Here is a 121896-nt window from a genome sequence, read left to right as displayed (position 1 = left end):
ATATCAGATATTTACATTACAATTCATAACAGTAGCAAAATTACAGTTATGAAGTAGCAACGAAAATAATTTTATGGTTGGGGGTCACCACAACACGAGGAACTGTATTTTCACTGTTACAAATTGAATGCAATTAAAGCATAGTGATTAATCACAAAAACAATATGTAATTATATGTTTTCCGATAGTCTTAGGCGACCCCTGTGAAAGGGTCGTTCGACCCCCAAAGGAGTCCCGACCCGCAGGCTGAGAACCGCTGCCCTAGTGGAACTAGACACTACATTCTACTTTCGGGATTGCTTTCCAAAGCGCAAGTAGAGAAATCACTCCCCCAGAGGAGCAAATTCCTCAACCCAACATCCTGGGTTTCCATCCCAACCTGTTCTGGGAAACAGCAGTGAGAGACGGTGACAGAAAGAAAGCTTCTTTGGACATCAGCGATCCCAGAACCTGGCTTCTATAAAGTCTCCACCAGGCCTAATCACATTATAGAACTTAAACCTCCACAGTCCCCAGAGTACCATACCAAAACCCATTTAACCATAGGGATTACCATACCAAAACCCATTTAACCATAGGGATTGCCATACCAAAACCCATTTAACCATAGGGATTGCCATACCAAAACCCATTTAACCATAGGGATTGCCATACCAAAACCCATTTAACCATAGGGATTGCCATACCAAAACCCATTTAACCATAGGGATTGCCATACCAAAACCCATTTTACCATAGGGATTGCCATACCAAAACCCATTTAACCATAGGGATTGCCATACCAAAACCCATTTAACCATAGGGATTGCCATACCAAAACCCATTTTACCATAGGGATTGCCATACCAAAACCCATTTAACCATAGGGATTGCCATACCAAAACCCATTTTACCATAGGGATTGCCATACCAAAACCCATTTTACCATAGGGATTGCCATACCAAAACCCATTTTACCATAGGGATTGCCATACCAAAACCTAGCTAACCAACTGTGCTCATTGGGGCGACAGGCCACGCCCAGACCAAGCCTAGCCAATCCAAACTTTCAGAATCGGTAGCGCGGTGTCTTCTGGGACCTGTAGGCTTCCACAGTTAGGCTTTCCTAGCTCATGACTACAATGCCCGGCGGCCCCTGGGCTCCAAGGCCGGCCCTCTTCCTGGGGGCGGAGCCCAGAGCGAACAGGGGGCGGGCCCGCGCTTCTCCCCTCCCCTCTCCCCTTCTCTCCCCTCCCCTCCCCAAGTGGGCTGGGAGTGGTGCGGTGGCGCGGCCGGCGGTTCCCACGTGCTGCGGTGACTTGGGTAGCGGGCTCTGGTCCTCGCCGACTTCCTGGGCCTGTGCGCCCGCTGCCTGCAGAAATGCCCAAGATCAAGTCTGGGGCGAGCGGCCGGCGCCGCGAGCGGCAGCAGGGCCGGGAGCTGAAGAGCGCGGGAGGTGGGTCAGCCCCGCGGGAGCTGAGGTCGGGTCGGGTCTGCCGGCGGGAGCTGAGCCTGGGGCCTGGACCGAGCTCTGGGCCGGGGCAGTGAGGTCTCAGGTCCTGGGACTCCGGGGTGCGGGCCGCAGGCCCTGCGCGCTGTCTCCGGCTTCCTTTCCCGCAAAAGTTATGGGCTGAGCGTCAGGCGGGCTCCGGGGGTGACGTTTGCTGCGTCTCGTTGGCGCAGAAATCTTCCGCCCTCTTCTCGGGTGCCTTCTTCTCTGCGACCGTCTTCTAATACCTAATAGTAGTTGGAAAATAAAGGCTGTTTCGTGTTTTCTTTCAGGACTCATGTTCAACACGGGGATTGGGCAGCACATTTTGAAAAATCCTCTTATTGTTAACAGCATTATCGATAAGGTGGGTGTGGAAAAGGAAAGGGAGTTATTAAGTAATTACTATTAGGAATATTTGAGCGCACAGAGGATGTCTGGCACAAAGTAGATGCTCTTTAAAGACTTGTTGAATGAACTGAAGAATTTTCTAGTTTTCACAAGCTGTCTTTGCCATGATTTGCTTTAATTCTGTGGATCTGGAATTCTACTGGTTCCGAATTCTTTTTCTTTGAATAGATTGTTTACTTCATAGCTGGACATTTGTTCAATTCCAGATTATTATTATTCCCCAATCACTTTTTCTAGGCACCACCCATGACTGTTAGTTTTTATTTACTTCAGAGGCTAAAGATATGTCTAAACAGAGATCTTAGAAAGTTTGTCCCCCCAGAAAAACTTAATGATACAATGCAGTTCCACATATAAACTCTTTGGAGTATTCCCCTGGCATGTGTTATTGATGTTCTCTATTGTTTCAGATGATTGGGGATGATGCTAGGACATGAAATATAGGAGGTGCAAATGACTTTCATGGCCACAAAGGGAGCATCCTGGAGCAGTAGGAAGCATTACATAATTAAAGGATCTCATCTTGACTACTTGTTATTTGCAAAATGAGGGTTGGCCTAGCTTTTTAACATTTTTGGCTCATGGATTCCTTTGAGCATCTGATAATAGCTATGGATCCAGAATACTGCAGCTGTGTGCACACAAACATCCACTATTTGTACAATTTCTGGGTACTCCCGCATCCCTGAAAACAAACATATGTTGAGAATTGAGAAATCCTGGTACAGCACACTATGATTCTCTGGCAAGATCATTACTGTATATATAGTCCTTTCCAGTTTGAATTTATTGATAGCAGAGTTGGTAGCAAGATGCTATTGAAATCATTTCCAAGGTAGAAAGCAAAATGCCAACCCCAGAAAGAACTGCTATTCTGGGTTTCTGACTCCTAACTATTGTCCCAAGTTAGGAAAAGTGTCAGATTTCCACTTGCACCAAATGTTTTTAGATAATTTTGTTAAGCATATAGACCATGAAGAAACTCCTAAAAATTGAGTTAGAATAAAATGTCTTAACAGAGTGCTTTCTAGCAAAGATATTCACGTGTAAATTATGTGGTCAGGGAAGCTAACGTGGTTGTGTTTGCTTGCAGGCAGCCTTAAGACCAACTGATGTGGTGCTGGAAGTTGGACCTGGAACTGGCAATATGACTGTTAAGTTGCTAGAAAAGGCAAAAAAGGTAAAAGGATTTCATGTTTGGTGTCAGAAATGACTATATGAGTAAGCTCAAGTGGTTTATAAATATAAGTATTTTAATTAATTGCTATTATTTTAACAGTAACTCTTAATCCTTTGTTAGAAATTTTATCTTAGAAAACATGGGTGAATGGGTACAGGTGGTCAAAAGGTACAAGCTTCCAGTTATAAAATAAGTCCTGTGAATGTAACGGACAGCATGGTGATTATAGTTGACAATACTGTCCTGTGTATTTGAAAGTTGCTAAGAGAGTAGATCTTAAAAAAGTTTTAATCATAAAACAAAAAAAAAATTGTGACTGTGTGGTAATGGATGTTAACTAGACTTATTTTGTAATGTATACATATTATGTTGTATACCTGAAACTGATACAATGTTATATGTCAACTATATCTTAATTCTTTTAAAGGGATTAAAAGAAAATGTGGGCTGTATCAGTCAGGAGAACAGAAACCACATTAGATATTTCAATACAGGGAAATTAGTACAGGGAATTGGTTACATGGTTGTTACAGGACTAAAAGAATAAAATGAGAACATTGAAGTAACCCAAGAATAATAATTGCAAAAAGCAGTTATCACCTCTAGGCTCAGGGAAACCGAGGAAGGAAGTTGGAGTTATTGGAACCGAGAACTTTGGAACCTAAAGAGCTAGAACACAGGCCCCTGACTTTGGGGTACCACCTGGCCACTGCTGGTGTCTTCTTTGTCTCTTGGCTGACCCAGTTTCCAATTGAATGGAACGATTGTTCTGTCCTCGGGTAGAAGTAGGTAGCACATTTTAAGGCACTTATTTGAAGAGACTTTAGTGAAGAGACTACTTACAAATGTGTGGAAATGGGGTTAAAGGGAAGCAGTAAGCATCAGTGTAAGACCCAGGGACTAGCAACAGCAGGTAACAGTTTAGAGGACTTAGGGACAAGAGGAGGGAACTGCGTTACTGGGTCATTGAACACAGCCACTGCCAGAACACCTGAAAGGCATAGGCGGGCATTAGGAAATACTCATCCTCTGTCCTTGTGCCCTACAATGCTGGTTCCTTTCATTGGCTAATCCCAGCTAGAAATCTAAGGCAAGGGAGGGGACTGCATCACTCTATAGGGCACAGGGAAAGCTGGAGAAAGGAACGGAAAGTCAAATAGACTAAGCAGGACATGTATCTAGTCTGCAGACTTGGTCTTCCTGGAAGTCATTAAACCTCAGCTGATAGTGAGTTAAAATGATAATTTCAGCCTTACCTGGTATCCCTTTACATTCAGAAATTATCTATGTTGTGTACTCTGAACTTAATAGATGAAAGAAATGATATACTCATTCTAGGAGCAGTTGTCTTTGTGTGCGTCTGTCTAGAACAGTGGTTGGCAAACCGTGGCTTGCGAGCCACATGCGGCTCTTTGGCCCCTTGAGTGTGGCTCTTCCACAAAATACCACGTGCGGGTGCACACATACAGTGCGATTGAAACTTCATGGCCCATGCGCAGAAGTCGGTATTTTGTGGAAGAGCTGCACTCAAGGGGCCAAAAAGCTGCATGTTGCTCCCGAGCCGTGGTTTGCCGAGCCGCAGTTTGCCGACCACTGGTCTAGAACATTTACTACACAGACTTTTGTGTATTTTTTTCATCCTCTGTTCAGTTACAAACATGGAGCCAAATGAACATAATTCTGTCCATTATTTGTGTAGTACTCTCTAGCTGACCACCTTTCTGGGTGGTGTTTTCCATTGTTTGAAATGGTAGGGAACAATTGAAAGAACATTAGTAGTAGAATTGGAAAAAAGAAATTTACTTCATGTAAATCATGTAAGAGTTACTATTAAGATAAGAAGAGTTTTATATTCCATAATTATTATTTTTTAATTTAGGTAATTGCCTGTGAACTTGACCCAAGGCTAGTAGCTGAACTGCACAAAAGAGTTCAGGGCACGTGAGTATTCATAATGGAATTAAAGTGCATTTCAATTGCATAAGACAATATTCTTTTTAAGTTTTTTGTTTTTTTTATTATCAGACCTCTGGCCAGCAAACTTCAAGTATTGGTGGGTGATGTGTTGAAAACAGATTTGCCATTCTTTGATGCTTGTGTAGCAAATTTGCCTTATCAGGTATGTTTTCAGATTGTTGGGAGCATTATATTAAATGTTCTCTGGAGTGTCTTTCCCAGAAATAACTAATTAATTCTTTTACAGATCTCTTCTCCTTTTGTCTTCAAATTGTTGCTGCATCGACCCTTTTTCAGGTTTGTGACAAACACCAAAGTGACTGCCAAACAAGTAGAAAAATTGACAGTTTTCAACAAGAAAAATTGACAGATTAGGTCATGAACACAGCTAAAGATGAAAGTTAATTAAATTGCCTGGCCGGTGTGGCTTAGTGGATTAAGCAACATCCCATGTACCAAGAGGTCCCTGGTTCAATTCCCGGTCAGGGCACATGCCTGGGTTTTAGGCTTGTAGGGGGCTTGTAGGAGGCAGCGGTTGATGTTTCTCTGTGATCAATGTTTCTATCTTTGTCTTTCTCTAAAAAAAAATCAATTAAAACTTTTTTTTGTAAAGAGAGTTAATTCAGTTGAAAAACGACTGGATAGTTTGGTAGAAAATATCAATTTCTGTGGAGGTCTTCCTCTCTTTTTGTATTTGAGTTATTAGGGGAGGTGTGGTGTAAACCCTGCTTCTGAGATCAGCAACTTTTCCCTAGTTTCTCATCCTCAGGTTAGACTTTGTGTTACCTTACTAGAGGCCCCATGCACCAGTGGCCTGCACCCTCAGCCTGGCCTGCACCCTCTTGCAATCCGGGACACCTCAGGGGATGTCGGAATGCTGGTTCCCCCGAGGCATGTAGTAGTGTGTGAAGCAGCAAGTGGCTGGAGAGGAGCCTAGGCTGGGCACCATGCTACTCCGGCTCATCCTGGCCCTGCTGCGCCTGCCGCTGCTCAGTAGGGTGCTGCTGTGGTGGCGCCCCTCAGTCAGCTGAGCAGTGCTCCAGCTATGGGACTGCACTGACCACCAGAGGGCAGCTCCTGCATTGAGCATCTGCCTCCTGGTGGTCAGTGCACATCATAGCGATCAGTCAAATGGTTGTTTGGTCGCTTAGGCTTTTATATATAGACTAGAGGCCTGGTGCACAAAAATTTGTGCACTCGGGGGGTGGGGAGGTCCCTCAGCCCGGACTGTGCCCTCTCACAGTCTGGGACCCCTCGGGGGATGACCATCTGCTGGCTGAGGCCTTCTCCCCAGGAGATTGGACCTAAGCTGGCAATCAGACATCCCTCTGGCAGCCCGGCAGCTATCGGAGAATGTCCACTTGCCAGCGGGGAGCAGACCTAAGCTGCAGTCAGACATCCTTAGCGCTGCTGAGGAGGTAGGAGAGGCTCCCACCACCACCGCTGTACTGGCAGCCGTCAGCCTGGCTTGTGGCTGAGCAGAGCTCCTCCATGTGGGAGCTCACTGACCACCAGAGGGCAGCTCCTTCATTGAGCGTCTCCCCCTGGTGGTCAGTGTGTGTCATAGTGACCAGTCATTCCCAGTCTTTCTGCTGTTAGTGTCAGTTTGCATATTACCCTTTTACTATATAGGATAGAGGCCTGGTGCACGGGTGGGGGCCAGCTGGTTTGCCCTGAATGGTGTCCTGGATCAGGGTGGGGGTCCTGCTTGGGTGCCTGGCCAGCCTGGGAGAGGGGCTGATGGCTGTTTTCAGGCTGCCCGCACCCCCTTCAGGGTGGGGGTCCCCACTGGGGTGCCTGGCCAGCCTGGATGAGGGGCTGATGGCTGTTTTCAGGCTGCCTGCACCCTCTTTAGGTTGGGGGTCCCCACTGGGATGCCTGGCCAGCCTGGATGAGGGGCTGAGGGCTGTTTACAGGCTGCCTGCACCCCCTTCAGTGTGGGGGTCCCCACTGGGGTGCCTGGCCAGTCTGGATGAGGGGCTGAGGGCCTTTTTCAGGCGGGTCAAGCCTGCAACTGAAGCTCCCAGTCTCTCCTTTTTTTCTTTCTTTTTTTTTTTTTTTACTCTGGGATTTATTTACCTTCTGTAATTGAAACTTAGTTGCGGCTCCAGCTCTGAGGCCGGATGGCTGAACACAGGTATCTAGGGTTTGTTTAGCTTCTATAATTGATACATTGTTGCTTAGAGTGCAGCTCAGAGCTGGGCTGGGGCAGGCGGGGAACCTTGGCTTCCTCCATCACTGGAGCAACCAAGCCTCATGTTCGCTTCAGCTGCCTGGCTGCCCGCCATCTTGGTTGGCAGTTAATTTGCATATCCCTAATTAGCCAATGGGTAGCATAGCGGAGGTATGGTTAATTACCATGTTTGTCTATTATTAGATAGGATATATACATATATATATATAGACTAGAGACCCAGTGCATGAATTTGTGCACCAGTGGGATCCCTTGGCCTGGCCTCCGGGATCGGGCCAAAACTGGCTCTCTGACATCCCCTGACGGGTCCCAGATTGCGAGAGGGCGCAGGCAAGGCCGAGGGACCCCATCGGGGCTGGGGAGGGATGTAGAAGTTGGCCAGTTAGGGAGGGACCCTGGGAGGCTCCAGGGCGTGTCTGGATCATCTTGCTCAGTCCCAATCGGCTGGACCGCAGCTGCAAGCTAACCTACCAGTCTGAGTGTCTGCCCCCTCGTGGTCAGTGCATGTCATAGCAAACGGTTGAGCGGCCTTAGCATATCATTAGCATATTACACTTTGATTGGTTGAACAGATGACCGGACACTTAGCATATTAGGCTTTTATTATACAGGATAGATGTCTACACAATTGCAGTGGCTTCCTAAAGTGTTTCTAGGATAATCTATACCAATCATTTTCAAACTGCAAGTCAAAAACCCCTTAGTGGTTATAAAATAAATTCAGTGGGTCATGATTGTCTTTTTTATTTTTTTAATGATATGGAATGGAATATATCAGAGGGTCTTAAGTGCATGTGGCCCAGGTGATTATAGTTTTACAAACCTTTTGTTTAAGTTACATAGGCACATACACATACAGATATTTGAGGCATGGGTGGCAATGTCAAATGTATTTCTTACGGTGACTAACATTCAAAAAAGTTTGACCTTTGAAGATGGTCATTTTCTGTTCAAGAACCTCCAAAAGCCTGCCATAGCTTGCTGAATTAGAAAAAAACAACAAACTATATTCCTTAATCTGCTAAATCAGGACACTGATTTCACAACCTGCCTCAGCTCTTCCATAAGGGTGTTTGCTACCCCATGAATATAATTTATCTACTGAGCCAATTTAATTTTTTGGGTTTTGTTTTCCTAGAAGGGGTGAGATAGATTGGTGCTGATCTGAAATACTTTTTCATTTGATCATTGAGGACTTACATTGGCAAGGGGTGAGAGGTATAGCCATTATAAAATGAAAAAAGCCAACTGGGTCATTTTGTGATAAAAAGCTAAGGCTGGTGTTCTCCTATCTTCTAACCAGCTAGACGAATTGTCATGAACTGCAGGTGTTGCTTTGCTCTGTTTCCTGCTCAAGAAAATCTGTTGAAGTTCAAATATATTAATAGTTGAAAGTTACCATTTTCCTTATTCCTTTTTGTTGTCTTTTCAGATGTGCTATACTTATGTTTCAAAGAGAATTTGCTCTCAGACTGGTTGCAAAACCTGGAGATAAGTTATACTGCAGACTCTCAATTAATACACAGCTGTTAGCCCGTGTGGACCATTTAATGAAAGTAAGTGACTATTATTGAACTAATGTGACTTAACTCATCCTCTGGTATCTAGCTGTGCTGTGAGGAGAGCATATTTGATTACTAATTTAGTTATTTTTGAGATGACTACTGAAACATTTTCTGATTAATAGGTTGGAAAGAATAACTTCAGACCACCACCCAAGGTGGAATCCAGTGTTGTAAGAATAGAACCTAAGAATCCGCCACCACCTATCAATTTTCAGGTGAGGTTAAAATGCTAGGTCATTCAGTGAAGGAAAAAAAATGTCCAAGCTGGGAGATGTGTGTCTGTAACAGCAGAAAAATACTGAGTCAACCTAAATGTCCTAACAGGAAAATGTTAATTATGATACATCCTGTGACAGAGTAGATGGAATAATTTGACTCAAGACAGTTGTGAAGACCACAAAAGCACATGGAAAATGTTCACAAAATGTAAAAAGATGAGAATCCCATTGCATTTTGTTGAGGATTATAGGTGTAGAAAACTTTCTATTTGAATAAGACTTGGAAAACAAGATGAGGTGAAAATAGTTGTTAGAATAATATTATGTATGGGAAACACCTTTTAATCAAAATTCTTATTTTTGTGATTTAAAAGGGAAGGAAACCAGATCCCTTGATATAAAACCTTACTGCAATCACTTTGGATAAAAACATGCTTGTGTGGTCAATAACTGGTGGTAAATGGAGTGGCTTATCAATTTCTTGGATGATTAGTGACTTTGAACATGTTTTCATATGTCTCTTGGCCTTCCTTATGTCCTCTTTAGAAAAGTATTTATTTAGGTCCGTTGCCCATTTTTTTGATTGGGTTATCTTCCTTTTGTTAAGTTGTATGAGTTCCCTGTAAATGTTGGAGACTAAACCTTTATTGGAGATAACATTGGCAAATATGTTCTTCCATGCAGTGGGCTTTCTTGTTGTTTTGTTGATGGTTTCTTTTGTTGTGCCAGAAGCTTTTTATTTTGATGTAGTCCCATTTGTTTATTTTATCTTTAGTTTCCATTACCCTAGGAGCTGTATCGGTGAAGATATTGCTTCAGCATGTCTGAGATTTTGCTGCCTGTGGATTCCTCTAAGATTTTTATGGTTTCCTGTCTTACGTTTCAGTCCTTTATTCATTTTGAGTTTATTTTTGTGTATGGTGTAAGTGGTCTAATTTGTGTAGGTGTAAGTGGTCTAGTTTTATTTTTTTGCATGTATCCGTGAATCATGTTTTTTTGAAAATGACAGATGGCATATGACACTTTAGGTGCCAAAATACTATATTGTTCTTTGTTCAGATGTGGAATAATGTATTTTTTGGAATTGAGGTTAAAATATTCAGTGAGGTGTACAAAAGTTAAAAAAAAGTATACATCTTACTTTTGCATGTGTCAGCCACATCAAGATATAGAACATTTTCATCACTCCAGAAGGTTCGTTCCAGGTTTATATGTTAGGAGACACAATAATACCTAGCAGGCCTAGAAAAGAAGTTTGACATTTTGTGAGAAAATATTCACCTTTTCTTTCAGGAATGGGATGGCCTAGTAAGGATCACCTTTGTTAGGAAAAACAAGACACTGTCTGCTGCATTTAAGTAAGTATTTTACTAATTTATAATGTATGAAGGACCAATGCTCCAGACACTGGGCTAACTGCTAGAATTTTGTCCTTTTCCTGAACATGTACATCCTAAGCATAATGACTGCCCATGTCCAGACACACTTTACCTTTTTAACTGACTTTGTACTTTGGGAGGCAGAAGAATTTAATGAAGAAAGTTCCTAGAGTTGGGAATTAGATCAGGTTTATTGGCAATACGGGGAAAAAACAAAACTGACTACATATCTCCCTACTTTTTCCTTAGAAAAATAGTGATGAGGGACCCCTTCCACATTTGTGTAAGATTCATTTAATTTTATTTACTTAATAGCATTTTGGGGTACAAGAGAGGTGAAAGGTTTAATTGTATATATATATATTTAAATATATTAATTTCAGAGAGGGAGAGAAACATCAGTGACGAGAGAGAATCGATTGGCTGCCTCCTGCACACCCCCCACTGGGGATCAAGCCCAAAGCCCCTGGCATGCACCCTGACTGGGAATCGAACCGTGACCTCCTGGTTCACAGCTTGATACTCAACTACTGAGCAACATCAGCCTGGCTAGATTTTCTTTTCTTTTTTTTTAGGTGATGTTTTGTGGAGAGTCTGGAATTCCCTTAACATGTTAAGCGCCATGTCAGTCACCAGTTATTGAAATGGAAAGGAAGACAAAACAGGCTTGGCGCTTAATGTGTTAAGAACTGGAGATGTTTATTAGGACTTTACTTTTTAAATATAACTATGTAGTTTGTGGTTGTTTCATAAGTTTTAAGTATTCAATACCTTTTTTAGTTTATTAATTTCACCATGTAAAACATTTTTTATCTGATAATAAAAGGAAATTATTGATAATCTCTAATTTTGGAATAATAATACTAATGTCATTTATGCTACAGGTCAAGTGCAGTACAGCAGTTATTGGAAAAAAACTACAGAATTCACTGTTCGGTCCATAATACTGTAAGCAGGAAATGTTTGTGATTTCAATTTGTTGTGTTTTAAAATATCCCTCTATTTCTTATTCCTTTCCATCAAGATTCTTTAATTTTGTACATTCCATAAGATCCTTAAAAGATCACAAGCAATGTATAACTACCACAACTTTAACAAGTCAGTGCTCATGTATATTTTGTGGAACAGATCTGAGAAATCTCAGTTACTTCACTATATCTTCTTTAATTACTGATAGCTGTTTCAGCCATAGATTCAACTGAGTCATAATTTCCTCAAAGGTGTAGGCATGTGCAGTTTGCTCAGCTTAAAATAATTGTGACCATCCCTTCTTGTCTGTTGCTCATATAGCAATTATAAATTTTAAATGTCAATACCTAGAAATTGATTAGGATAAAGTAGACTGAATAGCAGATTTCTGGTTGTGAGCCTCCTGCCTCTTAATCATTATCTGTGCAACATTTTCTTTAAGCAATTTTGTGTCTGTGAGCACACATAAACATCTATATATAAAAGCCAAGCAACTAGAATGACTGGTCACTATGACGTGCACTGCAGCTGTCCAACCAGCCTGATGGGGACGGGGCTGGCCAGCCAACTTCCTGCAGCCCCTCCCCCCTGCTGGCTAGCCTCGATTGGCCTGGTAGGGGCGAGCCGGCCAGACCCCACCCATGCACAAATTCGTGCACTGGGCCCCTAGTGTTCATATATAATGACTATTTATTTATTAGTTCTTTCTAATTAATTAAAGAGGACAGAAAAAAGCAAATTCCCGTTCTATTTTTGGACTCCTATGGCTTAAGGTATCACATTGCTACCTCTATTTTCTTTTATAGACAAAATCATTAAACATTGCTTAAGAAAATATTAAGCTGGATTAAGAAAAATCTTTGGATAAAATATATAAAGTCTGATATATTTAATATTTCTTAAGGGTTGGAGGCCATCTCTTAGAGAAAAATTAAGCTGGAAAAATGAGATTGGTGCCAAGAAAATGTGAGTTGTTTTAAAAAGAGTAACAATTGACTTAAAATTTAGTTTCAGCTCCTATTATTTTGTTATGAAAAGCTGAAACTGATAGAATTTTTTAAAAAGAGGACAATATTCTTGATTCATTCATTGGAGGACTTCCGAGTATTTGGTATGTGCTAAAGATTAATCACTTAGAGAGATGCAAGTAATGGACAGATGGTAACTATTTTATGACTTACTGAACTAAAAAGAAATAGAGTCAAGGTGACTTCATTAAAGATATGTTGTTCATTTATTCTGAATCTTGATAGATAATACCAGAAGATTTCAGCATAGCAGATAAAATACAGCAAATCCTAACCAGCACAGGTTTTAGTGACAAGCGGGCCCGTTCCATGGACATAGATGACTTCATCAGGTAATTACATTTTTCTTTTCCTAAGTGTTTACATTTCTTTACTGTGACACCTTAAGCTTAGAGATTTAAAGGCTTTTAAGCGGTGTAAAGTGCTACCTGGGAGTTATTGCATAGCACTTCCAAGGCATAGAATGGTATTTGGTGTGGAAGATGGAGGCTAGTTAGCTGCAGCAGAATGAACATTTTAAGAACAGGAGGAAATAACAGTCCTAGCCGGAGATGCCTGTGTCAGTGTGTTGTGGTGTATGCTCCTCCCCTTTAACTCCCTTCTCTAACTCCCTATTCATAACCTACTGTGGGCGGAAGAACCCTAAGACATGTAGTTGAATCTCACTTTTTTCTTTCCTTTTTTAAAAAAATATATTTCTTAATTGATTTCGGAGAGGAAGAGAGAGGGAGAGATAGAAACATCAATGATGAGTGAGAATTATTGATTGGCTGCCTTCTGCATGCCTCCTACTGGGGATCGAGCCCACAACCAGGCATGTGCCCTTGACTAGAATCGAACCTGGGAACCTTTAGTCCCCAGGCCAACGCTCTTTCCACTGAGCCAAACCGGCTAGGGCTCTCACTTTTTTCTTTATTGGGCATAGCTATTGTTAAATAGACCCTAAGCATGAAATAGTTTGTTATAATCATATCTGGTTATCATTTATAATTGCTTTAGTAATATAGTTACTTGTTTTGTAATTATCTGGGCAATGTACACCAAAATTTATTTTCCTTGAATTATACAAGTCTCGTGAAAATAGAATAAGGCTTCAGTTACCCAGGTAATTATTAACCTGTACTCACTGTTTTTAATCACTAACACTTTGGTTTCCTCATAAACCATCACTTAATATAGAAATTTTTGCCTCTTTAGCTAATTCATTTTTAAAGCTTCGATGGTCTAGGGCCATGGTCAGCAAACTGAGGCTCGTGAGCCACATGCGGCTCTTTGGCCTCTTGAGTGTGGCTCTTCCACAAAATACTACGCGCGGGCACGCACGTACAGTGCGATTGAAACTCCGTGGCCCATGGGCAGAAGTCAATATTTTGTGGAAGAGCTGGTATCTTGTGGAAAAGCCACACTCAAGGGGCCAAAGAGCCGCATGTGGCTCGCGAGCGGCGGTTTGCCGAGCACTGGTCTAGGGGCCGAATAAAAAAAAAAAACAAGGGTAGATAGTTACAAAAGTCATTTGTTTGACTTTTCTAAGCTGGAAACACAGTTCTATATAACTAAGACAAGTAGGGTTTACATTTTATATTGGCAGGTTAGTAATACTACTGAGTCTTTATTCAATGTTAATCCTAGAAATTAAATATTACTCATAAATACCTAGCTTCCTTTTTTAGACATTCTAACCCATCTTGACCTGTTCCTACGAGCCATCCTAAAACTAATCTCCAGTCTAAATAGAAATATTTCCTCTTATTTTCTTTCATTCTCACCAAATTTCTTCCAGTCTTCTTAATCACTTACCATGTTGAAACCATTGCTAATGAGCTCTTAGGTCTGGGATAGTAGAGGTCTAGGTCTATGATACTTTTAGTCAAATTCATAATTTAAGACAAAGGCTATGACAAAAAGAAGTATTAAAAAGATGGGTCTTATACATTTAGTTGGCGAATGTTTCTTTAATGACTAGTGTTCCAAGTGGGTGGGCTTCATAGGTTTGCTGATGTGTTCATGTTTTAGAATTCATGGTATAGGAACTATATGCACTGATTGTTATGTGCTACAGATTAGTTTTTTAATACCATCTCACTTTGGCTCTTTTCAGATTGTTACATGGATTCAATGCAGAAGGTATCCATTTTTCTTAGGTATCTGGAAAACAGAATTTTCAAACTCAAGAAAAGAAACTTGAATTATATATTTTTAATAATTTGAGAAGATATGTATGCTTTTCCTCCACTGGGACACTGTGCTTGACTATTTTTGATTTAATGTTACTATTACTAGTAATTAGTCCAAATTTCTAAGGTACTTAAGTCAATTTTAAGTTCCCAAGGTTTTTTTGGTTTGTTTTTAATATTTAACACAGGGCAGGGTCCAGTCTATACATGATAATTTTCAAGAGCCATAGACACAACTTGACACTTAAACTTCATTTCTAACAGGTTGTTGTATAAAGATGTTACTCTATTGTCTATGTTATATATTACTGTGAAGACCAATTTAGGCCTTCAACTCTTTAGTCCTTTATTCTTCAGGTATAAAGTTAAATATGCTTAACTGAGTCATATTCCCCATATCATTTATTATTATTCATATGTACAGTAAAACAATTTTCTTATATTTTAATTTTGTTTCTCCCTCTCTGTTTATCCTATATAACTTCTATCACTGCCTACCTACCCCTTTACTTATCCTGTAACATCACAGTTACATCAGGGTTCTGGGTAAGCTTGAGTCTGCTCCTGAGACCATGTGGTGCCAGACATTACTTCTGGGCATGATTCCTTACCTGTAAAATAAGGATGCTCAACTAGAATGTGAAATGAATTATAAGGTTGTATGTTTTTTCTTGGGGAGATAGTAATAGTTTTAACAAAATTTCCAGAGGTTTTAGAAATCAAAACTTCATTTAAAATATCTGCTCATCAAATTCAAAACAAAACTCAAACAGTAATTTTCCCACAAGAACAGGCTCCCAATATTCCTCCTGTAACTTCTGGATAATGAAAATTTCCAGCACTCTTTTCTATACTTGATGCTTACCTATAATCTGTTTAAAATGTAAGGATGATAATTTCAATAGATGTCACAACCATATCTTAATTAGTTACTATGTCTAAATCATTATCAATATTAATTGTTAATGTCCTTTAATAAAGAATTATATATAATAGCTGGTTATTTATATAAGGAAATAAAAATATCTTCATTTTTTATGCCTACCTTAACAGAAGTGTTTCAAATTATTTAAAGGAAGTTAATTTGTTTACCTAAAAAAATTATTTTTCAAATATGGCTTCAAAATGATATTAAGCATTCCTATATAATGAAAATAATGTATTTTTTGTTACTTATTAATAGGAATATCAGCTTTCAAGTCTGAGAAAGTAAAGTGTTTAATTCAGATCCAAATTTTTTTAAAATAGCTGTATCAAGCCACTTTTGTTATAAATATTATACTTGTGTAGCTTTTTTTAAATATCAAAAAACTTTACTTTGCAAAATTCACTTGTACTATTTCTATTCTTACAGGAAAATTCTAAGGTTTATTCATTCAGCTTTTCCTCTACACCCTAGTAACTGCTGAGTCCCTTTTCTGGTCCTTAGTTTCCCTATCTGTAAAACTGAAGTACTGGATTATACTACCAAGATCTTTTCTGGTGTACTGATTTTTTATATACCTTGATTACTGATCAGAATGAAGCCATTATAGAATAAAGCAGCACATTTAAATATAAGGGGACCTTCTAGAGATAGTATCCATCTTTTTAAAATAAGACTAATCTGTTGTGCTTTACAAGAAAACTCAAACCTTTTTATTGTCCTTTGAAGGTTGGTTAGGCTCAAAAACTACCTTTCTAAACAGCCTCTGCAAGGTCAATAGTTCTCCATTCTTCCTCTTCTCTTTGAAATAAACACAAATAGGACATATCTTACAGCTGCAAGAAAACCTGAGTCCCTTCCAAAACAAAGGTGATTACATTGAAGAAAATTATCTCTAAACTCATTCCATAGATTCCATTTATTAATAAGCACATTGTGAAAAATCTACATTTGTTCTAGATTTCAAGTTTACAGAGGAGCATTTCACCATGGTATTCGGATTTCCCACAACTACCCTCTGAGTTGTCTGAAGTGAAGTAGTGAATCTGGCTCATGTGACTCTACTAGTATTCATAGCTTCCCTGTGGCTCAAAGGAATGAGCTATTACTTTCCTAGAGTAAGTCAAAACAAGATATCCTTGGGAGATTTTTTGTTGTTAATACACTCCTGGATTCTCCTAGGAGCTGAGGGAAATGTCCTAGAGAGATATATAAATTGTTTAACAAAATATTTACATGAGAAGTAGCCAGTTTTCTTCCTTGGAGTAGCAATCTGTAAAAATAAATGCTACCATTTAAAAAGTAGCACAGGCCTAGACCAATTTATTGGTGAGAATTTGGTGGTTCTCACCAAATTATGGTGAAACATCATACATTAGGTAATGGACGGAGCTTGGGTTAGATCTGCCTTTTAAAGCAAAGTCAACTCTTGTTAGCTTAATTCACTTTCAAGGGATTTATGTACTGTCTATACTTGGCTTAAACTAACAGTTCTATTATGGACTACTTCCAATGTATTATGTAAATGTTCATGCATCAGAAGCCAATTTCCTTTAACAGTACATTTAAAAGGTACCTTTTGGGATGCTAATGGACACTTCAACTTAAGTAATGGTATTGGTAAGGAGCAAATTGCACTATTAGTCTTGTTAATAACACACTGGAACACACTGCATATATATGTATTATCCTAAGATAAAACTCTTCTCAGAATTCCATTACTTTTTATTATACATCAACTAGTTTATATTTTCTTTACAAAGAAAATGCTAAGAAAATTATATCCACATGTTAAAAGTTTTAAAACCATAATTCCAGATTTCTTTACATATAAGATGGAGTGGTCCAGCAGCTATGTCCACTGTCACAGACTTTAGTTCCATTCAATGATATGGCACATCCTGCAAAATTAACTAGCAACACACAAAAAATGTCTCAAATACAGTAAAAATGTACACACAATAAAGGTAATTTACAATGACAAATAAGGAATGTAATTTAACTTGGCTGTGCATCAGAAATTCAGGGTCAATAGCCTTAGTCAAGGCACAAAGCAGAAAGAGGTGAGCACAGCTGTCCCTAAGAGTGGCACGGTATGTACAATCACAGATGAGGTATGCATGCACACAAAGGATTTAAAACTGCTCAGTCTTGCTACGAAAATTGAACCAAGTTAAAAGGAAATGCTGTGGCTTCCCCCTACTACTCACCCCTGGATCAAGTCCACAATCTTACTTCATCATATAGAAAATAAAATTGGTAAGGATCTCCAAAAGTAAATCACTATTTGGGTAAATGAAACAAAATGCTTCACTATTACCAAATCTTGGTTGTGCCTTCTGGACTAGAAGCATTTTGTAGACAAAGTTGTGTTTCACAAAACTGAAATGTCATTCAGGTGAAGGGACAAGACATTTTCCACAGACACTTAAAATTTCAAACTTCCAAATGGCCCTTACAGCTGAACCTTGTATGTTAAAACAGTGAGGGTTCTGGGGATCCTTTAGCAGCAAATACCAACTTAAAGGGCACGGGGTCTCTTAGGGTTGATTTGCTTGCTGGCCTGTTCTTCTTCTTGTAGAGCTGCACGAAAAGATTTCACTTTATCTTGGAAAAAGAAAAGAACAGGGAGTAAGTATTACATCACAGGCAACACAGTATACAACCTCATGGGTATCAAGTTGGCTCACTTATTTCGTAATCTTAACTCAAGAGTTTTCCTTTGGTTTTTTTGTTGCCCAAAAACTAAATACAATGCTCAACTATAGCAGCAGTTTCATTATAGATTCCTAGAAATACCTGCTTTTGCTATTGTCAACAGGTTTCTGTTTGGCATTTTTTACAGTGTTCAATTTTAATTTGTATTCCTTTTGGAGTGTAGACAGGCTTTATATGTGTGTAAAATATGTACAGTTATGTCCAAAAGGAACACTATGAATCTTATTAAACTGTAAAGCAGACATTTCTTCTCTCAATGTTAGAAAATTTCTACTCCCAATGACTATTTTATCTTTTAAGAAAGAAATAGTGGCTAGGGAAGGGGATTAAGGGGTAATACATTTCTTGGTCTTAAAATTCTATTACCCGTCTACCATATACTGACTCAGAGTCATTTAAGAATAAAAAATAGGTAAGTAAATTGGCAGAGGCATCTTCCTATAACAATGGTTCTCAAGCAGGGTGATTTTATTTTTATATATTTTATTGATTTTTTACAGAGAGGAAGGGAGAGAGAGAGTTAGAAACATCGATGAGAGGGAAACATCGATCAGCTGCCTCCTGCACACCTTCTACTGGGGATGTGCCTGCAACCAAGGTACATGCCCCTTGACCGGAATCGAACCTGGGACCCTTCAGTCCCCAGGCCGACGCTCTATCCACTGAGCCAAACCAGTTAGGGCAACCAGGGTGACTTTAGCCCCACCCTCCTACTCTGGGGACATTTGGTAATTCCTACAGGAATTTTTGATTGCCACAACTGGAGAAGTGCTACTGTCATCTAGTCTGGAGACCAGGCTACTGGTAAGCACTGTGCAATGCACACGACAGCGCCCCTCAACAGAATTATCCAACTTAAAATAGTCCTCAGAAGAAAAGGAAGCTGCAAATTTCTTTCCTTCAGAAATACAATGATGTTTTTAAAAAGCTGACTTTTCTAAAATTTAGACAGAAAATTAAGGATTTCTGGATCTGTGGGCTGCTAATATAATGGCTCTTAAACTTCTTAATACCAAAATTATGCCTGGATGATAACACATTTCTAAGAAAAAACTGAATAATGCATAACTAGATAATTTCTTAAAAGTTATAGATATGCTTTATATACATGAATGAGAGATTAAGGGAAAGAAGTCAACTAAGTTAAAAGCTACATATAAACAGAAAAAAAAAAAAAACCTTGAATGCATTATGCTCTATTTTTTGAATAAAATGCATATAGAAAAGCTGCTTATGAATTATGGAAGATTAGAAAAATGATCAAAACACTTTACTTTAAATCAAGGCGTGAACATGAAAAGTATGAAAAACAAAAGTAAATTCTAGAAACCCTACATTTGCACAACTGAAGTTGGGGAGATGCTGACTCCATCTATATATATAAAAGCCTCAGCGACCATTAGGACTGAACTACCAGAATGACAGGCTGACCAGTCACTATGACGCGCACTGACCACCAGGGGCAGATGCTCAACACAGGAGCTGCCCCTTGGTGGTCAGTGCGCTCCCATAGCCAACCTCCCGTGGACAGCCAACTGCCTGTGGTCCCTTCCCCAGCCGCTGGCCCCCATCGGCCCCAGGTGCTAAACCATTCGTAGACGACCTGCTTTGGGGTCAGGGTTTCTTATGTAGCAGAGCAGCTCCCATGCTGCGACCTATTAAGAGTCAGCCCTCGACACAAGGGTTTGTCTCACTCTTGTCCTCTCCCTTCCCAGGGGGCCCACTCGCTGTGGTTGCGTGGCAGCAAGAGAGGGGTGGGGGGAGGTAGGGAACTGTGGGGTGGTGATGGGGCCTATGGGCCCCAGGCTGGGATGGGGAACCGGGGGTTGGTGGTGGTGGGCACGGTCCCTTTCTCAGGGGGGCCAAGGGCTGGCTCCAGCAGGCCAGGCCTAGGGAACCTACCCATGTTCGAATTTGTGAACCGGGCCTCTTGTAGGATATGATGTCAAATAACCAACTTCACAAAGGACCTATTTTTAAAAATTAAGCAGCTTATTTGGTACTAAAAACTAGCAATTTCAATCTGATTTTGTTGCACTGCATGTACACACTGATGCCCACTCAGATATAAATGGAGGCAGCTAATTTGCCAATGCCTAAAAACCTAGCACATACAGTAAATGCATATATGAAGCTGCAGATAAGCTAATTAAAAAGCCAAGCAGACATTACATGTGAATAAGCCACATACTTCTGGAAATCTTTCTCTTTTTCAAAACAAGAGTTCAAAGGAAAAACATGACATAAGATGCATAGAAGAAGATGTAGATAGGTGGCTATAGAAAGATGACCCTGAATAGATCTAATCCAAGGAAAACAATTCTGAAAAGCACTGGCCTACAAACTAAAATGACTAATGGGTCTATAAAATTTATAAATTTCTTAAAATACATTTTCCCTCTAATCTTATTTTCTCAAAAGACTGAAAGAAAAAAGATTAGAGAGCACTTGAAATGGTACTCCATGTTTCTTTTTCAAAAAACAGAATGGTTGGTGTGCCTATATACCTCTAAAAAGATGTTAAGTGTTGCCCATAATTTTCACTTCAGATGCTCTCTTGCAATTAAGCAGATTTCAAACATTAAAATGAAAAAAGAATTACCCCGCAGCTCAGTTAAAATGTCTATTTTTTGCTCAAGAATAGCTTCAAGTTGTGTAGCATATGAATCTACATCATAGTCTACTTCTTCAGTCATCTCCAGAAGGGCCTTTTCATCTTCTAACCATCGAATAGATTCCTAAAAGGACAAAAATTCCATTAATCCAGTAAGCCTCTTTGTAAGACAGAAACTAATTTACAAATTTTACATATGTTAAATATCATCAAACACACTCAAGATGGTATTCTCTAAAATAGTACCATAAAACATCTTTATATACAGAGTAACATTAAGAAATATTTCTAGTGGGGATAAGGACACATATGTAATAATCAATAAAAAAAATTAAAAAAAGAAAAAATATTTCTAGGTTCAAATACAAATATGATAGACAAAGTAAAATGGCTTCATTTTTCTACTTTTATTCTACCTTGTATGTGTATGTGTGTTTTTTCTCTTTTTTTGGGGTGGGGGTGGGGGCGGTGGTGGTGAGAGGATGGAATGGAATCAATCAAACACGTAAATATCAATGAGTAGAGTAAGTCTCAAAACCTCAATAGCTATCCCTACAACAGGGAAAAAATGGATGTAAGAAAGCTAATGAGCAATCTAATGACATCTATGGTAGCCTAGAACTTGTAAATCATCTGGAATTAACATATACATTGGGGCCTCACAGCTGGCCCAAAGAGGTAGGTCTAAATTCAAAACACTAGTTTTTCAAATTATTGTGACTCTAAGAACCAATGGATAGCCAATCTTAGAAGAGTCAAATGAACCACTAAATAGTAGTTATTCACCCTTCATAAATACTTCAAGGAAACCCCTCACTCTTAACTGATTATAGATATCTGGAATTTATGAGTTTATCTTCTAGCAATGTCGTGAATCATAAGAATTTATAACACTATCAGATCTTCCAAATTCGAATTTTTGGATATAAAAAAGGATACTTTCTAGATTGTTAGAGTACACATAATTTCAATTTTCCAAATATCAATGCAATTTAATGGCTAATTATAACTAGGCTATGTGTCACCAGGCAGAACTGGTTAACCTGGATATAGTTAACTATTAGAAAACTATATGTGTCAATTAAAACACACACCCAGTATTTGTTTTTCCTTCAGCTATATACTTAATTTTTAAAAAAGAAAACCTTATTTTGAGAAATGACAGATCACAGTATAAAGGGACAATAAATGGAATTATAAAAATATTGGCTTGAAAGTCAGAACACACAGTTCTGCCAATAAATCAAATAAACTTTTAGAATTCAACATAAAGTGGCACAATGGGAAATGGTTTTTATGGGACACCTTGCTCCAAAAGGGCACAATTTTCTTAGAATTACAAGGGTCCTTTCTTAATTAAATCTAAACACATAGACCTCTACAGATTCTTATGATAAAGGTTTGACTAAAACTGTAACAGTTTTAATAATGTATAACCTGTTCTAAAATTATCAAGTTTTTTTATATTTTTGAGCCCTTTATCCAGGCACTTGAATGGCCTAGAAAGGAACATTAATACTTGTTTAGAGAAGATTTCTTCAACATCAGAGAAGGAATACAGGTCGATAGGGAGACACTAAGCTATTGTTCACTTTTTTTCAGAAGGTATTTATAGTACTCCAGAAAGGCAGGGTGAGGGTGGTGGGGAAGGCAAGCTGACTATACAGTCTTCCATAACGATATGAAATGTTCTCTTCACTTTCCCATCACCTCCTCATAGGTATCATCTGCAAGGCTATTTTCTAGTTTAAAGGGGTGGGGGGAAGCAAAGGATGATCATACAGTAAAAGTGTTTGTAAAAGGTTGAACACACAGTGAAATGAATACTGTACCTAAGAACCTACTGCCACCCCTCACTCATCTGCCACTGACAGCTGTCAGAGCAGTTACTGTCCCTCCCTGAAGACTTCCCTTCTACGAAGACTGACACCTCCTCAACTGCTCTGATAATCTTTAGAAGAATTTTTTCCTTTCTGCTGTCCTGACATGAAGACACTCCAATATACTCACCTAACATGAAAAAAAGGGGTATTGGAGGGCAGAAGTTCAATCCTTTTCTAAAAATGGACAACTGACAAAAGCAAATAAAATGGGAGAATGGTAGTAAATAAACTAGCTCTTTAAAGAAAGGTTATTTGTAACCACCGTTCAAATTTTGTATTCAAAATTTGCCCTATCATATGTGCTACAAATATATATATATCTGCATACACACAAACAAGTATTTTTTTTTTTTAGGTTTCTGTAAGAGTTAGAAAATTGTTAAGAGTTTTTAGTTAATTTCTCTAAAGAAACATTTTGATGAAAGGTCCTATCTTACTTTACCTGGAACACTGCCCTGTGATCTTCTACAACTTGTTCTTCCATTTCTACCATTTGTGAGACAGCTTCGTGGAAAGTAAACAATTGTGGAGAAACCTCTTCTTCCTTAAAATAAAAAGTTTAAAAATTATAACAGAGTTTATATTTTTAAATGTAACTTAAAAAGCAGTTTTTCTATGTCATTTACAAAAATGTATTCAGAAACAGAGGAAAACTCCTAAAATATACCATAAAAAGCAAAGCCACAATTCCTTTTTTTAAAATGTTTAATATATTTTTATTGATTTCAGAGAGGAAGGAAGGAGAGAGAAACGTCAATGATGAGAGAGAATCATTGATCGGCTGCCTCCTGCACACCCCCTACTGTGGATCGAGCCTGAAACCCAGGAATGTGCCCTTAAGCAGAATAGAACCAGGGACCTTTTAGTCCGCAGACTACACTCAATCCACTGAGCCAAACTGGCTAGGGCCAAAATTTCTTTTTATGGGTAAAAATACTTAATGTAACACTCAAAAAGACATTCCAAACTTAAGTATATCAGTAAAGGATAATTTTCACTGAGTCCAGGCACTTTAATGCAAAATTACAGCCCCTCCCCACCCCAAAGCAATCACTTTTGGAATAGCACAACTTTTCAAAAATCTTTATTGCAGACTATAAATATACTGAAATATTTCCTCAGTATTGTTTAATTTTCACTAACAATTTAAGTCATATATATGTCTTTAAGTTTCTTTTCACCAAAAGAGAGATATATAATGTTTTTCATGACTGTGACTATCAAATTGGTATTCTGAAGGTCTCAATTCTTAAAAAAAAAAAAAAAAAATCAACCCTGTCAAAATGCTATCATTTGTTAAATCTGATTGCTTTCTGTATGTTTGAAATGTTTAGTAACATTTCATAATTTAAAAATTTGATTTCCCAGTTATTAAAAAAATATTATAAAAATATGTGCCCACTGCCCTAGCTGGTTTGGCTCACTGGATAGAACATTGGCCTGGGAACTGAAGGGTCCCAGGTTCGATTCCGGTCAAGGGCATGTACCTTGGTTGTGGACACATCCCCAGTAGGGGGTGTGCAGGAGGCAGCTGATAGATGTTTCTCTCTCATCGATGTTTCTAGCTCTCTCTCTCTCTCCCTCCCTCTCTGTAAAAAATCAAGAAAATATATTTTAAAAAAAAATATGCCCACTGTATAAAGACAAAAGTGTAAAGAAGTAAAAAGACACAAAAAATACACATTTTCACATAGTTACTTTAATATATTGAGGGATTCCTTATTGTTTGTGAGATATAAAAAGTTATTTATATAGTTGTTTAACTTCACTTTTTAAATGTATAATCCATATCTTTTTTTTAAACTATATTTTTAAAATATATTTTTATTGATTTCAGAAAGGAAAGACAGAAACATCAATGACGAGAATCATTGATTGCTGCCTCCTGCATGGTTCCAACAGAGACCAAGCCCGCAACCTGTGCATGTACTCAAACAGGAAATTGAACTGTATCCTGGTTCATAGATCTATGGTCAATCACTGACCCACACCGGCTGGGCACCAGGTTTGATTTTTGCTCATGTATCCTTTTAATACATACTCATTTAACCATAGTTAATTTTGTTTTTAAGCTTTATATATGTTTAATGTAAGTATAATTCTTAAAATTATTTTTCCCTATGTTACTTTAAAAATTCCCAAATTTATTTATTTTTTTTTCAATTTTTTTTTTATATACTTTTATTGATTTCAGAGAGGAAGTGGGGAGAGAGAGAGGGAGAGAGAGAGAGAGGAGAGAAACATCAATGATGAGAGAGAATCATTGATCGGCTGCCTCTTCAACCCCAGCATGTACCCTTGACTAGAATCGAACCCGGGTACCCTTCAGTCCGCAGGCCGACACTCTATCCACTGAGCCAAACCGGCCAGGGCCCAAATTTTAATAACAGTATAAAATCCAAGAAAAATAAAGTGTAGATCAGAGGTCAGCAAACTTTCTTAATGGGCCAGAGAGTACATATTTTGAACTTGTGAGCTATATACCATTTTTGTCACTTCTGTTGAGGTAAGAAAGTAGTCAGATAACCCATAAATGAATGAGCATAGCCATGTTTCAATAAAACTTTATTTATAAAAACAGATGGCTGGCTCATAGCCTGTACAGATACACTGTGAAGATATTGCAGGTTCAATTCCAGACCATTTCAATAAAGCGAATATCTCAATAAAGGAAGTCCTAATCTTTTTGCTGGTGAGGGTCTTGTCTTCAATTTATAAAAAATATACCATCTGAGAAGTGTAATAAAGTGAAGCACAATAAATTAAGTATGCCTATAGTTTGCTGATCCCTAATTTAGATTTCAATTATCAAGTTCTGCTACTGATGAAATGAACTATGATTAGATAATTACAACTATGTTAAGTCACTTACATTTTTTTTTTAATATAGTTTATTGATTTTTACAGAGAGGAAGGGAGAGGGATAGAGAGTTAGAAAGATCGATGAGAGAGAAACATCGACCAGCCGCCTCCTGCACACTCCCTACTGGGGATGTGCCCGAAACCAAGGTACATGCCCTTGACCGGAATCGAACCTGGGACCTTTCAGTCCGCAGGCATACGCTCCATCCACTGAGCCAAACCGGTTTGGCAAGTCACTCACATTTTGTTCACAAAGAAGTTTTAGATCATCTCTCTGAGGGGAACTCCCCACACCCCACTGTGCCTCTAAGTCATCAATCTGATTTGGTGGATGGTGCATTATTGGACGAACATCACCAGCAGCAGTTGGATCCACAGTCAGTTCTTTTACCCTGTAAACACATAAGAGGCATCTAAAATTAATAAAGACTTACATAGAAAAAAAACAAAATACCAATTTATTCAATATAAAGACAATTCAATTTAACATATTAAGATTGATGATGTCAGTTTTGCAGATCAAATTTACCTGAAGTCTGTGGAAACCCTAAAGGGATGTTTAACCTTACAAAATTTATTTAGGTAACGACACAATTACTTCTAATGTAATTATTGTACATAATAAGTGAGAATTAGTAAAGTATGTGAATCAGTATTTCAAAGTAAGAGACTGCTGTTCAAATTATATGAACAGAAAAATGCTAACAATGGCACTTAGATCAATAAATGAATCTTTGCCAAAATCAGAGAATTTAATATATGTTACAGATTTTTGGTAGTTCTAATGCCCAATTTAAATAGCTACAAGTGAAATAACCTTATTCTACTGTATACTATAAAATGTAAATTAGTTCCATCATTTAAAAAAAGTTTACCCATTATACTTAAATTTACAGGCTTGCGTATACTTTCTAAGTCAAGAGGGCCCTTATTTCCTTGCACGTAAGGAAATTTACAATAGCATACAGAATAAAGGTAAACTTTTCATTTTAAACAAGACAGTTAATTTTTAATGGTAGATGTGCAAAGATGACATCACCCTTAAAAATATGAGTCAAAATAAGAAGCCTGAATTCTAAATCAACATTTTAAAGCAAATAAATTAATAAAGTACATGTAAATAAAGATCATGCAGTTACAACCACCACCTGCCAAACAAAATGAAAAATAAAATGGCTCAGGACAAAAAAAATATAAATGAAATATTTATACACAGCACAATTCAAAAGAAACTATTAAAATAAATATCGTATGTATAGAATGAACTAGACCTGGTAATCGAAGGAGAAAAGTCGTCATACTCATAAGAAGGAGAGAGATCAGGGCGACTGCCACTACCCTGTGAGAAGGGAATGTCTGATGGACTAATTCCAAACTCCTTTACTCTGCAGCACCAAAAGAGCAACAGATTAAAATAAAATGCTCTTGTAAAGACAGCAATGCATATTTCAAGCTTTCATTTAGTATTCAGTTTAATTTGTTTAGCAAAAGATATCAACACTGTAATGACTTAATGCATTAGAATATTTAAAAAATAATCCATTTTAAGATTTAAAAATTCCTCTGTCCTACAGATTCTCTACTACATAGTCCTTCCTTTTCTGGTATATTTCCCCCTTTTCTCATGACCCTTTCTAGAAGTTTAACTAGACCCTCAATAAATCTGAAATGTCCCTTACATGGCTACTCAATTTAATTTCCTTGTGTAATCAATACCATGCATATTTTGTTTAATAGCATTAATGAGGCCTCAACATTCTTGCAGTCTTTTCAAACTAAACACAAGACAATTAAGTCCTAATGACATCCATTGTTTGTAACAAATTAACTAATTTCTCCTATGCCTATTGAATGGTATCAGCTATGAAGCATCCTTGGTATAAATTGAGAAAATAGTCACTCAAATAATTTTGTGTTTGGTGATTCAGATGAAGAACACTGGTTGAGAAAAGCCTTTAGTAATGGAATTTAAATTGCTTTTGCTAATGTCTCTAGGTTATATTTAACCAAATTTAGGCTTTTCTGACACAATTTTTGTGATTCCCTATGTTCTTTTTCAGTCAATCCCATTTCACAGTAGTAGGTAATATTTATTAAATACTTCCTATATATCAGGTATTATTAGTAATTTATAGGCATTATATTATTTAATACTTAAGATAATCTTGTGATATTATTGCATTTTACAGATGAGAAATGGCTCAGAGTAATAAAGTATCTTACCCAATGTCATTTAATGAGAATAATCATAATTGAGGTTCTAACTTAGCTTTTACTATAAATCTTATATTAAACACTTCATATACTAACCATATTTTGTTTCTCTCACTATCTTAGGCTGAACTAAATGAAATTACTGTTTTTATAGGTCAAAAGTAATTATTATCAAACTAATAATGTAATGTAATGTATATCAAACCAATACATTTCTACCTACAATCATTCTTTGCTATCGGTAATGTCTATACCAAAGATTCAATACTGGATTCATCTGCCTTTTATCCTTTATAGTCACTTTGGAAAGCTTATTTACTATGCCTGCTGACAAATCTAGATTTCTAATACTACTTGACTCTTTTTACTCCCAACCCCATTTCTTATTCTCTTAAGAATCTCCTAATTTAGATACCCTAAACACACTTTTCCTCTTGCTCAACCTAATCACTATTAAATGCAGCAATTATTTATCTCTCTCCAATGAGCACTATCAAGGGAGGTTGAAAAATCTTTATTCACAGTGATTTGGAAATAAGAGGCGGAATTCTTTGTCTCAGCTGGTTAGTCATGTTGCAAATGAATTACATTACATTATAATAAATTAAAACATTTTATTTGAACCCAAATAAACTAGAGCAATGGCCAGACAGGGCATTTTCACATTAGGGGGATTCTTTTACAGCCAGAAGTCTGAACACACAGAGGGTTTTTATTTATTTTAATTATACAACATGGCAATATTCTACTATACAAAGCCATTCCTCATCTCTCCCACAATTTTGAAATAAGAGGCATTTTAAATTAATGATTGAACCCCCACAACACCAAAAATATTTATTGTAAGGATCAAATAAAAATCTTATAAAGTTTGCAGCTATAAGTTCATAATTCAAAGTTTAAAAGGGAAATAAATTTAGAAATAAAGTTATATTTAAGAAGCTATTATAGCCGAAACCGGTTTGGCTCAGTGGATAGAGCGTCGGCCTGCAGACTGAAAGGTCCCAGGTTCGATTCCGGTCAAGGGCATGTACCTGGGTTGCGGGCATATCCCCAGTAGGAGATGTGCAGGAGGCAGCTGATCGATGATTCTCTCTCATCGATGTTTCTAACTCTCTATCTCTCTCCCTTCCTCTCTGTGAAAAATCAATAAAATATATTAAAAAAAAAAAGAAGCTATTATATCTTAATACATTGTGGATGGATCATGAGAATTCTCGCTTCATATTACACAGTGTTTTACAAAGTATCATAATTTAAAAAGATATTAGATTGTAAGAACATTTAAGAAATAACTTCAAAATGCAATGGGTATTTAATTTTAAAGAGTGCCTTTAACATTTATGTAAAACTTTTTTTGTACTCGTTCAATAGAAACTTATCTGGCCACTGGGTAAAGCTAGCAATAAAACTACTGATCACAGGATGCAATGTGTTAATATCTTTTTACAAAAGGTCAATAGGTTTATACTTTCCAAAGTTTTTACTATGATTTAAAAACATTTCTTCAGCTGAAGCAAAAGCAAGATATAAAAGAACAAAGTGTACGATATCATTTATGTAAAGTTCAAACACAGCTACCTATGTTGTTCATGGTTAAATTCATAGGAAGGAAAACAATTTTTAAAAGAGAGAAAAAAATAAACCAAGAAAAATGTTCCATAGAAGCCAGAGCAATCAATTGCTGCTTTGGGGTAGACATTAATGAATTTGGGCATGTTATTAGGATCTGTGATCAGTAAGGGACACATGGGGAACTTTCTGGGGGGCTGGGAATGTTTTCTTTCCCAGTCTAATGACAGGAATTTCATTTTATAAGTACTCATTAAATTATTCTCTTACGTTTTGGGCACTTTTCTGTATGCATATGTATTTCACATTTTAATAAAAGATTAAAAATAAAATTTGTGCCGAACCGGTTTGGCTCAGTGGATAGAGCGTCGGCCTGCGGACTCAAGGGTCCCGGGTTCGATTCTGGTCAAGGGCATGTACCTTGGTTGTGGGCACATCCCCAGTGGGGGGCGTGCAGGAGGCAGCTGATCGATCTCTCTCTTTGATGTTTCTAACTCTCTATCCCTCTCCCTTCTTCTCTGTAAAAAATCAATAAAATATATTTTAAAAAAAAATTTGTATTCAGCAAAACTAAAAGAATCTTAACACTAGAAATGGAATACAGAGGAATTTTATCTCTAGGTTAAAATCACAAATGCAGTATGTGATAAAAATTTGAAACTATACTCATTCAAAACAAGTGCAATGGGAATAATCTATGGAACAAAAATAAATATGCCCATCATAATCCAAAATTCCAAGGGCATTTCACGATTATAAGAAATAATATTTTAGTAGTCTATAATGCTTTTTTGTCATTTCATCTATAAATATTGTTACCTAAAGTTTGTAACACTACTGATATTAATAAAATGTAACCCGTATAAGACACCAGAAAGAACTGCGCTATCACTACTTACTTTAAACTCTATATTCCCCATGTACATATAACATTTAATATTATCAGAAATAATTTTCAGCATATAGCAAAACAATTTAAGAAATACATATTAGCCCCTGGTAGAGTTTTAACACACTAGAAATTATTTGCATGATTCAAATGTAGAAAAATATTATGAAATCTAACTTGGTTAAATGAAAAAACATGATTGTGTTCTAGCATAGTAAGACCAATTCTACTAAAAATATAAATCTCTCCCCAAATTATACAACATATTTCCAATTATTTTGATAACTTGACAAAATGATTCTAAGTATCATGCAAAATTTTTTTTGAAAATTGAAAAAAATGTAATAAGCTTTACACTATCAGATATTAAGTCAAATCATATGCTGCTCTATTTCCCTCATATTTCAAAATGGATAATCATTTCTCATACCTATTTGCATATCTTAATGTATTAAGAGTATTTTCACAGGATGCCATTCCTGGAGAGATTGTGGCAATCTATGGGGGAAAAATGCAAAGGTAAATAAGATGTTATAAATGATGAAGACAGTGATACTAATATACAGGGTGGGGCAAATGTAGGTTTAAAGTTGTGAGTATATGAAACAGTTTATTCTTGTACTATTATTTATTACTGGAGGCCCGGTGCACGAAATTCATGAACTCGAGGAGGGAAAAGGGCCCTCAGCCCAGCCTGTGCCCTCTCGCAGGAGGCCCATGGGGAGCTGGCCTAAGCTGGCAGTTGGGCATCCTTAGTGCTGCTGTGGAGGTAGGAGAGGCTCCCACCACTGCCACTGTGCTCACTAGCCATGAGCCTGACTTCTGGCTGAGCAGCGCTCCCCCTGTGGGAGTACACTGACCACCGGGAGGCAGCTCCTGCATTGAGCGTCTGCCCGCTGGTGGTCAGTGCACATCATAGTGACCGGTCATTCTGCTGTTCAGTCAATTTGCATATTAGCCTTTTATTATATAGGATTGTATTATTTTTTATACTAACTGTAAACTTACATTTGCCTCACCCTGTATGTATGTATTAATAATATGTGAACTCCAAGGTTACTTGCTATTTTATGCCCACAATCAGATAATAATTATAAACTCTTTTCAAAATATAAACAGGTCTCTGAATGCACCAGAAATTGATCAAAATCAGGTAGAAAATGGAGGTCAACACCTAGAAGAAGGGAATAACATTGAATGACTTCCCCACTAGCCCTCTTTCATAGCTTTATTGCCTAGGAACAAGCCCTGCTGTTGTCACACAGGACAACTAAAACTTCATTAGAAACTTAGAGTTAAGAAACTAAAAAACAAAAGTTAGGAGGTGGGGATCATAGCTGCTAGAAAGTGAAGCTTGTCCCAGAAGAGACAGCTGCAGAGGAAGAAACTCAAATTATGCATATAAACTGCCTAGTCACTTTGGAAAGCTTATTTATAACCAAAATTTGTTAAGATCTCTGGCTGACTCCTAACCTAGGTATGCACAATGCTGACTCCAACCACACAGTCGAGTCTAAAAGAGGTAAACAGAGATTTTAATTTTAGTTGCTGCCCACAGCAGGGGAGACAAGAGTTTAGAGTAAGTTCAGCTAAGTTAATTTCCTGCTATACAACAACAAAATAATAATTTTGAGAGGAGTATAACAGAATCCAGAGTGTCTATAAGATATTCATCCATAATAAAAATTACATAATCCAAAATTACTAGAATATGAATAAAAAATGTAACCCATACTCAAGGAAAATAGAACTCAATGGAGACCAACCTCAAGAAGACTCAGATATTAGAATTGTAGAATGCATTATAACTGCACTATAATCCTCAGCCTGTCAGGGACCACATCTTAAGTATCCTATCTCTCTCACAACAGAAGGGTTTAAATGATTGTCATTAGTGTATATTATAATTTTTCCACAGATATAGTTGTTCATTCGATATTAAAATAAAAGAAATAGCCCTGGCCAGTGTAGCTAGTTGGTTAGAGAATCGGCCTGTGGGTTTGATTTCTGGTCAAGGGCACAGGTACCTGAGATGCAGGTTCAATCCCCAACCCCGGTCAGGGCATGTGAGGCAAACAACCAATAGATATGTCTCTCTCACATCAATATTTCTCTCTCCCTCTCTCTCTTTTCCTCCTGCCTCCTATCTAGCACCTTCCTTCCATTTTCCTTGCTCTAAAAATCAATGGGAAAAATATCCTCAAGCGAGGATTAAAAAAAAATAAAACAGAACAAAAAACCCAAATGAACGAATAAAAAACTAATAAAAATAAACCCATAAACTTACCATACAGGTACGAGAGTTTTCACCTATGAATGAATCTCTTAACACCTGAGTGAGCTTACTTGCTCGGAAAGGAGTATGAGGTTTATTTCTACCTAAGGCTCTGATGCACTCCTGAAAATTAAGAAAGCAAGTTTCAGAGATTAGGTTTCTTATAAAGAGTATTTACCTTAATACGTTTAGAAGTTCTCTTACTATAATTCTAATATTTAAGGTCTGATCAGCTTTGAAAATGCTACTATCAGGTTTACAGCATGGTAAAGATGTTTCCATAAATCCTAATTCGAGAAAGTGAAATAAAAAAACAAAAAAACAACCAATGGACTGTTTCAAAAAGTTCTTCTGGAGACTATGACTAGTTTAGAAGTGACAAGAAGTAACATTATCTATAAAAATAAACTTTTAAAGTGACACTACAAGAGAAAAAACACAATGCTTTCTTGTAGTTTTGCTGATCTTTGCTTTCCTAGTCAAGAAAGAGCTATAATACTGGCCTAACTTTTGGAAAGCAATTCCACATTTTTCTGAGAAACTATTTCTTCATTCAGTTTTGTGGGTCCTTGCCCAATTCCACGAAAATATGACTGATTAGGGCCCTTTGGAATCTCTCCAAGAAGCTTTGGGATTGGCCGGCCAACAACAGATTTTTTATGCATCCTAATAATAAGTAATAATGGGTGTAAAGAAAATTTCTGGGTATGATATAAATCTGTATCTGCAAATATAAAACGAAATTTTAATAACCTCTCCTATTTATTATTAGACAAAACAAGTACTATTGTTTTGCAGCAGAGTAAATATAATTAAAATAAAAAGTAAAAGACTTTCACAATTAAATACATTTTATTTACCTTGAGTGCTAAAAGGCTTTTATTAATTTCAGCACCTTCAAGCCTAGTTTGCCTATCTGCACTGGAAGTATCAGCTCCTCTTTCATTTCCAGCCAAATCGATGAGAGAAAATTTGCCATGTAGCTTTCCTTTCCTTCTAAGTATAATCTGAAACACTGCATGGCTCCGAGATGAATGTGCATTTGCAGATGTTTGCCCGGATGTTCTACAATTTGATTGAGGACATTTGATACATAAATACTTTATGTTCAAACCACAGTATTTTCATTAAAAAAAAAAACACAAAAACAACTATCCAGTTTTCATCATTTATTACAAAGGAGACATTATGAATTAACAACATTTGAACAATTTAATCTGGCATACTTCTAGTATGTTATCTATAGAATAGACATCACTCAGTTACATGTAACAACAAAAGTTTTTGTGAATAATGATTTTTACTTCTAAGATGCACTGAATAACATCCTTGCTTTGTTTTTGTTATAACCAAATTATATAAAACTGATTATAAAATTAAGTTTCCCTTTCTTAATTAAAATAAGATTTACCTGCAACTGTTACCTATGTCAATGAGTTTCAGTACATCTTCAACACATTTGACCTCCCGTTCCTGTAATCCTACCACTTGAACCTGCTGTTTTCCATCTTCTAGCACTCTTAATTTTGTTTTCCTGTTTAGCAAGTCGAACACCTAAAAAAATTTTTTTTCAAGTTGAAACTAACTTTAAAGAATCAGCTCTATAAAAATTAGTCATTCAAAGTCTGAAAACCATTTCAGAAAATAAAATGCTTAATATTTGAGTTGAAAAGTTTCAAAGGGAATTAAAAGAAATCTCAACAAAATTCTAACATAATATTCCAATCCAAATACATATAAAAGTGATGTGGTGGCAATGGTTGCACATTGTAAAATGTACATGCCATTTTTGCACAATGTAGAATGTACATGCCACTGAATTTGTATACTTAAAAATGGTTAAAATAATAAATTTTATGTTATGCATAATTTAATCACAATTTAAAAAACAAATTTTTTTTTTTAAGTTTCCACTTACCTTTCCACTATAAATTTCAAAAAAGGTTGCATAAACTTGAAGTTCTAACTTCTTATAGTTTGGCTTCTTTAGCATTAAAAAGACATCTCGAGCTATTGAAAATTTCATATGGAGAAAATATGTTAAGATGCAACAAATATTATTTTTAAAAAGCATTTCAAAATTTCTATTTTTTAGAGTTAATCTTTACTTACAATAATAACATCAATAATAAAAATGAAGACTAGCCCTAGCTGGTTTGGCTCACTGGATAGAGCGTCGGCCTGGGGACTAAAGAGTCCCAGGTTCGATTCCGGTCAGGGGCATGTACCTTGGTTGCAGGCACATCCCCAGTAGGGGATGTGAAGGCAGCTGATCGATACTTCTCTCTCATCGATGTTTCTAACTCTCTATCCCTCTCCCTTCCTCTCTGTAAAAAATCAATAAAAATATATTTTAAAAAAAGTGAAGACTAAAGTAAACATCAATGTTACAAAAGACAATTGTAATTGTTTTATTTTTACACTTAAGGTTTAGATGTCACTCTCCATTATTTAATAAAAGGACACTATCTATCCTTATAAAGTTGTTCTCATAACCATTCCGAATGGAAGCTTTTCACAAATCATTATTCAACAACAAATAGTAAGCTCCAACAATGTGACAGATTATAATGATATAAAGTAGTCTGATAACCTAAAATTGACATAATACACAGTAAATATAGTATTATAGTTACCCTTTAATTCCTGGACAATATGTCCAAGTCTTATTTCAAAGCCACCTGAATATTCAAGAAGAATATTACAAATGATATGCAAAAACAAACAAACAAAACCCCCCCACAAAACATATTTACCTGCTAGTGCATAAATTCCTTTAGAACAATCTTGGTTTTTTCCTGAAAAGTCACCTCCCATAGTCTATATGTTAAAAAGAAAGTGAAGAATAACAGACATTATTCAGGAATGAATCTTAAGAATTTAGGTCTAAGTATTAAGCTACAAGAAAAATAAACTAGCTTCATACCAGGATGTAACTATAATAAATTACTTACATGAGTTTTTCCACTTCCAGTCTGGCCATAAGCAAAGCATGTAGCCATTCCCCTTTCGAATATAGTTTCCACTAGTGGTCTAGCTGTAAACCTTAAAAATAATATGCACCAGTCAGAATGTGCATTCAATATTTAAATTAAGCAAAGAAGAAATAAAATTAATATAGTCTTTTTTTTTTTTAAATATATTTTATTGATTTTTTACAGAGAGGAAGGGAGAGAGATAGAGAGTTAGAAACATCGATGAGAGAGAAACATCGATTAGCTGCCTCCTGCACATCTCCTACTGGGGATGTGTCCGCAACCCAGGTACATGCCCTTGACCGGAATCGAACCTGGGACCCCTCAGTCCGCAGGCCGACGCTCCATCCACTGAGCCAAACCGGTTTCGGCAAAAGTAATATAGTCTTAATGTATACCAAGATTTTCAACAAATAAACTAGGCCACAATTGAGTCTAATTGATTTGTTTAAAAATTTAAATAACTATACCCTAGTATTAAGGCTCTTTAAAGAATAATTTCAAGCAATAATCCTATATAATAAAAGTGCAATATGCAAATCGACCAAAAGGCAGAACGATCCGTCGGCGGGGGGCGGGGCAGGTGAGCAGGCAGTGCCAGGCCAGCCAAGGCGCATGCCCGCGAGCAGACGGAGGGGACAGCAATGGGGGGGGGGAGGGGGAGGACAGCAGCGACCAGCAGCAGCGGAGGGGAGATTGGGGGTGGGCAGGGCCGGCCTCTCACTGGCCGGTGCCATCTCCTATTGGCCCGCCTGGTTGCCTCCCGTAGAGGCAGTCAGACATCACCGGAGGGCTCCTGGACTGCAAGAGGGCACAGGCCGGGCTGCCCCCAAATGCATGAATTTTAGTGCACGGGGCCCCTAGTTCCATAATAAATAATGATCACAATAATGATGGACAATAAAAATCTAACGGTAACTGAGCTATATATATAGAAGACCATAGGAAAGTTTAAAAAAAATAACAAAGATGGTAACATTAGCCGGATAAGTAAAACATACAGGGTTGTTTTGTTTTTTGTTATATACCAAGTGGGGCAAAAGTAGGTTTACATACAAAAAAGTTGTGAGTACACAAAACACAGAGTAATTCTTATACTAGATGCCTGGTGCACAGATTCGTGCACTGGTGGGGACCCTCAGCCTGGCCTGCAGGGATTGGTTGAAACCGGCAGTCCTACATCCCCAAGGGATGTAGTAGTGCGCAAAGTGGCAGGTGGCCGGGGAGGAGCCTGAGCCCAGGCCAGGCGCTGCGCCGTTCCTGCTCATCTCAGCCCTGCTGCACCTGCCGCTGCCACCGCTTGGTAGGCTCTCTGCCACTCTGCTGTGGTCTCCATGCCCCTGTCCTAGGGCGATACCAGTGGACGTGGCTGTGGGCTCATGCCATCAGTCCCGATACCAATGTCGGTCCTGGTACGGATTGGGGGGTGGGGGAAGACGTGCGCAGGGGGAGTGTCCACAGGAGAAGCTTGCGCCACTGCAGCTGTGCTCGCCAGCCGTGAGCCCAGTGAGCCCAGCGTCTGGCGCCCGCCAGTCAGCTGAGCGGCACTCCCACTGTGGGAGTGCACTGACCACCAGGGAGCGTCTTCCCCCTGGTGGTCAATGCACGTCATAGTGACTGGTTGAACAGTCACTTAGGCTTTTATATATAGCGATTATTTTAGACTATCTAAACAAGCAGAAAAATAATATTTCATTGAATGTGGACAAGTAAAAATAAATTATGCTTATAAGACATTAAGTTCTGAGTTGATAGTCTTGATTCAAGAAAAGGATGCTAGTCTGGCCTGCATGGCTCAGTGTTGAGAGCATTGACCTATGAACCAGGAGGTCATGGTTCAAAATCCCCAAGTCAGGGCATATGCCCTGGTTGAGAGCTTGATCCCCATTGTGGGTTGTGCAGGAGGCAGCCAATCAATGATTCTCTCTCATTGATGTTTCCATCTCTCTCTCCCTATCCCTTCTCCCCTCTGAAATCAACAAAAATATATTAAAATTAAAAAAGGGATGCCAAAACATTATGATATGAATTTTTCAAACCTATGAGTATAATCACCACCAGAGTTAAAATTAAAAGATAGGAAGGTCAAGAAATATTTTATTGAGCAGAGCACTAAAAGGTCTAAGAGGACTAAGAGGTATAATAGAAAACAAATATACTTTTTATATAGACTTCAAAATAATATATATAAAATACTATATACAACTCTGATGTTTTCAATTAATTTTTTAAAACTATTTTTTATTGTTGACAGTATTACAGATGAACCCCTCCACTTCCTTCCCCCCTTAGTCCCACTGATATATTTTTCTTAAAGGCACAACTGGAGAACATACAAAAGGAAAAGTTCTAGAAATGAGCCTGATTAGACAAGAAAAGGTCTAACTTCTCAATCCATAAAGTTAAGGTTAAGAGAAAGGGAGTAGAATTAATATTGGTAGTTAAGAAGCATAAATACAGGTGAAAACAGAGAATATTTACTAAACCTGGCATATACAAAAACATCTTTATTTATAATGATTTCTTGAAAATGACTATAAAAGGCAAACAGACATATTTTATAGGCAGGAATGGAAGAAGGGGGAAGTAGACTCTATTCTCAGAAAAGGTAAAAAATATACAGTTTATAATTGTTAATTGTTGACAGTATTACAGATGTACCCCAGAATTAAAAAAAAAAAAATCTGTCTAGTATTCACATGTCCTTTAATTTTGTCCTCTTTCTTTACAACTAAACTTCCAGTTTGCCAGCTTAAGACCAATGGAGTTGGTTTCAACACTATATCATTTATAACATCTTCAATTCTTAAGACACTTAATAATTCTTTTTAAAAAATATATTAATTCACTGATTTTTAGAGAAAGAGAAAGAAAGGGGAGAAGGAGGAAGGGAAAGAGAGAGAGAACTATCAATTATTTTTCCACTTAATTTATGCAATCATTGGTTGCTTCTTGTATGTGCCTTGACAGGGGATCAAACCTGCAACCTTAATGTTTTGGGATGATGCTCTAGACAACTGAGCTAACTGGCCAGAACAACTCTTTAATTTTCTGTTTGTAATCATATTTATAAAGTAAAAGGTCACTGAAAATAGCATTAAAATAGTTTGAAATAACAAAGTTGCTAAACTAACCTGTTACAATAATTAGAGGTGAATGTTTACAACGCCTATATGAAAATCCAAATTTGGCATAAAAGTTTGAGATACCAATATATTATATATTAAATTTGAGCTGCTTATAAGTTGAATATGTTAACATACAAGAATTTCATGTATTAAAACTATCCCAAAGCTTAAAGATGATAGAAATTAGATAAATGCAAGTAGATTTACAGCACATTTTCCCCCTGAAGTGGTGGTACAAGCTAAATATTTAGACAAATTAGACTAGTTGTATAATAAACATTTCAAATTTCTTTATAGTATAGAAATTAAAAAAAAAGTCCTCCTCTAATTACTTCCCATTCTCAGAGGTACAAAAATGTCAACATTTTTTATAAATTTTCTATCCATATACATGTGTGATATGCATATGTTAATCAGTAATGGAAACTATGGTTTGGGGAAGCACTAAAGAGACCAAGTGTTAATCGTTATTACAATGTTTATTATATATTCTTCTTTATTTAAACTCAGAATACAAAAGCATGTAACAACTCTGGAGAGATATACCAAGATCAATATGTTTCAGGGTAATAATAAGCACATGATGTGAGAACAAAATTCTAATTTAAAACAAATCTACCTACCTGTAAACCATTTCATTAGGAGCTGAGTCATCAAAGGCATAATCAAAACGAAATGTTTGGTTTTCTAGGTACCGTGTTAAATCTACCTTTTGTTTTGGTTCATGTACCATCACAACATCTTTACTAGGGATTGTGATTACGTCAAGATCTTTCATTTGAGTTTCTAAAAGAACAAATGAAAATCAATGCCCAGAAACTTTACAGAATTTGCATTAATGTACAAAAAGGTAATGAGTTCTTCAAATATAAGTAGTGAGTTCTTATCCCACTCAGTAAGAATATTTCAATAACAAAGTAAAAAAAATCAAGATTTCTTAAAGCAAGAACCAGAAATGGCAACATTTCATACAGTAGTAACAAATCAATAGATTAACCATAGAAATCTGCAGAAAGATTATATACAAATAAAATAATTTACACTGAACTGTCCCCAACCAATTTGATTTTCTGCTATTACAAACAGGATAAAATCAACCTTTATTACAACTCAATAAATATCATACCTTTTTTATTGAGTGGTCGTTTCCTTACACAAACACATATTCTATGTTCATCAATCTAGAAAGAAAATATTATATTTCAGTGATTATCAGTGTTACGTAAAACAATGAAGTCAATTTTACAACATTTCCTTCCGAGATTTTAGAAATTTATGTATGGCATAGATAGGATAAGCTTAAAAAAACCCCACAAATTAACTTGCACACATTTCAATGGAGACTCCCTTATTTTTTCTGTTGTATGGTAAACCATTAATAACCTTGTAGAGCATTAAGTTCATGTTAAGAAGCTGCCTTATTAACTTTAAGATGTGCTATATAAAACAAAAGCAAGTGGTGTATTTTCAGGTAGATTATAGGGAAACTTGTTGGAAAAGATAACTATATAGACAAGAAACATGATTCCCAGGAGATTATTGAGCAAAATAATTGGAATATGCCAATTCTTACACGTAAATACTTTTCATAAAATTTATGTTCCCAATGCTTGCCTTTTAAAAACAATTATTATAATGCAGGGATTAGCAAAGTATGGCCTGCAGGATTAATCCAGCCTACTACCTCCTTTTGTAATGTTTTACTAGAACAGTCATACCCATTCATTTATGTTGTCTATGGCTGCTTTCATACTACAAAAGCAGAATTGAGTAGTTGTGACAAATACCATATCATATGGTTCATAAAGCCAAAAATATTTGCCATCAGGCCCTTTTCAGAAAAAGTTTGCTAATCCCTTTCCTAAAGTATGAGCTCAGAGACAGGAAGTTACACAAAGGTAAGGGTAGCAAGGAAGGGTACCCACAGGGAGAGGTACCCAAATATATGGGATGTAAATGTTATGAACAACTATTAAATCCTATATAATACACCTGCTCAACACAAATGTGTTTTGTGTACCCAATACTACATTCTGTATATGCTAGGTCAGATGGATTATTTTTCATAAGTACCGATTACAAAAACATTCCCTGTCCAATAAATTCTTATTCTTCAATAGGAAATGAATTGAGTAATAAGACAGAATACTTTCTGAGCACTAAATTTCTGGTCTATTGCAGTCCTCAACAACCATCACTTATAAAGCCAAAATAACATTAAAATAAGTTGGACAGTGGGATCTATAGCACAAACCAAAGAGGAAATAAAGGAAATTGGGTGTTCAGACTTAAGTCCTTTAATTATTGTTCTGTCCTACCAAAGACAGGGAAGGCTTTGCTTTGAAATGGACATCTCTGTGGGAAGCATGTCTGATACAATCAATTATGGAAGAGAGGCATAAATGTGGATGATTTCTTGACTTTTCTTAAAATGTAGGAAATGGGCACATAAGAAAGGAAAATTTATCTAGTAAATACAATGTTAATTTAGTTGGAATCAAACATGTTTTTATTTGAGTACAGAAGTCCAGAGCAATGATTTATAAAAAAAACTTACAGGATCTGCTGTTGTTAATGGTCTATAATCCAAACTTCCTCTAAAATCTCTGATCATACACATAATTTCATAATTTGGGTTTGTAGCATCAACATCCTACAAGAAGACAAAGAGAATCATCATTTATTATAATTACAGTAATACAGCATTTGTTGCACTGGTGCTATATATAGTTTGAAAATTAAAATTAAACTAACAGATTATGTCACTTGCCCTAGCTCAGCTCAGACTCAAACTGAAGACGTGATATACTTTAGTTTCAGTTTATGACTAGTCATATGCTTAGGAATCATTTTTAAATTAAAAATACAATGTTGTAGGTCTACACATATTGTTAATTCTAAACCAAACATTCCTTATTAAAGCCACCCTTGACATAATTCAAAAATTCATGTGCTATACATATACCTTAATTATTCTTAGAAAATGGAGCAAAAGAGAAATAGTACTCATCTCTAGAAAAGCTGAAATTCTAGAAATATTCATTTAATTAGATTCTTCTTCCCAATTCTTAATCCAGTGATTCAGCAAAATAGAAATATGGATTCATTTAAGTTAATTTTCTATTTTTGCTGGCTCTCTTTAAAAAAAACACACACACAACTAAGGCAAGGTAAAACACTTCCAAATCAATAGGATATAGAATTTAAAGAAATCAAAAGCCAAGATAATTTTTAAAATCTTTAATATTCAAATTATTGGATACTGATTGCTATGGAGGAGAGACTGTTCTATGACACAACCACTTCCTGACCTTGCTTGACTGCTGCTGTCCCTCCTGCTAGATCCAAATAGCTCCTGCTAGACATAGGCCAGAAGAATGATGCTTCCCTTAAATCCTCTCAGAAACTGACTTCTCCCCTATGCCTAGGCACGCTGCCCTGGGGAAGTATGTAAGGCATTTCCTCCTCAACTGGGGCAAGTTACACCCCAGGACCCTTATCCATCCAGCCCTGTCCTATATAACACCTTAGCGCCTGCCACATGACGGATATCCATGTCTTCTTGCCACCAACTAAGGCCACCTCACATACATGTAAATTCCCTTAATAAAGGCTTTTCCAAAAAAGTATATATTTTCACTAATTTCAGAGAGGATGGGAGAGGGTGAGGGAGAGAGAAGCATCAGTGAGGAGAGAGAATCATTGATTGGCTGCCTCCTACACACCTCACACTGGGGATTGAGCCTGCAACCCCCCGTGGCCTGTGCCCTAACTGGGGATCGAACCACGACCTCCTGGTTCATAGGTTGACACTCAACCACTGAGCCACATGACCAGGCAATAAACTCTTTATATAATGATGGAGTTGGCAGCCTCTCTTTCTTTGGTTACTCAGCCCTGGAGAAAAACTTAACAACTGCAATTTACATTTTTGCTTCAAAACTGAGGAAATTCAGATTAACATATAGTAAATAGTAATCTACATTAATAAAAGAGAAATATGTAAATTGGCCATCACTCTGCTACACCACCCACCAATCATGGTGAGTATGCAAATTAATCCAACAAAGATGGCGGCAGCCACAGAGCTGGAGTGAACAGGAGGCTTGGGTTGCTCCCGGCGATAGAGAAAGCCAAGCTTCCGCCTGCCCTGGCTGCCGCTGAAGGAGTGAGTGGCTGGGAGCCTGGGTCAGGGGCGACCCAGGCTTCCAGCCAGCCCTGGCCTCCACTCAAGAAGGGGCTGGAAAAAAAAAAGGAGGGGCTGGGAGCCTGGGTTGCCGGCAGGCATGGCCAGCCTGAAAATGGCCCTCAGCCCCTTACCCAGCTAGCCATACCCCCATGGGGTGAGGGTTCCCTCTGGGGGGCATGGCCAGCCTGCAAACAGCCATAAGTCCTTCACCCAGGCTGGCCAAGCACCCCAGCAGGAACCCCCGGCCTGAAGCAGGTGTGGCCAGCTTGAAAACAGCCCTCAGCCCCTCACCCAGGCTGGCAACGCCCCCCCCAGCGAGTACCCTCACCCCATGGGGGCATGGCTGGCCTGCAAACCACCACAGGCTCCTCGCCCAGGCCGCCCCACACACCAAGGCAACCCCCCACCCTGATCCAGGATGCCCTTCAGGGCAAACCAGCCAGCCCTCACCCATGCACCAGGCCTCTATACTAATAAAAGGGTATTATGATAATTAGACTGGGAGACCTTCCAGGAGACCTTCTGGACACTCTTCTGGACAAAGCCATGGTGGTGGGGCCAAGGTAGAGGCAGTTAGAGGCCAAGAGAGGACGGCAGTTGTGGGTGATCAGGCCGGTGGTGGGGGGGGGGGGGGGCGTTGGGGGTGATTAGGCCGGTGGGGGGTAGGGGGGAGGCAGTTGGGGGTGAGCAGACCAGCAGGGGAGCCAGTTGGGGGCGAGCAGGCTGTCAGTGGGGGTCAGTTGGGGTGAACAGGCTGGCAGGCAGAGTGGTTAGGGGCAATCAGGCAGGCAGGCAGCGGAGCGGTTAGGAGCCAGCAGTCCTGGACTGTGAGGGGGATGTCCGACTGCCAGTTTAGGCCCAATCCCTGTAAACCGGCAGTAGGACATCCTTCGAGGGGTCCCAGATTGAAGAGGGTGCAGGCTGGGCTGAGGAACGCCCACCCCCTGTGCACGAATTTCGTGCACTGGGCCACTAGTAGTTAATAATAGCCTCTCCCAGCCATGAGTAATAAATTATTGAACATTCTCAGAAATCACATTTTTTCATACAACATATGCAGATTTGCTTGGAATATAATTAAACTTAAAAACTGTTAATGAAACTTACTCCTAGGAAATAATATTAACCAGCTATGTCAATTGAGAAGTACTATGTAAAGTGCAAATTAAGATACCACAAAGCTATGTGAAAATATTATGAAGTACCCACAGGAGACACCAGGTGGCATCTGTGCTAAGTATCAGTAGATCTAGCGCCCCCCCCCCCCCCCAATCACCAAATAATTTTTTGGAATCAGAATAAAAGAATATTTGACAGTTGTTGAAATGTATGTTACTTCTGATACTGATCAGTTATACAACTTATCTAGGACACATGACCAGATAAATTTTACATTTCTTCAGGACTGGGGTTTTTCCAGGACTTCAAATTTGGAGTCTGGGAACATATTCATGTCTACCTTACCATACATTTGCTTAAGCTTAAAAAGCTCCCTCTCCATGTCTTGCTGATACTCTGGACCAGCATCAACAGCCCCTCCAGATGACTGTCGCTTAATTTTGTATTCTCTAATCTTGTCCACGAAGAGTTTCTGTACAGGATCAAGTTCCTTATTAAATGCCACTGCTGTAACACCAATATTCCTCCTCAAATGGACTGAGATTGCAGATCGAATGACAGAAGAGAACCTGAAGAGCCTCTGAAGAATCATTGTGACTGTTACTTGCACTCAGCCCCGAGCTGCCAGAGCCCAGATCTAGCTCTTTTGTGTATTATTTATTTCAAAACCCACTGGTCATTCTCAGATCACCTTCAGATAGAAGCTGATTTACTCAGGGTGAATATTATGCTGGTTCTACAATTCCCAAACATAACATCTTTATGAGTAATAATTGTTTTCGAATGCCCTTAAGGGCACTTGAAAATACTCCTAAAAAAAAAAAATCCTGATGTTTTATTACAGGAAACAAGTTCTGAGTATATCATATAAGCACAAGGGAGGAGTTTTATGTATAAAAACAGAATTTTTAATGTGAGAGACTTGTAAAGAGAAAAAAGATCAGTTCTCTATGCAATTTTTCCGATGCTAATAAAGTTTTGCTACCGGTAACACAAGAAGAGCACAACACAGTAACACTCTCAATATCTAGTAAAAATCAAAACACAAGAAATTTCCCCACTTTCAATGTGTTATGTTGACCTTATTATTGACTATGGAAAAATAATAATAAAATTTATAATGTAATCATGTGCTTTAACTGAATGTTCTTCCAAATGTAGTTTTAGGTGTTTTTAAAAAGTCAAAATCCTATTATTCTTGTATTAGAATTCTGTAACACAATAGCTTATTAAAAATGGAACAAACTTTAGGACTAACACATAATGACTAAAACGTGAGAAGTACATGTAGTAAAATCTGTTATAACTTATTTTCAGAAGAGTTTATATTATTCCTCAATATCAATTAAAGAACTATACTGAAATCTTTAAATGAACGCCTCAACTACTTTTTCCTAAGTCACTCACTTTCACGGACACAGTCTGACCTTCGGTTGGTACATATACAAAATATGTTTCAGGTTACAAACCTGGGCTCTTTTTTCTCTAAGTTCTTGTTGTTGTAGTCTCCTTTTCTCTCGTTTTTCTTGTAATTTTTCTACTTCTTTCACACAATTAGATTTTCTACGCGCTGAAAGAAAAAGATGAGCTGTAGAAGTATAGATTTCTTTTTAGAGTATTGTACTTATACACACAATTTTATGTGTGATTTCATCACATACTAAAATAAAAGTACACAGTGACAAAGCATGCCTATAACAACTACATGAACTTTAGTTAATGAGCTGCTTTAACAAAACTAGGAACAGGACAATATACAAATAAGAGTCAAGAAAAATGACTCTAACGTATTGATACATGTCATCTCTTGGTTTAGAATCACAGATCTTTGAAGCAAGAAGCATAAGAATTTCTTCTATAAAGATGTCAAATTATCATCTGCCCAGAATTTAAAATTCAAAGCAAATGAAATACTTAAATTTTTCCACAGTGGTAAAATGAAATATGCAATCAAGTTCGCAATTAGACTGTTTACCATTTGGGGATATATAAAGATGACCAAGAGAGAATACATGTATGCCTAAAATGACTGAATCCTTGATACATGATTTACATACAAGGAGGTCCAAATTCCTTTTTTGCAGCTTGAACTGGAGATATATCTGAAACACTACCATTCTGTTGTGCAGAAGATGACTGTTCAGGAAGCTGACTAGGCCGTGCACGTGCAGAACCAACCACTGTAAGTAAAACAAAAATTTTAAATTCAGAACAGAAAATTAATAAAGGTGAACCTTGGTTAAAGGAACAGAGGTAACTGAAAAGAACTGATAAGTTAAAAGTTGCATTAGCAAATTGTCAGTTTTTCTACTTATGTGCACATAAACAGAATATATAATAATTATATTCAATAAACTGATAAGCTAAGAGGTTTTTGTCATATGTGCAGACTTAGGTGCCATCAATGTAGTTTTAACTACAAAACTCAATCTGAATAATTTATATAAAAACCAAAGCCAAACTTAATTTTTACTAATCATTTAAAAATATAAGTGTACAAAATATAAATTTTAAATGCATTCTCATTTTGAAAACTTCAGAACTACGGAAAGTAAAAACTTAAGTCCTTTAACCCTCCCTATATTCCAAATCCAATTATTTGCTCCTCGAATACCCAAATCTTAAGCAGAGAGTTTCTTACTGTGAATGCTATAAATGTGGAAAAAAGCATTATAAATTAAATATAAGTATTACATTTTACAAAGATATATAAATTTTCACAAGACTCAAAGGATAGTGTGCATAGTACAGAACTTTCCCTCTACTTCCAATCTCTCCTCTAATACCTATGCCCATCCTTCCTCACTCATCCATACATATAGAGAAATATCACTATTAGAAAGTACCATTCTGAACTGCCGAATAGTAAATAAGAAATTACCTATGCTTTATACTTCCTGGCTGAAAATATATGAAAGACCTGCCATTAACTAAAATTTATACCTGTTCAAGTTTTTTTTTAAGCTGACTCCAAAGATACCCATGACCCTTTTTGGAAGCCTGTTCGCCAAAAAATTATATAAAATGTCAAAATTTTGTGAAATTAATCAACAGACTACTTCCTCATTCCCTTTTTTGTCACAACACTACTCAAATCTGAAAAATTATTGGGTAAATTAGATGAATCAAATATTGCATATATCATGGAGTTTTGTAAATTTATAAATTTTTTATATTATCAATATTATATTAGGAAATGAAGAAGATACCGCTCTTAAAATTAGCTATGTAAAGTTTAAATAAATAATAAAGTCAAGGGTAATATTTGCCTTTTTTAAAAGAACATTTCTATTATTTTATTAGAATTTATTTGAGCCAAACAAACATGCCTGGGAGCAGGATCTCAGCAGACTAAGAACAATGCTTCAAGGGTAATATTTAGTTTTGATTTACCTTGTCAGGGCCAATAGGCAAAATTAGTAATTTTTTACTTTACCTCTATTATCTCTTGGAGGAGGGTCATTCTTAATAGAAGCCACAGTTCGTCGATTCTATAAAAGAGAAATGTTCATTTAACTTTCCCTCTTTACTCCTAATCAATATATCATAATCAGTTTCCTTTAATTAAACAAACCTAGGCAGACATACAATAATTTAAAACTAAATGAAGAAAAACTGCAAATAATCTTCTAATGAATTACTACTATTAATATTCAAGTTTATGAGTATTCTCTACCCCCAAAATATTCAGAAATAATGAGCCAGGTACTGCTCTATGGATTTTACATGTATTAATTCACTTAATCTTCATAACAAAATTCACTTAATCTTCACAACAACCCTATGAGTTATGTAACACATTTCATCTTTGGATGTCAGGGGGAAATTAATGAAATACTAATTTTAGACAACTTACAGCCCATTGTTAAGCTGAAAGATCAAAACACTATGAGATGAACAGTTAGTTATACTAAAAGATTTCATAGACTTTCAAAGACTGCATAGATTAGGGAAGCAATTTTTTGGTCCTATTATTTATTTACCAAGACCTTCATTTTATTTACCTTAAAAAAAAAAAAAAGATGCGAAATAATGCAGTGGTTCTCAACGCTAACTGTACATTCAAATCACATGGGTATTTTTAAAAAGGTATTAATGCTAGAGTTCTTCCTTTAGATAAAACAATCTCTTAGAGAAGGTCTAGGAATCAGTAATTTAAAAAAATTTCCAGGGGATTCTAAGGCACTGCAAATGTTGCTTATGACAGATCCAGAAGTGTCAACTATGAAGATCCTCCAGGTTGTGAAGCCAAATAAGAAAAATAGTCTGTTTACAAATGGTAACTAATGACCTCTAAGCAGTGACTCTCAATATGCTGAAATCATATGAACTAAAAATCTGCCTCATGTTCATATGCATGATTTAAAAAGCAGGTTTTGATAATTGTTAAGCTTCTATGTATGTCTTCCCTGAAAGCGAGTTCCAATAGGGTTAAAGCCATGTCACATTCATCTTTGTAGGTGACAAAATCAACATTGTAGAAAAATCAACAAATGCCTGTTGAGTCGAACACAAAAAACTGTAGATTCAACAACTTTGAAGGACTACCTACTTTAAGAAGAGTTGTATTTTGACCCAAAATTTTAACAGTGAGAAATTTCAATAGCAATGTAAAGGAATTATCTTTTAAAATAATAAAAATAACATGACTTTTTTTTTATAAAGATAAAAACTGTTGGAGAGGATATAGCATATTTTAAAGCTATCTTCACTGATAAGATAACTGGAGTAAGAGTTTATTATGAATAAAAACAGTCCCTCTTTCTTTATCATATCAAAGTCATTTGTATTCATTCAACAGATACTGATAAGCAAATTGTTTTGACCTGTAACTCCTGAGAAGCTATATAAGTCTTAGGAAAGACCCTAACCAGGCAAGGAGTTTATAGGATTTTTTAAAAATATTTTTAAAAATTGATTTCAGAGTAGGAAGGAGAGAGAAAGATAGAAACATCAATGATGAGAGACAATCATGGATCAGCTGCCTCTGGCACACTCCACACAGGAATCAAGCCCGCAACCCAGACATGTGCACTGACTGTACTCGAACCGTGACCTCCTTCCTGGTTCAGGTTGAAGCTCAACCATTAAATCATGCCTGCTGGGGAAGGATTTTATTTTATCACTAGAGGCCTGATGCATGAAATTTGTGTAAGAGTAGGCCTTCTTTCCCCGGGCTGCTGCCACTGGCTTCCCTTGTAGTCCCGGCTTCCTCTGGAAGGTCTTCTGAAAGAATGTCCAGTCTAATTAGCATATTATACTTTTATTATTACAGATTGTTGTAATTGTGAATTAGACAACCTCAATCCTTGAAAATATGTGGAGTGTGTATGTGTATATACATATTCATACACACACACACACACACACACACACACGTATATATGCATTTGAATGGCAGAAAGCATTGTTTTTAAAAAAAACAAATACTTAAAAAATACTCCCACAGCATGCCAATTTCAAACCCCCCCCCCCCCCCCACACACACACACAGAGAGCTCTGAATTTTCATCACTAACCTTTACAATTTTATTTACTTTGGCTGAGGATGTGGGAGGTGGAGGTGTTTCTGGACTGGGTTCAATTTCTTCATCAGGTACAAGGTCAGGGTTAAGTGAAAAGATGCTCTCCAAGTCAATCTGTTTTAAAAGCCACATGTATTTTCAGTGTATTTTGATAATTAAGACCTTATTTTTCAAAGAAACTTACAGAGAAGTTAAATAATTTTAGCCTAATGAATGGTACTACTTCAAAAGCTAGATTATCTAAAATTATAACCCACATATATTTAAAGAATCTTTTTTTTGTTAATCCTCACCTGAAGCTATTTTTTACCATTGATTTTTAGAGTGGAAGGGAGGAAGGGAGACAGAAACACTGATGTGAGAGAGAGAGAGAGAGAGACAAACTGATGAGACAGAAACATCAATGTGAGAGCAACATGTTGCCTCCCACGTGTACCCCAATGAGGGCCAGGGATCGAACTTGCAACCCAGGTACATGCCTTTGACCAGGAATCAAATCCGAGACCTTTTGGTGTACAGGCTGACCACTGAGGCACACCAGCTAGGGCAGAAATCTCTCTTAAGATTGAATTTTGTGGTCTTAATTATATGTCCAATCACATAAGATATACAGGCGAAATCTACCTTTCTCTGAGTGAATTTTTTTAAACTAGTTGAATGTTTAAGGAATGACACACGTACTATATAAAAACTATGCACTTTTCTGTTTTGCTTTATATTAAAAAATGTAATAATTGGACTAAAAATAAGATTTAATTCAGTGATTGATCTTACCTCTTTGCCTTTTGTATCTCCATTTTCTATCCACTCAACAGTCACACTTTCATTATCTTCATTTAAAGATGTTACCATTGCTTGATGTATTCGGCCTAAGAAGGATAAAACACAATTTTTTAAAATGTCATAAATTATAGAATGCCTAACACTGTCAAACACAATTTTATACTTTACAAACTAGTAAGACTATCATATTGCTTTTCTTATAAGGCATTTCCCACACACTTTTGGGATTAGGGAATGAACATTGAGTGCCAAATCTATCTGCTACTTGTCAAAACCAGGAACTCAAGACACTGGATTACACTTATTTTCAGCATACATGACAAATGGTTACACCATGGCATAGAATACCTGAAATTTTATACTGTTAAATAATTATCATTTAAAAAAATATATATTTTATTGATTTTTTAGAGAGAGGAAGGGAGAGTGATAGAGAGTTAGAAACATCGATGAGAGAGAAACATCAGCTGCCTCCTGCACACTCCCCACTGGGGATGTGCCCTCAACCAAAGTACATGCTCTTGACCGGAATTGAACCTAGGACCCTTGCGCCCACAGGCCAACGCTCTATCCACTGAGCCAAACCAGCCAGGGCTAAATAGTTATAATTATTAAAAAGTTTCCTTACTATGTAAGTCAACAATGACTCTGTTGAACATAGAATAAAAATTCTTAAAGCAATTTTTAGTACTATACTAATGCAAAATACTTTTTACTTAAAATCATTATCATATTATACAAATTAATGATATTAATATAAATTGTTGAGGAGAAACCAAGATGGTGGCATAGGTAAACACTGGAGTTTGCTGCCTCGAACAACCACTTCAAAAATACAACTAAAAGATGGAACGGACATCATCCAGAACCACAGGAAGGCTGGCTGAGTGGAAGTTCTACAACTAGGAGGAAAGAGTAAAACATACCGAGACTCAGAGGAGGCGCAGTGCTGAAGTAAAATACTAAGGTGCGGAGTGCATGCGGAGTGGGCTGGTGGCTGAGGGCGTGGTTGTTGTTTTCAATCGGAAGGGAGTCTCAGACTCTGAGCTCCAGCTCCGGGCGAGTCTCTAGGGACCCAGACTCATACGGAAGAAGCGGGACTGTCTGGCATTGCTCAGAACCCTAGGGCAGCTTTCTCTCCGTGGGGCTTGCAGCAATTAGTGGGACACTGAGAAGCAGAGCCTCTTAGGGAAAGACTGAGAGCAGCCATAATTGCTAACCCCGCCCTGTTGATCCCGTGGGACCCACCCCGCCCAAGCCCTGCAGGGAGACTTTTGCTGGATAGCCTCAGGCAAAGGCTAGATTAGCACCTCCCTAGAGATCCAGGAGCCAGGAAGCCCAGAGGTCAGAGTGGGACCATCCAGTTTGCAGCTCTGTGGAACCATAAAAAGACACACTCAGGGGGAAGACTCAGTGACCACCAAAGCCCCATTGAAGCAAGTCTAGCCCCAGAGGGGTGTCTCCAGCACAGAAGTTCTCTCACTTCAGACACACCTGATTCTCACAGCCAATTGGCCTGGAGGTCAATTCCTCACAGTGATAACTACAACAATCAAGGCTTAATTACAACAAGACTGTGCACAAAGCCCATAAGGGGGTGCACCTAGAGTGTCTACCTCAGGTAATTGGGACACTTAGCACAGAAAGGAACTCTATCAACCCAGCGAAGCATAAAAAATGCCGAGACAAAGAAACAGGACACAAACGACAGAATTGGAGGAAAGCAAACTGCTGGATATAGAGTTCAAAACCACACTTTTAAGGTCTTTAAAGAACTGTCTAGAAGCCGCCGATAAACTTAATAAGGCCCTCGAAAAGACTGGTGAGACCGCCGATAAATGCAGTGAGATCCTCAAGAAGACTGGTGAGACCGCCGATAAATGTAGTGAGATCCTCAAGAAATCTAATGAGACCCTCGATGTTGTGATAAAGGACCAACTAGAAATTAAGCATACACTGACTGAAATAAAGAACATTATACAGACTCCCAACAACAGACCAGAGGATCGCAAGAATCAAGTCAAAGATTTGAAATACGAAGAAACAAAAAACACCCAACCGGAAAAGCAAAATGAAAAAAGAATCCAAAAATACGAAGATAGTGTAAGGAGCCTCTGGGACAGCTTCAAGCGTACCAACATCCGAATTATAGGGGTGCCAGAAGAAGAGAGAGAGCAAGATATTGAAAACCTATTTGAAGAAATAATGACAGAAAACTTCCCCTACCTGGTGAAAGAAATAGACTTACAAGTCCAGGAAGCGCAGAGAACCCCAAACAAAAGGAATCCAAAGAGGACCACACCAAGACACATCATAATTAAAATGCCAAGAGCAAAAGACAAAGAGAGAATCCTAAAAGCAGCAAGAGAAAGAAAATCAGTTACCTACAAGGGAGTACCCATACGACTGTCAGCTGATTTCTCAACAGAAACTTTGCAGGCCAGAAGGGAGTGGCAAGAAATATTCAAAGTGATGCATACCAAGAACCTACAACCAAGACTACTTTATCCAGCAAAACTATCATCCAGAAGTGAAAGCCAGATAAAGAGCTTCACAGATAAGAAAAAGCTAAAGGAGTTCATCACCACCAAACCAGTATTATATGAAATGCTGAAAGGTATCCTTTAAGAAGAGGAAGAAGAAGAAAAAGGTAGAGATACAAATTATGAACAACAAATACACATCTATTAACAAGTGAATCTAAAAATCAAGGGAATAAATGATCTGATGAACAGTATGAACTGGCGATTGTAATAGAATCAGGGACATAGAAAGGGAATGGACTATTCTTGGGGGGGGGGAAGGGTGTGGGGTGAGGGAAGGGATTGGACAATAATCGTGCACCTATGGATGAGGACAGTGGGTGGGGAATGAGGGCGGAGGGTGGGGTGGGAACTGGGTGGAGGGGAGTTATGGTGGGAAAAAAGAGTAACTAATGTAATAATCTGAATAAAGATTTAATTAAAAAAAATATATATAAATTATTGAGAAAAGAAATCAGAGTCCAAAAAGGTTGGGAAATACTAATCTAAAATGCTCTTTTTCTGCATATGGCCTACCAAAATCAATTCTACTCCTTATTTTCTCTGCTAACTCTAGTGTTTACCATGTGAAGAAAGAACATTATATTTTATGTATTAAACTGGTTTTCCCTCTCTTTTTTTTAAAAAAACATATTTTATTGATTTTTTAGAGAGGAAGGGAGAGGGATAGAGAGTTAGAAACATCGATGAGAGAGAAACATCGATCAGCTGCCTCTTGCACACCCCCTACTGGGGATGTGCCTGCAACCAAGGTACATGCCCTTGACCGGAATCGAACCTGGGACCCTTGAGTCCGCAGGCTGACGCTTTTTCCACTGAGCCAAACTGGCTAGGTCTATATCTCCATTTTTAAAATGAGAAAACTGAACCTCATAAGTAGCTGATCAGCATAGATTTGAACCCTGTTCAGATGCAAAAGCTGCTATTATCACTATGCTTCTCTACTTCCCTATATTAAGCTGATGAAGAAGCCTATGTGAAACACCCCTGAAAAAATTTATAAACTGTAGCATAGACTCTCAAACCTCATTGTCCATCAGAAACTCCTAGGGAGCTTTTTCAAAATAAAATGATGATGCCCAAGTCTTAGCCCCAGACAATCAATTCTTGCTGATTCCTCTGCAAGCAACTTGGTGCAAGCCACCCATGCCTTGAGCCTAGATTCTCTCCCAACTTGTCAGTTTCCTTGCTTCTACCCTATGTGCCCTTATGTCTATTCTCCATAGAAAGCCTATACATTTCTAGTAAAAACTAAGTCAGATTATATTATATCCCTTTGCTCAAAACTTTCTAGTGGCTCCTCATCTCACACAAGAGTAAAAACCAAAGTTCTTCCAATGATCTTTTTGTGACCTATAACAAACCCCTACATGATCTGACCATTCATTTCTCCTGTGATCTCATTCATCCTTGATTGGTAATTCTCCATTTTGCTGCCTGATCCCTATCTCAAACAATACTCTCCCACTCTGTCACCCCTCAAAAGTTCTAGATAGGTCAAGGACTTAAATGTGAAAGGCAAAATGTAAATGCAGAAGAGTAGAGAGTGGTGCCATTTACTGAGGTAAGCAGACTTTAGAGGAAAGGCAGATGTTTGGAGGGAGGAAAATGATGATCTGGAAGGTACTGGGATGACACAATAGGGGGGGGCTTTAAAAATTAAATAAATACTGCAATTTGATTTGGACAGAAATTAAGTAAATACCCAGTAGAAGTGCTATGTATTACGGATCAGTTGGGTCCTCTGGGAAGCAGATGTTGAGACAGGATAAGAGGTTTATTGTGAAAGTTAAAAGAAGGAAGAAATAGGACTGGGCATGGATGACTTTCAGATCATGATAGAGATCTGAAACCTGTGGAGGTTGTTGAAGAAAGGAGTACAGATGGTGTTTCCATGCAATTACCAACAGATAAAAATGCAGGTTTGCGCAGAGAGAGCCTCAGACCTAGATACAGATGTGACAAAGTCTTGGCCAATCCAGCAAGGAGCTCCAGAGCAAAGACTGCTGATTGGAGGAGTCCCACACTGAACCAAAGAGAAATATCCTAGTACCCACAGGGTGCTCAGTCACTGGCTAAGGACTCCCAGGAAAAGCAAGACCTCAACTCAAAAGCTAAGTAGTATGTAGTGAAGGCCTGGGGGAGTCAGGAGGGAAGACATCAATGGGGGAAAATGGGACATCTGTAATACTTTTAATAATAAATTATTTTTAAAAAAGCTAAGGAGCCTAAAGGTATTAACAGCTGAAGTCTGTCACCTAAATGCACTTCCTGGAGCTAAAGAAGTTCTCCTCTCTCTCTCTCTCTCTCTCTCTCTCTCTCTCTCTCTCTCCCTCCCTCCCTCCCTCCCTTCCTTAATATTGTTTATTGATTTCAGAGAGGAAGGGAGAGGGAGAGACAGAAACATCAACGATGAGAGAGAATCATTGATCGGCTGCCTCCTGCACGCCCCCTACTGGGAATCGAGGCCGCAACCCTGGCATGTGCCCTTGACTGGAATTGAACCTGGGACCCTTCAGTCTGCAGGCCAACACTCTATCCACTAAGCCAAACTGGCTAGGGCTAAAGAAGTTCTTTCTTAAAGGGAGATCCAAGCAGTGCATCTATAGAGTTGTCATTGGATATGAAAAAGAGAAAGACTGAGTTTAATTGGTAAAGTAGAGAATGGACAGCAGAGACATGAGCTGCCCTGCTGGCCACCATCACTATATAAGAGGAGCTACCACTGCTTGCATCAAGCCCCACCTTTACCACCACCTCACAGCATGAGTAGTGACGCTGAGACCCAGCAGCCACTCTCCCCCCACACACCCACCCCCACCCCTGGCAACCTCACAACAGTAATACCCACTAGTGGGGACAAGATTACAACAAAGGTTTGGGGAAAGGTGAAATGGTTTAATATGACACTGATATAATTCCATCATTAGGAAATGACCCCAAAGAAGACTACACCAGACTACCAAAGAGATTAACTTCCAGGAGAACATAAAGAGACTGTGGTTGAGGTTGTTGAAGAAAGGAATACAGGTAGGGGTTTTCATGCAATTACCAATAGAATTACCAAAATAACAAAAATGGGGGAGTGTATGCATATACCAAAAGGTAAGATCAACACCACCATTCCTACAGTTAAGCATCTACCATAATATCTCAATTACCTAAGGAGGGAGGGGTGACATAGTGTACTGATAACTAGGTGTGTGAGAAAAGGCAAACCAGAGGGACAAAATCTGTATTAGGACTATAGGTCACAATTTCACAGGGACCTTAAACTGCAAAAACAGCCTAGAGAAATTAGCAATGAAGAGGATAAAGAAAATCAAAGAGAGAACACATAGTATCAGCAATATTCTCAACACTGGTACCTCCACAACTTCAATTACCAATGAAGACACTCAGAAAACCTTAAGCTACAAGCAGCAGAGTTAAAAGCAGCTGGTCCACCAGTTAAGACTAAACTCTAGAAGTTTAGCAAGGCAGGACAGAGAAACTGTTGACTTATCGCCATCATGGTCCAGTTTATTCATTCAAGAAGAAATAAATATAAAATTCTGTCAATAAGAAATGAATAAAAGGTCTGGAGCTGAATGAAATCTTAGGTGATTGATTGCTTTTTGCCACTGGATCAGATTAGCAGAAATATCTGCAGTACTATGCAGCATGGAATTTTTATTATTTTTACCAAAAGATGTCTCAAAAAAATTTTTTTAAGCCTGACTTTCCCCAATATGTCTTTAAAGTTTTTAAAACCAACTGTTGTATATATGGTTCAATTAAGATATACTCAAATACCTCATTTTTAATTGTAATAAAAATTTACAATTTGATTTTTTCAAAAGTCAAAGAGTAAGCACCCATTAACAAAGGTGTTAAATAATAAAATAAAGAGGAACAGATCTACATGAGATTTTTCAAAGGAAAATATTAGTGTTAACACAGATATAATAGAAAAGGTTTGAGTTTGGACGACTGGGAAAATGATACTAATAGGAGAACATTGAGATACTTTATCCTAAGTCTCAGTTGTTAATAGGAATCATGCACAGGTGTTAGTAAGACAACTACAGATATAGAACTACATCTCAGAGACAAATCAGGATTGGACATATCTTTCCCTAGAATCTGAGACTATCTTCCCATATGGCCCTCCAAATACCACCCCATTTTTCTGGCTTGAGAAAATTCCTGTACTTCATCCTCACTAACAATGCCCTTTGACTCTGATTCCCTATATACTTTATTGTGAAATATATCATAAATACTTCTACAGTAAAAAAAAAAAAATAATAATAGAACACCTGTGTATCCACTACCACCAGGTTAAAAAACAATACCTCTGCACCCCATTATGTCCCCTCCTTAAATGAATCTCCTTCCCCCTCCACCAGAAGGGTCACTACCTGTTGAGACTAGTGGCCCTAACCACTCTGTCTGTGGCCTGATCACCCCTAACCACCCTCCCCTGCCTGCTTGATCGCCCCTAACCCCTCTCCCTGCTGGCCTGATTGCCCCTAACTGCCTCTGCCTCGGCCCCCACCACCATGGCTTTGTCAGGAAGGACAGGACAACCGGAAGATGTCCAGTCAACCTGGTCTAATTAGCATATTACCCTTTTATTAGTATAATTATTCAGTGGCTTTTCTTTGCAGTTTTACCACTTATAAACGTAACACACAAAAATGTAAAGAGTTTGCCTACTTTTAGCTGACAGTACTTTAAGACTTGCACAACACTATTTTTCTTTTTTTTTATTGTTTAAAGTATTACATATGTCTTTTCCCCCGACTGACCCCCCCTTCCATTTCCCCCCTATCCCCCACAGGACAAGCTCTTACTGCCCCAGTGTCTGTGTCCATTGGTTTTGCTAATATGCAAGCATACAAGTCTTTTGGTTGATCTATAACCGCCCCCCCGCACCCCTTACCTTCTCTCTGAGGTTGGTCTGTTCAGTGTTACCTTGTCTCTGGATTTATTTTTGTTCATCAGTTTATGTTGTTCATTATATCCCACTATGAGTGAGATCATGTGACATTTATCTTTCTCCAACTGGCTTATTTCGCTTAGCATAATGCTCTCCAGTTCCAACCATGCCGTTGCAAATCGTAAAAGTTCCTTCTTTTTTACCGCAGCATAGTGTTCCATTGTATAGACGTACCACAGTTTTCTAATCCACTCATCTGCTGATGGGCACTTAAGCTGTTTCCGAATCTTAGCTATTGTAAACTGTGCTGCTATGCACATAGGGGTGCATATATCCTTTCTGATTGGTGTTTCTGCTTTCTTGGGATATAGTCCTAGAAATGGGATCACTGGGTCAAATTGGAGTTCCAATTTTAACTTTTTGAGGACACTCCATACTGTTTTCCACAGAGGTTGCACCAGTCTGCATTCCCATCAGCAGTGCATGAGGGTTACTTTTTCTCCACATCCTCACCAGTACTTGTCGTTTGTTGATGAAAGCCATTCTGATAGGTGTGACATGGTACCTCATTGTCGTTTTGATTTGCATCTCTTGGATGATTAGTGACTTTGAGCATGTTTTCATATGTCTCTCAGCCTTCTGTATGTCCTCTTTCAAAAAGTGTCTATTTAGGTCCTTTGCCCATTTTTTGATTGGACTGTTTATCTTCCTTTTGTTAAGTTGTATGAGTTCCCTGTAAATTTTGGAGACTAAACCCTTATCTGAGATAGCATTGGCAAATATGTTTTCCCATGCAGTGGGCTTTCTTGTTGTTTTATTGATGCTTTCTTTTGCTAGGCAGAAGCTTTTTATTTTGATGTAGGTCCATTTGTTTATTGTCTTAGTTTCCATTGCCCTAAGACAGTGGTCGGCAAACTGCGGCTCGCGAGCCACATGCGGCTCTTTGCCCCCTTGAGTGTGGCTCTTCCACAAAATACTGACTTCTGCGCACGGGCCACGAAGTTTCAATCGCACTGTACGTGCGCACCTGCACGTGGTATTTTGTGGAAGAGCCACACTCAAGGGGCCAAAGAGCCGCATGTGGCTCGCGAGCCGCAGTTTGCCGACCACGGCTACAAGCTGTATCAGTAAAGATACTGCCATGACATATGTCTGATATTTTGCTGGCTATGGAGTCTTCTAAGGTTTTCATGGTTTCCCATCTTACATTTAAGTCCTTTAACCATTTTGAGTTTATTTTTGTGTATGGTGTAAGCTGACAACACTACTTTTCAAAGATGCATTTATGTTGTATATAACCATAGTTCACTCATTTTAAGTACAAATGAATATGCCAAAATTTATTCTTCTGCTGATGGACATTTGTCGTGTTTCTGCTATTTTGGAACAAAGGTGCTGTAGGTATTTTTATACATGTGAACTGATACAAATATGCAAAATTTCTCTGGAATATATAAGAGAAGAAATGTAGAGTACAAACATGTAACTTCTAATTGTGCCACAATGTTTCCTATACTAGCTGTGCCTATAATGATTTATAGTTCCACTAGCAATTACTTTGCATCCACAATATTAATATTTGTCAGTTAATAACTCATATTATGGTTCTAATCTCTCTAACTTAATGAGGTTTTGCCTATTTTCTTTTTGTTGGTCATTCAAGCCTTTTGTGTGTTTTTGTCTTTTCTACATAACTTCTCTGTGTAGTCTTGGTATTAACTTAATACCTAATTAGAAATGCAAATATTTTCTCCAAAGTTGTGGCTTATCTTTTCACTTCCTTTATGTCATCTTTTGATGACCTAAAGTTCTTAATTTTACTGAAGTCAAATATGTATTTCTCAATTCTGGCTTTTTATGTCACAAAATTCTTCTAAGACTCAGGTCATTAAGCTAGTTTCTTCTAAAGTTTTACAAAACTTTTTATATTCAAGACTGTAATCCACTGTCATTTTTATCTTTGAGAATGGTAACACAATTTCCATTTCCCCCCTCCATGGAAAACAAGTTGTTCCAGAGCCACATCCTGAAAAGCCCTTCCTTCATCTATTTGCAACAATACCTGTCAAATTTCAAACATGCAAGCATAAGTCTACTTCTCTATTCCTGAACCAATATTATATTGCCTTAATTATTATGGCTTTGTAATATGTCTTGCTATCTGGTAAAATAAGCCTTCCTGCCAATTTATTCATTGTAAGTTTGATATTCTTAATTTTTTGCATGTCTATATAAATTTTATAACCATCTTGTCAAGTTCCAAAAATCAAATAACCTAAAACACACACACACACACACACACACACACTCACTCACACTCAGGATTTTTACTGGAATTGCATTGAATTATTTTGTTTTGGATTTTTACATCATTAATCAAGAGTAATCTTGGCAAGCAGTTTTCCTTTCTCATACCAATCTTATTCTGGAATTGTTAGTGCAAAATTGGAACTAATTGAACCTTGGTTTGGTAGGAATTGGTTAAAACCATCTTGGCTTTGGGTTTTATTTGTGAAAAGATTCAATTTCCCTAATAACTATGGGATTATTGTAGTTTTCTATTCATAACTGTTTTAATAATTTCACTTTTTTTTTTTTAAGATTTACATTTGGGTCATAAAGTTCTCCATAATTATGCTGAATGCCTGGGGCATCTGTAATGACAGTCACTTTTTCATTCCTAATTTTTCAACTTTTTTTCTTGATAAATCTCACTTAAGATCTGTCAATTTTATCCCTTCCAAGATAAACACTTGGTTTCATTGAGACCTTTTATTGTGTTATTAAGTACTGAATTACTGCTCTTACTAGTATTTCTTTCAACTTAGAGATTTTGATATATTTTTAAATTCTTAAGATGGATCCCTCATCTTTATCCTTTTCTTCATAAGCATTTAAACTACTCATTTCTCTCCAAGAAATGCTTTAGCAGCATCTTACACATTGTGTATGTAGTATTGTTATTATTCAATTCAAACTATTTTCTAATTTCCTTTATCTCTAGGTATCCTGTTAATGATTTCTAAAATTGAGAAGCCATTTCAGGTTAAATAAAGCCACAAATAATTGTTATGACTTCTCCAGTACTCAGTGATTGTCACCCCTGTATTTCTACTTTAATTGCACTGGACTGCCTCCCTTGGAGGAAAATTTGTATAAATTTAGCTCCAGGGAGCAAAGCAGCAGCAATTTTTTTTATTGGCATCTTTGTCTTCAATGAACCTGATTTTCTGATTCTTTTTTATTTTTTCTGGTACCCCTCTCATCCTACAGAGTCAAACTTTTGCAGTCTTTGCCTGATCAGCTCTACCCAGCCCTTAGTATTTCCAATTGATTTCTGTTCCCTGGTGATATTTTGTTCTTGAGCTCAGCTATGCCTTTTTGCTTTCTTTTATGTATCTGAGGCAGATACATAAAACTTCACTGTATTATTTTAGCCAGAAGTCCAATGCATCTTTAAATCATATGTCATCTATCTATAAAAAAGCCTAATATGTAAAGTCCTCAGGAGTTTGACCAACTGGGAGTTTGTTCGATCACTAGCTATGACACATGCTGACCACCAAGGGGTGGCGCAGAACTAAGGGAGGTCCCAGCCGGCAGCCTCTAGGGACCCTACCCATGCACGAATTTTGTGCACTGGGCCTGTAGTATTAATAGAAAATTAGAGTCAGATTTGAAAACTATAAATTCACACTATTAAATAAAATCAACACTATTGTCCAGCTGGTGTGACTTAGTGGGTGAGCGTCGACCCGTGAACTAGGAGGTCATAATTCGATTCCTGGTCAGGGCACATGGTGGGCTTGATCCCCAGTAGGGGGTGTGCAGGAGGAAGCCAATCAATGGTTCTCATCATTTATGTTTCTATCTCTCTTCCGCCTCTCCTTTCCTCTCTGAAACCAATACAATATATTTAAAAAACACATTTAAAAATAAAAATAGGATAATCATAGGTTTCTGCTATTGAAAATAGACTTTTAAATATAATCAAACAATATGAGAACCATAGTAATTCTAAGAAAAGATTGACCATTTTAACCTAAAAATGGCAATTTCATTCGGTTCAAGTAAGAGAAATGTAAATTTCACCCCAAATTTAGATGTCAAGATAACTTAAATGTGATTTCAAGCCACCTCTGCCAGTGACCCAAAGTAACAAATATATGAATTCTATATTTATGGGCTTTCTAACCTTTAAAATGAAAATGGCTACTTAAGATTGCTATTGGTGCTATTTAACTTGCCATAAAATCTCATATATTTACTGAGCTGTCAAAAACAAGTTTTACATGCTGACAATTGTCTTTTGGTCTTTGAAAACAGGATCCTATTATATGTTTCCTAGTTCACAGCTGAATTCACAGCAGCTGTGAGGCTAAGAAATGCCAGCAACCAATTAGGCTGGCATAAACCTTGTCTAGCATATAAAGTATAACTTGGTTGCAAATGCAGAAGAGCCAAAATAAAACAGCCATGAACACTAATAACATAACATTTTGAGTATTAAAATGCTAACAAATATATATATTTTATTAAAAGGATATAGTGGTAGAATATTAGGAAAAATATGAAAAAGCAACAATCAATTATTTTCAGACCCTAAAAAAGGTTGCTGCTGTTTTTTACATACCTAGAATTAAAACTCCATGTTTTTTCCTATTTCTAAATACCATATAGTTGAAATATAGACGAGCATACATGGGTCAGGTCTTCCCTTAAAGTAAAGCTTTTCAGTTCTTCTTGAGGTATTTTAAATTTTCTTTTGAAACTTCTAAAATAGTTAACACCTTAATAAAATTTTCAAAACCAAATCATGTATGAATAAAACAACTATAACAATTAGTAAAAACAGAACTTGAATTCTAAGATTGCTTATAATGGTGATTTCCAAACTCCTTAAGGTTGAAAAAATCTGTTTTTGTTTAAAGTTTAATAAATTTTAAAAGATGACAAAAATTAATGCTTTATAAATGTTATTATCTAAATATCTATTTAAAATTTGTAAATCACTGAAGCAACGAGTAAGTCACTGATCATTTATGTGTATATAGCCATGTAATGAAAACTAATACAAAACACCAGTTTCTATGCTAACAAATTAAAATGTATCGTTCTCAAATATATCTAAAAGCTCTAGTCACCTCAATTTTCAATCAGAATATTGTTGCATAATTTGAATGCTCTTTTTTATTGACTTAAAAAAAAATAGTACTAAAATCTAGTTTTCTCTTTTTATGCCCTCACAAGCAAGGATTAAGGAAAAGAAACATCAATATCTATTCTCATCAGAAGACTAAAGATATAAATATTACTCTGAATTATAAACTAACATTCAGAACAAATACTTGGCAGAATAATGTTTATTTCCAAAGGGTAAGTAAAATATATATGGTATTCCAAGTAGCTGGCAAACAAATATCTAAAAGAAGCACTTTCTTCCAAGTAAGTTCCTACTAGAAGAGAATTTTGATGAATTATTTTTTTTATTTTAATTTCTTTCAATTACAGTTGACATTCAATATTACATTAGTTGCAGGTGAATAGCATAGTGGTTAGACATTTATATAACTTACAAAGTGCCCCCCCCCCCGCAAAAAAGTAAGTACTCACCAAACTAGTTTGATAAATTATCTGAAACATACTTCCAAACTTTTGAGACTTCATATCATGTGACTGATTAAAATAAACAGGTTTTTTTTCTTTAAAATTTGAATGAAATACTAATTCTAGTAAAATAAGTCAATTGTATATTTATTTTTAAAAATATATATTTTATTAATTTTTCACAGAGAGGAAGGGAGAGGGATAGAGAGTCAGAAACATCAATGAGAGAGAAACATCGATCAGCTGCCTCTTGCACACTTCCTAATGGGGATGTGCCTGCAACCAAGGTACATGCCCTTGGCCGGAATCGAACCCGGGACCTTTCAGTCCGCAGGCGGACGCTCTATCCACTGAGCCAAACCGGTTAGGGCTCAATTGTATATTTAGTTGTAAGAAACAAGTACCAGTGCAGAATGCAAATTCAAAAATTTGAGTGCATCTTTCCAAGTAGTCATGGCAAAACATGTTATGTTAATTAGCTTTGTTGTCTAAGGAGGTTTGTTTTAAACCTGTTTTAAACCAGATACAATTCTTTTCTTAACTTATTAAAAAGAATTCTAAAAGGACGTTCCTTTGGGAACACGAAAATATCCAATGGAAAAAAGTTAGGAAAATGGATATTGTCAAAATGCTGCTTTAAAATAGAAAGGCTAAATATGACAATCAAAAAACACTATTAAAAAAAGCACTATTTAGAAAATAAAAAACACTGCTAAATATACAGTAATATTCATACAATTTTTCTTTCTTGCCAACTACCTCCAAGTGGTTTATAATTTAATATTTATATTTTCTCAAATGGTAAATGTCAATCTGTTCCTAGATGCCACTAACCAGTAAATAAGGACAGAAAAGAATTTGGTGATTTGTTGGAGATTATTACAGGAGACCCAAGAATTATTACAGGAGATCCAACAGAAGTCAAACTCCCAAACTCTGATATCCAGGTTTTGTTAGGTAATCTAAGCAGCGATGAAAAGAATCCTTAATGAGGACTATGAAGGTGTCACACCTTCTTCAGTAACTCTGGTGGAACAAGAAGCTGTTAGAGGAGGACATTAAGTAATGCCTCAGCTGACACTGGTAACAGTGCTGTTGCTGTTTAGTAAATCCCTAGGGAATGTTACTTTGCCAAACATAGAGACTTTTTTGTTTTAGTTTATCACATTTAAGATGTTACTGTTTATAAGTAAATTTTAGGTTGTAACATTTCCTTTCTTAGATTGTAAGCACAGAGCTGGAATTGTGACACAAAAAGAAAAAAATGAGTATGAGACAGCTAAGAATTTTCATGAAGAAAATAGAACTTAAAAATGAGACAAACTTGCCCTAGCTAGTTTGTCTCAGTGGACACAACGGCAGTCTGTGGACTGAAGGGTCTTAAGTACGACTCCAGTCAAGGGCACATGCCCAGGTTGCGGGCTCAATCCCCAGTAAGGGGGCGTGCAGGAGGCAGCCAATCAATGATTCTTTTTTATCATTGATGTTTCTCTTTCTCTCCCTTCCTCTCTGAAATCAATAGAAGTATATATATTTTAAGAGACAAATTTCATTCATATTGTAAACTAGTTTTCAAATTCTTACCTCCTCTGTTCATTGTTTTGAAGTGGATCTGAAAAATGAATACTGCTCAGTTTCTTTGGGGTGACAGAAACTGGATCTTTTTAGGGTTTCAGTGATAATTGAATAACACTACACACTAACAATTTAGTAGAATTATCATTTAGAAGAACTGATTGTGTAGCTATTTACAAAATTTCCATTCTAAATGTACACAAAGGTAATAAGGAAAAATGTCATAAAAGGGCTATGATCCCATTATAAAGTATTACATCACTTGTTTCTTGATATTATTCTGTGTATTTGGGGGTGGGGAAAGAGAGGATTAAAAACTGTTCAAAACCACTAGTGAAAAAGAACATAAAAACTGAATTTCTAAAATCATGGTGAGTTATATGATTAGGATTCCAGTTGAAATACTGAAAAGGGAAAAAAAAGCATTAAGAATTTCATAGTTTTAATACCACGTGCGGGCGCGCATGTACAGTGCGATTGAAACTTCAAGTCGATTTTCGGCCTGGGCGAGTCTATTTTGAAGAAGTGGCTTTAGAAGAAGTGGGGGTGTTGGTGGGTCCGGTGATGGGAGGCAGCGCAGGCGGGCCGCGGGATACGCAGTGCAGGGAAGTCTAGTGCCATTCATGCATGAGTTGAGTGAGCCAGTCAGTCAGCAGTCTCATTGTGCGGTGGTTAGTGCTAGTCGTGTCCGCAAATCACGCACGGGTGACAAAAGTACCTACTCAAAGCATAAAGTTACCTGTATTTTTCCAACCAGCTGCAAATCCTATAGGTATTTTTCTCATCAATTTAAGAATTGTAATTCTTTTGTGCTGGTGGCTTTATTATTATAAAATGAAACTTTTTTTAGGTGCCCTGTTTGAGATGGCTACAAAGAAGAAGCAAAGGAAAACGGAAGACGAAAACCGTGAATTTAAAGTTGAAATGTACCTACCTACATAGTTCAAGTTTAAAAAATTTGGCTTTCAAAAGAAATTTCAATCGTTGTACTGTTTATATTTGGCTCTGTTGACTAATGAGTTTGCCGACCACTGCCCTAGGTAACAGGAGATCTGAAATGTATCTTTATTCACTGGTTGAGAAATAAGTTCCGAGAACTGCCTTTTACAGATGTTCTGCTGGATATATTAATGCGATGCTATCTAACTGCTCCCTGGCTTAAATTCTTATTTACTCAAAAGGGAATTCCAAAGCAATACAGTTGCACTGTGTGATCCTTTCATAGCTGTATGTAGGTATCTTCTCGTATGCTAAATACATCCTAAAAAAGAGATAAGGATCTTTAAGAATGTTTTTCAACAGCAGTATCCCACACAATGTAGTCTTGTATATGTATTTACAAAATTTAAACATAACTCAGAAAGCTGAAAAGAAAAACATTATAAAAATGTTTGGCCATTCTAGTTGGTTTTCAGCTATCCTTCTAATACCCTAGGGCAGTGGTCGGCAAACTGTAGCTCGCGAGCCACATGCGGCTCTTTGGCCCCTTGAGTGTGGCTCTTCCACAAAATACCACATGCGGGTGCGTATGTACAGTGTAATTGAAACTTCGTGGCCCATGCGCAGAAGTCGGTATTTTGTGGAAGAGCCACACTCAAGAGGCTAAAGAGCCGCATGTGGCTCGCGAGCCACAAGTTTGCCAACCACTGCCCTAGGGAATTTTAGGCCTGAATTTAGGTGACTGGATGCAATAAGTGTTTAGTAAAAGTTGCTGATGTAGTACTGATACCAAGCAGACTAATAACATAGAATCTTAAAAAGAAAAACACAAAACAACACATCTCACTGATAAAGAGGCTAGAAGCCTACCTTTCCTGTCTTCCAGGGTAATGAGACAGAATGTTTCCCTGGAAACCTTAAAGGATGTTATAAACACATCATAAGGGATTTTCAAATACACATATTCTAAAAAAGTATCTTGTCACCAGAAAAGAAAGGAGAAATGACTAAGCAAGATAGTAATGATACTTACTAGTACACGTAAACATTAAAAATAAAACTGCTACAGGCATAGATAAAATCTTAATTGAAAAACTATATATAGATAGTATTAAGGCAATGAAAGTGAATGTGATCACCAAGAGAATGAAGGTGGAAGTCCTGGTTTACAATGTACAGAGGTCAGGGAGATAATGAGTTACCAGCACAGATAAAGAAGTTGCCAGAGAAAGAGAAAAATCAGGAGAGGCAGAGTCCTAGAAGCCAAGCAAAGAAGTTATTTCAAGGAAGAGAGCGTGACTTAACTCTGTCAGATGTTATTTACAGATCAAGTAAAATTTAAGAGCAATGCCTAAAAGGGAAAGTGGAATCAAGGATTTTTGTTTTATTTTGTTTAGTTGAAAAAAATAATAGCGTTCCCGTATGTTGATGGAAGTGATTCAATAAAGAACATACTGACGAAGGAGCACAAAGACAGAACAAATGAAGTGGTAACTTTGGGCAGGTGAAAGGAGACAAAATCTAGTGTACAAGTGGAGACAATTGACCTAAAATAGGAACAGAGTTTATCCATGCCAAAGTAAGAAAGGCTGAATTACAGATGCAGATACTGGTACTTGGGTAGATGTGGTAGACTTGTAGAAGTTCTCTTCTGATTGCTTTTATTTCTCAGTGCTAAAATGACAAGCAAGGTCATTTGCTGAGTGAGCAAATAAACAAAGAATTTTGTGACAACAGTCAGCTAGGAAAAAGTGAATGGGCCAAAGATATGACTGCCCATTCAAGGAAAGTAGCCATGAATTTAAATTATGATTAGCCAACATAATTATACACCCACCCCACTCCAATCAATTTTAAACAATCAAGAAAGGGTGAGAAGGTTTATAATACATTAAGGAGTGATTTTATAAAATATGCTAGTGGCCCAGTGCATGAAATTCATGCACATTAAAAGGGGATTAGAGGAAATATTTTTTAATATATTTTATTGATTTTTTACAGAGATGAAGGGAGAAGGATAGAGAGTTAGAAACATCGATGAGAGAGAAACTTCGATCAGCTGCCTCTTGCACACCTCCTACTGGGGATGTGTCCACAACCAAAGTACATGCCCTTGACCGGAATCGAACCTGGGACCTTCCAGTCCACAGGCCGACACTCTATCCACTGAACCAAACCAGTTAGGGCTAGAGGAAATACTTTAATATTGCTATTTGCCCTTTCCCTATAATAGAAGTGTTAGAGATGAAAGAAAATTAGTAAAATGTATATGAAAATCTCCCTCCTGTCAGAGTCTGGGGCATGCTGCGGGACCCAGAGTCAAGTCCCTGCCCACCTGCACATGCTTCGAAATCTCAGGAGACCCAGACCCGGCCAGCCCCCACCCACATTGGGCGAGACCCAGACCCAGCTGGCCCCACCCCCATCAAGCCCAACCAAGCAGGGGGCACAGCCTCAGGTACCCCAGCCTGGCACCAGGTCCCCCATCAAGCACAGCTTTAGGTCCCCCATCAAGCCCCGCCAGGCGGAGGGTGCGGCTTCAGTTCCTCCAGCCCTGGCGTGAGGGCGTGACGACCATTGCATATTAGCTCTTTATTATATAGGATAAGAGGAAGGAGTTTTGCCAATCAAGAAAGGAGCAAGGTAATAGACAAAGTATACAAGCGAGGCTTTATAAGGAAGCAAGTGAGGCTATGAGGGGGAGTAAGTAACAATAAAAAGTAGTAGGATTATAAATCCTGATGAAGTCAAAAGATTAGTGGAATCAGGGTACAAGAAGAAATATGCTGGAAAGACAGAGTGGTGACTGAAAAATGAGATGCTTAAAACAGATAATGGAGACATCAGGATATAGTGAGCTAAGGCCAAGTTGCAGCAAGATCACTGAAAGAAAGGAAGGAAAGAAGTTCAAAGTTCTAAAAGGTCAAGGGACTGAAAGGGTCATCTATACATGAATGTTGCAATTACCAAGAAATATAAGAATAGAGTAGGAGACAATAATGGTGAGCCAGGAGTTCTTTATATATTTTGGATATTAACCACTCATCAGATGTATTATTTGCAAATATTTTTTCCCATTTGGTAGGCTGCCTTTTCACTTTGCTGATGGTTTTCTTTGCTGTGTAGAAGCCTTTTAGTTTGATGTAGCCCCACTTGTTTACTTTTGCTTTTGTTGCCTATACAGGGTGAATTTTATGTGAATTATACCTCAATTAAAAAAAAATAGGTCACAGTAACTAGGGAGAACACAGGGAAATAGGAAAGGATCAAAGACAGAACTCTGGGAAACACTAACATTTAAGAGGTAGACAAGGAACAAGAATTTAGGAGATTAAGAATAGTTCAAGAAATAGGATGAGACCTCAAAAAACAAGGTACATCAAGTCCAAGGAAACAGTTTTTAAAAGTAGGAGATAGACAAAAAGTACTGTATTTGACAAAAAAAAAAAAAAAAGAAAAAAGAAAAGAAAAATATTCACCTTTACTAGTAATAGTGCAAATTTAAAAAACAATTCATCATTTCTGCCTATGAAAAAGTTTTTTTAAAAAACAACTTTATTGAGATATAATGTATGTAACATACAATTTATCCATTTAAAGGATACAATTTAATGATTTTTAGTATATTCACAGATATTTGCAACCATCACCACAGGCATTTTTATATCACCTCAAAAAGATGCCCCATTATCCTTTAGCTATCACTCCCTGATTCATGCCAACCCCCACCCCCATTTTAAGCAATCACTAATCTATGTTCTGTCTCTAGATTTACCAATTCTTCTTTTTTAAAAACATGTTTTTATTGATTTCAAAGAGGAAGAAAGAGAGAGAGACAGAAACATCAATGATGAAAGAGAACTGATAGGTCACCTCCTGCATGCTCCCTACCTGGGATCAAGCCCACAACCTGGGCATGTGCCCCTACTGGGAATTGAACTGTGACCTCCCAATTCATAGGCCAATGCTCAACCACTGAGCAACACCAGCTGGGCTGAAAAGGTCTTTAAAAGCCTAAATTGTTAAAGATGTGGGATCTGGGTAATATATTCATTGCTGGTGGTAAGTTCACCATTCATTCATTCACTATTCAATGAATGCTTGCCATGTGCCAGGTACCATATTAAAAGCTAGATTTATATATAAAGAACCAAACAGATCTAGTCTATGCCTTCAAAAATCTATAATAATAAAAGCGTAATATGCTAATTAGACCAAACAGCTGAATGACCTTCCGGATGTCATTCCAGATGTCCTTCCAGGTGACCTTCTGGACAAAGCTGCAGCAGTGGGGGCAAGGCAGAGGCGGCTGCCATAGCGGGGGGTGGGGGGGTGAGGCAGAGGCAGTTAGGGGTGATCAGGCAGGCAGGAGAGTGGTTAGGGGCAATCAGGCAGGCAGGCAGAGGGGTCAGGGGCTATCAGGCAGGCAGGCAAGCAGTTAGGAGCCAGTGGTCCCGGATTGCGAGAGGGTGCAGGCCAGGCTGAGGTTCCACGCCCCCCTGTGCACAAATTTTGTGCACTGAGCCTCTAGTATAAAATAAAATAACAGACATAAGTGTATACAGTTGATCCCCAACTTACATTGGTCTGATTTAGATTTTTATTTTTAACTTTATGATGGTGTGAAAGCGATTTACATTAAGTATAAATGTACTTTGAATTTTGATCTTTTTCTGGTCTAGCAATGTGCAGTATGATATTCTCTCATGAGGCTGGGCAATGGCAGTGACCACAGCTGTCAGTCATATGGCCAGTGTTTTCTGAATATTGTGTTTTGTGCTTTTGCATGTCATCATGTATATAACACACTGTCTGTGTCTTCTGCTTCTGCTGAGTAGAGAAAGGCAATTACAGATGCCTCTTGACTTTTGATGGGGTTGCATCCCAATAAGTGTTCTGAGCACATTTAAGGTAAACTAGGTTAAGCTATGATGTTCGGTAGGTTATCTCTATTATAAAAACCCTGTGGTCGGGTTTCTATAGGCACCTGCTGAACGTCATATGATTTCTTCATGGGAACAAGTGTTGCATATGATTTCTTCATGGGAACAAGTGTTGCTCTGTTCAATTCTCCTCTTCCAATGAAGGTCAATTTAAGTGCTCCCGAGAAGGAAAGGTTAGGGCAGGAAACTATTCTTATCTCTGTCCACAACTGTCTTCAAGGTGGGAGGGGCTGCGTGTGCAGTGAGGTGCGCCGGGTCTGGGTCTCGCGCGATTTCGTGCGGTGGGCCTCTAGTGTATTTTAAGTCTAAATGCATTTTAGACTTACAATATTTTCAACTTACAATAGGTTTACTGGGCTATAACATCATCCTAAATTGAGGAGCATCTGTACTTACAAAGTGTGACAACATTTATTAAGGAAATGTAGTGTACTAAAAGAGAGTAAGACGAGAGATCAAATTTTGATATGAGAGCCAGGAAAGACTCCTCTGAACAAGAGCAGAAATAATACTGAAGCTGAGAACTAAGTGCAAAAATGTAGTCAGGGAGAGTGGGCAAAAAGAAAGTTTTAGGTGAAGGGCACAATTTGTGTGAAAGCTCTTAAGTGGGAAAGTCACTAAAAAAACAAAAGGGGGGGGGTGGCAGGCAGTGAGCCCTAGTTGAGTGGCTCGGTTGAAGCACCAACCCGTGCACCAAAAGGCTGCAAGTTCTGTTCCTTGTATATGGGAGTCTCTCCCCTCCTCCTCTCTCTTGCTCTAAAAATTAACAAACATACACTTGGGATAAAACTAAAACAAAAACAAAAGGTCAGCAAGGCCTGGGAGCAAGGGGGTAAGTGTGTAAGATGAGACAGTAAAGGCAAGAACCTGTTCATATAAAGCATTGAAAGGTCATGTTAGGAATTATCTGTTCTACTCTGGCTGGTGTGGCTTGGTTGGTTGGGCATTGTCCTGCCCACAAAAAGGTTGCCGGTTAAATCCTTGGTAAGGGTACAAGGTCAGGGCATATCTCGGGTTGCAGGCTCGATCCCAAGCAGGAGGCAACCAATCGATGTTTTTCTCCCTCCCTCCCTCTCTCTAAAAATCAATTTAAAAAAATTATCTGTTCTATGTCCTCCAAAATCTTGATACACTGATAACCTCCCCTTGTTCTTTATTTTAAGTCTCTTCTCATTCCTCTGGCTTTCTCTCTTCAACTACAAATATGCTGATTTGATTTATTTCCATTAATCAAAGAACAAATTATTGGGTGGCATAGTGTGTACCTTCCGCTTCGTCTATAAAAATGAAAACTCCATACAGACACAAATTTTTGGTCTGTTTTTCCGTGTTGTTTTTTTTCCCCCCACTGCTGTATCCTCAATACCTAGTGCATTGCCTAAAGTACTCAAACTAAAGTACTCAAAACATATTGGTTGAATGAACACAAAAACAATACACATATAGTACTCTTATCCAATCACCCTTCCAATAAAAGGCCAGTATTTTAAATAATTTCCTAGAAATTAAGGAAATATAGAACAGTTAAAGAACAGAGAAGTAACTGGCTTTAAGAGATTAAGTTAATCAATTCTGGCCTCAATAACAAAGGAATCTTCTTAAGTGAGTTAACCAACTACAAAATGATAGAAATATAGGGAAATAATCATTAGCATAATTTAACTGTGTTCAGAGTTTAAGAAATCCCAATCCGTTAGTAGTTTGTTCAAATTTATTAAGTTAAAACCTCTGTTTATTTTTCAAAAATTTTAAAATTAAAAGAAATCTTTCTCTTCTCAACCAGACATAACACAAGCCATCTTGTTTTTCTATACTGGTTATCAAAATCAGAACTTAAAAGGTTTTCATTAGCCCAACCAGTGTAGTGTGGCTCAGTGTGGTTGAGTGTCGACCTACGAACCAGGAGGTCACAGTTCAATTCCTGGTCAGGGCACATGCCCCGGATGCAGGCTGGATCCCCAGTCAGGGCTGTGCAGAAGATAGCCAATCAATGATTCTCTCTCATCATTAATGTTTTTTTCTCTCTCCCCCTCTCCCTTCCTCTCTGAAATAAATAAAAACATATTTTAAAAAGTTTTAATTATATGTCTGGACCTCATAATCATTTTATAAGTTAAACATGTTATCTTTTACAGGCTATTTAACTTCAGAAAAAAACAACAACATTCTACAGGCACAGTATGAACTCCATAATCCAAGCTAGCAAATCTCAAAAATGTATGTTGCATACTGTGTGGACCAGGATATGAGGAAACAGACACTTTTGCAGATAGGAAGGTAACACACTCTTTATGGAAGCAAACTGGCAAGATCTATAAAAATTAAAAATATACAATTCCCTGACCCAGCAATTCATTTCTAGGACTTTATCCTACATATATAGTCATATACATAAGAAATGACAAAAGTTCAAGATTATTCAATACAGTATTGACTTATAGTAGCTATAGATTGAGTACAATCTAAATTATATATTTAATCACTAATAAAATGCAGTTATGAAAAACAATGAGGCTATTACTTATGTACTCAAAGGTTCTCTAAGATAGTTATTAAACGAAATAAAAATTAAAGAGCACCTGTGTGCAATACACCATCTGTAGGGAAAGTTATATGTTTACACATAATCTCTATTACATAGATACATATACACAAATACACATTTGCTTAAAAATGCAAAACAAACATCTCTGCACAAATATGCAAGAACCTGGTAATAATGATATCTGTTAGGAGAAGAACCAGGTGGCTGGAGGACAGGGGTAGGATAGAGACTTTCTAATATATACCCTTTTGCAACTTTATAAGAAGTTCAATCAATCAGCTAGAAGTTCATTTAAGCACATAGATTATTAAGCATGTAGAGCTCCTGTGCTAGGCGCTGGGAATACAATGGAACTTGAGTCTAAACAGAGACAATTAAACCGATAATACAATCCTATAAGTGTTCTGACAGAGTAAACAGAGGAGGTTCAGAGAACACAGAGTAGGGGAACCATCCTGGTCTAGGAATCAAAGAAGGATGGAAGGTTTAACAGAGGCAAAAGGGAGCAACAGCAGTTAGTTAGGTTAGGTAGAAGTGGAGTGTTCTAAGAAGACTTCAGTGTGTCTGTCTGGAGTGCCTCAAATAATTGGCAAGAAATGAGACTGGAGAGGGGGGTCAGCTTGTTTAGGGTCTAAAGTAAGCTATATTAGCGTTGGGCTTTATCCAAAAAGCAATAGAGGTAGAGGAAATAATCAAAATGTTTATTTAAGCAGGCGTTCAGGAGGTCAGATTTATATGTCTGAAAAGTTATTCTGAAAAGGCAATCTACCAAAGGTGGAGAGACCGATTAAGAATTTGTTGCAACAGTATAGGCAAGATATAATGCTAGTCTGACCAAAGCTATAGAAGAGGGATGGAAAAAGTGTATGGACTGAAGTACTTGAGCAGTTGAATTTAGAGTACCTCATTATAGGATACGAGACTAAGAGAGGACAAGGAGTCAACGAAGCATCTAGGTTAATTTGGGCAATAGGGTAAAAGTGATGAGAGATAATGAAGTAGATTCGGGGGAGTGAGTAATGAGTTCAATATTGGACATGCTAAATTTGAGGTATGTGACATCCAAGGGATTACACACAGTACATGTATGCAGCCAGACTGGGCCGAAGAGAAGCATTTAGAGAGAGAATACTGTGTGAGAAGTTAAGACAGGCCCTGAAGAACACCAACATTTAGAGAATGGAGAAAGAAGCACCTACTTTTTACTTACTTTTAGTTAAGAAATGGCTCTTCATGAAACCCAAAAGAGCATGTAAGGTTAAAGGTATCATATGACTCTTAATAAAACTACACCCAACCCTCACTGGTTTGGCTCAGTGGATAGAGCGTCAGCCTGAGGACCGAAGGGTTCCAGGTTCGATTCCAGTCAAGGGCATGTACCTTGGTTGCAGGCTCGGGCCATGGATGGGGCATGTGGTAGGCAACCAATCCATGTGTGCCTCTCACATCAATGTTTCTTTCTGTCTCTCCCTCTCCCTTTCACTCTATCTAAAAATCAATGGAAAAAATATCCTCGGGTGAATAGAAACAAAATGGAAAAACAAACAAACACAACCACACCCAAACACCATACAAAGAACACATATACACATACACATACTTAGGGCCATATTGTTTGCAGTCAACTCTTTTTAAAAAATATATATATTTTATTGATTTTTTACAGAGAGGAAGGGAGAGGGATAGAGAGTCAGAAACATCGATAAGAGAGAAACATCGATCAGCTGCCTCCTGCACACTCCCCACTGGGGATGTGCCCGCAACCAAGGCACATGCCCTTGGCCGGAACAGAACCCGGGACCCTACAGTCTGCAGGCTGATGCTCTATCCACTGAACCAAACCGGTCAGGGCGGGTCAACTCTTAATATCAGCTATAATGGGTGTGGGGAGTAAAAATGCAACCCATATATTATCCCAAGAACAATTTCATACAAGAGTTTTTGCAAAAATAAAGATCACTCAGTCTAGAGAGGCCCAAATTGATCAATTAAACCAGAGGACCTCCTAGCAAGTTGCTATAATCTGTTATATTTTCCTGACAATATAGCTGCTCATCTAATAAACATTCTTTCACTTGAGAGCATAAGTACTTGTCTAAATTTTAAAAGGCTTGTAAGCCAAGAGGGGCTAAACTTAGGCAATGGCAGAGAGACTGGAAAAAACCAGAATTTCTTTTCAAAATAAATTATAGAGCCACAGAGCACTTGCATCGAGTGAAACAGATTTTTGATATTCTGTTGCAACTGATATAGTAGCCTTTTCTACAAAAAATTCCTACATTTATTCCTATAAAGGCATGGGATAAAGGGACACACAATGGTCATGCAGCAAATGCCCGAAAGCAATCTATACCACAGAAGAAAGATGAAAGCATTATTTAAGTAATGTACTGACTTCCAATGTCTGGAACATCCACAGTACACAAAGAATCCTAAAGAAAATTGAGTTTAGAGGCAGACAATCTATGCTATAATGTATTTTCTACTTTATGGGTGACCTTGGACAAGTCAATTTTCTCATTGTAAAAATATAAGCAAGGTTTCTCCAATAGCAGTATTTAATCAGTGAGCTGTCTGTAGTTAAAGTCTAAGACTTTCAAATTAGGGCCTCTAATTTGTTCTCATTTCCTAAAAATCATATAGGTAAATCACTATATACATTTTTCTGCAGTAGTCCATAGTAAACTATAGGTTTAAATTTAAACTTAAAAAAAAATTGGAATGCTGTTTGCACTCCCAACATAATTAGACTTCATATGCCTATCTTCCAGCAGGAATAGTTTAACTAAAACAAGATAAACTCTTGTTCAGATAAATTCAACCCTGGATGATCTCAAGGATGAAGCTTCTAAACAAACTGCTTGGACATTTGTCTTGGTAACTGAACTATAAACTCAAATGTCCACGGACCAAAGTAAAGAAATAGAATGAATCCTCTCACTGCAATACAGCTCATTTAATATAATTTTGTCAGCAAATCCTAAATTTCTCTTATTAACTAGTAGAATAAACATAACAAAAGTGAAGAAATTTACCTTAACTGAAACTCTTCATGGTTGATTCTCATTCTTAAAGTATTACAAATTCTTGTTATTAATTGGTCCATTATTTCAAGTGTAGCTCTGACTTAGAACAACCTAAAGTTTGGGATACATGTATAACATGTATCCAACCATTACAGCATCATACAGAATAATTTCACCAACCTAAAAATCCACTGTGCTCTGTCTACTATCCCTCACCCCTTCTGAAATCCTAAAATGCAAATATCACTTAAAAGATTCTAAACACTGAAATGACGTTCAGAATCTTGAGGATGAAAATGGAAGACAAAAGCCAGGGCAGAAAAAAAAAACAGGCCAAAAATAAGAGCAAAGGAAAGTTAAATGAGAACAACTGCATTTCAAGAATCAAAACATGCCATCCCTTAAAGAGCTGAAGCCAGATCCTTTAAGTACTCTGTTTTTCCTTTCCACTCCTTTCCAAGACTTCGGAGAGAATCTTGGCTAATACACTATAACTGCGTCTTCTTAAGCAGACAAAGCAGGTAGCTCCAGTTTAAGTAAATTCCAAATCTACATGTAAACATTTACTGGTAGTGACTCATACCTTAAACTCATTACTTTTAAGATTTTAGTGGCAAAAACTATATGCAACCTGAGTTGGATGCTCTTTGATATTACATTGTACACAGGATCTACAGCCCTCTATGAATAGGATTAGCTTGATTAAACAGAACTGAAGAGACTTTATAACCTACACTCAGACTCTCCAAATGTTAAATCCATTCCTTTCAACACATATATCCTTTATTCAGCATAAGTGATATATCACCATATAGCATCAATTCTGTTAGCAGTGTTCTGTATCTCACTAGTTCCTTAAATGTTGCTCACTCTTCTAGACTGATGCAATCTTACCCTTGCTAGCTCTCATTTTCAGTACTACTCTCCCTCTAATCTATCTCTAAGCACTAGCTAACTCCTATTACTGCTTTTAGGAGATTAAGTGCTACAGCAGTTTCCAAGTGTCCTAGAAATTAATTCCAAGATGCCTTACACCTTACCTTTGTTTCCAAGTCTTTAATAAGGTGCCCTAGATTATCCCTCCTTCCTTATTTTCCTCATCTATCACCTCCTGTCTGCCTATTTTAAATGCCCTTTACTTGACAAGCCCCCCATTTCCAGCTCAGGGACCTCCCAACACGTGCCACATGCATGGAATGCCTCCTTCCCACCCCCTCACCCCCCAATTAATCTACTGGTCATCTTCCTCCGACCATTTAAACTTCACTCTCCAAGAAGTCTTGTCATATCACTGTTAGGAGTTCCTACTTTTTCTAAAATAATGGATCAGAACCGTGGATGCACACTGGAATCACTAGTATATGAGGTGTTTTAAAATAAAATACTGACCTCTGGGCTCCATTTCAGACCAATTAAAACAATCTCTAGGCAAAGAATTCAGGTATTGGTGGTGATAGATAGGCGGTTGCTTTTTTTTTTTTCAAAGCCCCACAGGTAATTCTGAATGAGCAGCCCCTACTAACCCTATCCAGACTAGAAACAGAACTCCCACAACTACACATTTTCAATATGTTCTCTAAATATATCCATATCCCACACCCCTAAAATACACTTACCACATAGCCTTGACTAATGCATATAATTTAAATACCTGAAATGGGCCTTCATAAGACTTAAACACTATATAGTAGTTTATATACTCTAGCATAGGACGTTCCTCTTCTGTAAAATGGGGATGATACCATCGATCTTACAGGTTTCTCATTTTCTTGTGTGGAAAATCAAACATGATACTGCATATTATACATTTAGCAAAGCAACTGGCTTATCAGGGCACAAATGTTATAGCCCTTCAGGGATTAAGAGTAACACTTGGATTCACTTTTTAAGAAAGAAACAAAATTCAAGTGGTAGTATGGAAGATACAAGTGGTAGTATGGAAGTTATCTGGATGAGGCTGAGTAAACAGCTTCTGGCCAAGAGTTATAATCAGCCCTGGCCAGTATGGCCTCAGTGGTTAGAGTGTTGGCCTGTGCATCAAAGGGTCGAGGGTTCAATTCCCAGTCAGAGGTGTGCAGGAGGCAACCAATCAATGTGTCTCTTTCACCTTGATGTTCCTCTCTTCTCCTCCCCTCCCTCCTCCCCCTTTTACTCTCTCTTGCAATGGAAAAAATATCCTTGGGTGAGGATCAACAAAAACAAAACAAAAGTTACAATAAAAAAAAGGGTCATTATTTGACCCATGTAGACACAGAAAATTTTACCATAAGTATGTCCCATCAACATCCTGTCTTTCCTCTAAAAAATTTTATATAGGTGAAATCTGGTTAAAATTCATGCCAAAATCAATAAAAACCTTGAGAAAAAGTCTTTGAAAGTAACTAAAAGAGAGCCCAGGGTGGTGTCTGATTCTTTTAGTCCCTCGGCCACCCTATGTGGGGAGGTTGTTTCCAAGTTACACAGAAGCACCAGCAGCTGGCTGAATCTGTTTTCATGCTCTGCTTTCCTTGGTCCCTGTGTTTACAAGCACCCTAACCCAGGATTATCTAGGGAGAAACCTGCTGCCAGTAGCTGGTCTGCCAGAAACTTAGAACTGAATAAACCTTTTCCTTTACCATAGCTATCAAAACAAAGATTAAACATTATAAAGTTAAAACTCAAATGGGTATTAGAGAATAGAAAATAGACCAATAATGACAAATAAGGCCAAATTCAGGGGCTACCAGGACTGGCGGTAATTATATTAACCAGTTAACTGCCATGATATTTTGAATTTAATTAAAAAAGGTCCGCTGCTTGCGTCTACTGACACTTATGGCGTACAAATGGTTAAAAATTCTGAGGCTGAATGTGGGTTCATCTGGAAAGCACACCATGAGAAATAATGAGTTCTGATCACGGGTAGAGGAGGTAAAAGGGACAGCATGTATGGCATATATTTGCTATCCAGAAGACATGTCATAACTTCAGGACTAAAGAGCCTAACCTAAAGAGGAAAGTAATAATGATGTACACAGAGAATGGCAGTATGAATCCATCATTTATTCAGTTGCTTTTGAGGGCAGAAATTGTGTGTGCCTTATTCTTTTTTTGTATCTCCAACACCTGTCAGAATACCTGATTATATAATAGGCTGTTAATAAAACTTCATTTAATTAAATGTGCAGTAAGAAAACAGAAATATGAGATCCCATAATTTTGTAATATGGTACAATCATTTAAGGTCTATTCACCAAAATACCCTTACTCACACCCCAAGTAAATGCCCATTTGACTGCAAACTGGATTGCAGAGGGTAGTGAGAAAAATAAGTAGTATGAAAAATGAAAAAGCCCCAGGAGAAGATTAGCCTTAAAAGCATGACTTTTAAAAGGGACACTTCTGTCCTCATTTTACTCTCAGGAGATAGTAACAAAACTTAAGGTTAATCAACAATGAAATGATACATTTTGTTTTAAATTTTCACTACACAAATCCCAATGACCATGAACTTGAATTTATATAGCTTTCTATATTAAATACATGGCACAGCATGAACTATGTGTAATCAAGCACCTAAATGTTTAATATGGTGAGATTCTAATGTCTATTTTCACTCAGGTACTATAATAAGATCAGTATTACTTTTATCAAAAGAGTTGGTATGTGATGGAAGGGCAACCTAAACTATACTTGCTCCACAACTGGACCAGAAAAGTGAAAATTAGTTTTATCCAGGGCTTAAAAATTATATCTATTAAGATCATAACCATGATCTCAAAACAAACACTTTCAAAGATTACTTTAGGTTATAGGACAGAAGCGTTAAAATCAAAGAGAGAGCTGAATAAAAAAATTAAGCTTTGCAAAAGATTCATGTAATTTTAATGATATACTTGTGACTAGAAAGAATGGGTCCAGATGATCTCTCAAAGAATACTGGATTTTCCACACTCACGCCTTGTTCCCTGGTTGAACAGACACGGGTTTAACTGGCTCTTTGCTATTTTTTTCCAGTTTTAAAATTATGACACATAAAACAAGTTGATACACAGCCAACCTTTCACTAGAGTTCCAAAATTTTTGTCATGAGAATAAAGTGACTGAGTAATGAATACAGATTCCTAGCTTTCTGTGGCAATTCTGTAAGCAACTAATGGCTGATAATTGAAAAGAGCTTTAAAGGCTGAGAACTTTGCTGAATCTCAATTCTTATAGTCAGAATTCAGTTTGTCTCACCAATTTGGCAAATTTTAAGCAATGTTATCTACTGTAGGTTTTCTGAGCCTCTGGTGGTAGTAGGAAAAAAAATTTTTACTACGGGAGCTTTTGTATCTCAAAAAAACAAAACAAAGGGCCCTGACTAGGTGTCTCAGTTGATTGGAGAGTCATTCTGTACAGCTAAAAGGTTGTGGGTTCGGTTCCCAGTCCGGGCACAAACCTAGGTTATGAGTTCCTGGCGTGAACAAGAGGCAACTGATCAATGTTTCTCTCACATTGATGTCTGTCTGTCTGTCTGTTTCTCTCCCTCATCAATAGAACATATGCTCAAGGTGAGGATTAAAAAACAAATAAAAACAATAGTATATAACTTCATATCATCAACAGTAAACATTTGCCTGCACTTAAAGGGAGAGCTAGAAGTGAATGTACTTATTAGTCTTTGGTCCAGGCTATGCCCTTTATTAATCAAGTCATCTTGGCAAATAATTCAACCTTAGATGAACTTGTATAATGATGAATCTACTAGCTTCCTACCCTGCTTATCTCATATTGTTTCGATGAGGATACAATTAGATAACGTGTTTGAAAAACTATGAAGGCCTAACAAATACATATATGGATCCATCATGTAAAAGGAAATTATTAATCCACAAATTCCCCCATTCCACTCACTCCATCATCATCAATAACGTAACTGTCCCTAAACAACTATATTGCTTAATGGTTTATTTATTAACTAAATTCATAAAATCTATTCTCTAAAAGCCCATATAATGATTTGTAAAGATGAATTAGCAGAAGAATAAATGTGGCAAAGTAGGTAGAGAATAGGGCATTTAAAATCTTTTCTAAAGATTGCCTGTCCTATGTGCCACGATCTTCAATGAGTCCTTTGGAATCTTTAATTTCCTGTGGATTTCAGGTGCTTAATCAAAGCACTCTTTTCACCAATGTTTAATTAAGGAATGTTTAAAGAGGAATATTTTCCTCTCACAATTTTGGGTTTTGTGACCTTCTAACCATACCACACCACTTTTTATCAGATTATTCCAATTGGCCTCTATAAAACTGCTCTCTGGTGGCTTTTCCATGAATGAGAAGCAATTTCCTACATCTTGATTGGGCTGTAGAAAGCTATATAGTGGTTCCCAAATAACTGAGAATTCTCTCTTTACTGTAGCAATTCTTGATAGTCTGGTTTCTGTATAAATCTTGGAAAGTCACTTACGGTTACTTGGGACTGAGTTTTCACATTTATAAAAGTACTAGATTAACTCCAAGGATCTTTCTGGTTGAAATAGTCTATTATTCTCTTCAGATCACATATGTTAATACTGTGACTAAGAGAGCCCAAGAACAATCCCATCTTAATTAAAGCTTCTAAAAATTCAAAATATTTCTCATCCCTCCTCTAGTCCCAAAAGGATAGTCACAGCTACTGTGGAACATTTAAAAAATGTTTTAATAGTGCAGTTTAAAATTTCCCAATAAAGACTATCTTGCCACACAATAGTTAAGATTGTAATTTAGGTTTTAGTCACTGGATTCTAAAGAGGAATTGAATCATAAAGATAATAGGAAGTCATATATAAGAAAAGCAATTATGCATGAGTGTCCATTTCCAGAAACCAGTCTCATTTCATACCATGTTATCTCCTGTAGCTGGGAGCAATCTCAGAAGTCCAAGCCTAACCTCTGTCACATCTAACCTTAAAATACCATAAGTCAGATTCGCCTTATCAGATTTCAGCCAACTCTTGGGATTCTGAACTAAAAGGCCTGTATGGGGTGTGGGGGGCTAGAGCAGGGAGGTGGCAACACAGGATGAGCATACGTGGAGGATTTCACTTCCTTGTAAGAGTTCATCTGAATTAAAATAATGTTGGGCCGAAACCGGTTTGGCTCAGTGGATAGAGCGTCGGCCTGTGGACTGGAAGGTCCCAGGTTTGATTCCGGTCAAGGGCATGTACCTGGGTTGCGGGCATATCCCCAGTCGGAGATGTGCAGGAGGCAGCTGATCGATGTTTCTCTCTCATCGATGTTTCTGACTCTCTATCTCTCTCCCTTCCTCTCTGTAAAAAATCAATAAAATATATTTAGAAAATATATATTTAAAATAATGTTGGATGCCCAGCTCGATCTCAGGTATGGGGTGCGCAGGAGGCAGCCCATCAGTGGCTCTCATCATTGATATTTCTCTTTCTTTCCCTCTGCATTCCACTCTGAAATCAATAAAAAAATATATTTAAAAAATATTTGAAAACCAAAAACCCAATAATGAATGATTTACTAAAAAACTACATGCAAAGAACTCTGCTAGGCACATGGGGGATACACAAATGAATTCAGGGAATTTAAGAATCAATTAGTAGCCGAAACCGGTTTGGCTCAGTGGATAGAGCGTCGGCCTGTGGACTGAAAGGTCCCAGGTTCGATTCCGGTCAAGGGCATGTACCTGGGTTGCGGGCATATCCCCAGTAGGAGATGTGCAGGAGGCAGCTGATCGATGTTTCTCTCTCATCGATGTTTCTGGCTCTCTATCTCTCTCCCTTCCTCTCTGTAAAAAGTCAATAAAATATATTAAAAAAAAAAAAGAATCAATTAGTATTTTAATCCTATTACACACTGTTTGAAATGAGTGTGGGTAGCCTGCCATCTTTCTATTGCATTCTCCACTCCATCCCTTCTCTAGTGCAGTTTGAAACAATATTAAGATAAATAAACCAGCCCTGGCTGGTTTGGCTCACTGGATAAAGCGTCGGCCTGGGGACTAAAGGGTCCCAGGTTCGATTCTGGTCAAGGGCATGTACTTTGGTTGCGGGCACATCCCCAGTAGGGGGTGTGCAGGAGGCAGCTGATCGATGCTTCGCTCTCATCGATGTTTCTAACTCTCTATCCCTTTCCCTTCCTCTCTGTAAAAAATCAATTAAATATATTTTTTTAAAAAGATAAATAAACCAAAATATTAATACTTAAGGAAATATGCTGTTTCATGAGTGATATAAAATGATTTAGGAATTCAAAGGCTAACTGGCCATCTGGTTTTAGTAACTAGTGAAGACTTACTGGGATTAGTTTTGAGCAAGGTCTTGAAAGATAGGAATAAATCCATTTTAGTTTACCTGTTTGCCCTTGGAATATGTTTTATTAATAAAGAGCATCACAGATGGGAAAAGCATACTCTAAAACAAGGACAAAGATCACCATTAGCAAGCATCAAGTCACCAGTTAATAGCAGCCCTTCTTCACTAGTGATTCCATTGTCTCATGCAATCACACAATGGCAATAGTGCTCATCCAACTACAAAGTTTATTTTTGTTACAATAACCACTAGTGTTTTTGCCAAATACAGATCTGCTATTTAAAAGAGGAAACAAAACAGTTTCTTTAAAGTGAAAAAGGCAAAGCTTAAGGGGAGTCGCCCAAAAATCAATTTCCACTGTGAAACACTACCATCCAATGCAAATAATCATTCTCTTCCAGTTCTCTACTTAATTTTTACCTCCCATCAAATACCATCATGCATCTGAGGTGCACAAAGATGCACATGACTATAGGTTACGATAATACACTCTGTAATGACTTCCATTATTTCTCATGGGCAAACTGTTTTGAAATCTGACTTCAGGTTACAAGCACTTATGTACAAACACAAAGCTCGTACATGCCTGAGTTTCCAGTGAAGGTAGAAGATGAAGGCTGAAAGAGTATTACAAGCCTCTATCCTAGAACCCTAAGGCAGGGGTGGGCAAACTTTTTGACTCCAGGGCCACAATGGGTTCTTAAACTGGAGAAGAGGGCCGGAACAAAAGCATGGATGGAGTGTTTGTGTGAACTAATATAAATTCAAAGTAAACATCATTACATAAAAGGGTATGGTCTTTTTTTTCAATAGTTTTATTCATTTCAAACGGGAACAGATCCGGCCCATAGTTTGCCCACGGCTGACCCTAAGGGAACCAAAATTGTTTCAAGTTCCATATGTTTAAGTAAAAAGACATTAGTCCAGATCTCTCTCTCCACCCCCCCCCCCCACACACACACCCCTTCCAAATGTCATGATCCTGTTTGCTTTTTTCTAATAGATGTTAAATAAACACCTAACAGTGGTTCTCAACCTTCTGGCCCTTTAAATATAGTTCCTCATGTTGTGCCCCAACCATATTTTCGTTGCTACTTCATAACTGTAATGTTGCTACTGTTATGAATCGTCATGTAAATATCTGATATGCAGGATGGTCTTAGGCGACCCCTGTGAAAGGGTCGTTCGACCGCCAAAGGGGCAGCGACCCACAGGTTGAGAACCGCTGAATAGTGAAAGACTTAGAATGTAAAGAACTTACACATTTTATTTAACTCCAAAATTTTATTTTATTTTAAATATATTTTTATTGATTTCAGAGAGGAAGGGAGAGGGAGAGAGAGAGAAACATCAATGATGAGAGAGAATCACTGGCTGCCTGGGCACCCCTGCAACTGGGGATGGAGCCTGCCACCAGGCCCTGTGCCCCTGACTGACTGGAATCTAGTCTGGGCCCCTTCAGTCGGCAGCCAAGGCTTCATCCACCGAGTCAAACCAGCCAGGGCCACTCCAAAATTTTAAATAATATTCCTTCTCTTACTTCCGCTGGTATACAGTGAGCCCACGTTCACCCAAGAAATGACAGTAACAGCACCGCTTAAGGAAAGTCATGTGAAGATAGTAATATAAAGAAACCCCAACCCAACTAAAGGAAACATCGCTTTCTCACTCCTGTCACTGGTAACTTCTAAAGCTCTAAGTGGTATAATTGATCTTTTCACATACAGGATAATGATGCTCCCAGTCGTTAATACAAATTATCTCAAATATGACCAAGGGAAAAAAATCATTAACTGTATCGGTCTTCCAATACATCACAAATACCTGGTTAAAAAAATCAATCTAGTTTCACATAACTTGGTCAAACTTGGTAGAAACCAAGAGGGTGGGGATGCGACAGCAGCATGACCACGGACAGGGCTAGCGAACAATAAAATAAGCCGCGAATTAAAAGTACGGGTCTGAGACCGACGGCGTCAGGGGCACCGCACACCTCCAATCCTTCCTCCGCGCTCCCTCCTCGGCAACAGAAGCGACTCCCAGGCCTGGCCGGCGTCTCACTCCCCACTCCCCACCCCGCGCCGGTGACAGAAAACCTGTTCCCAAGAGGAGCCCACAGAAGATGCAGGCGCCTCGGCCTTGGTTTCTCTCTAACCGGGCAGGTACCTGCACCCGGCCTTACACTTTCCCCCGGGTTCCCTCTCCCGAGGGGTGAAAGCACCCACCCCCAGTCTCCCACCCCGACCCCCACCCCGTCAGGAGTCCTCGCACGAGAAGCTCATGGAATACTTCTGTCCCCTGCTCCCCACCCTTATTCATGGCCGAGCACGGCACTCTCCGCATCCTTCTTCCAAGGGAGGGACCAGCGAAACAGGAGGCCTGTTCGGGAAACGAACGCCGCGGAGCGCTGACCACCACACGGCAGTTCAAACCCACGGGGCTGGCCTCCTCTCTCGGCCCCGGCCCCACGGGGTCCCCTAAATACTGAGATCACTCGCCTCCGCGCCCTCCCCAACCCCCATGCCTCGGAGACGAGGCCGGAAAATGAGAAGAACCGGGTGAAGCGCGAGGGTGGGTCATCCCGCACCGAGACCGCAGCCCCATCCCCACCCCGGACTGGAGTCCCCGGGGAGGATGGAGATCGCGGGAGAAGCGAGGGGCCCCGGCTCGGGACCCGGCACCGCGCCCCCAAAGACTCGGCCCGCGACACCCGGGCCTTCCGCGCCGGCCTCCCCGGCCCAGCCCCCCGCCCCCAGCCCTCGGCACTGCGGCGGCACTGACGGTGCACCCCGCGCCGACCTCACTAGCACACACGCCACACACAAAAGCGCCGCGGCCGCCGCCTTCCCGCCCCCACAGCCCGGCGGAGCAATCAATGGGGCGGCCGGCGGCCAGCGCCCGCGTCCCTCGGCCGCACACCCGACTGCCGGACCCGGCCGGCCGGGGCGGCGGCGCGGCTCACCATCGCTCCGCTTGATCTCCACGTAAATGCCGATCTGGATCTTGCCGAAGTTGGCCGTTGCCATCACCTCATCTGGAGCAGCGGCCGCGGGTCGGGGGAGGGGGACGGGAGGGCGGAAAAGGCGGGGAGGGGGCGGGGTGGGTGCGGGAGGGGGAGCGGTTGCCCGCGGCCGCGCTGGCCCTGGCGACAGCGTGAACGCGAGCGGGGGCCGCGAGGCGCAGCGGCGGGCGGGCGGGCGGGCGGGCGGGCAGGCGGAGGCCCCGGTCCTGCGGGCCGGCGGGGAGACGCGCACGCCGGGACGTCGGGGTGAAGCCGGGGCAGGGGCGTCGGGAGGCGCGGGTTAGAGTGGGAGGGCCCGCGCCGCCCGCCTTAAGCCGACGCGGGGGGGGGGGGGGGGGGGCGGGGCACCGCGCGCCTGCGCAGAGCGCGCCTCCGCGCCTCTTCCTCCTCGGCGGGCCTTTCCCGGCTGCCTCGGGGCGGCCCCGCCCAGCGCCGCGGCGGGACTGGCGGGCGGGCGGCGGCTGCGGCTGGGCCGGCGGAGGCGGGAGCGGAGCGCGCGCGGCCCGGCCCCCAACGAGCCGGCGTCGAATTTGATTTTAGCGCGCGGTCTGGAAGGGGCGGCAGCCCGCGCGCCGCGGCCTTCCCCGCTCTGCGGCCTCCAGGCCTTGGCGCTCTTGCGGGAGTGGGTCAGGGCCTGTGGTTCCAGGGCTCTCCCAGTGGAGCAGGGGCTAAGGGATACGAATGTCGGGGCGTAGGGGCCGACCAGTTGACCTCACGGGCGCAGTTTCATCCTCGCGTCGCTCTGTTGGCTCTTAGAGGCGACCAGCCCCGTAGCTGAGCCAGGTTTCCCACCCAGTGATGGACGAAGGGAAGAAACACCTTTGAGGGGTCGCCCACCCTCAGTCGGAGGGAGGACCCGCTTCTTCCTGGCCGGGCTTTATACTCCTGGACACTCGCAAAAAAACCCCGTGGTGGCGCAGCCTCTGCTGCTCCACGTGCGATGCCTCCATGGCTGGGCTCCTGCCTCTGCCGTAGGGTTCCTGACTGTTTGCCCCTGGCCCATAAAGCCATAACTGTGACTCAAGGACCCAGGGCAGACACTGAGGTTGACACCGAGGTATGTGCCTTTTCTTCAGAGTCACTTGACCAGTTTGATCACATCAGCACGTGGAGGGCAAGACTCCCCAGCTGGAAGGCCGGGCGGACCAGGACCATGGAAACTGTTGACACCACCGTGCAAAAACCAACACGCGGTGCCTTTTGTTTCCAGGGTTGGGACTTGATAGGCGGAAGCACACTTTTTGGGCCTTACTTTCTCTAGTCATTGTTAATATCTCTGTAATAATAACGAAAAAATAGACACTTTTAAAAATATGAAACGGGAAACTGGATATGTATGTGTGTTTGGATATGTATGTGTGTTAAGTGCACACAACCTGGAGTTCTCAGCCTAATATAAGTGATCAAGTCAAGTAGACTAAAAAAAAATAGTTGAAAGGCTAATGTTGCATCTGTAATTTAAACATACTTTTAACATTTAAACATGAAGGCATACTTGTCAAAAGAACACTTTCTTTATCCTAAAGTAGGAATAACTTCTGTGGAAAAAACAGACAGGCACTGGGAAGACAACTGAGAAAATAACTTATTTCACATTCCAGAAATGACATTACTGTAAATCTCACTTCAGGTCCTCTTTCAAAATAGGATTTGACCAAACCAAGTTTTTATGTTTCAGTTTTTAAAAATCTTAGGAGTTTTATCTGAACTCTTTGAGTTTCCAGTCCAGTAGAATTCATTCTCTTACGTTTCTGTGACTGAGGTATAAAGCATCTATTTGCTTGCAAATTATTTAAAGAGTGCAAAGAAATCAAGCCCTGACCGGGAATCGAACCGTGACTTCCTGGTTCATAGGTCGAAGATCAACCACTGAGCCATGCGGACTGGGCCATCAGTTTATTTTGTTCATTAGATTCCACATAAGAGTGAGATCATGCGATACTTTTCTTTCTCTGCCTGGCTTATTTCACTTAGCACAATACTCTCCAGGTCCCTCCATGCTGTTTCAAAGGGTAAGAGGTCCTTCTTTTTTATTGCTGTATAGTATCCCATAGTGTAAATGTACCACAGTTTTATATAGCATCCAAACTATAACCTGAAGGCACAGGTGCTATTTGAAACAAGCGATTGAGTAAACACATGTCCGTGTTTTCGAACTGGGGAATTTTTTAGAGAAGTGATTTATTTTTCTGAGAGTATAGAAGCAGTTTCCTGTAAATCATATTAGTCCTGAAAGGACTGTAGCAGGAGTGGCCACAAGCCTTGTGGCATTTGTAAGAGTTGCAATTGAAGGACTAGGTAGTACCATGGTTGAAAGGGTGATTATTAAGAAAATGGATGAAGACTATCTGTTGAAAAGAAAGCGCAAACTACCAGCTGGCCTCAGAGAATCCAAGAAGGTTTAGTTTATGGTTTTGAAAATGGCCTGGCTATAACTGTGACAAAATCAGAGTAGTTCAAAGAGGAGTAAATAGATCCCACAGACGTTTTAGGTGGAACATTGACATGGCCAGTTGCTGCAACTATGACATATCTATCAGTAACTGTCCAGGAATTTAAAAACCTTCAGAAAAAGACTGTTGAAGAACAACCAGATGAATGTGTACACATACTGAATATTAGAAATAGTAAGTAATTATCAATTTTATTAGGTCTGATAATGATATTATGATTTTCTTTTTTAAAAAGCTTTTATTTGTTGAAGATATTCACAGGCGCTTACATAACACACACAAAACTACATTGACTTTTATTCAAGTGGTGGGATCATGACTCTTTTTAAAATCTTTAATAGAGGTAGAGTTTTCAGTCTTTACAAGTTGAAGGGTGATACAAAGATGTCACCTATCATGGAAAGGAAATATTTGAAAATCACAAGTATTCCATAAATGAGTGGCAAAGACTGCTAGGTATCATCAGCCTCCCTTAGTGTGGCCATATGATTGCATTCTGGCCAATGGAATGTTAGTAGAATTAACTGTACCCTTTCAAGCCATCAAACCTTCCATGCATTTTCTTATTTTCTTTCCTTATCTCTCAGCAGCAGGACAAGACTCCTAGAAAAGAGTTGAGCCAAAAACTGGATGGAGTCTGGATCCCTAAATAACTGCGCCTCTCTCCATTGAACTTCAATGCACCACAAAATGAGTAAGAAGCACATTTTGTTGTGTTAAACCACTAACATTTTGGAATTATTACAGAAGTTAGTCTACCATGACTATATAAGTCACCACCAAAATTTGAGATTATTAAATGATAACAGAAAGTGGTGGTTTGAATAGGACCAAAAGAATTCTCACAGGTTAGGCTTCCTAGGAAGCAGACTCTGAAGCAGAGATTAGCATGTAGGAAATTCACTGTGAAGTGTCTTTGGGATCGACACCTTTGGGATATAGTAAAGAAGCAGGACTGGGCAGAAGGAGAAGTTGACCTGTGCGGCAGGGACAACAAAGGCCTCTGTGAATTCCATAGGTAGCTTTAGAGCTAGGATGTTCTTTCAGACTTGTCTTTAGTTGAGAAGAGGGGACAATTGTATCTTGCACATGGCCACTTTGTGCATATGGGCACCCCTTGGGGAAGAGGAGTGGACCTTGGATGAGGCAGCTTCCTTTGGCGGTGAGCAATCCCTGAGGGAGAATTGAGTTGTGAGCCCTCAGTAGCCAAAACTCCTGCAACCATGGGAATGAGTGTCTTGGTCATAAAGGTGGATCTGGGCAGTGCAACACACATCCACTTGAGGGATATTCAAGAAGCTGGTTTGTGAGGGGCAATATGCTTCTAATGAATAGGCCGAAGAGCTATATATTATTTATGAAAAAGACTTCCTCCTGGGGCCAAGAGATAAGTAAAGTTTGTATTACATGCCAAGGAATTTAAGAAAATAATTAATATCAAGATACCAGGAGATGGTAGATAGAAGAAGCAAGAGAATCTTCCTTGAGGTTCTAATTGAGAGGGAGACTTGGCTAAAGATAAGCACAAGAAAGAAAATACAGCTTCCAATGTTTCCCTTCACTGGCTTTCTGATGATGCTAATCAGTTTCATTGAAAACCAGTTGGAGGCTGGTAAAATTATCAAAAGGAGGTTCACTGAGGTTTTAAAAACTTGATTCTAATAAATTTTTAAAGATGGCAATCTTTCCCTTAATGAATCTTTATTATTTGCTGCAAGGGGATAGAAAAGCTGCCTAAAGATAAACTCCATTTGGAACTTAAGTCTAATGTTTTTTTTGGAAAATATATTTTATTGATTTTTTACAGAGAGGAAGGGAGAGGGATAGAGAGAAACACCGATGAGAGAGAAACATCAATCAGCTGCCTTCTGCACATCCCCTACTGGGGATGTGCCCGCAACCAAGGTACATGCCCTTGACCAGAATCAAACCTGGGACTCTTCAGTCTACAGGCCGATGCTCTAGCCACTGAGCCAAACTGGTCAGGGATTAAGTCTAATGTTTTAAAATTACATTGTGAACTCTGCTTGCTTCACAGAGCCTGAGTGAGTGAGGGTAGATTGATTGAAGGCAACATTGCCTCAGGAGTAACAAAAGAACTTGTGATGGAGTATGTACCTTTCCCCTTGAAGTTAACAACATACCACCAAAAACAAGAGGAGTAATACAATTATCATCTGTACTCCCACCATCTCTTATTAATAACTAATACTTAGTTAATAAATAAAAATAAATATTTTATTTATAGTCCAATGATCTTTATTACTTACAAGTATTTTATTTTTATCTTTACTGTCAAGATTTTAGATGCTCTTATAATATTGCTTATTAGAGAAATGAGAAAACTAATTCTTTTAGAGAACAAGAGCATTTAGAATTTTGAGAGCCCAGATGCAGTCCCAAAAGCTTAATTATTAATCTTTTAAAGTAGTTCTGGGATTAAAAGTCATACTTATAATAAAACTCTTTCAATTTATCTATTTTTTTAATTTTTAAAGCTTAAAACTTACAAGTATTTAAAAAAACTTTTAAAATAAAAAATCATTGGTTGGAATCATGCTCAAGCATAATCTCATGACTACCTTTCTAATCACATGGTGACATTTAGATAACCTTTACTAACTCGTAAGATAAATGGTGAAAAAGTGGGAACTTGCCCAGGAGAGGAAAGCCCCCTGAGATTTCAGAGCTACAGAAATAAGTCCTCAGGCCAACTCCATGGGTGCTGAGTTGATCTAGTTCATGTTTTATTGGAATGCTGACTTCAGAGGAAACTTCTTGAAACCTCACAAATACTGACCTCTTTCAGAAGCTGGTAATATGAAACAAAACGAAGTTTCCAACAACTCAGTTGCAATGAATTGTACTTGAGAACAGACAGTTCCTGTTAGAAGTAACCATACCCTGTCCTGTAACCCAGCAAGCTGCCCTGAATCACCACACTTGAGAATTTCAGGTTTGCTTTTTCTAAGTTTCCTATTCTGGGGAACATCACTCTTTTCAATGACCATCTCTTTGAAACAGAAATCACAGGGTTTACCTGGAAAATAAGGCATCATGATATTTATTTATTTATTTATTTATTTATTTATTTATTTATAATATATATTTTTATTGATTTCAGAGAGGAAGGGAGAGGGAGAGAGAGATTGAAACATCAATGATGAGAGAGAATCATTGATTAAGGCATCATGATATTTAGAGGTGTGTGTGTGTAAAAATGCTAATGAATATAAACTATAAAAGGACTGACTGGTTTAGGGTACTTCCTAAAAATATCTGACCAATTTTTTTCTTATTAAATATAGACTATATAATACACAGTGAATCTGCTACCAAAGAATTATTTACAAACTATTTTTGGAATTGAGGGTCCTGAACAGTGAATATCTGCAAAATTCTCCTTGAAAATTATATATTTATTCACCAACTCAACAAACATTTCTGACCTGCTATGTGCCAGGCATTATTGTAGGTGTGTAGGATGCATCAGTGTCCAAAACGAAGATCCCCTTTTCCATGCTATTAGGACCTTATATTCTACTAGGGGAGAAATAATATAAAAACAAAATAAGTAGAGCAGGATGAGGAGGATCAGGAGTGTTGGTAGGACAGATAGTCTACAAAATTAAGTAAGATAGTCAGGGCAAGGCTCATTGGGGTAGTGAGGTTTCTTTTCATTTTTATTAATTTCAGAGAGGAAGGGAGAGGAAAAGAGAAATAGAAACATCAATGATGAGAGAGAATAATTGATCTGCTGCCTCCTGCATGCCCCCCACTGGGGATTGAGCCTGCAACTCAGGCATGTGCCCTGAGAATCGAACCATGACCTCCTGGTTCATAGGTTGATGCTCAACCACTGAACCATGCCAGCTGGGCAGAGGTAGTGAGTTTTGAACAAAGACCAGAAGGACAAGATGGAGTTTAGCTCAATGAATATGTGGATAAAGAACATTGCAGCCTGAGAAGCAGCCACACAAAGGCCCGTCTGGTTGGTTTGAGGAAGAATGAGCAGAGGAATAGCCAAGCTGTGATAGCCATGGCCAATCCCTCAGAATTGTCTTGAGCTAGGCTAAAACAGTCATCAGATGTAGGCTACCAGGAATGGCTATGACCTTGATCAAGGTGGCTCTCTGTAGTTGAAGTTGCTTAGAGTGGTGGACTGTCTACTGACATCACTCCCAACAGCCTTCATTGAAGGAATTGCTGGAAGGTACATCTAGGTATTAATCCCTTTGGCATGCCCCAGGTCATCTGTGGTCCATGAAGGTTGGTCTAATTCCAACATTTTAACCAGCTAGAAAAAGAGAAAGAAGGAAAAGGGAATGTTCTGGTAGTTGTATGCACTATTTCTGCTCATAGTCTATTACTAGAATCTAATAAAGGAAAGCTAGATTATGTAGCCTTTATTCTTAGTGGCCTGGGACAGCAACAGGAATTTAGGGATAGCTTAGCTGAGTGGTTCTATCTTGGGCAGAGGCTGGAGGGATCTCTGATGAAGTTACATTCAAGATGTCAGCTGGAGCTGCAGTCACCTAAAGGCTTGACTAGGCGGAAGGATTCACTTCCAAGGGGACTCATTTATCTGCCTGCTAAGTTAATACTGGTTGTTGGTAGGAGGTCTCAGTTCCATGCAATGTGGACATGTTCATAGGGATGTCTAAGTGTTCTCACGACATGTTATCTGGCTTCCTCTAGAATGAGTGATTAGCCATAGCCGGTTTGGTTCAATGGATAGAGCGTGAGCCTGTGGACTGAAGGGTCCTGGGCTTGATCCCAGTCAAGGGCGTGTACCTGGGTTGCAGCCTCCTTCCTGGCCAAGCCCGTGGGGGAGGCAACCAATCAATGTGTTTCTCTCACATGGATGTTTCTCTCTGTCTTTCCCTCTCTCTTCCACTCTCTCTAAAAATCAATGGAAAAATATTCTCAGGTGAGTATTAAAAACCCCCACAAAAAACAGTGAGTGATTAAAGGAGCAAGACAGAGGCTGTGATTTATTTTGAAATTTTATTATTCTACTTATTTTTAATTTTAAATTTTTATTAAAGTATAATTTATATGCAGCATTATAAATCTGTAACATTTTCTATGACCTAGACATAGAAATAATACTGTTTTTCTTTAATATAGTTATACAAGTTAGCCCCCTTCAGTGTTGGAAGGTGAGACTCTTGGGGCTAATTTAGGGATCTGTTCCTCTCAGTTCCAGTTTTAAAATTCCTGAGAAAGAGACCAATAGACCCATTTAAGGTCAAGTGCCCACTCTTAATAAGACCAATTGATCATGCCTGGTTAGAAGCTTGCTGTGAGATAGGGTAACATTTCTCATGTTCTATTCATTTTATTACAACACTAGAGGCCCAATACACAAAATTTGTGCAAGGGGCTCCGTCCTTGCAGCTGCGGTGGCTTGCCTCCGTGGCTTTGTCCGGAAGGTCGTCTGGAAGGACACCCAGAAGGACGTCTGGAAGGTCGTTCGGCTGTTTGGTCTAATTAGCATATTACACTTTTATTATTATAGATTATCTGGGTAGCATGAAAGCATTGTCTTCATGGCTACATCTAATGAAAGGGTTTAATTAATATTTTAATTTCCTTTGCTGAAGTGTTGAGGAAGGTTTCTGAAGAGATAAACTATAGATTACAGCCTTAACTACCTTATTTAGCCATGAAGGAGGATTCATGTGGCTTTTATAACACCTACCTCCTTCCAAGATTTTGATGACAACAGTAGTAGATTTGCTAAAAACTGACAACTGACATCAGCATCTGGGAGTGTAATGCCTATGTTTAAATTTGAACACTTTTTGATGCTACTTACTCTTATTTGTTTTGTGTACTTTGGCACAAAAGAAAGTATCTCTCAAAGGTGTAAAGGCTGTCATTACAATTGTTGTTATTATGGTAAAATAGAAAACAAAACTATTGAATGTGAAAGTGTAGAAGAATATGCTCCTGATCTAGATTTTAAAAGGAAGAGAAATTATGATCAGAGTGAAGTTATCTCTGTAAAATGTAACTTAGTCTATTGGGGCTGCTATAACAAAATGCCAGAGTTTGAGTAGCTTATAAACAACAGAAATTTATTTCTCAGAGTTCTGAAGGCTGGCAAGTGGAAGATAAAGGTGCTGGCAAATTTGGTTTCTGGTGAAAGATGGCTTCTTAGATGTCTGCCTTTTTGCTGTAATGTCACATGGCGGAAGGGGCCATGGAGATTTCTTGGGCCTCTTTTATAAAGGCACTAATTCCATGTATAGGGACTCTGCCTTCATGACTTAATCACCTTCCAAAGACCTTGACTCCTACTATCAGAGAAGGGACATTCAAACCTGAGTTACTATTAGGTGAATGACTTCTGATTAGTAAGGACATTTTATGTGTGTGTAGTGGGGGTACTAGGAAAAATGAAGACTATTCTTAGATCACTTCTTCAATGTCCCCCAAAGGTAAACATTCAATTTTATTACTTATCACGTACTGCATTCACCATCTTTTAGACCACATTAAGATAACATTAAGAACCAGGAAAACATGATCTCAGCTGCACTGGTGTTCTCTGCTCATTCCTGCCTTTGTGTGGGCTGAGGGAGGAGGAAGCATATGCCAACCTCCTCCACTGTCTGTTGAGTTGGCTTGTTCCTTTTTTTCTGTTGCTACTATGTTTCTGGGCTTCATGCCTTTTCACATTGCTAGGACTAGGTATTATGCCAGAGGTTCTCAACCTGTGGGTCGTGACCCCGTTGGTGGTCGAACAACCCTTTCACAGGGGTCGCCTAAGACCATCCTGCATATCAGATATTTACATTAAGATTCATAACAGTAGCAACATTACAGTTATGAAGTAGCAACGAAAATAATTGTATGGTTGGGGCACAACATGAGGAACTGTATTTAAAGGGCCAGAAGGTTGAGAACCACTGTTATGCCGTTAGCTCTTTCCATCAAGGGTTAGCTTTCATCTTCAGACTTGTCATTCATTCACTTGGTTTCTGCTTTGAAGTTCAAATTTTGATATAATCTCGATTCAAACTCATTAATACCAATGTTTACTTTCCATTATAATTATGATTCTATTTCTTTTAAATAATCAGTGGTCAACTCCTAAAACTGAGTTCTATGAATTTTGGCAGATTTACATTTTTCTATCTTTCTTTTCAGATATATTATTATCATTTTCTAAAATCTGTGTGTTTTCTACCCTCGTGAATATAATATTTTAAATGCCCCATAAACAAAGTAAATGTGCTCTAAGCTTCTGGGTAATTACTCCATGCAGTGTTTGTAGTTTAGAAGAGAAAAATTATAAAGTTTTTCAGACGAACAGAGGGACAGACAACCCAAAGGGAGGTAGGACCATTAACTTGTAAGACTGTGCAAAGATGGGGAGACAGAATCCTAAACAGAACTAGAATTTACTTGTTTGGACCTGCCCAGTATTAGTCATTTGTCAGCTTGATTATATAGTAGTCAGAGCTTAGCAGTAACAAATTACATAGTGCTAAGAAATCCTTCAAATGGATTTGTCCCTAAATTTATGGCTTTCCTTGTATCATTATTTTCGTCCCATTTATATTGTGGTTTAAATTAATACTTTACTATGTTCTATGTTTCCTTATTAAACGCATTCCCCAAAATTCATTCAAAATATTTTTGATTAGGACTTTGTTCATGGAACAAAGTAAGTTCTAATAAATATTTGTTAGTTGAATAAATATAAATAGGCCAGAATAATACATTCTTTTATCCATGGGTTCTTAACATTTTTTTGTGTCCAGCCCTTTTGACACTCTGATGAAGTCTATGGACCCTTCTCAGAATACTGTAATGTTTTTTTTTCTTATTAAAAATTTTTTTAATCCTTACCCACAGATATGTTTTTATTGATTTTTTAGAGAGAGAGAGGAAGGAAGAGAAAGAGAAAAGCATCGATATGAAAGAGAAACATTGATCGGTTGCCTCCTGTATGCACCCTGACTGGGGATTGACCCCATACCTTTTGGTGTACAAGTTGATGCTCCAGCCAACTAAGCCACCTGGCTTACCATATTGTTTAATGGTGGATGAATGAATGGATATCATGGGCATTGTGATATTGCTGGAAACTGTGATGGGACAGTCAGTGCTTTACCTCAATGTTTTAGGACAATCAACAAAACTGTTTTAAGAAAGAACTTTTTCACAACAGTGGATTGTTAATTTAAATATTAATATGTCACACTTAACTAGTGACATTTACCTCATGAAAACACCATTTACATTACTACATATGATTATATTCAGTGAAAGCAGGTTTTTGCCTTAAAATACTACTGTAAAATATTTTGAATTTGAAAATCTGATTTTTATATCCCATTTTTTTATTGATTGATGCCTATACTAATGTATTTCCATATCCTTTGGATGTATGCATTATCTCCCACTTCAAATTTTGAGGAGGGGGTTATTTTTCTGCACACATTGTTTGCCTGGAAGATTGCTTTGGTTGTTAGAGGTTGTTGGCCAAGATGCTAAAGAAGCATGTAAATTTTTTTTCTGAGAATAAAAATAATGGCACTTCAGGAGGTATCACTAGTGAGTAAATGCTATGACTAAGCCTTCACAGATGTTTGACTTCTTTGGCTGCTATTTTGGGTTCACACTATCAGAAGGAACCAGAAGTGTGATTTTCTTTGACCCTCAATTTTAACAGAAAATGTACACTGAAGAAGCATATGGATGGGGGAAATAGGATTAGGAAATACCAGTAGTAGCAATATAATCAACATGCTCAACTAAAGATATTTTTCTATTTTAAAATATTCCTGAGTCTTTATTTTACTACTACAATAAAATTGCACTCTCAAACTTTTTTTTTTGGTTAGATAAGACACAAATGGTTGCAGAGGCATTCTCAGGACTCAACATAAAACACTATGTAGGAAAAATTATATTCTCTTTATTTAGGCCAAGTGACTTGCCTACTAGTCAAGTTTTTAAAGAATGAGATTAACTTTATTTCTTCTTGGATTGAAGCAAATTAAATTTAGTTATTAAACATGATGCTTATCTGTTAACATTCAGCACATTTTTCAATATTTTTATCATCTGAATTTGCATTTAAGATAAAATATTTTCTTACAGTGTAACTCATTTTTATAACTTTCAGAACATCAAAATTAAATAAAACATGTATGTAAAAAGCTAGAGTACCTGATACATCACGTCCATTATAAATATCCTATATAATAAAGAGGTAATATGCAAATTTACCCTCACAACCTCACAAGAAGGCTGCCTATGACCAAGCCGGTAGGAGGGTTAGTGAGGGAGGACCAAACGACTGAACAAACAGGCTGCGTGGGGCAACCAGGCCGGCAGGGTTTAATGAGGGACGACCAACGACTAAACAGCAGGCTGCATGGGGCAACAAGGCTGGCAGGGGGAACAGTTGGGGGTGACAAGGCCAGCAGGTGGGGCCATTGGGGGCAACCAGGGTGGCAGGGGGGGCAGTAAGGGGTGGCCAGGCTGGTGGGGGGGCAGTTAGGAGCAACCAGGCCGGCAGGGAGGGGACAGTTGGGGATGACCTGGCTGGCAGTGGGGGGCAGTTAGGGGCAACCAGGCTGGCAGGGGGGGCAGTGAGGAGTGATCAGGCTGGCATGCAGAGGCAGTGAGGGGCGATTAGGCTGGCGGGGGGAGGGCAGTTAGGGGCGACCAGACAGGCAGGCTGGCAGGTGAGTGATTAGGAGCCTGCAGTCCAGGATTGTGAGAGGGATGTCTGACTGCCAGTTTAGGCCTGATCCCCCGAGGGGTCCTGGATTGGAGAGGGTGCAGGCTTAGCTGAGGGGACCTCCCCTTGCATAAATTTTGTGCACCGGGCCTCTAATAAATATAAATATTTTCCTACCTTTTGAAGACCTGAATTAAATGGAATTGACTTTAGATATAGTGTAATAAAGCAAAAGTCCTTTTGTATGTACATTATTTTAGTCATTAAAATAAACATGGAGCCCTGGCTGGTGTTTCTCAGTGGTTAGAGCGCCAGCCTGTGCACCCAAAGTGTCGTGGGTTTGATTCCAGTCAAGGGCATGTACTGTACCTGGGTTGCAGTTTCGATCCCCAGCCCCATTTTGTTATATGCACTATTGTTCAATCCTTACAGCTATGGAATGAGGTAAATACTACTAGTAATCCCCATTTTAGGAAGGTTCAGTAACTTAATGTCACACAGTTAGTAGATGGCAGGGCTGGGACTTGAACTTAGGTCTATATGACTTCAAGTTTTGCACCTTGAATTAAGATGTGTAAGTGATGATAGAGAGGAGCAGTAGACTGAATAGATATAAAAAGTTAAAATGGATTGAACTTCTTGACTGTTTGGGTTGGGGTGTAAAGGAGAGAGTGGAGTCAAGGCAAGCAAGTGCATCATCACTAGTGGTGCCCTTCCAGGTAGAACAGTTGCAAGTAGCAAAAACTCTTATGAGTTAACTTAAGCCCCCCAAAACAATTTATTGTAAGGCTTCCAGGGGCGACCCACAGAACCCAAAGCCAGGAATGTAACTGTTGAAGGAATGCAGGAAGCATCTCTCTTCTCTGAACATAAGTTTCACTTGTCTTTGTGTAGATGGGCTTCCTTTTCTGCCAACCTACAGGGGATAGACAATTCATGGCTGACCCACAGCCTCCAAATTTGCATATTTCAGGTTCAGCTACATGAAGAGACATTCTCTTTCTCTCCTAATTCTAAGAGAGTCAAGCTGACCCACTTGGAATCAGTGCCCCCAGTCCAAGAAACTGTTGCCAGGGCTGCAGGGTTATATAACACAGACTTGGCTTCTGGGAAACAATCCAAGGCTAGAGATCAATTTCCAGAGAAGAGGATCTAGGCAGACAACTCCATTTGTGGCCACCATAGTGCCATTCACTAAGAAAATGCCCAGGGGCCTAGGCAGTGGCGGTGTCAAGGAGGCAGTGAACTAGAGCCTTCACTCTGGAAATGTTTCGCCTACTTAATGGGGAAAAGTTTGTGGGTATTATTGGTGAGTTGGAAATAGTTTCATATTTCAAGACTTCCACCTTGAAGATGTCCTTTGGTATAAAGCCTGGGCATGGGTATCAACTATTTTTTAAAAAATTTAATGTATTTTTATTGATTTCAGAGAGGAAGGGAGATGGAGAGAGAGATTGAAACATCAATGATGATAGAGAATCATTGATTGGCTGCTCTGTTTCCTGCATACCCCACTATGGGGATCAAGTCCCCAACCCAGGCCTGTGCCCTGACCAAGAATCGAACCGTGTCTACCTGGTTCATAAGTTGACACTTAACCACTGAGCCACACCAGCTGGGCAGTATCAACTCTTTATGTCATCAAAGATAGATAATAACATCCTGCATTTACCTCCTCTTAAATCGATCTTAATTTTAAAAAAAATATATTTTATTAATTTTTTACAGAGAGGAAGGGAGAGGGATAGAGAGTTAGAAACATCGATGAGAGAGAAACATCAATCAGTTGCCTCCTGTACACCCCCTACTGGGGATGTGCTTGCAACCAAGGTACATGCCCTTGACCAGAATCGAACCTGGGACTCTTCAGTCCGCAGGCCGATGCTCTATCCACTGAGCCAAGCCGGTTAGGGCAAGCTTAATTTCAAAAGGTTTCAAATTTAGGCAAGAGCATGTTGTGGTATAATGGGGTGTTTAAAATGGTAGTTTGGGGAGAAAACTTAATAGGTGTGGCAGCTGTAAAGATTTGCCATTTCATAGTTGTGGGCATTTTTTACTTTCTAAGGAATGAGGCTTAAACTTATCTCTGAAAGTAACAGATAGTGCCTTTATTTTGGGAAAAGCTACACTACAAAGAAATTAAGTTATTTCCATTGTTCTTGGGGGAAAAACTTAATGCAGAATATATATATATATGCGTTTGAGCTATTAATTTAAGAGATATTTCAGCATTAATCAAAGAAGTACAGTGATTGCTCTTATCTGATATAAAATTTATAAAGAAAAGCATTTTAAAATTTATATTTTAATATAATGAATATGAACCAAAATGTAGGCAATTGTAAATATGCTTTTCTGTATACAAAAGCCCCCTCAGATAATAAAAGCTTACCTGGACCTTGGATGGTGCAAATCCTGACTTCACTACTCCCTTTCTTGTGCCTTTGAAGTTACTCATCTCTCTGATCCTCTTTCCTCATTGTAATATGGAGATAATATTAGGGGTATTTCTCCTGGCCATTGTGACTCAGTTGCGTGTCAACCTATGAACCAGGAGGTCATGGTTTGATTTCTGGTCAGGGCACATGTCTGGGTTTTGGGCTCGATCCCCAGTGGGGCATGCAGGAGGCAGCTGATCAGTGATCCTCTCTCATCATTTGATGTTTCTATCTCTCTCTCCCTCTCCCTTCCTCCCTGAAATCAATAAAAATATATTTAAAAAACACTAGTGGTATTTCATGGGGTTGTTATGAGTCTTAAATGAGCTAAAACAAGGAAAGCACTTAGAACAGTGTTTGGCATATACTAATGCTCAGTAATGAAATGTTATTTGGTTACTGTGAATTTAAAAATTCAAAAATCTCAGTGTACAACAAATAAATATCACCACACATCACTGTCGTGACACTGGAAGGAGTTCTGGTTAAGGGCTCTGGAGAGAGAGGGGCACAGATGTCTCTGGTCCACAGTACTTGAGGCTTCACCTGATTCTTCTCCAGCAGTTACCTGGCTTTTGAAATTCAACTATTATAAAACATTTTTACTTATACTCTGATTTTTTTTCAAAGCATATACATATTTTGCCTTATATAACATTTTCACTTAAATAGTTTAAAATCATCTTTCCTATAACAACAAATTTCCTTAAAAAAACCCAGATATATGGCCCTGTATGGGCATTTGTACATAGTAATGATGGTAAACCTATAAAACATGTAAGTGAAAAAATATTTGATTTCACAGGTAAAGATAAAGATTGCTGCTATGTCTACTGGATGGCAACAATTTGATTGCCATCCAGTGATGTAATTACTAGCATGTGATTAATACAGTAAATTGTATGGAGAGGTCAATTACGGAAACTGTTTGTGTCAAGCTGAATTCTGTTTTGAAATAATAAGAGACGTGGGCAAGCTATATTCATGCCTTGTACTTTCCTATACAAGAGGGTTAGAGGTTGAGCAGAGGGTAATAAAGAGTAATAACTTGTGTAATAAAGAGCTACATCCTACATTCTACCCACATCAAAAATCTTTGTGTGCTACCAGAGATCGAAAGTACATGGGAGGAGGGAAATAGGTTACTATCAGATATTAAAGAGCAGTTCCTATTTGTGTAATAGTGAACACTGCACTGCAACTCAGGTGGAAATTTTATTAAGCTTGAAGAAGGTGAGAATGTAGTTAGCATAAATCTGTGGTTAAAGGACCCAGGGAATGCAGGAACCACCAACTCTATTAATTGATTGCTGCTTCTTGTTTTTAATTAGTAGTCCATCTGTTACTACAAAATCATAGAATCAGATGACACCTCACCTCTTTCAAGTTTCCCACCTCCTCCTAATACTGCTTCTCAACAACACCCATTTGATTTTGCTTTTCATAAAGACTCCCAGGGAAGAGATTTTATGGCTTCCCTTGTTAGTACTTCCATAGTTGTCAGCCCCCATCACTAGCAAATCTTTCCTGGTGTCTCTTAGGAAATCCCCTTAAAAATTAATGAGTAACTCAATCTTGCTCCTATGTAGGAGGTAGAGATAATGGAATATGAGTCTACTGAACCAAAGTTGAATGGAGCCTTAGTTTGTTATTTGATGTCGAGCTTCCAGAAGAGGTGAGGCAAGTTTTGCAGGTGAATCACAGATGAGATATGATTGGTTCCTGCCCCCCCCCCTTTGTTTTAGGGACAGTCAAATGGAACTGTGCCAGAGAACTACTGTAAACCTCAGCTCTCCTCAGAAACCTTCACAAATTAGGAGACAGCCACATGCATAGGTAGTATTTATCATTTCTAAAAATATTTTATAGTAAAGAGACATAAGGATACTTCCTTATTTTTGAAAAATATATATTCAATTTTCAATGACTACTTTGAAATTATAACAGCTCAAAATAAAATGGCTTATTAAAAAGTTAGGTTGCTGAATCAGGGTTGGGGCAGATGAGAGTATTCTATTTTTTTTTTTTTAGATGAAACTATTCTAGAAATGGCAGAGATGATTTAGTGACATTATGTCATGACCATTACAGCAAGGAAAATATGAAAATACTCCATGTATCTCCAAATGGAAGCTGCTCAAGAAAAAAAAAAAAAGGCCAAATATGAATAGGGATTGAAAATCAAGTTAAATTCAGATTTTTAAACAGCTATTTAAACACTGGAGAGAAGGTGTTTGAGAAGAGAATTATTGTAGTTTCTAAACTGAGGCTCAGGGGACAATGGAATGAGCCAGACAGGAAAATTGGGGGGCAAAAATCTATTCTAGTAGAGAATCCTAGAACAAGGCTAAGGGCTTAGGGATTTGAGCAGCGTTAGTCTAAGTAGGATTTGGGAGTAGAGTCAGGAAAAAGGTTAGGCAAGATTCAGGTATCAAGAACATAGCTCTAATTCAAGCCTCAAGTTCAAGTTTCTGTCCTAGTAGAAGCAGTGAAGACAACAGCCAAAAGTTACAAATGGCAGAAAATCAGCACCGATCCAGGCAAACAGAAGTGGGCTGCACCAGTCTTAAGGTACTTAGGTGCATATTAATAAAAGCTACCCCTTCTTTCAGGGACATAGGGCTCAATGTCAGGTTGGTGAGTAGATTGTAGGCTGGATGTCAGCCCCCATCACCCAGGACCCAAGAGTGGAAAAACGCACACAGTGGCTCTGCAAGAGTGGTTGCTTCAGTGCATTGCTTCATCATTGGTTCTTACCCCAGAACCCCACTCCAGGTCCATTGATTCAGAATCTGTTTTGTGTTCCTTACAATTAAATATATAAATGTTTTTTAGAAGTTGTACGTGCCTATTAAAGTCAAAATCAAAAAGAATATGCATAAAGAAAAAATGTGAAAGCCTGCCTTCCCCTTTCTACCCAATCCCTGACTCCCTAGGGTTAACCACTCTTTACAGATTTTCTTCGTGCACATAAAAATGTATTCATATTATCTATACTAATGTCTCATGTGGTGTAAACTATCATGAAATAGTCACAACGTTCTCTATACATTCCTCAATCTCCCCATCATGAACAAAGAGTCATTGCCTACTCAGAACTCAGGCTTTGGTTGTGGAGATGAAGAAAATTAAAAGAGTTAAAAGAGAACTTAAAGGAGCTTGAGTTGTTTGTGTCAGTCAGGGTCCTGGCAGGAAACAGATGGCACACTCATGCTGGGTCATTGAGAAGTGCTTAATTAAGGAACTGTTTACGAAGGGGTGAGCAAGGTTTAAAGCCACTAACAAGAGATGCAGAAGTATCCCTGGGTTAATGACAACTGGGGGCTGTTACCTTCCCTAGACCTCATGTGGCAAGGAGTGGGGACAACTGCTGGAACCCGTGCTGACAACTCAGCATGGAGGATTCAAGGCAAAAAATAACTTGACCTCACCCTCCTCTCTTCTAACTTCCTGCCAAGGGTCTGCATCGGCAGACACAACAGGAAGCCAGAAGGCAAAGGCGACTGGTGATACCATCTTTTTAGGTCAGCCTCCCAGGCCACAGAACAGGCTAGGGAAGGGGATTGGAAGGGCAATGGAAGATCTCCAGTGCAGCATGTTTATGAATATATATACATTTTAGGAGGCAGGAGGAGGGATGGAAAAAACTGCCAGAGCCCTGAATACAAAGGAAAAGAAGGGTTGGGGTATTCAGGAAAGCAGTGGACTCTTGAGTTCTGTCACTATATTGTTGCTGCTGCTGTTGTGTGTGTGTGTGTGTGTGTGTGTGTGTGTGTGTGTGTGTGTGAGAGAGAGAGAGAGAGAGAGAGAGAGAGAGAGAGAGAGAGCTGAGAGAGACACAGAGAGAGACAGGGAGAAAGATGGAGAGGTAGGAAAAAGGGATTTTAAACAAATGTTCTACAGAATATAAATTGAATGCTCTTTTAATGGTCTGCAAGACACTCCAGTAAAGATTGTGTTTCATCTCCAAATATGTACTATGATTTTTATTCAAGGAGGTTCATAATGACATATTCTTAGATGCAGAGAAAAAAGGACTGGAAGGAAACATAACAAAATGATAATAGATTTCATGTCTAGAAAGTAGGATTATAGATGATTTTTATTTCTTATTTGTGCTTTTGGGCAATTTTCAAAATTTGGACATGATCTTGCATTATTTTGCAATAACTTGAGCTTGGTCATTTCCTCTTTTCTTTCCTTTATTTACACTCTCCCTAGGTGATATTATCCATTCTCTTGAGTTTAAACATCATCTGTATGCTGAAAACTCCCACATTTATATTTCTAGCTCAGACTTCTCTCCTGAGATCCATACTTGTATGACCAACGGCTCCATGACATCACCCTTTGGTTGTCTAATCTCAAAGTCAACATGTCTACAACAAAGATTTTGATTTACCCCTTCTTCTTCTAATTGCCTGACCTCTCCTTTTACAGGACTGGAGTTTAAAAAATATACTTTGCCTAGTCAATTTAAATTTTAAAAGGTACAAAACGTTAATCATTACAAAATATGTGCCTGTCCTAACCCAGGTTTTGTTTCCCTGTTTCCCACCCACTGAGTTTTCCTCCCCTAAAACATTATCTGGGTTTTTATCTTCTTTGTGCGTACAAATATATGTGAATACACATATTTTTCATTTTACATAAAAGTTAGCATTTTTTATCCACTGATCAGTGTCTTGAATTTCTCTCTTAATGACCCTTGGTGGGGATATTTTTATACTAGTATATATATAGAGCTGTTTATTCTTTTTACTGCATAGCATTTCATTATGTGAACAGGGCTAATTTTTTTTTAAGTAGACCCTATCCCAGTGATGCCGAACCTATGACACGCATGTCAGAGGTGACATGTGAACTCATTTTTTTGGTTGATTTTTCTTTGTTAAATGGTATTTAAATATATAAAATAAATATCAAAAATATAAGTCTTTGTTTTACTATGGTTGCAAATATCAAAAAATTTCTATATGTGACACGGCACTAGAGTTAAGTTAGGGTTTTTCAAAATGCTGCCACGCCGAGCTCAAAAGGTTCGCCATCACTGCCCTATCCCAAGGCTAGACTATTTACATTCCAGTTATATTATAAGTAATAAAAATTGAACCACACCAGGCTTACCATCATACAACTGCCTTTTTTTCACCCATGATTATGTTTTGGGCATTCTACATTAGTACACACATAGTTACCCCTTTCTTTTTAATCACAGTCTTAATATTTATAATATGGACTGACCACACCCATGTTTGTTGCTAATTATCACCCGAGGATATTTTTCCATTGATTATTAGAGAGAATAGGAGGGAGGGGGAGAGACAGAGAGAAAGAAACATTGATGTGTGAAACACACATCGACTGGTTGCCTTCTCATTCTGAGGGTCGAGCCTGCAACTGAAGTATACGCCCTTGACTGAAATCAAACCCAGGACCCGACAGTCCACGGGCCGATGCTCTATCCACTGAGTCAAAACAGCTAAGGTACCAAACCTATGTTTATGAATACCTAGGTTTTCTCCAGTCTTTGCTTTCATAAGTAACACTGCAGTGAACATCTCCCTCCACTTCCTTATGGCAGTGTGCACCATACCTTGTTTCTTTTTCTCCAGGGCACACAGCTAGTCTGTATTTCCCTGGTTCTCTTCCAAGTAGATAGGGTGTAATGATTAAGTGCTGGCAAAAGAATGTGGGTTCAAGTGACGTTTGCTACAAGGCCTAGTCTATAAAAGTCTCCTGCACCATCCTCAATGCAATCTCTCTTCCTTCAACTTTCAGTTTAAGGGAGGGGACTCCAAGCACCTGGAGAATGGTGGAGTACCAGATAGATCTCTGATCACTTTGTGAGCAGAGCCCCCTTGCATAGGACTGCGATATTAGCACAAACTGCACATTTATTGTATTGAACCACCGAGATTTTAAGGTTATTCTTTATTTGTTAGTCTACCCTAAATAATACACACCTGTAATGTTCTTCTTTAAGTATTTTTGTAGGATGGATTTTGAGAATCACTAAGCCTAAATGGCCTAAAACACCTTAAAGTTGACATCTATTGTCATTTGTTCTATAAAATGTATACATCAGCTTACATTCCCACTAATAGCACATGAAAATGGTCAAGGAGAATGAAAATATCTCTTGCATTTCTTTTATAAAATAGGTATGAAGGAATAATTGAAGTGAAATCTGAAAAAAATTAAAGCTGTTAAATTACAATAACATTAAAAGTTTAAGTGGTAAATATAAAAATTATTATTGTCAAGAAAATGATTGGTTTACAGTGTTGGTTAGGGTGAGAGGGTGCCTGCATTTTGTTAAAAAGTTCTCTAGGTGATTCTGATACCATGTTTGGAAGCTAGCCTGATGTGTTGTGGATTCCAGGTGGTTAAATGCTATGTGTTCAATGGTGCCCCTCAGAGTGTGTCATGAAATGCCTACATACCAACAGGAGAATCTTTTCCAGCTTGGACTGAGTCTAGAAGTTGTACATCTCTTCTTACCTCTAACAGGCTTTAGAACTCACCCAATCTTAGCACAGAGCATTAGTAGCAGGGAGCCCTCAGAGCACTAAGAGCTGTAAAGCTGAGTGAATGGACAGAAACCACCCACCACAGCAGCTCACTGTGGCAGACATTTGCAGAAATGGCCTTAGAAATCAGTTGACAAGGACTTTGTCTGAATTTGTTCAAAATTCAGATGAAAAAAATAAAACAACCCAAAGCAGGAATTGATTGATTTTCTCTACAATGGCATTAGCCACTATAATTCAAGTAAGTAATTATTTCTGCAGAGAAGAAATAATCAGCAGAAACTATCCAGTAAAGAAAAGATAACTAGACCAAACACTAATCCGTACTCAATATCTGCCAGAGGATTTATTAAATCCTAGTGAGAAAAAATTAGAAGTTAAGAGTAGAATCCTAATATATGTGTGTATGCATAAATATACAGGGTATTCCAGTAATGTATACACTTATTATACATTATTAATTCCAATGGGTTAAATCTGAAAAGAAAGAAACATCAATTGAGCTATCAGCTGTTAAAGTGTGTATACATTTTTTGGAACACCATACACACACACACACACGTGCGCATGCACACACGTTTACCTACTCTGCCACCCTGACCAGAAGCTAGAAAATGAATGTTTTAAAGCAGTGGTTCTCAACCTTCCTAATGCCGCAACCCTTTAATACAGTTTCTCATGTTTTTGTTTTTTTTTTCAAATATATTTTATTGATTTTTTTAAATATATTTTATTGATTTTTTACAGAGAGGAAGGGAGAGAGATAGAGAGTTAGAAACATCGATGAGAGAGAAACATCGATCAGCTGCCTCCTGCACATCTCCCACTGGGGATGTGCCCGCAACCCAGGTACATGCCCTTGACCGGAATCGAACCTGGGACCTTTCAGTCCGCAGGCCGATGCTCTATCCACTGAGCCAAACCGGTTTCGGCCAGTTTCTCATGTTATGGTGACCCCTAACCATAAAATTATTTTCGTTGCTACTTCATAACTGTAATGTTGCTACTGTTATGAATCATAATGTAAATACCTGATATGCAGGATGTATTTTCATTGTTCATGAACCACAGGTTGAGAACCACTGTAGCCACTGCAGTTATTATTTCTTAGGAAGGGCACTAGATAAAAGAATTAAGATTCCTAACACTTAGTGAGTGCTTACTAAGCCCTGAGCATACACTAAGTGCTTTACATAGGTTTTCTTTATTGTTCTTTATAGCAATCCTATGAATTAGGCCTTATTATCATTCCCATTTTACCAAAAAAGACATTGTGGCTGAGAGAGTGTAAATTACTTGCCCTAAGTCACAAGTAAATAGTAAAAACTGAAGTCTGAATCCCAGGTCTGTGTGACTTCAAACCCCATGCACTGAAGCGTTATGCTGGGCACTAGGACAATTTGGCTACTTTTCAAAGTTTTCCTTCACAGATACAGCAACCATATCTGGAGGTTCCCTTGTTACTTATGCAAACAGCCAAGATGGTTGCACAATAAAGGAGAGAAGGCTAATTCTGGCACTAATTTTAGGGCAAGCCACAGATGTCTTCGATGTTTTCATTGTACATGAGAACAGAGCCAGTGAACTGACAGCTGCTGGCAGCCCTGATCAAATATGCAGAATATTAAGGCAGCTTTATCTCAGCACCTAATTACAGCTGGCACAGAGGAAATTTATTTTGCAAAAGAGGAGATGTCAAATGTTATAAATGCACTATATAACCAAATATGATCGCCTCATTCTATTTCCCCAGGGCTGTCCAATTACGGAGCACTTTTTGAAAAAGCTTTTATTAATTCTTGTTCCTGTCAACCTATGTAACCTATACTTTGTTTCAGATATTATTGGAACAGCTTAACTGCGTTATTGTCTTATATTTCATTTATTTTCTACTTTTTCAGATGTAAAATATGTCTAGGACTTAATTCTAAAAGCAAATATGATTATGATATTTTTGTATAGTGCAGGTTTTTACTCTTACCTAACCACAGTGTAGTTCCATAATTTAATCTTTTTACCTTCAAAAATTGTTTCATGTTTGTATTGACAGAGAAATAGCTTTATAATAGTGATATGGGGTAAAGAACCAATAGTTGGCTCCTTTAACTACCTGTAATCATAGCTGTATGAGGCTCTGCTTCACATGTTTGGCCAAAGACACTGCAAGCCACATGCGGTTCGAATGAATGTGTGCTGCCCAGACCCCTTTCAAAGAAGGGCTTGTTGCCAAGCTATGAGAGAGCACTTCAGCTGCTTGCTCCTTCAGAATCTGACTCAGCTATAGAAACTACCTCCTGACTCAATGCCCTGCTGGGGGTAGTCCACATGAGTGACTGAGTGAGGTGGAGGTACAAAGGCCCAGGCATATCAGCTGGAATGAGACATTCTCAGGGGCAAGTCTCGCTATAGAACACATTCTTTCTCCCTCTCCTTCCTTTCAGTGTTGATCTCTCTTAAACATCTTACACCCCAGATTCTAGCTTGGCATTTCTCAGCATCTGCTGCTAGAGAACCCAACCTGTGACTCCATGTAAAAGGAATTGTTTAAAGCAATCCTATTTTTGAGAGTTGAATATATATATTGAATTAAAGTCCAGAGCCGAAACCGGTTTGGCTCTGTGGATAGAGCGTTGGCCTGCGGACTGAGAGGTCCCAGGTTCGATTCCGGTCAAGGGCATGTACCTGGGTTGCGGGCACATCCCCAGTGGGAGATGTGCAGGAGGCAGCTGATCGATGTTTCTCTCTCATCGATGTTTCTGGCTCTCTATCTCTCTCCCTTCTTCTCTGTAAAAAATCAATAAAATATATATATTTTTTAAAAAAAGTCCAGTGATGATTTTCAATACTAAAGTGCCACATTAATATGTGTCTATTAATTGAAACTTAACTTTTTTCAACACACTGAAATACATTGCTAAAACAATACTCACTTTTTCTGCTTTTTTTATCCTTCTTGATTTCAGTGTAGCATATGCCACTCTAAGCCCCTGTCTTCTTGAGCCCTTTTCTCTATTTCATTTCAAAGAAAAACTGGACTATGTTTTTCTTTCTGCGTTTCTGGCTGCTACTTTATCATCTGTGCTTGTTTCCTGCTTTATGGTGGTACACTACAAGATTCTGTCCTATACTCACTTTTCCTCGAAGACCTTATTACATTGGCTTCATAATCACTCAAATGCTAGTTATGTCCAGTTTTTGAATTTCCAGTTTAGACCTTGCTGTTGAGGTCTAGAGTCATAGTTTCTCAAAACATTCCTAGTGGAATGTTTTTATCTTCACATCCTTCCAAAATGAAAATAATCAACAATGACAACTTGTTCATCTTCCAATAGCCCTGTATGAATAACATGACTATTCACCCTATAATCTTAGCCTGAATTCTGAGAGATGTTCTAGATTTCTTCTTCTCACTAGTTTGTCATATCCAAGCAGTCCTAAAACCTTAGATTCTCCCTCCTAAAAAGCTTGAGTCATTTCACCTCTTTCTTTCCACTGTCTTTTACCCCTTCTTTCATGGGTGCTGTAAAGTCTCCAATATTGTCTTCTCCTTAAACTCATCCTTTTCTTCCCCTACCATCTCTCATGCACTGTCAGTGCTTGAAATCTTCTCATGACTCTCCTGGCTGGCTTGCAAAAAAAAAAAAATCTTCCTATGACTGCCAGCTTAGCATGCAAGGTCTTTAATGATATGAACCTTGCCTCTAGTCTCATTGGCAGTCATTCTTCAGTGTCTACTCTGAGCCCTGGGTATAAACGCATCAGGCAGAGCCATGCTCTAGTGCAGTGATGGCGAACCTTTTGAGCTCGGCGTGTCAGCATTTTGAAAAACCCTAACTTAACTCTGGTGCCATGTCACATATAGAAATTTTTTGATATTTGCAACCATAGTAAAACAAAGATTTATATTTTTGATATTTATTTTATATATTTAAATGCCATTTAACAAAGAAAAATCAACCAAAAAAATGAGTTGGCATGTCATAGGTTCCCCATCACTGCTCTAGTGGCTTAGCAATACACAGTTCCCTCTACCCTCTGCACAAATACCCTTTTTGCTTCCTCTCATCTTCTCATCAACTAGCTCTTTCTTTTTTTAAAAAAATATTTTATTGATTTTTTTTACAGAAAGGAAGGGAGAGGGATAGAGAGCTAGAAACATTGATGAGAGAGAAACATCCATCAGCCACCTCCTGCACACCCCCCACTGGGGATGTGCCCGCAACCAAGGCACATGCCCTTGACCAGAATCGAACCTGGGACCCTTGAGTCTGCAGCCGACGCTCTATCCACTGAGCCAAACCAGTCAGGGCAACTAGCTCTTTCTTATCCTTCAAAACTCAGCTTCTGCTTAAACCACCTTTGGAAAAGTATTTCCAGACATCCCTCTCTTGGCATCTGAGTACATATCTACCAAGGCATTTATCATACTGTAAAGAAACTAGTTGTCTCAAATTGAACTACTATGCAATAGGCACTATGCTGTATATATGCCTATTGCATAGTAGCCTCCATAATTGTGTTTGTAAGATGAATGCAAATAAGTTATAAAAAAAGTGAGCCATAGCAGGTGTAGCTCAGTGGGTTGGAGCAACATCCTGTACACCAAAAGGTGGCAGATTTGATTTCTGGGCAGGGCGTGTACTGGAGGCAACTGATCAATGTTTCTGTCTCATATGAATGTCTCTCTCTCTCTCTCTCCCTCTCTCACTTTCTCTAAAAGCAATGAAAAACATATCCTCAGGTGGGGCTTTAAAAAATTTCTTTAAAATAATTATTTTTCAATGAACTATTGTAATGGTAGGTTACTAAAAAGCACATTCCCACAGATTAGCAGCATCTATATTGGCTTTGCATTAAAAACTTACGTATATAACACAAAATTGTACATACTATAAAGTTATATTCATATAATTTTATACTATATAACATTTATTATATGCATATTTTATATATAATTTAAAATTATTTTATATCAATTATAATATTTACTAGAGGCCCGGTGCACAAAAATTTGTGCACTCAGCGGGGAGAGAGGGGTCCCTCAGCCCGGCCTGTGCCCTCTCGCAGTCTGGGACCCCTCAGGAGATAACGACCTGCTGGCTTAGGCCTGCTCCCGGGAGGCAGAGGGCAGGCCCAATCCCTAGGTGCAGCCCCAGATCGGGCTCAGAGCAGGTCCGATTGGGGAGTTGGGGCGCTGCCCCCTGTCATGCACAGAGCAGGGCGGATCGGAAGGTTGCAATGCCATCCTCAGTCATGCTCAGGGTAGGGCCGATTGGGGGATTGGGGCACCGCCCCCTGTCACACTCAAGGCAGGGTCGATGGGGAGGTTGCGGCGCCAACCCCTGTCATGCACAGAGCAGGGCCAATCAGGGGGTTGGGGCGCTGCCCCCTGTCATGCACAGAGCAGGGCCTAACAGGGGTTGGGGCTCCGTACCCTGTCACGCACAAAGCAGGGTCGATCAGGGGGTTGGGGAGCTCCCCCCTGTCACTCACAGAGTAGGGCCGATAGGGGAGTTGGGGCACCGCCCCCTGTCACAGACAGAGCAGGGCGGATCAGGGGGTTGGGGTGCCACACCCTGTCACACTCAGGGCAGGGCCGATGGGGAGGTTATGGCTCTACCCCGTCACACACAGAGCAGGGCCCGTGGGAGGTTGGGTTGGGTTGCCACACCCTGTCACACACAGAGCAGGGCCGATCAGGGGGTTGGGGAGCTCTCCCCTATCAGGCACAGAGCAGGGCTGATCAGGGGGATGGGGCGCCTTCCACTGTCACGAACAGAGCAGGGCGGATAGGGAGGTTGTGGCCCCACCCCCTGTCACACACAGAGCTGCAGGGCGATCAGGGGGTTTGGGTGCTGCCCCCTGTCACGCTGATCCTGGTGCTGGGAGGCCTCATGGCTCCACTGATCCTGGTGCTGGGAGGCATATTACCTTTTACTATATAGGATAGAGGCCTGGTGCACAGGTGGGGGCCGGCTGGTTTGCCCTGAAGGGTGTCCTGGATCAGGGTGGGGGTCCCCACTGGGGTGCCTGGCCAGCCTGGATGAGGGGATGATGGCTGTTTGCAGCTGGTCACACACCCTTCAGGGTGGGGGTCCCCACTGGGGTGCCTGGCCAGTCTGGGTGAGGGGTTGAGGGCTGTTTTCAGGCTGGAGGGTGACTGAACCTCCCAACCGCTCCTTTTTTTCTTTTCTTTTTTTTAATTCTGGGCCAGCTTTATCTTTGAGGCTTGGCTCCAACTCTTAGGCCTCTGCTGCTGAAAGCAGGTTTCTGGCCTTTGTTTACCTTCTGTATTTGAAACAATGTTGCGATCCTGCTGGTTGAAGCACGGCCGACTAAAGCAGGTTTCTGGGGTTTTGTTTAGCCTCTATATTTGTAACATAGTTGCTTAGAGTTGCAGCTTAGAGGCTGGCAGCAGCAGGCGGGGAACGTTGGAGTTCTCTGTCTCTGAAGCAAGCAAGCCTCATGTTTGCTTTAAGCTGCCTGGCAGCTGGCCGCCATCTTGGCTGGCAGTTAATTTGCATATCGCCCTGATTAGCCAATGGGAAGGGTAGTGGTCGTACGCTAATTACCGTGTTTCTCTTTTATTAGATAGGATGATAGGAATTATTTTATGTAATTTTATATTTATTATACTGTAATATAAATTTCTATAGCTATATAACATGTTATAAAAGTATTTATATATAGACAGTGAATATATAATATAAAATTGTTAATATAATTTTAAAAGGAAAAGCCAATGTAGATGTTGCTAATGAAGACTTTTGAGTAGGTGTATGTTTTTCATGGAGTAGCTGACACAGTTTCTGCCTCTTCAAACTGATTGTTAACGTATGGGTAAATAATAATCTGCTGACTTTGAAAAATTAGTTATAAGCTATTTCACATAATGCTTGCAAAGCACAGTAGGCAATGGCCCATAATTGAAGGATTAATTTCGGGCCTTAGGGTGGTTTATAAAATTCACAGGCTGATAGAATGTTACACCCCATATGGACCCATAAATTTGCATCAGGGAGTTTCCAGTACTGTCTTTCCTCCTACAGAATACTACATGTACTGTATACCAGGGCAAAGAAAGCTTCTGCTTCCATCAGCACAGCAGCTGGAGAGCTTCCTGGTGAAAAGGTGAGCAGGAGGCTGAGAGTGTCTTAGAAGAATTTAAATAGGGCCTGAAATGGAACAGATCCGTAAAACCACTTAAGTCAGCTCTAATTTTTCTGCTCTCAAAGTCACACTGCAGCTTTTTCTTGACTCATGCCTGAACCTTGTTCTGCTAAAATTGCTGTATGTACACTGCTCCTTTCAGATCTAATGGCTTACCAGCGTGGTATAAGAGGTTGTCTGTGTGCCTGGTATCTCTTACATCTCTTGCTGACTTTGTTTTTCTCTTTACTCCCACCTGTCTGAATGGATCTGTTTCATTTTCTTTAAACTTCTGTGCCTGCTTTCTATCTCTAGTTACTGCTTTCCTTCCTCCCCTGTTTATTTTTTTCTTGTAGGACCCTTTCAACCCAACTTTCATTGGTCTAACCCTAACCAGAATAGGCTGCTTGGGATGTAGGAGAAAAGAAATTCTTGCTAGTAATCAACATGATCTCCCCTCTCCTGGGTAGGGGTGTGGGTGTTTTTATGAACTATTCTCATTAGTAGAAAATGCCTGAACAAAGCGGTGTTTTTTTTGGCAAGCCCGAAGTCACATACTGGGCCTCATAGCAACTTGCTTCTACTAGCAACATGAGGATTAGAAATACTTCCTTGCCAAGCGGCTTTGAATCAACTACAAGTAGGGGAGCAATGAGTCTAGATTCCCTTTACTGAGGGTGACAAAGTTTCAGAGTATTTGTTAATTGTCCAGTCCTTTGTTTAAAGAGGCAAAATATACACATATACATAAAAAAAGGTTTCTTGGTTACTTTTTATACTTCATGCTGTTATTAGTAAGAATGTTTGAGTTTGTACAGAACGTTTATAAATTATCTTTCAGATATCTTTGCGAAATGAAGCTAAAACATGGTCTAAAGAATAAAAAACACTAGACATTCACAGTGATTTATAGCTGAATTGGAAATGCGTTTGATGCTTTTTATAAGGACTAATTGGCTAAAATTTAAGTTAATCTGCTTTCCCTAAAAACCCAGAGCTAAGCTAACAAAATGGTGAGAGTTATGTGGCTGTGTGTGAGGGATAGAGGTGGGGTCTAAACTGGGGATGGAATTTCTTGGAGAAAATGTACAAAGCAGGCCAAGCACACATGGATTGTGTGACTTCATTTAGTTGGAGAAGGAGTGCTGAGCATCATGCTGATTGCAGATGTCTTCCCCAGGAGAAATGATCTGTCTTGGAATGGCTATAGTGCTGAAAGCATCTTCTATCCTTTGGCACTTATCTTTTTTTTTCTAATTTATCTTTATTGTTGAAAGTATTACAGATATCTCCTTTGTTTGTTTGGGCACTTATCTTTTGCTATCCAGTAATGCTATCTCTTTTAGAAATGTTTTATCTCTTCATTAGAACAATTTTGTCTCTCTTCCCTCGGATCCATTCATTCCAGGTTGCCTGGGGCAGTTCTGAATTATGCCTGTGGACATGATACAATTATTATTATTTTTTTTTCATGATACAATTATTAATAGTGCCGCCTTTCACTCAAAACATGTCCTGGTTTGAATGATAATTTAAAAGGTTACCCTAGTCTTCCCCAGCTAAACTGAAAACTCTTGTATCAGTCATGATCCTAGCAAGAAATGGCACACTCTCTGGGGTTTTGAAGAGATTTTAATGAAGGGACTATTTACCAAAGTTCAGGCAGCGTTAAGGGAGTCCTCAAAGCCTATTGAGGTCTAAAAAGGCAAAGGAAGGAAATGATATAATGGGAGCCCAGTTAAGAGGCAGAGCCTTAGGACAGACTGGGGCAACCCTAGAGAAGCCACACCTTTGGAAGGACTCAAACAGAGCAAAACTGACAAAGCAAGGGAGGCAATTCCCTACCACTCTGTCCTACCATTGGTCTCCTGTCTGTGCTTTCTATTAGCTGAACCCAGGTAGAAGCCAGATAGCAAAGGAGCCCTGATGAGAAAGTTAAAAGGTGTTTACTTCCCTGGGAGAAAAGTCAGAGAAATGAAGAGAATGGATGGAGAGGGTCAGAGAGTCAGGGTTGTTTGGAAGTGGCCAACAAAGAATACAACTTCTTAAGTGGAGTCTCTCTGTCTTCAGAGAGACATTAAGAAACATCTGTGAGCACATGTATGCAAAACACTACATGAAAGGCCATGATGAGCAACACTTGGCAGCTACTACAAGGAATATATTGTTTTTTTGTTGGAGAAATAGAAATAACCACAAGAGAGTTAAACTATAAGACTGAAAAGAAATAACAGTTGAATACAACAATATAAAAGAGGTGCTTAGCAGTATATGGTGATTGTCGGATTAATGGTATAGATAGACCCTAGATCAGTGGTTTTCAACCTGTGGGTCGCAACCCCTTTGGGGTCGAATGACCCTTTCACAGTCGAATGACCCTTTCACAGGGGTCGCCTAAGATTATCCTGCATATCAGATATTTACATAATGATTCATAACAGTAGCAACATTACAGTTATGAAGTAGCAATGAAAATAATTTTATGGTTGGGTCACAACATGAGGAACTGTATTTAAAGGGCCAGAAGGTTGAGAACCACTGCCCTAGATGTTAAAGGAATTCAAGGATGAAAGATCACAGTGGACTGGAAGAATTTGAAAAAGAATTTATGGAAGAGGAGAGGTTTTCAGTGGCAAAAAGGAAAGGCAGGCCTTCTTTGGATTAATGGCATGAACAAGGAAGAGAACAGGGGCCAACTTGAAACACATCATCCCTTGGTAGGAGGGCGGGGAACCCTTCTGAGATTTCTAAAAATTCCAAAATTGCCCTAGGCAAGTACCTGTGGAAGCACCTTAAGAGAGTTCATTGGGTTGTAAGATGCATGAGTTGTGAATGGCTATTTATTCATTCCTTCAACAAACATTTACTATTGAGGGCTTGGTATGTGTCAGGCACTGCTCTAGATCTGCTGGTGCCAAGTAAAGTGAGACATGAACCTTTCCTGCAAGGAAAGGGAGTGGAAAAGGCGGCCACGGAAGAAAGTCATTGTTTTGCCCTGCAGTCATAGAGATGTGCATAGATGATAGGTGAGCACATAGGAGAACCTCTAAATGAGACTCAGGCAGAGGGGAGGGGCCGTTGAGGAAGACTTCCTGGCGGAGATAACACAGTCTGAGGAATTTTACACCTGAGTATCTATTCACTTATGTCTATCCTGCTGCATTCTGCAAAAGGAAGTAAGATGGTTGGCTTAAGAAAAACACAGATCAAAATATAAAGAAAATTAGATAAAACATGGGGTGAGCTTATTTGTCTTTCTTTTATATACATAGTCATGTTTGATCTCAGAATAGCTTTATAAGGTTGTAGTTTTATCCTCATGTATGGATGAGAAGCTGAGCCTCAGGGGTTAAAACACCTTGTCCAAAGCACATAGTCTGGGCAGGCAGTGGCAGCAGACAGAACTAGGCTGGTTTGACTCGAGAGTCGTCTCTGATTTCTGGTACAAGAGATGGGCTTGTTGCTTACCTCCCCTGCATAGAGCTTGTTGCCTGAAGGTGCTTTACAGGATAGTGAAGATAGATGGCCACTTTGAAGGACTAAAGAGTGAATCAATGAAGGGAACGAGGAAAAGTGGTTCAAGCAGAAGAATCCCTGTGTTCAAGAGAAGAGCATTTTGGAAGGATAGCGATAACTCATTATGATAGGAAGTACTAAGAGAAGCAGTGAGAAATGAGCCTGGAGAGGTAAGCGAGGGCCAAATCTGAAAGGCTTTGTAAATCCCTTCACTTGAAGGTGGTGGGAGCTACGAAAGGATCTTAAGCAGAGAATGACATGACCAGTCAAGAATTTCAAAAAGGACAGCAATGTGGGTAACTTTGAGTCAGGACAAGACTGGAGGCAGGATGGCTAAGTATAGTGCTTGTTGCAGTCCTGGGGCAAGAAGATGGTAGGAATGGGAAAGGAGGGGGTTAGGAATTGGGAGCTATTATGGAGAAACCATTAGACAGATGTGGGCAACTAGATTTGGCTTTAAGGAGACAAGTTCTTCTTGAGCAGCTAGCGGGGTAGTGCCGCTCATCATGAGTAGGGAATCCAGGGGAAGAGCCAGTTTGGAGTTTGGGGGAGGTAATGAATTCAAATAATGATTGCCAAGGGTAACTAATAAAGAAAATGAGCTTTTTTACCTTTCAGCTCTGTCTAGTTGCTTATGTAGTGTTAGAAAAAATATGGCAGCTCCAGAGAAAATACTTGTCAAAAAAACAAAATGTATTTATTTATTTTTATAAAGCTTATTCTTTTTATTGCAAAAGCAATATATATATATATATATATATATACATATATACATATGTATATATATATATATATGCAGAAAATTTAGAAAATAAGGACAAGCAAAATAATATTTTGTTACCCAAATACAATCTTATAAAGACTTGTAATATTTTGGAATATATACTTTCAGGGTTTTTTCTAAGCATATGTATATGAGTAATGTTCTCATGACCAAATATATCTTGCACATCTTTCCATAACATTAATAATTCCATAAGACCATTTTGGAGACTGCATGGTATTACATTTTTGTGCTGTATTTTATTGAACTGTGTTTTTGCTGTGGGCATTTAGGTTGTTTCCATTTTTCTTTTTACTTTTATAAGCAACACAGTAATAAAGTAATTAGAATTTAAATTTACTAATTAACCTTTGGTTTTTTCATAGCATAATTTAGATTATGAAATCAAATTTGGGCATGCTTTCTTTTTATAAAATGGTTGTACAAAGAACAGTTGTTTCTAAAGTGCTCTGAAAGAAATATATAGTGTTCTTTTCAATTCTCAAGTAAGAGAACAAACTGATATAAATGTATATTGGAGGAAAATAATTATAAAGGAAATTGGCATGGCTATTAAAAAGGTAGTATGGATGCCCGTCTGGCATAGCTCAGTGGTTGAGGTTTGACCTATGAACCAGGAGGTCATGGTTTGATTCCTGGTCAGGGCACATGCCTGGGTTGCCGGCTCGATCCCTAGTGTGGGCATGCAGGAGGCAGCTGATCAATGATTCTCTGTCACCATTGATGTTTCTCTCTCTCTCTCTCTGTCTCTCTCTCTCTCTCTCTCTCTCCCCCTTCCTCTCTGAAATAAATAAAAATATATTAAAATAAAAGGTAGTATGGAGACTATCTGTGAATTGACTCACTGTCTATCTTTAACAAGGACAGAGACCACATTTCCTAATGGGATTCCTTTGCTCTCATGACTTTTTCAGTACCTCCCCAAAGAGCATAAAATGTGATCAACTCTTCAAAATAACCTTGGCATTGATCAAGCTTGTGAATAACTACTATCATAGTTAAGTTTAACTTCTTTTTTTCTTTTTTAAATTTTTTTAATTGTTAATAGTATTATAGATATCTCCCATTTTCCCCCCTCCCCCCTCCCCCCTCCCCCCCCCCTCCCTGCCTTTTCTCTCTCCTCCCAGCCCCTACCCACCCCCAGGTCTTCACTACCCTATTGTCCATGTCCATGGGAGACTATATATATTCTTTAGTTTATCTCTTCTTGACCTCCCCTCCCCCCAACCCCACATTGAGTTATGTCAGTCTGTTCCATGCATTCCTGCTTCAGATCTTATTTTGTTGGTCAATTTATTTTGTTCATTTGATTCTTTTTGATGTGTATACAAGGAATCTTTTGCATACATACTTTTAAATTTTTACTTAATTTAGAAGCAACCCTTGGGACTAGACAATATATTAAAGACTTTACTTTTTGGACTCATCATTGATCTCTTCCTCAGAATTCTTACTAATTACAGTCTTGTCAGGCATCTACTAGTCAAACATCCAAAATTCCTCTTCCCCAATGAAGATTACAAAGAGTACTTGGAAGAGATATTTCTGGACAAGGATAGACTCTTGATATTAACACAAAAGGATATAAGAGGCCAGTGGGTGGTCTCTTTATATACAACAGAATTCATAGATTCCCTCAAAAAATTTAGAAAATCACCCCCAGTTGTGAACTCTAAGACATCTTGACTGGATGTAGATACAGCTCACCAGTCTCAATACCCTGTTTCTATTGCAGATATCTTCTATTCTAAAATAAAATGGCTGAACTGGTTTGGCTCAGTGGATAGAGCGTTGGCCTGCGGACTGAAAAGTCCCAGGTTCAATTCCGGTCAAGGGCGTGTACCTGGGTTGCGCGCACATCCCCAGTAGGAGATGTGCAGAAGGCAGCTGATCAGTGTTTCTCTCTCATCGATGTTTCTGACTCTCTGTCTCTCTCCCTTCCTCTCTCTAAAAAATCAATAAAATATATTTTTAAAAAAAGATAAAATAAAATGAATAAATAACATAACCTAACCTCATACATAATTATAAAAAATGGTGCCCTAAGTGTAACATATAAGAGAATTTAAGAAAGTAATTTATCATAAAGAAATAGGCATTGTAGTCAGATGCTTGCACTTACACATAGAATCAAAGTGTCTGTTTACAGCTACAAATGCAGACTGACAGGATGTTGTGTTAATGACTCAAACACCACATGTGGCATTGCCATTGGTGATGTGAAGTTATGAGACAACATCCATTCTTTTTTGCATTTATATGTTAGTTGCATACTGAGAAAATACAGTGCATTTACCATTCAAAAATACGTTGTGTTTTATGTATAAAATAAAGTTCATTGTAAACAGGGTTTTTACCTACGAACACATGTAAAGCTTGTCTCTGACATGAGACAGCTCTTTGTATGCATTACTGACCCACATATCATTACACATTTCTAATCCCAGGATCTGACCAATTATAGCTCATTCATTGTGCAAACCAAAACATCCACAAAATTGCAAAATGTCCCTTTAGGGGAGTATATTTCTCCTACCTTCACTGCAACCACCACTTTAACAGATTATTTTTTGACCTAGAAGGATTTGCCTCTGGTGGAGAAAACTACATCAACCTGAATTACCTCATGATTTTCTTTTTCTTTTTTAATCCTCACCTGAGGATATTTTTTCCATTGATTTTTCTAGAGAGAGT

The 121896-nt window shown here is 38.8% G+C and overlaps 3 protein-coding genes across 6 annotated transcripts; 1 reads left to right on the top strand and 2 right to left on the bottom strand.

The window, feature by feature from the left end:
* The first annotated feature begins 1298 nt into the window (after positions 1–1298).
* On the top strand, positions 1299–24687 carry DIMT1 (DIM1 rRNA methyltransferase and ribosome maturation factor). The gene is made up of 13 exons (XM_081089719.1): positions 1299–1435; positions 1762–1835; positions 2973–3059; positions 4939–5000; positions 5085–5178; positions 5263–5312; positions 8642–8765; positions 8897–8989; positions 10286–10350; positions 11256–11319; positions 12594–12700; positions 14467–14492; positions 24520–24687. Exons 1-13 carry the CDS (start codon positions 1360–1362, stop codon positions 24555–24557), a joined length of 960 nt encoding a protein of 319 aa, XP_080945845.1. The 5' UTR covers positions 1299–1359; the 3' UTR covers positions 24558–24687.
* Positions 16372–86984, bottom strand: KIF2A (kinesin family member 2A). 4 transcript variants are annotated; one of them, XM_081089715.1, is made up of 21 exons: positions 86564–86984; positions 50205–50299; positions 49425–49544; positions 47342–47396; positions 45963–46085; positions 45375–45475; positions 41155–41250; positions 39724–39778; positions 39221–39383; positions 35449–35539; positions 35251–35314; positions 34413–34504; positions 33906–34048; positions 33355–33559; positions 32507–32617; positions 30650–30717; positions 26816–26929; positions 25786–25936; positions 23125–23226; positions 20788–20923; positions 16372–18074 (listed from the first exon to the last, which is right to left on the bottom strand). In XM_081089715.1, exons 1-21 carry the CDS (start codon positions 86625–86627, stop codon positions 17989–17991), a joined length of 2235 nt encoding a protein of 744 aa, XP_080945841.1. In that variant the 5' UTR covers positions 86628–86984; the 3' UTR covers positions 16372–17988. The 4 variants fall into 4 exon arrangements, with proteins under 4 accessions (XP_080945841.1, XP_080945842.1, XP_080945843.1 ...); XM_081089716.1 differs by having other exon boundaries at positions 46020–46085; positions 86564–86861; XM_081089717.1 differs by lacking the exon at positions 26816–26929.
* On the bottom strand, positions 44186–44497 carry LOC308518743 (ATP synthase-coupling factor 6, mitochondrial-like; the record flags this gene model as incomplete). Its single annotated transcript, XM_081090498.1, has 1 exon — positions 44186–44497. One exon carries the CDS (start codon positions 44495–44497, stop codon positions 44186–44188), a length of 312 nt encoding a protein of 103 aa, XP_080946624.1.
* Positions 86985–121896: the final 34912 nt, after the last annotated feature.

The sequence above is a fragment of the Myotis nattereri genome (assembly GCF_964212035.1).
Source record: "Myotis nattereri genome assembly, chromosome: 4".
Lineage (NCBI taxonomy): Eukaryota > Metazoa > Chordata > Mammalia > Chiroptera > Vespertilionidae > Myotis > Myotis nattereri.
The sequence above is the reverse complement of the archived record's forward strand: the minus strand, read 5'-3'. Positions and strand labels throughout refer to the sequence as shown.

What these genes read in the sequence shown, in the direction of transcription:
- DIMT1 (XM_081089719.1), top strand. Translation starts at nt 1,360, where the DNA reads ATGCCCAAGATCAAGTCTGGGGCGAGCGGCCGGCGCCGCGAGCGGCAG. An exon ending in TAGCAAATTTGCCTTATCAG is followed by an intron (nt 5,179 to 5,262) that starts GTATGTTTTCAG and finishes ATTCTTTTACAG; the next exon opens with ATCTCTTCTCCTTTTGTCTT. An exon ending in ACACTGTCTGCTGCATTTAA is followed by an intron (nt 10,351 to 11,255) that starts GTAAGTATTTTA and finishes TTTATGCTACAG; the next exon opens with GTCAAGTGCAGTACAGCAGT.
- KIF2A (XM_081089715.1), bottom strand. Translation starts at nt 86,627, where the DNA reads ATGGCAACGGCCAACTTCGGCAAGATCCAGATCGGCATTTACGTGGAG. An exon ending in TTGAAATTTATAGTGGAAAG is followed by an intron (nt 34,049 to 34,412) that starts GTAAGTGGAAAC and finishes AAATTTTTTTAG; the next exon opens with GTGTTCGACTTGCTAAACAG. An exon ending in GACATAGGTAACAGTTGCAG is followed by an intron (nt 33,560 to 33,905) that starts GTAAATCTTATT and finishes ATCAAATTGTAG; the next exon opens with AACATCCGGGCAAACATCTG.